The sequence below is a fragment of the Lotus japonicus genome, chromosome 5, assembly GCF_012489685.1.
Source record: "Lotus japonicus ecotype B-129 chromosome 5, LjGifu_v1.2".
Taxonomy (NCBI): Eukaryota; Viridiplantae; Streptophyta; class Magnoliopsida; order Fabales; family Fabaceae; genus Lotus; species Lotus japonicus.
In genome coordinates, this window is record NC_080045.1 from 1,033,876 (window position 1) to 1,177,631 (window position 143,756).

Genomic DNA, 143,756 nt, shown 5'->3' on the forward strand with positions numbered 1-143,756 from the left:
TTAAAAATTATTGAACTACTTATTTGTTAATATTGAATCTCATTAAGTGAATTCATAATTTTTAATTGCAGTGTTAATTAGTTAACATATTCATATAAACTTTTTCCTTTTAGTTAAGCAAAATATTGAATAAGAGAACTTGTTAATATATATTTCTTTTTTAATTTTTTACTGACAATTGGGTAATTTTAAGATTTATAATGATAACAATTTATATATAAAAATATCATTATAAATTTAAAATTGGTAAGTTAACTAAAAATTAATTTTTTTCCTTTTTATTCTTTCGCAAGTCAATTATATTAATACCTTTATTAAATTTCCTAAAAACCACTTTCTCATCCGAGGCGGTGCGCTTGGTTTCCTCTCCTGTGTGCGCGGATCATACTCTTGCTGATGTGCTTTCCCAGATAGCGAGGGGAGTGTCGTTTCATGGTAACATTTCTTTTATGTTTGCTCGTGTAACTTAGTGGCGGATTGGTTGGCGTACAACAGCTCTTCAAATTCCTTTTGCTTCTCACATTTTGTCATCTTCGTTTGGGGAGTGTTCTCATTTACTTAGTTTGGACTTAGGTGTTGGTGTCACCCCAAGATCGCTTGAGCTTGGGGTTAGTTTTTTCTTGGGGTGTTTTCACTCTTCATTGTAACCAAAAAAAAAAGTACATATGTCAAAATGAATGTTGTTCCTTTGTTACTTAGTTTGGACTTAGGTGTGTGCCAAGATGTTGTAACATCGTGCTATGACATTTGTCCCAGGGAACGTTGTTACTTGGTATATTATTGTGAAGCTTTGAATTGATTACGTAGTGATCAAGTTAGGGTTACCGTGGAAGCTTTTGTGCGCCGTCAAGGAATATATCAAGTGTTGTCAAACCCGGTTCAAAGGGGTTTGATTTGAAGATAATTGTGGAAGATTTTATCTGCACCTTAAAACACGGTTTGAAGATCCTGTGCAGATTTGTTATTGGTTTATTGAGAAACAACTTCTTATTTTGTGCATGGATTGGACTCTGTATGCTTTCAAGTCCATCGAAGACAAGGTCTGAGAGACTGCTACTTATGAAGACCCAATACCTAGTTGTTAGGTGTGCTTTGTGTGTGATTAGGGTTTATATCGAGTTCATACTGTGTGTTCTCTTATCATCTTTGTGCCTTTGTTTTAAGCTAAGAGTTGTTGTTAGTTGTGTGATCTTGAGATCTGTCTTTACACTCTTGTTAGAGTTCAATCACTGTGACAGTGATTGTGAGTGAGATAGTGAGAGGGGCTCTCATACTTAGGGAGAGGACTAAGTAATAAGCCACGGGTAGAGATAGGTAGAAAGAGGCAGTGAACTGGGGCAGTTCAATTAAGACCTTTTGTGTACAATTTTTCTATAATAGTGGATTATCTTTATCGGGTGAAAACCCTCCAAACGTAGGTGATATTGCACCGAACTGGGTTAACAATATCTTATGTTATTTTTGTTATTTATGTCCTTTAACTTGCTTATTTGCACGTTGTTTTATGTGTAATGGTATACAAGATGTCTTAGACATCTGATCTTAGACATCTGTCCTACGATTGCCAGAATTTCAATGAATAATAGATAAAAACTTTATAAATAATTTTTAAAAATTATGTTTACAAATAGGATTTGTACGTAACTAACTAACACTACAATAAAAAGTTATTTTAATTGATGGTGATTTTAGGCCGCCACAAAATTAATTTTCAGCATTTGCCCAATATGTTAGGATTATGAATGCCATAAGTGAGTTTGTGATAGTTTTTTACTCTAAATGCTGGGATTACGTGCCAAAACTCATTTAGCTGTTGCGGGCAGTCTAGAATAATAATGTTGCTTTCACACTCATTTTTTTGGTGGAAATAGACTGAAGGAGGAGAGATATGAAGAAAAGAAAGAGTATGAGAGATAAAATATGAGATATGATAGATGATAAGATGAAAGAGATAAAAATAAAAATAGATGGAAATAAATTGTATAAAAAATGAGGTGTGAACGTATCATTGTTGTTATAGGTACAAGTAACGACTCCTTGTTGGACATAGGAGTCCATGGGGGGCGGAACAAGACACCAAGAGATATCGACATCGCATCTTAACCCCCTTAAGGCATTAGGTTTACGGGTCACATCTCTTATAAAAAAATTTCCTCACTCATACTTAACCAATGTGAGACTCCAACTCACACTGTATTCTCAACACTTACCTCTAGACTTAATGAAAACAAAGAAGGCTTCCAAAATTGCTTCCCCATGCCAATAGAAGAACCATAAATATATAGAAAACCCTCTGGTTGAGGGTAAACTATTAGAACATTCATCAGGATCGATTCCCGTTCAATATTTCTAAGCCTTTATCCACTAGATTATTGGTACCCTGTAAAGAATTACCAAAGGTTAGGAACTAGGATTGTATTGAAGTATGAGAAACTATAAGACCAGTGTTACAAATGTGAGGTCATAGGGCACAAGAAGAAGGTTTCACTCAAAGAGAAATTTATATCTTCTTCCAACCTAACCCTCCCAAAATATCATTCTCTAGTTGGAGTTCCTCCCGCCAAATCCCTAGTGGCCATGGCAACATATTTATAAAACAAAGGGAAGGAGAAAGGATAAGAAACAAGAATGATCCAAGGATAGTATAAAACATGATATCTGCAAACTTATGGATAAAATGGAACTCTTGTTCTAAAAGAAACTATTGAGTGTTACTATTAAATTCATTTGGGTGGAAATTCCACCCGTCATTAGGCTTGTAGGATGAATAGGCATGAAGCGCTAAGAAGTTTCCTAAGGATTCTTAGATGAATTTGAAATATTAGAAAACCTAATCCTAACACGTGAGCTAGTGGCGAGCTAAGAGTGACAAAACTCTAGTCAATTCTCACAAATTTCCATGAATTAATACCACTCTTTCAAAGGTGAGCTAAATACTATCAGTATATTTGATCGAATCGCAACATAGAATAAGTGAATAGAGAAAAAAAATGAAAACTGAATTATATAAACCATAAACTAGGGTTTACATCATAGATCAAACTTTGAGAGAGGTTTCTTAGTTGCTCATAATAAACATTAAGTACAAAGGAACTCTAATAATAGCTTCAAACATGAAAATAAGGGAGACGATACACCCAATAAACCTCATGTAAGCTCTGCATGAGCACCTTATGAATATTTAACCACAGAATCCTAGAGTACAATTTATCTCTTTCTAAGACCTTCTTTCTTTGTACCATGCAAACTCCCTTCTTTTCTTTTATATCTTACTTTAAATATAATTCTTTTAGTGTTAGGTTAAATGGTCTTAGTCAATACCATCTGGAGTTTTAATGACAAGAAAAGACAAAGTTATAAAAGCTAATGATCTACTATGTTCATAGAATATAAGATACATGTACTTAGATCGAGCAACAATACGAAGGAAGTTCAATGAATGCCTTTCATCATCCAACACAAGCTTCTCTATCGTCTCTGCACAAGGCACTCGTCATCCACTGAAGAAGTCAAAGAAGCAACACTCTCAAAGCCAGATCACCTACAAGGCTTCTATTGAAGACTTGAGGATTCAACAAGGTGTAAAGCATGAATCATTAAAATACACAAAGTTGAAATGCCCTATCATACTATGCACACTATGAAATAGCTTTAGTTTGAAGTATTTTCTACTAATACATGAAGACATCCATCATTTGTTGAAAGTCAAAGTACTCCAAAGCAGCCATCATCTATTGAAGACTTGCAGACTCAACAAAATAGAATCTTGGAATGATTATGAAAATACCATTTACAAGACTATGCAAGAACAAAGCATCCACCAATCATTTGAAGCTCTCTTTCACTGGACTTCATAGATTTCGTACGAATCTAAAAGAACTCAAAGACTTGGATAAGAATGAAGATACAAAAGATTCCTGCCAGCAGTGTTCAACACTCTTATCAAAATAAAGTATGTTGTTTCAAGGAATGGAAAATATCGAGGCAAAAGGCTAAGAATTTATACAATGACAAACTCGCTTCATTGTCCAAGAGTCAACATAACACCTGTACCAAAATGGTAACTTGGGTTCTGCCAATTATCTAAGCAACATAACACTATCATCAAAATGGAAAACTTTGAAACAATGGTCACCTACCAAACATGCTAAGCATTAAATGCAACGCAGGTAGCCGTTGTGATTCCACAAAAGAATCAAAGCTAGAAAAGACTACACATGGTCAATAATTAAGAACTTAACCCTCAAGCAAAGACCAACAATGGTCATATTCCTCAACTGTAATATCTATCAACAGTCATATTTTAAACATCCAATATGAGATATGAAAATGGTTCAAAAGAGAGTGTGTGCTAATAAATCAAAAATGTGTGCACTGCAAATGCACCAACAAAATGACACACCACTAGAAAAATCAAAGAGAGTGCTAAAAAAGAAAAGTGTTTTGTGTATTGACGCAACACCACAATTTAGAGAAAAACATTGAGTGATTGAGATCAAGAAATTGAGCTAATATGTCTATCTAGCTTGATCTGTATTAGAACAAGAGTATAGAGCAATTCTTTTTAACATTTAGCTCTATCTTGTAAGTATCATTAAGGTTGCAACTAGTAAAGATCAAATTCACCTTAAGCAAGAGTATACTTAGAGCATATTGAATTTATTTATTGAGAGGAGTCCATGAGAATACTCAACGGTGTGAAGAAGTTGGAGCAAGGAATACTTGATACAACATTGAGAGATTATGGCGAAAGAGTATTCACTAGATCGAGCATGAAGAGGCTGGGACAAAAGAATACTCAATAGCCTGAAGAGACTGAAGCACATAACACTTAGTAGTGGCTGGGGGAAAATAATACTAAACACCTAAAGAAGTTGGGGAAAGAATACTTGTTGGGATGAGTCCCTAAGAATACTTAACAACTTGGAGAGCTTGGATTAAAGAACACTTAGGAAAAGTCTTGCGATTACTTGTAAAAGAAGAAGTCATGTTAATATTGATGATAAAATCTTGGTTGCGGCCAAAGACTGAATGTAGCCCGCTTTAGGTGAATCATGATAAAATTATTTTTTTCTTCTCTTTACCTTCTTGCAATTTAATTTATTCATCCAAATCGTCTTCTCATCTATGAAGAAATGCAAGAAGAGTATGAAAACATAAGTTGTCAACCATTAAGCTTTAATACAAAGACAATTCAATCCCCTTTCTCGTGCCCTTGTGTTATTCCTCCTTTAGTGCTTCACAATAAATGGGTAGCATAAGTCATCAGCACAATCATAGATATTAAGTACCATAACCATGCTCTGTGACAACTTTGAGGCCTGCTATGTTCATGTGATGGACTTGCTCTTTTATGAATATTTCCACCACCGTCTCAATATTCACCACGCTCGGGCTCATGTCAATCACCACAGTCACGCTCTTGCCTTTTTTTCACCATGCTCATCTTTTTGCTTTTTTATTCCCATATTTTCTTCCACCTTTCCACTAGGACCGCCATGTTGCATAATTGCCATGAAAACAACGAGTTTTGTAAATATAATGTAATAATTTGCCACCAATTCATATAGGAAAACACAAGGAAACTACTATCACCAAGCATATGAAATTAAACTACTTTTCCATTAAGGAGGAAGTTTAGAAACAAATAGTGTCTGTGTAGAGCATATTAGAACAAATCTCATGATTGCTAGTCCATTAACCAAATGATTTCCACCAATCACATTTATAAAACATGTACATAGAATGAGTCTTCCTTCTTCTTTTGAATGATGTATTTACTGACGTTGACACTCTAAGCCCTTTACGTTTACGTTTTTCTTATAAGCAATGATTCATTAAGCGGTAATGAACCTGAATTATTTATTTGTGTCTAGTTAATGTGCATATTATTTTCGTTAACATGAATGATCTATAGACATTAAAGGGACCACTATGGTACTTTGTGAGTTATTTATGTATCATGTATAGTGATGCATTATTGTTTGTCGTATATGGAACTAAGTGTGTTTTGTAAGTTAATGCATGATCGTCATACCACACACTTTTTTGATACCTCGGAACACTTGTCATACCACACACTATGAAAGTAAGTGTATTTTACTCTATTAAGGTAGGAGTTATAAGATTTTGATCCCCGTAAAATAGGCAAGTTCTGCAGGTTTCAGTCCCTTGTTGGAGTAAAGTCAAAATATCATTCAAAATATTTAGGAAATAGAGTCTTCGTCGAAGGCGGAACTCTGAAAAATTTGTCATGCGTCCTCATCGACATTGCCATAAACTACCCTGTTCAAAAATCCATTCAGTGCGGAAAAAACTCGACCAAGCATAGGTAGGACGATAACCTTTATTAGCTTGCAAAAGACACGACGGAAAGAAACCGCCTTGAAGACTCGTGCTAGCATAGAATATGGAAAAGAGTGAAGCCTCCACCAGATTTTACCTACCAAGGCCAATTTAAAGATTTAAAGTCACTAAAACCGAGGCTACCATAAAATTTAGAACAACATAAATGATCCCACTTAAGCCAATGCATAGAATGATGAGACATCACCGCCTAGAAAAATTTATGAATCATATTTTCAATCTGATTTCATTATCCATAAGAAAAAATAAAGCAAGACATAATATATGAGGGAATAGCTTATTCAATTGTTTTGATGAAAACTTCTCTCCTGACTCAAGAGAGAAAACATTCCTTCCAACCTTCGGCCTCTTCTAGATTTTTTCCCTTTTAAATATTTGGTTCTTTGACTTGTCAAAGATAGTCAGGAGACCCAAATAGTTGTCGTAACTCTCAACTTCCTTTACACCCAATAGCTGATGAAGCTAATGAAAAAAATTATCTAGCACGTTTCGGCTACACGAGAGTATCAATTTGTCAAGGTCAATCATACAATCATATGTCTAGAAGCACGTTCGTATGTGACAAGAATGTTTTTAATGCATTCTGCATCCTATATCGCAGATCAACAAAAAATAATAGTATCATCTGCAAACAACAAGTGAGAGATAACAAGTGCATTCCTTGAAATCTGAATCCCATGAAGGGTAGAAGAGAAAATAGATCCATTAATCGAAGCAAAGAGAACTTCACCATACAGTGAAAAGATATGGGGATAGAGGGTCCCCTATCGGAGACGATGATGTGGAACGAAGGGGGCATGTGGATTTCCATCCAACATAATAGAAAAATTAACCGATATCATCATCTGAGAAATTGAATGAAGTTCCTAATTTAAGTTTGTGTCATATTTTGTAATTTTTCATGATGTTACATCTTCTACGCTATTCTAAGCAACTCTATTGACTTTTCACTTCTACAATTCATAGGGAGCTTTAACTAAATTTGTTTTGAACTATCATAACTTCAGATTCCTAACCAACAATGTTTGAAAAAGTCACCACAAACTCATGAAACTTTACATAACTATACTAATATCATTAAAATATCCAACGCATCTTGTTAAAAAATAACATGTGCAGCTCCACAATTAAAATCTTGAATTAGAATAATAACATTAACATAAGCATGAAGGGAAAGTCTCGGCATGCATGAAGAAATAATTATTTCATAATGCCTACCATATACCAATCAATACCCTTAACATTATTTATGCATTTAAACTGATGAATATATATAATTATAAAACCTTTAATTTGAAAGCAAAATTTCGACAGACCTTAATGTAATCATGTGCTGGATTTGCTCTCCAGGATTACCATAGCCGCATGCAAGATACCGCACACTCATAACCTACACATATTAGAGTCTCTACAACATTGTTCCCAATTTAGAAAGAATTTTCTTTTCCATATTTTCTCTAATCCCTGTTCTATTCTTTTCTACTCTATTAAAAGGCATGCGTCTCTTTTTCCTGAAGCCTAACAGCTCTTTGATCAAAATAAAACATAATAAAGGGTATGTTACAAAACTATTCTGGTTGAAAACAAAGAAACGTGTTTCAATTGAATGAAGAAAGAAACAAAGTTAATAGATTAAACACCCATCAACCTAATTAACATTTCATACATAGAGGAACTGACTAAAAGGATTTAAGGGAAATGTTTAACTTGAATGTCATTATTCTTTCAAGTAATACTTGATATTGTGTAGCTCGAGCTCTGATCATGGAATCTATTTTGTCCTTGTCCTTACTGGGAGCACGAGGAATGGAACATATGGCTTCATCACTGATAATGTTTCTATTATACCAGTGGTGGGTCCAAAGTTGCTGCAGTTTCAATAGGTTCTTAAACTTGTAATTGGGCCCATGTGTTGAACTTGTGTATCAGCATTTGAATAAGTTATTTTGTTAGCTGTTTGACTAAGTTTCTAGAAGTAGTTTTTAATTATTGTTATTTATCAGCATGTTTATGTTAGTGCCTATTGTTTAGGAAGTCAGTTATTGTTTTTGAATTTCATTCTGTTACTTTAGCATATGTATTAAAAGGCAGATTATCATTCAATAAAATTAGCATTCTCTCCACTCAGTTTTTGTGTGTTACGTTGATAACACCAACAAATTGGTATCAAGAGCCTTCTTCTTAGAGGGACCTGTGAGTGAATTGAGTGAAACCCTAGACACCTTGCTTCAATTCATCAAATAGATGGATTCTGAAACTCCCTACACATCACTAGCACCACCTGTGTTTGATGGTGATAATTATCATATCTGGGCAGCAAGAATGGAGGCACACCTAGAGGCAAATGATCTCTGGGAAGCTGTTGAGGAGGACTACGAAGTTCTTCCATTACCCGCCAATCCAACTATGGCTTAGATAAAAAATCACAAGGAGAGGAAAACAAGGAAGTCAAAGGCCAGAGCTACCTTATTTGCTGCAGTCTCACAAGACATTTTCATCAGAATCATGACAATCAAATCAGCATTTGAAGTCTGGAATTTCCTCAAAGATGAATATGAAGGAGATGAACGGATCAAGGGAATGCAAGCATTGAATCTGGTAAGAGAATTTGAGATGCAAAAAATGAAGGAGTCTGAAACAATTAAAGAGTATGCTAACAAGCTTCTTCGCATTGCAAACAAGGTGAGATTGCTAGGTGTTGAATTTTCTGATTCAAGAATTGTTTAGAAAATACTGGTGACAGTCCCAGAAAAATTTGAAGCCTCTATTACTTCACTGGAAAATACTAAAGATCTGTCAAAGATCACCTTGGCAGAACTTGTAAGTGCAATGCAAGCCCAAGAGCAAAGGAGCAAAATGAGGGATGAGGTTTCTGTGGAAGGAGCATTGCAAGCCAAATTGCAAATCAACCAAGCAGAAAAGTACAAAAAGAAGAATTACAAGAAGAATTTCAACAGTCAAGAAGCAGCTGCCAACACCAGCAAAAGTAATGAAAAAAGGAACAAAGAGTTTCCACCTTGCAAGCATTGTGGCAAAATGGGTCATCCTCCTTTCAAATGTTGGAGAAGACCCGATGTCAGGTGTGAAAAGTGCAACAAGCTAGGACATCATGTGAGAATTTACAAAAGCAATTTTCAGCAGAAGAATGAAGCTCAAGTTGCTGGTCAGCAAGAGGAAGAGCAATTGTTTGTAGCAACATGTGTTACAAGCAGTAGCTCAACTGAATGTTGGTTAGTGGACAGTGGTTGTACCAATCACATGACTCACAATCAAGAGCTTTTCAGAGAGTTGGACAGATCAAAAGTTTCAAAAACCAGAATCGGTAATGGTGTTCTCCTTGCTGTTGAAGGAAAGGGAACCGTAGCCATTGAAAGTTGCAAAGGTACAAAATTAATTCATGATGTTTTGTATGTGCCTGAGATTGATCAGAACTTGATAAGTGTGGGACAGTTACTTGAGAATGGATTCAAAGTCAATTTTGAAAATAAGCAATGTGTGATCAAATATGTCAATGACAAGGAACTATTCAACATCAAAATGAGAAACAAAAGCTTCTTGTTTGATCCCATGGAGGAGGAGCAAGCAGCATATCCAGCCACTGAAAACAGCACAGAGGTTTGGCACAAAAGGTTGGGTCATTTTCATCATGCAGTTGTGCTGAATATGCAAAGAAAGGAGTTGGTTCGTGGCCTACCTCACTTAGATTCTGAATTACCAAGCTGTGAAGCATGTTAATATGGCAAGCTAACCAGGTTACCATTCAAACAGTCAAATTGGAGAGCAACAGAAAAACTGCAATTGATCCACACAGATTTGGCTGGACCTCAAAGGACAGCTTCACTCAAAGAGAGTAAATATTACATCATCTTCATAGATGATTTTTCCAGGATGTGTTGGATTTACTTTCTTCAGTCTAAGTCAGAAGTTGCTGGTGTATTTTGGAAATTTAAGTTGTGGATTGAGAAGCAAAGTGGCTGCATGATTCAAGCTATGAGGTCTGATAATGGCAAGAAATACACTTCAGCACAATTCACCATGTTTTGTGAGGAAGCGGGCATTGAGCATCAATTAACAACTCCTTATACCCCTCAGCAAAATGGGGTTAGTGAAAGAAAGAATCGAACAATAATGGAAATGGCGAGATGTATGCTTCATGAGAAAGGGCTACCTAAGGAATTTTGGGCGGAGGCTGCAAACACTGCAGTATTTTTGCTAAATAGACTTCCCACCAAAGCTGTAGATGGGAAGACTCCTTTTGAGGTCTGGTACGACTATAAACCCCTCTTGGAAAATTTCAAAGTGTTTGGATGCTTGTGTTTTACTTATGTTCCACAGATTAAGAGAGAAAAGCTTGACAAGAAAGCTGAACCCGGTATATTTGTGGGATACAGTTCAGTTTCTAAAGCTTATAGAGTTTTCCAACCTCACACAAAGAAAATTCTGATTAGTAGGGATGTGCACTTCATGGAGAATGAGAAATGGAGCTGGAACAATTCAGAAAAGATGCCAGTAGCTGACCCTTTGCAGAATCAAGATGAGTTAGTTGATCATGCACCTATAAGAGGCACTAGATTGCTCTCTGATATTTACCAAAGATGCAATGTTGCAGTCTTTGAACCTTCAGGGTTTTGGGATGCAAAAGAAGATCCCAAATGGAGGGATGCAATGCAGGAGGAGCTGACCATGATTGAAAAAAATCAGACTTGGGAACTTGTTGAAAGGCCTGAACACAGAAAAGTCATCGGATTGAAGTGGGTGTTTAGAACAAAGTTGAATGTTGATGGCTCAATCAACAAGCATAAAGCCAGTTAGTAGTAAAGGGGTATGCTCAAACTTTTGGAGTAGATTACTTTGATACATTTGCTCCAGTTGCAAGACAGGATACTATTAGGATGTTGCTAGCAATTGCAGCCCACAATAAATGGAAAATCTTCCAACTTGATGTCAAGTCAGCATTCCTAAATGGGTTTCTAGATGAAGAAATCTATGTTGAGCAACCTGAAGGCTTTTCTGTGAAAGGGCAAGAGGACAAAGTCTATCTATTAAAGAAGACTTTTTATGGTTTGAAGCACGCCCCAAGAGCTTGGTACAGCAGGATTGATGAATACTTACTGAAATTAGGCTTTGTTAAAAGTCTGAGTGAATCCACTTTGTATATCAAAGGTGATCAAGCTAATTTTATTGTGATCTCTTTGTATGTTGATGACCTCCTGGTGACTGGCAGTAATGTTGAACTTGTTCAGCATTTCAAGGAAGATATGATGGAAGTATTCGAGATGACAGACTTGGGAGAAATGTCTTATTTTCTCGGTATGGAAGTTAAGCAGAAAAATGGTGATATCTTCATTTGTCAAAGGAAGTATGCAAAAGAGATCCTAAAGAAATACAACATGGAGGATTGTAACGGCATGGAAACTCCTATGTGTCAAAAGGAGAAGTTATGCAAGGATGATGGAACATAACAAGTGGATGAAGCACTCTACAGAAGTTTAATTGGCTGCTTAATGTATCTCACAGCAACAAGACCTGATATCTTGTATGCTGTAAATGTACTCTCAAGATTCATGAATTGTGAAAAAGAATCTCATTTCAAAGCAGCAAAAAGAGTGTTGAGGTATGTCAAGGGGACCTTAAATTATGGAATTAATTTCAGTCAATCACAAACCTTCAAGTTACAAGGTTATTCTGATAGTGATTGGGCAGGGTCTTTAGATGATATGAAAAGCACCTCAGGCTACTGTTTCAGTTTTGGATCAGGGATATTCTCTTGGTGTTCCAAAAAACAAGAGATTGTTGCACATTCAACAGCTGAAGCAGAATTTATAGCAGCAACAGCAGCTGTTAATCAAGCCTTATGGCTGCGAAAAATGCTAATTGATTTGCTCTTGGAGAAAAAGACAACTACAGAAGTAATGGTGGACAATCAGGCAGCTATTGCAATCTCTAGAAACCCAGTCTTTCATGGAAAGACAAAGCATTTTAGCATTAAATTATTTTTTCTCAGAGATGTGCAGAGAGATGGTGCAGTTTGCTTGAAGTACTGCAAGACTGAAGACCAGCTGTCAGATATCTTCACTAAAGCTCTTCCTAGAAGCAGGTTTGAGTTGCTAAGAGAGAAGCTTGGAGTTGTCAACCGCTGATACAAGGAGGAGTGTTGAACTTGTGTATCAGCATTTGAATAAGTTATTTTGTTAGTTGTTTGACTAAGTTTCTAGAAGTAGTTTTTAATTATTGTTATTTATCACCATGTTTATGTTAGTGCCTATTGTTTAGGAAGTCAGTTATTGTTTTTGAATTTCATTCTGTTACTTTAGCATCTGTATTAAAAGGCAGATTATCATTCAATAAAATTAGCATTCTCTCCACTCAGTTTTTGTGTGTTACGTTGATAACACCAACACCATGGATAGGGTCATCTTGGCACACTTAAACTGTCATTTTGGAAATTAGACTTTTAACAAAATCATGCTATTCTGGTTTTCTTAAGAAGAGGTGGGTGTTGTTACTTTTGCGGTTTGGAAGTTTTCTATTTGATTTTTGTAATCATAAGCAGTGATAGTGATTAAGTCTAGTTTAGTCAATTTATATTGTGTATTGGGTTGAAGGAGTGACGCAGCGGAACGCTAAACTCTTTACAATCTAATGGTTCATGAGGGGTTGAGAGCTTACCATCCACACATTGGGTCAAGAGGCTAAGAGTATAAGTACTCTAGAACATCATCCACATGTATTCACCACAAAACCTTATGACATAGGTTTATGGGTTACATATCTTATATAGTCTTCTACTCACTCATACTTAACCAATGTGGGATTTCAACTCAAACTTGAATTCTCAACAATCTCTTAGCCTCTTAACCCAGTGTGTGGATGATAAAATCTCAACACCCTCATGGGTCCTAAGATTGTGAAGAGTCTAACATTTCGCTGCGTCACTCCCACAGTGATATCAGAGCCGATGATGCTACCATGGTCAACTATGAGTGAAGTCGATAATGTGCGACGGCTGAGTGAAAGGTTAATGGCGAGTGAAACCAATGATGCAACCATGAAGTGACAATGGTGTGACAACCCAAGTAAAAGGTGGATGGCGAGTGAAGTCAATGATGCAACCATGATGTGACGACTCTTGTATCGTTAAATCATCCCGGAAGTGTGAAGATTAGAAGGGAGTGAGCCTCATTAGTGTTGAATTCCAACGACGATAAAAGAATGTACGAAGTGAAGTGCTCAAGGGGAGTAAAAAAAAAAAAAGAGAAAACGGGGGGGGGGGGGGGGAATAGAGTAAATTACACTCAATTTCCCTATATGACACTAAACTCCAAACTTACTCAAATATTACACTTCACCCCATTCACTAATTATTACCTGCGGATTTTGTTACCAATTTTTCTCAGAAATGTTTTCTTGCGAAATTTGCAACCAATTTTTCACACAAACGTTTTTTTGGGAATTTCGCTTCAAATTTGAGTAAAATTCTTACAAATCTATATTTGCATGTAATTAGTGCAATTTTCTCTCATTTTTCCCTTCATCATTTTTTTAGTCTTTACTTTTTAACTTGATCCATTTAAATTTTTATGCGAGTGTGTAAAGAATTGAAGTTTAGATTGCTTTGAACTAGTTATGTGAAAATTCTAAATTAATTCTAAGTTAGGACAATTCCAAATGTCTAATTTATTTTATTGTCTTATGCGTTTGTAACGAATTTGAATGACTAATATCTTGTTGGGTTCAAAACGTGAGATCCTAAAATTGCAAGCAATTCAAACGTGAAATCTCAATAATATTCTCATTGTTATATGATGATGATGAAGATTGATTCTATGTTGGAATTTTGAAGCCACTTGTGATAAATAATTAGGTTTTTCAATTAACGAATGCATGAAGTTTGCTTAACTTTGCATTTTAATTGTTTAGTATTAGTAACCCATTCTCAGGGTGACCCAACGAGTCGCACATAAACTCTATTACAAGTTTCTTGATGCTTAGGGCATCCTCGAAGAGCGGGGGATTTGGTGAGCTCGCAAATTGACTTGGGTTACGAGTGTGGTTTTGGGTTTATGCATCTTTTGGTGTAACTGGTTAAATTTTAATTCTAAAACACTCGTAAAAATTTGAAAGAATCATGTTAAAAGGAAAAAAGAAGAAGAAGGAAAGACTACAAGAAAATGATAAAGGGAAAAAGTGGAGAAAATTGCACAAATTTACCTGCAGATATATATATTTGTAAAAATTTTACTCAAATTTGAATCAAAATTCGCAAGAAAACATTTTTACAAAAAATTGGTAGTAGCATTCTCAAGAAAACATGTGTGAGAAAAATTAGTAACCAAATTCGCAGGTAATAAGTAGTGAATGGGGTGGAGTGTCATATTTGAGTAAGTTTGAAGTCTAGTATCATATAGGGAAACCTCAAGTTAGTAGAGTGTAATTTACTCAAAAAAATATGAACAAGTCAATTAGACTTGAGAGAGAATAAAAAAACTGAAAAGATGAAAATTGATTCACAATTGAAGGAGAGTGTTGAAGTAACAATTGTGAATGAAATAGTTCCGAATTGGATATATAAGCAAAAGTTAAAAAGTTTATTAGTGAAAGAGCACACTCATCCATTTCCTTAATGAGTGTGCTCTTTCACCGGTGACAAATTTTGGTGCTCCATCGTTTATACACCAACAATGTCTTTGTCTCTTTGATAGTCAAAGTTTAATCTCTTTCCGGATAAAGAGATTAAGTGAGCTTTACCTCTTTTAATATAATCATTTTTTCATACATACGATCTTTGGCCAAGGAACTCATATTTTGCTAATTGTATCAGGATTTGTTGGTACACACATTTATGTCCTAAGAATATTACCAATGTATTTATTTTAACCTTGTAAAGTTACAATTACACGGAATCATAAATCTTGCTTTTATATGTGAACAATTACTTGGACCTGTTAGAGAAATCGCAGAAAGTTTTTAGACCTAAAAGTTGCCTAAAAAAACAGAGGTTATTTTTTTCTTAAGATAGTTCACTTGAACTGGTATACATATTTTTGCAGAATAGGGCCAACGAGGCTTTTGTAAATGCCCTCAGTAGGATGAAAACTGTCCCAAAACACATAATCCAAAACGTTTGGACATGTGGTACCGAAATGGTTGCATAAATACGTAACCTCAATGATACCTGTGCCACAACATCCTCTGTCTGAGACTTCATAGCCTGCAATACGACAATGAAGCAATTTTTTAAAGTTATAATCGTGAAATTAATACTTGATCATATTATCAAGAGTTTAACATCTATGGAATTGTAATTTTTTTTACACATATTCATCAATTAGAATTTTTTATTTGACCACGGTATAAATAAATTAAAACAAGAAAATAACAAAGCATATTTTGGCAGAATATGATTTTTTTATTTTTTTGAATCTAAGAATATGATTGAGTATTACACTGTTGTCAATGCATATAAATTAAACTATTGTTACCCTTAAGTGATTTCTTAACAAATGCTCATGTGAGTGATAATTTCCATTGAGCACAAAAAGTGAAGTTTCGGAATTTGAATTAGTTACCATGTTTTTGACTGTTCACAATGATATCAAGCAGAGGGTTGTAAATATCAAAGTAAACGATTCTGCCATTTGGAAAGTGTTGATTAAGTGAATTGATCCCCTTTTGAAGTTTTCTGTTAAATAACACCACTGCATCATTGTAATGTTCCACGCATTGTCTTTCAATTCCTCCAGCCATCGTTCTCTGAAATGGCACACATCCAACTGGAGGCGAACTGAACACTCCAATCCTCCGTACACCAAGTCCAAGTAATTCCTTTCAATTGTATTCATATATAGGAAAAAAATAATACATTGTAAGATAATTAAATTACCTGATTTGCAAAATCTATAGAAAAATATAAATTAGCATGTTCTATAATCTATGTACTGGATCAACTTCTCTTTTCTATGAATCAATTATGACATATAAAATCTACTTACAGAACTTCTTCTTAGAATTGAATTTCCGCTACATACCTTGAAGAAATTAGAAGCTAAGCTAACTAAAAGGTCAGCATAAGAAGGAAAATCATATTCCTTTTGTCTAGCACCGGATAAGAAGTATGTATTGGAAATGTCGTTGCTGCCTAATACCACAAGAACAAGACTATTGGCTAGGATGAATTTTGTTCTGTCCTTTCCAACTAGTCTTCTCAACTTTCCTATGTATTCTTTGAATAATTTTAGCTGGCCTGCTAAATCGATACATGGCTGCTTGCAAACAAGGCAACAAAGTTAGAAATCAATCAAAGGAATCATACCAAAACGAAATTTTTTCTTGATCAATTAACTTTGGGGGAGAAAATCGGTGCTTATGAGTTATGAGTACCTGTAATTTTGCTGTCATAGGATCGTATCCAGCGCCGCCTGATGCAAAGTTCACGCCGGTGGCCAGTTCACTAGGATGGAGATTTGGATCCAGGTATGCCGGTAGTAATTCTTTGATGCCTAATTCTTCAACTGGAACGAAAATTTTCCAAAAGAAAAAAAAAATCTCAGTAAGATATGTAGCCTTAGCAATGTGATGACAATATCCATAACCAGAGGTTCACTCCAAAAATTACTAGCTGCTACTGGAGCAAGTGGGGTCAGTGAGCCGCAGTGGCGGATCCAGGACCCCGGGGTCAGGGGGTTCAAATTTTTTAAATGAACAAATCGGTAAAAATATAATTAAAAACAACTTTAATATGTTTATACATCAGAAATTATACAAGTCATAGTTGTATTTTACGTGATTTTATATTCTGAAATCGTTTAACAATACGCTCAGAGTCAATGTTATTGAATACATCACTCTCAATGTAAGTAACTAAACAATCGTTCATCCATGTATCTCAAATTTGGTTACGCAGCCAATTCTTCACAAATATTCGTAGGGATTGGTCAATTAATATCCAATTAATTAAGAACTCAATTTATTTCACAGCTTCCATAGTTTTAATTTACTCAATATTCAGATCAAAACCCAGAAAGGGAAAAACTTTGAAGGAGAAAAAAACCGATTTTGAGAGTGGAAAAAGGAAAAACAAGTCAAAGGGGTGTTGGTATAGAAAATTGGGGCATATTATACATACTGTGCACAACAACCTGTGAAGATCGACGGGCGAGGGTACGTCGTACGCGAGAGAAAGAGAGACAGAGTGGTTGAGTGAGAGAGAGTGAGAGGAGTAAGTGAGTGTGGGTCTTTGGTGCAAAACTTGGTCTAGTAGTATAATTTAAAATTTTCAGGGGGTTCAAAAAATAATTATATAGCAGGGTAAGTGCCATTATTTTTTTTCCCAACTGAACCCCCTCAAAGCAATGTAGATACGCCATTGGTGAGCCGAGCAACTCAGTTAAAATTAGAGCACCAAGGATCAAAATCTACTTGGGGAGGGTTCTCCCCCAACTTAAAATTTTGAAGGGTATAGGGGGATTCAAACCCAAACCTCCTTTGGGAAGGTGAGACTTAACTCCGGTTCCTACAACTAATTTTGTCAACCCGTGTTGCCTTCTTTTCATATTACATAACACACATAAATTTCTTATTTTCACTTTCTTCCATAATTCTCATCTCTTTAAATGATTTTTGCCCCCATCCACACACACTTTATTCCATAGGGAATTGTTGAAAGGATTTTAAGTCATTCATACTCAATTTATCTTTTATCTCATTTCCACTTGTTATTTCGTTATATTTCTCTCTGTTTTCTATTACATCCCTTTTTTTAGATAAGTCATACTATTACATCCCATATTGTATCTTTAATTTCTCCCTTTTCTTTTATGTTTTCTCTAAGTGTTAATGTAAAGAAGAGTCAACAAAACATTTTTCTTGTGCAAATACGTACACAAGCTCTCAGTTATATCTATAATAAACAGAGATCTGAGATTTTTCTGCACACGAGAGAATGATCAAAACCTAGATAGAATATGTAAGACGAATCGTCAATTAGGATAGAGACTCAGACCTGGGTAGAAACTAGACATTAAAGATAGAAGATGTAAGACGAATCGTTAACAAGATAGATGAAACTCAATAACTCATAAATAGAAATGCGAGTGGGAAGAGAAGGATGGGACAATGGAGCACAGAGCCATGGAGGCCGAGAACGGGGAGGGGTGAGACAATGTCATGGGGAGAAGATGAAGAGGTAGACACAAGAGCTCATGACTTCATTCACAAGTTTAAGAAGCAATTGAAGTTGCAGAGGAGATGATCAACACCAACTGAAAACAAGTTATCGTTGATGGTGAAGAATGATGTCTTTCTTGTTGATTACCATAAAGTAACTATCATGGTTTATTATTGTTGTATTCATGTTAAACATTGTTCCGATGAAGAAGGACCAATGCAGGGAGAGAGGGGAGAGTGGGAGGGAGGGAGAAAAAGAGATAAAGTGATGTAAAGTCTAATATACCCCTTGGTCTATTGTGGTCCAAAAAAAACAAAGGAACCACCCTAATCTTTGGAAAAATTTAATATGCACAAGAATTTGGTTGTGCATAATTAAATTATTAGAGTATGATTAGTAAATTAGTTAGTGAATATTACGTAATGTGAATAAGGTAAAAATCAAAAGTTAATCTCAAAATCATCATCAAAATACCCATAACCTGCACCACCCCCAACCACCACCAAGTTTATGTCTTCATCTTTAGATTGGTTCTTCCTCCAACTCCAAAGCAACCACCCACCAAGCCAGCCACCGTATTTTGCCCAGCAGGATCTTCACCATCGCCCCACCAGCAACGACGACAAACCACTGAGAAGGAGCCAAGAATAAGAGAAAGGAGCGACGGTAAGTTCTAGACTTGGGTTTTGGGGAGGAGGAGAATAACGAAGGGGAAGAGAAGGAGTGGATCTCGCCATCTAAACTTCATCTTCCTCCTACCAAAATCTTCATCTTCTTCACCTATTGTGTTCTTTCCTCTTTGGATCGGCGAATTGAACCCCCACCCGAACACCATTATCTTCCCTCTCACCACCACGATGACCACCACCGAATACCCAGCAGCGCCACCGGCACTACTCTTCCTTTTCCAACCTCCCCTCTAACCAATGTGAACCATTACACTCAACCTTCACCTGAAACTTCCGGCCATCACACAACCATCTTCCTCCCCAAACTCGCAGCTAAACCCACTCTCTGGATACACTTAACTTAAAAATCATATTATCTTTTCACTAATCATACACTAATAATTTAACTATTTGAATTTCTAAAAAATCCTAAATTACATGGAAACTTGTTGCAGCAGGTCAAAAGTGTCTTGTGCAACCTTGCACAAGCAAATGCTAGCGCATATTAAATTTGTCCCTAACATTTGCAATAAACGCATAGATATTAATTGAACTATCCAAACTTTAATAAATTTACTGATTGGTTGGTATATGAGAGTATGATTCCGAAGGAAAATACTTAGAGTCGTGTATAGGAGTAAATGCCATATATTTAAGCCTTATACCTCTTTAAAAGTATAGTAACTATATATATACTATTGAGACGTGAGAGAGTTAATGGAACAAATGAAAAATCATACCATATTAATTGTAACGTAGCCAATGCAACATGAAAATTGAGAAGTGCAATGTGAAAAGTGCAACTTTGGTAGTTATTAGTAGTAGTGTTTTGTATTAACAAATTTTCATTTTCTAAAAATCTAATTATAAATAAAATATTTGTTATTTTTACATTCTCAAAATTGAAAAATTATTTTGTATTTACTCATAAAATATATATATATATATATATAGTTTTTCCAAATAAAAATATAGATAGTGCTTTGTTCTAGCTTAAAGAAGTTTTTCAAAATTAAAATTGTTTAAATTATATCTAAGATCAACAATGTTATAAGATATATTGTATGAGTTAGCTATCTTATCTATTGAAAGTGAAATATTAGAATTGTTTGATTATTAAACTAATAAATGATTTCAGAGCTAAAAAACTACAATATAAAAATAAAAATTGATAATTTATATATATGATATATTAAGTCTCTTTAAGATTCTTGTCAAAAGAAAATCACATTAATATTTTCGCCTTAAACCTCAAAATGTATATAGAGAAATATTGTTCCCATCATTATTTCTTTCATTTTCACCTCTGCATGCTTCTATAGTCCATCCTTTTCACCTTAATTAAAGTCATAGTATATAGGGGCATCTATCAGGATCCCACGAGTGAATAGAAAGTTGGATCTACATTGGATCTCACCTGAATCGCCTCATCTATCCTCTTGAGGCGAAGTTTGGTTTCAAACTCCGGTTCTAACAGGAGAAGTACGTCATGCTAATGTGTCTTGGATGATCCACATCTCAGGGTCAGGCGCCGATGAGCACATTGAACTATCCATGTGGCTGAGAGCCCTCACAGTCCAGGCACAACGACGCAATTATCAGGGGCGCACTCAACCACTGAGCTAATAGCCCGTCGTGTGGGTCTCCCGCCCGTGATGCAATAAGCATGAATGAGTTGAGAAAGTGGAACGAAATGCACGGCGAGGGTGGTACTAGCAATGTTTAAAGGTAGTTGTTATTCCCACCCCCTCACATCTAGTTCCACCTCCCTTACATTAGTATAATCCGAAAATACCCTTGTAAATAATTTCGGTCATTCTCACTTTAAAATGCGTAGGCTACTCACTTCAAAGTGCGATTAATGGTAGAAACGAACAATTCAGTGGGTGGGGTTACTGTAGACGCGAGAGTCAGTGATGGGGAAAACGACGTGGCGGTCGAGTTTGGCAGTGGGCAGTGGGCGCGGGTGACAGAATGGAAGAAGAAAATGATGAAACACCAAGAAAAGAGAAAGAGATGGAGAAGAAGATGAAACCGTTGAAGAAGAAGATAAAGAAGAAGTGAAATTGAAATGGGTGGTGAGTAGTTTTGGGGAAATTTGAAATGGGGGGGGGGGGGGGTTGGGAGGTTATGGGAAGTTATTTTTTAAAAAGGAATATTTTAGTATTTTCGCACTTTTATAGGAGTGGAACTAGATGAGAGGGGTTGGAAAAACAATTACCTTACCAATATTGTACTGATTTCCTTTTTTATCTAGGTTAAAGTGCTCTCTTTCTCTCTTTCAAGTATTAAAATTGACCTTGTATTATATTTTTCAAGAGGTACCTGAACTAATTTTATAGTTGTACTCTATATATAGGGGCAATGGTGTTTTTTTATCAGCCAAAATGAATTCAATCAAAGCATAAGGAGTGCTTTAATCCTGGATACACGAAAAAGAAACAAAAGAAAAGAGGCACAAGCTAAGGGACCAAAAACAAAACTAAACCAAACAACTTAACAGTAGATTCGTTTCCAAGCTTAAAACTTTAGCAACAAGGCTAAAAAAATAAAGGAACTTTAAAATCCCCTCCCAACAACAATGGACCCACCCCAACACATGGAGATACTAATAGATCGAGTTGATTGAACGTAACTATCAAGTGCTGAATTATATACATACTGACAAACACATATTACAATATGTTACATACAACTTGATTGAACTATCCAACTGTAATTTACTGGTTGGTTACATTTGAGACTATGATTTTAAATTATTTATCAGAGGGAAAAATTAATGTTCTTGTATAAAGTGAGATATTGTGAAACAATTAATTATCTCAAAAACTTAAGTTGTTAGGTAAGAGTTACATTAATGGTTTATACTATATTCTTACACCTCCCCTCATATATACAAGAGTCATTTGGGCTTGAAGCGTGAATAAATCTACGGGTTCATCTACTATGTGCTTAAATTTCACTTTATTAATTAGAAAGTGAGGGAAGCAAGAATGAAACTATAGACGGCTAAGTTATAATTACTTTGATATCATGTCAAGCAATCAATTATCTCAAAAAATGAAGATGTTAGGTAAAGATCACATTAATGGATTTATATCATATTCTAACCGATATAAATTAAAAAATGATAAATGTGAGTTAATATGAATAATTTCCATATAAGAATTCTAATTAAAGAGAGAAGTAGCACTAGTTACTTACCTGCAAAGTCTGAGGGAACTTTTCCATTGCTAAATCGGCCAGTTGGGACACCTCCATGAAAATCTTCCCCATATGGTCGGAAATTGCAGCGAGCTATCGTTACCAAGTTGTTGTTATTGCCAGTATCCATGATCGAATCTCCAAACACCAAAACTGCTGGAATGGAAACATTTGGAGGCAGTTTTATAACACCCTTTGTTTTGCAGCATGAAACAACTAATAATAACATTGTCAATCTGAGAAGCTTGGTGCAGGTGCAAATTGAAGAGGGAAGACCCTTTAACATGATGTTATGGCTAGTCGTTTTCCTCTCCCTCCTCTATACTAAGAAATAACAATAATATAGAGCTAGCTCTAACTGCGAAGACCAAAGCTAAGTTAGAATCCTATTTATACTCATCTCATGATCAAGCCAACTATACCTAACTAGCAACCACACGTAAGAATTGGTTGCATGTGCATTTAACCGCTGCTCGTGCCACAACAAACAATCTGGCTCGTAGTACTAATTATTGATCTCATCCGATATGTGCAGTCCTGTTCTAACTTGTCTACTAATGGTTAGAGTTGTATTCAAAATTATTTTTATAATTTTTTATTTGTGCCTGATTCATCTGCTTTATAATTAAAACACTTCAATTATTTATGACGGAAAGATCCATATATAAAACACTATACTCTTCGACAAGTGGTAACACGAGTTCCCTAAATCTTTTAGGTGTGCCATCCCTATCTGTTTTTGGTATGACTTTTCGGTACAATTAAATCTCGCATTGGCTAGAGATAGAACATAGATTACTTCTCTTCAATATATTCTTTGGCTTATAAAAAAATAATAGATAGACCTTACAAGGGTTGTGCAAATCTCAACTCTTGAACTAGCTTTTGGGTTGAGTTAAGCCTCCAAATTTCTAATATGGTATCAGAGTCTATCCTAGATCCATTTATTGTGGAGACCTCTCATATTTGGGCCACCTGTTGTTGTTGATTCTACGTTCCAGTTTGTTTAGTCTTGGACGTGAGGGGGTGTTGTAAGATCAAGTTTTGATTATGTAGTACAACTCTATGTATTGATGATTACAAGTTAACGTTTTAGTATGAACAATTATGGTACTCTAACGTGTTTTCTGAGTGTGTTCATGACAGGCTCTGACCTTGATATAATCTCACACAAATCAGAAGCACTTTGCTTAAAGAGTGACCATAGCAACGCTTTCGCAATCTCTATGTTCAAACTGAACAGTAGAAAAGCTTCAGAAGATCTGAAGATAGTCAAGCTCTGATGTGGACTCAACTCACTTGAAGTTCTGATGATCCAGACGTTCTGATAACCCAGACACCCTGAAGGTCAGAAGCTCTGATGGTTTAGAAGACTCTAAAGATCTAGAAGCTGAAAAGTGTAGTCTCTAAAGTCCAGAAGCAAACAGGCTCTGAAGACCAAGTACTTCTCCTCTGAGTTCAGAATCAGAAGATACAACGGTCAGAGGATCCATGCTTCCCTCTAACTCTGATCAACAAGCTTCACAAGTTCCAACACGAAGCATTCCTCTGATCAGAAGTCAACAAGGTTAAAGGTCACGTCACTATCCAAAGTACAAAAGTAAGTGTACTATCCTGACGACCTAACCTAACATTCTCAGCCACAGCAGAAGTTGGAAATCCCAGATCTGCCCTCCAACGGTAGCATTCTCATGCAATGTTCAAACCCTAATCCTTGGAGTATATATAGAGGCTGAAGACTGAAAGATGCGGTTGGAAGAAACTTACACGCGCAAGCAATATTCAAATCTTCTTAGCAATCTTTCTTCATCGAATTCATTGTGTTTACTATAAGCTTTTCAGAAGCAATCTATTTGTAAACAATATCTTTTAAACAGTTGTTTAGTTTACCTTTAGGAGATCAAGGTTGATCGGATCCTAAAGAAGACTACGAGAGTGAATCTTAGTGTGAGCTAAGTCAGTGTATTGTTAGTCATTTGTAGGTTTTAAGTGCAGTTGTAACAAATCTCTGATTAGTGAATTGCCTTCATTCTAAGAAGGAAGAAATCACCTTCACGGGTGGACTAGACTAGCTTGAGTGATTCATCAAGTGAACCAAGATAAAATCCTTGTGTGATTTTCTCATCTCTTATCTTAAGCACTTTACTTGTGTCTCGAAAGATTTGTTAAAATCTTAAGTGGGAAGTTTTATTCTGAAAACGCTATTCAAACCCCCCCCCTTTCTATCGTTTTTCATACCTTCAGGTCTGTTAGAAGTCTCACATTGGCTAGAAATAGAACATAAATAGCATTTTTAAGGGTTGTGCAAACCTTAACTCTTGAGCAAACTTTTGGGTTGAGTTAGGCCTCCCAGTTTCTAATATTTTTTTTTTCAGATGAACGTAAACCTAGCTCCTCCTAATAGATGACCCTTGAACTTTTGTGTTTTTTAATTTTAGTTGAATAAAGTTTGAGTGGGTTCAGTTCAATTATTATCACGCATGTCTCTGAGATCATAACTTACATATGTATTTACAGATTGTTCACCAATACAGCCTTACATTAGCGGTGATAATCTTATATATGACCTTCTAGTTAAGGGGAAGTGTTCTTCCTCACCACACTTCACCATTTTTGGCTTTTGATAACACTGGTTTAAGCAACAGTTAAATAGTGTTGCTTAAAATACATTAGAAATCAGTCGTGATTCTTGCCACAAAGGGCGTATTTTAAACATGTTTTATACAACACTAAATAAATATTTTGTATCTAATAATAGGAAACAATTATTGCATGATAATTGTTGTCTTTTTTATACAATTAATTACATTTTCTTACGGTGCTACCATATAGTACGATAAATTGTTTTTTTTTAAAGCAAAAATTTTATTAGATGGAAAGGTTGATGATACAAAAAGAACTCAAACAAAATGAGTATAACACCCTCTAAAATTACATAAAAATACCTAAAAATAAAATTTCTCAAGTGCGCCCAATGATATAACTTTAGAAATCCCGCACCTACCTAATAAACACCTACCCTGCACAAAATGCAGGAAAAACCGCGAGCGACATTGACAAGGTCTAAAACCGGATCAAGCACAAAAAATGAGCATTTGTCGGGGACCCGAGAAAAGGCAAAGAAACACCACAAAACCCAACTAAAATAGAGCTCCTCTCGCTATTGGAGGGGACACGACTCAGCACAAGACTACATCCGGAAAGCGAAAGCATAAAAACCTAAGGGGGACAAAGACCCCGAACAACACACAATCACCACCTTCACCGCCGACCTCGAGCAATACTCCAGAGCCCAGAGCTCAAAACAGATCCATGACAACAAACAAAATCACACCGGTTGCACTGTGTCTTCAGCCATAACTCCACCTTACAACACCTCACAAACATAAATTCTTAGTATGTTACCTTAGGGAACAGATAGCGCCAAAACATGAGAAATTGAAAACAGTAGCGAAAAGTTTATGGAACATATTTTCATGTCAATATATGACTACGCTTTTGAACTGTTACGGAAAACAAAAAAAATTATGGTGTCAAATGAGCCAAATGTATTAGTGAACTTCTCTTATACTCTTACACTTTTACTACATTTAACTTATTTACCACCGATGAAAGATTTTCTACCACACTACGTTCGAATCTCTCAAGACCCAATTGTAGTATAGTAAAGAGTTTGTCGTATCTATAGAGAGGTGTAAAACTTATGTCGTTCAATAGTTCTCAAGCTTAAATGGTGGTTGCATAATAGATTGATTGTTTGCTTAAGAACATACAAGTAAATGAAAACAGATAAATTGATGGAGAAACAACACGTATGCGAATTTGCTGGGATTAGAATACATAACATGTTCAAGCATATGATTCATCTACACCAATTCAACCCTACGTCATCGATGTCTCACATGAGTGGATAGCAATAACTCTCTAATTCTAATCATTGATGTCTCACATGATTAAGAAAGAAAGTTATCATGAAGTTTGAGTGTTTAGTGACTAACAAACCTAACTCTATGTCTAGCAATTAGGATTATTAGGTGATTAACTCTAGTTCGGACACAAACGTTGTAGCTTTCGCTCACAAGTCAATCAAACAAAATACCCTAGGTGATCAGTCTAAGATATATCATGAAGATCAAGAGAAAACCACTAAATCAACAACTAGAAACATGCTTTATATTGAAGAGAATTACATAGAGAGCATAAGTATCATACAACTGCATCAAATCACAACAAAGAGATATTAGCTATCATTTTTCATGTATAACTTTACAAATAGAGATGAAGAACCGAAGTAACGAAACCGTCGCGATGTCTCGCCGCCAAATTTGACCTCCGGAGCTTCTTCTCTAGCCTCATAAGCCTTTATCCTTGTTTCTCTAGTGTTTCTCTGTGATGGGGTTCTGTTATGATCAAGTTATATCACCAACTTCTTAAAAGAAGCTTTTTAGTTTTTATAGTGAAAAACGTAGTACAGGGGGTCGGGCGGCCATATTACTTTAGGGGAAGGTTTCTGGCACAGCCTTGGGCGCTGGGCGGCCTCTGCAGGCCGTTGGGCACCCAGTACACCTTCAAACTCCATTTTCTTGCCAAAAACTTGCTCTTTTCCTTGAATTTTCAATCTTACAGTTAAAAGTTGAGATTAAAATCAAACTTAGGCACATTCTAGCCTATTTTTTATTGCACTTTTGGTCCCCCAACTATTGCCTTCCTGCGAAAATCGTCCCCAAACTTCAAAATTAGCAAAAAACGTCCTCCAACTATACATGTCGTTGCACTTTTGGTCTGCCGTTAGCATTCCGTGAGAAAACTAACGTTTTCTATGTTTTCTGGATAAAAAAAATAATAAAAAACTTCATCATCTTCATCTTCTTCATACCTTCAAACCCAGAGAATTCCAGAAAAGACAAAAATCAAATCCAGATTCAAGAATCTCATTACAAACTAACAATTAAACAAGCATAAATTCTGAAACCTTAAAACACCCTCACATCTTCCATCTTCCTTCTTCTCCCTTTATTTTTCTTCCTCTTTTCAAATCAAATTTCCCAGGTCCAAAGACTCCAACTTTCCCAGATCCAAAGACTTTGAACTTCATACCTGAAATCACAACCAACAAGATCTCACCCCACCAGCGCAACGCCGTCCCCCACCTCCTCGGCGAAGTCGACCCATCCATTGATCTGAACCTATACTGCTTCGATCTGCGACGGAGCATATAGATCTGCAAGCAACAACTTGTGCATCTTCAAATTCGCCTCTTCCTGTTTCCAAATCCTCGTCTTCAGTCTCTGTTTCGTCATCATACTGTTCCAATTCGCCATCGACCCCGTCTTCTTCTTTTTCTGCGAACTTCCGGCAAGAACAGCAAGGGAGGTGGGTGAGGAAAGGTGAGGGAGCAAGAAGAGGATGTGGTGGAGAAGAGAGACGGGAAGAGGGATTTTTGAAGTGGGGGAACATGGATTTGTAGATTTTTTTATAAAAAAAAATTATGGGTTTTGTTTTATGAAGATGAAGATTCTGAGTTTTATAAGATTTAATGATGAAGAAGTTTGAAAAAGATGAAGAACCAATCAATACTTGGGTTTTTGAATTTTTTATTTTATTTTCCAGCAATCTGTTAAGTTTTGGACGGAAGTTGGACGGAAAACCAAAAGTGCAACGACATGTATAGTTGGAGGACGTTTTTTTGCTAATTTTGAAGTTTGGGGACGATTTTCGCTTGAAGGTAATAGTTGGGGGACCAAAAGTGCAATTAAGCCCCTATCTATATATGTAATAATCAAAAGAAGTAGAATTTGATCAAGATTTTTCATGAATTTATAAGGATAAGTGCCTAAGTTGCTCATCGAAATTAAGTAAAACTGGCATAATCAACCACTAAATTTTTTTTTGAACAAACTTATCAACCACTAAATCAATACCATATTCGTAGTTTTTTTGGTATTAACTGAAATTAAAAATTACAACGCGTACGTTAATTTAAATTAAATTTTTGGTAAGTGATACACATGTGGGTAGCAAGGCACATGATCGGGAACGAGTTTTCTAAAAATACAAGAGTAATGCTAAAGTTTAGATTTTTTTTTATAACAGCTAAAGTTTAGATTTATATATCATAAAGCATTATTTCCATTTATAAATTACAAAAATTCTTCATTTAAATGAATTTTAATTACTATTGGCTTAAAATGATCTCTTTTTAATGCACAAGAGGGTCGATCGTCCAATTGGCATGCCCTCAAAGACTTCATTAATGTCAAACATGTAAGCATGTGCTTTAGTTTCACGTGTAATGTAATACAGCTAACTTCAAACTGACATATTGAATCACAGCTAATAGCCATAATATTAAGAGTAAAATACACTCACCCCTCTCAAGGTTTGTTAGAATTACACTCCACCCCATTCTTGTCTAAAATCTACACCCCACCCCATTTTATATAGATGCAAATTTAGTGACGAAATTATTCTTCATTAATAATTAGTTATTATTTAAATTGTTAATCAATAATTTCAAAAAATATTTTCAATATAATCCAATAAATTTAAAAATGAAAACATCACAGTCCTCGTCATTCTCTCAATCGCGGTCTTCCTCCATAAATTCACAATGCAAATTCTGCAATAGCACACCCGACCGGTTTACAAACCATATCTCGAACATAGGGAAACATGTTTGTGTTTTCATATTTGGTAATAATTCAATTTTAATCAAAATAATCTCTTTATACCTCAAATTTTGAAAATTGGATTGTAGACCAAAAAAGCAAGACAAATGGGTGAAGAAAATAGAGAAACAAAATTAAGAAATATGAAGTGGATCGGAGGTTATTAGAACCCAACGATGCGGTGGAGCACCGTTTTTAACAAAATCCAACGACATCTTAAACTAACAGAGCGTTCGCTCGCAACTTAAAGGGGGTGAAGTTCACAAGAAGTAGTTGAACTAGCTTTGGGAATGTGCGATTCACGTTCTATGGTTCAGGTCGCAACAAAACTTTGATGCATGGTGGTGTCATGGGGTTTCACATTCTGGGACAGTGGCCGTCGTGTTAAAAGGAGCAAAGGCTTGGTGGTGACCGTTTGTGGTGAGAAATATGATTTGGAGACAGATGGGACGTGGACTTAACAGACAGAGTGGATTGTTTTTTTAAATTTAATTCAGTAAAATTATTTTCATAAATTAATGTATGATAGTGTATATGCATTAAACTTATTTAAATTTTAACTAATTAGTAATTATTTTTTATTAGTGACGAATTTGTTTTCGTCACTAAATTTTGCCTTTATAAAAAATGGGGTGGAGTGTAGATTTAAAAAAAGAATGGGGTGGAGTGTCATTCTTGCAAACCTTAAGGGGGGTGAGTGTATTTTACTCTAATATTAATTGTATTAAGACATCTACCAAAATTGCATAACTAATCAGCTGCGCGCAATCACAAGCTGAACCTTAAACACGCATATGCTTGCTTCGATGAACTACTCCATCCTTGAGATGATTTTATAGACAAAATGTTACTCGTTATACCTATTCATAAATTACTTTTGCCTAATTCTCTAAAATTCAGAAAAGTGGTTACAAGTAATCGGTGATAGATCCTGAAATTTCAAGTCATCAGAGCAATATACACTTGCTGAGATGGTCTTTGGGTATAATTGCTGCTGCAATGTTCCCTCTATGCTGCATTGTTTCATTGTCCTGTGGGTTGTGGCACCCCTTAAGTGCCACAATTGTTTTATTCAATTTGGCTTTCCAAAATAAAAAAAAATCAGAGCAATATACACATATAAATTTGTATAATAATATATTGTATTACTGTATTAAAAGTTAAAATCTTCTTTGCCTAACTCTTCCTTTTTCTTCTCTTTTTCTACTATACTAAACAACTTATAAAATCTCTTATATTTTGATCATTTTCTCTCTAGCTACTCATCTTATCTAATATTGATTCCTTCTCTCACAAATCAAACAATACATTAGAGTTTGATTGCAGATAGGGACACTTCTAGTTTTGTGGGGTAATATAAGACTTCACATTTTAATACTATGTATATCATTAGTGTAATATTAATAAGTTTAGTGTGGGAGCACTTGTCCCTTTATATGTAGAGGCCTTGGTGGATCCGTCCCTGTCAGTAATAAATTTGTAAAAAAAAATTGTTAGCCAACATTGGGTGTTCTAAGGGTTATCCCTTATGTTGCAAGATGAACTATATGAGGGTCAGCGAGGGGTTATTAAATTGTACCGTACCATGTACCAAAACTTTTATTGAATGCATGAGATAGTTTATTTGTAAAAAAACTCATAGATTATTTACGAATTTCTCTCTTCAACTTTTCAAAATCACACTATATCTTTCATATTAAATACGAAGTAGTTTTGAAAAATATTAAGAATGATTTTCATATATATACTGGACAAGTGCTGGAATGGTTTTGCATGGTGTAGGTGGCGGCATGTGCAATAATTTGGACGAGATCATCGGATAGTCACTTGAGGTGGCTATTGGCATTGGCTTTTCCGGCTACGTTAGAATCGATCAGTGAATATGTTCTTGGGAAAGTGAAACAAGGGAAATGAGTTTTCACAGAAGCAGAAATATAGTTTGTGAAATAGAAACAGTTTTTCAAATAATTGAAATAACTAAAGGTAATAAAATATGCTTTCTGAACTTTTAATTGCTCACATCCCACAAGTATGTGTTCCACTTCCTCCTATTAATACACCTAGTTAAGGTACCATACCATAAGCAACATAAGACACCAGAACACACATCTTTATTATTTTCTCATATAAGAATAACTGCAGTACATCAAAACTGTTGGGGGAAACATGGGAGCCCATGGACCGAGGAGCAAGACACCAAGAGATATTGACGTCACATCTTAACCCAAAACCTTAAGGCATTAGGTTTATGGGTCACATCTCTTATAAACTCTTCTCCTCACCCATACTTAACCAATGTGGGACTCCAACTTCGCACTTGAATTCTCAACAATCTCCCCCTCAATTGCGAGTCACCTCCACATTATCATGACCCCCCTCCGCGAAAGCTTATCCACTCTTGTACCACCGTTCGCTTTACTGCGTCAACGAAACTCGCAGCCTAGCCACACCGCTAGGAAGACTTTCGACACAAGGAGCCGTCATGGTCCCACGAACCATCAGCTCTGATACCACTTGTTGGGGGAAACAGGGGAGCCCATGGAGAAGGAGAAACTAAGAGACGAAAACCAACATCAAGGCATGAGATGGGCAGTGAGAGGGATGTGCACAATAAGTATTCTCATATAGAACTAAGAGTATACAACTTATGTTGTTACATGGTCCTGATGAGGAGACAATATTTAAGAGTTTCAGTCAAACCAGTCTTCTTGAGCTCTGTTATTAAAGCTCATATATAGTAAGTGTGTCTGTGTATAATTTATGTTTGGGTAAATAGTCAATTTGGTCTCTGTATGTGTTATATATCTTCAAATTGGTCCCTAAATTTTTAAAATGCATCCCACAGTCCTTAAATGTGGAAAAAGTCATTCAAATTTGTCCATAACGTTTAAAAAATGAAACGAACGTTAACGAAAGGCTGACATGTCACGTTTTTTGCCACTTGGATATCAATTCAGTCCTTGATATTGCCAACTTAATGTCAATTTAATCGAGCAAGTTGAAAAGTCAACTTCTCTCTCTTCACATTTTCTCTCTCTCACCCACCTTCCTCCTCTTCCTCACCACCATCACCTCTATTTTCCTCCCCGGCCCACTGCCCACCACCTCCACCACCACCAAAATTCATCCCCCTTCCCTCACCTTGATAGCATTGTTACATTGGCAATATCAAGGATGGAGTTGATATCCAAGTGGCAAAAACGTGACATGTCAGTCTTCCGTTAACGTCTGTTTCATTTTTCAAACATTAGAGACTAACTTGAATGGTTTTTACCACATTTAGGGACCGCAGGGTGCATTTTAAAAGTTTAGGGACCAACTTGAAGATGGGTGAAACATTCATGTACCAATTTGGCTATTTACCTGTTTATGTTTCAAGCCCAAACGAGGGTAAAAAAAAACAAATTTTTGTGTTGAAGGGCATGTTAAAAATATTAATATAAGCTTTTAGGATAGTTGTTTCTTAATCATTTATGTTTTCAAGATTATTCTTCTTAAACTTTACGGGTGAATGGTCACTTTCGTCCCTAAAGTTACAAGCGTCGGGCAAATTAGTCCCTATTCTATAGAAATATCGCACGTAGTCCCTGAAGTTGTAAAACGTCGATCACATTAGTCCCTGCCTCTGCTCCCGTTAGTGAACGTTAACGAAGACGATGATTTGGCACGTTAAGTGTCCTAATGGACTTGCCACGTGAATTTAAATATTGGGGAAAATTTTAAACTTCAATTTAGTCCCTGATCAAAAATCCCCAAATCAGAAAAGCATCAATCTCTCCCTCATCTTCATCCTCCTCAATCCTCATCATCTTACCCAGAAAAAATAATTGAACAAGATAAAAACTCTCATTCTTCTTCAGATCATAAAAAAAAATTAAAATCTTCATCATCAATTCATTCCTCACCACCTTCATTTTCACATCTGAAACTTTATAACCAAAACCCATAAACAAACCTTGCAGATCCGGCTGTGGAAAATAGGCATGGGTCTAAAGATGGAAGCTAGACTGGCGTGGGAGTGGTGGGTTTGCAAGTTGAAGAGCTCTTGAACAGGTTTGTGAAGAAGGTCATGGGTTCCTTTCCTTCCTTCCCTCTTTTTGCATCATGGGTTCCTCAAGTGGATGAAGATGAAGATCTGAGCAAGGTCATGGCTTGTCAAATCTGGATTTTGGGTTTGTGGGTTAGGGTTTTTTTGAATTTGGGATTTTTTTAAATTATAATTATCAGTGTGATGGAAGTAATGTGGATTTGGGAACCTCTTGTTTTTTTGTTGATTCATACATTATCAAAAGAAAATTGAATATTGGTTTCTATATTAGCAATTCACGTGAATTATGCAGAAACAAATTTGTGTTATGTATATGATGGGGAGTGGGTTTTGATTTTTGTGGTGTTGTGGGTATTGGAATATTAGATTTTGTTTTGAATAATGAATTTGTCTTTGTATCTCTGTTAGATCTTGAGTCTTTATGTTGGATTTTGTGGTGAGAAGGAGATGGAAACACCACTGTTTAAATTGAGGACATGAAATTTGTGTAGTGTGAGATGTGAGACAAAGTTTCATGCTTCATCATGTACGGAAGCTGATGGGTAGTGAAAATCATGAGAAATTGTGAAAATTTATTCCTTTGATGGAGGGGAGAGATGAATGAGTTGATGATGAAAATTTTAATTTTTTTTTATGACCTGGTTCATGAATGAGATGATGAAGAAGGAGAATTTTTATCTTGTTCAATTATTTTTTCTGGGTAAGATGATAAGGAGGATGAAGATAATGGAGAGATTATTGATGTTTTTCTGATTTGGGGATTTTGGTCAGGGACTAAATTGAAATTTTAAATTTTTTCTCAATATTTAAATCCACGTGGCAAGTCAGTTAGGACACTTAACGTGCCAAATCATCGACTCCGTTAACGTTCACGAACGGGAGCAGAGGCAAGGACCAACATGATCGACGTTTTACAACTTCAGGGACTACGGGTGACATTTTTATAGAATAGGGACTAATTTGCCCGACGCCTGTAACTTTAGGGACGAAAGTGACCATTCACCCTAAACTTTACTTTAGAAAAAATTGATGTTTGTTGATTATAGAGACAATACTCCTAAAACTATATAAAAAAATGTGAGAGAACTAAAATCAAAATCACGCTTAAATTTAGAGGCAAAGTACATATTTAAATCTATACATTTTTAGATAGTTTGACTTTAAATTATTTCATGATTAAAATGCTGCATAGTTAGGTGGAAGTTGTAAGTTGTAACCACAACCATGATCAATTTGAAAGTAGATGACGATGGAAATGGCTTTTTGGTACTTGTCCTACAACTAACCGCAAGTCCAAGTATCAAACTGTAATTTCAAAAAAAAAAAAGTATCAAACTGTGAAGGAAATAATTTTCTTATTAATTTTATTTATTCTGCTGGTTCGGAAATTTCCAATAACTCTATTTTTTTTTTCTTCTTCGGAAAATTACTCTATTCTTTTTTTTTTTAGAAAAGCTATTCTTTCTAAAACTATATATTGGTTGTATCAGAATTTTACGTTTTTCTAAAATTTACGTGCATTTAAAAATTTAATATTTTTTCCCAGTTATATAGTTATCTAGTGTCTGTGAAGAATTAATTCATAAGTATTTTAAGTAATTTTTATAGTTATATATAACTCACTTATTATCTTATCTTTTCATCTATTATATCATTCTCTTTTCATATTGAGAGAAAAATGGTATGCAGTGTAATTTTTTTTACATTATCAACTAATAAAATTTTAAAGATATGAGAATTTTTTAACTTAATTTTGAGAGAAAAATGTACATGTACTACCGATATAAATACTTTTTACATCATCAACCAAGCAAATGACATTTCTAATTTCCACTCCTCTCATTCAACTTGTTTGTAGCTATTCCTCCAACAACAGTTTCTCTATTATTACTCTCCAAATATTTCAGTACTCCTTTTCATTGTCTTTCAAAGATATCTAAGGTCCCAATAGCAAATAATTGTATTTCATAGATAAAGAATCACAAATATCTTACGAAAAAGCAGTAGCTATACAAAGGGGGTAGTAAGGCGACAATGGCAGCTCGACATCAGAAGTGGGGCGACAAAGGGGCAACCCGCCGTGACATTTGTGGCACGACCTTGCAATGAATCGAGCACGAAGGGTGGAAGGAGGAAGATCTGGAGGAGTTGCTGAAGGGAAGTGGAAGAAGCAGACATAGACAATGAGAGGAAGGGCCAAGGTGTCAGAGGAGGAGCTATAGGTGAGGAAGAAGAAAAGGTCAGGTGACAATTGTGAAGAAGGAGGGAGATGGTGGCAGAGGTGTAGGGAGAGGCCGAGAGAGAGGAAGAGGGTGACAGTGGCAGAAAAGGAGGGAGGGGTGACAGAGGGAGAGAAGAGTGTTAGAGTCTGAAGAATGAGGGTGTGAAGAGGCTTATATTGAATATGGGGGCGGAGAAATAAATGAAAGTTGGCATCGGCCTAGTTGACATTAAACCTAGAACTTGTGATATGGACTGTACGTAGGCTGACACAAGCACAGCTGACGCTAACTTTCCGCCCATGAAATGTGTTGCCCCCACGTGACATTAGCATCGGTCATAGCTGAAGCTAAGTTGACCGATGAATGTAGCGTCGATCGGATGATAGCCACCACTATATGTATGTGGATGGGCGCTACGTTGACTAATGCTTTTAGTGTCTATCCAAATCGACGCTAAGACAGTAAACTTAAGTGCAATTGTTTTTGGGTGATTTGCATCGATTTCACTAGCACTAACTAGTCAAATTAGTATTTTGCTCAAACAACATATTCTTGCCTATTCTTGTAGTGTATGAACTATAAGAGATTCCTAGTCTTTGAAACTATGAGTTTTATGATACGTTACTTGTTGGTCCTGAAGATTGTTGTTCTTAAGTAAAATTTTGATTTTCATTAATATTTCTGCTTTTGAAAAAAATTGTAGTATGTACTTCTATCTTCTTAGTTGCACATATGACTTTGTTCTAACTAAATTAGTTTAATTTCTTCATTAGAGTTTGAATCTTGACCCCTTCATCATTTATTCCCCCAACCATTTTGTTCTCTTACTCTTACTACTTGAACTAACCTTCAAAGTCATTTAATTGCACTCATATAACGAGTGGTTGATTTTCTTAATTAACTAGAGATTTCAGGTTAAAGCCATATATATGATGCGTATGCAACTGCTTAATTAATTAATTACTTGCAAGAAGATGTCATTTAAAAAAATACTTTGATAGCAGTATTAGTTACTTTCACGATTTTAATTAGTTCAATGAGTCCCTCATCTTTTTTTTTTTTTAAATGGATGAGTCCTCATCTTAATTATATCTCATTTAGCTATGGTCCATAGAATTCTAGATTTAATTCCCAATATTGTTGAAAATTGAAATATTCATTTAAGAAGGGGAAATTGTAGTTCGACACGCGATCATTAAGAACTTAGAACAAAGTCATATGTTCACGATGTAAAGGTTCGTTTGATGGAGCTTTTGCAATAAATGAGCTAAACTAAAAGGATGCGTACACCACCGGTATTAGCTAGATCTATATGCATGATCTCATTCACAAATAAATAGTGTGACTCTGATGTCTTTCAATTATACTCCCTCCCTCCGTTCCTATATATAAGTCACAAATAACTAATTCTCTTAGATTAAAAAAAGTAGTTACTAGTAATAAATTTGTAAAAAAAATGATTTACTTTCCTAGATTACCCTTATTTACTTTCCTATGATTTTCTCTCTCCAAGTTAATACTTCTAAAGTTTATCATCTCTTTCATATTAAATATGAGGGTGAACTTGGAAAAAATTATTTAATGCTTCCTAGATATTAGAAAGTGACTTATATTTTGTAACAAAATTTTTTTAAAAAATGTGACTTATAATAGGGAACGGAGGGAGTACTATTTTCTTTTAATGGATGATGATGAGATTTTAATTGATTGTGTACATATATTATCCCGTGCTCACAACAAGTGTGTTTAGGTAGATCTGTAATAATAATCACACATATAGTATAAGATTGTAACTTTGGTCAGTGATCATTACATTATCCTTCTTATTTTAGAAAACAAGCACAAGAAAGTGCTAAGGAAGCTTTACTATCATGAAGCCCCTTTGTCTTTCTTCTCCTTATGTTCTTCCTTCCTTACTTATCCGTTTCTTGTTAATATTTATCGTGACCTTGAAAACAATGGCGTTGGTGAAACTGCCACCAAATATTTCAGTTCCAGCACTTTTGGTGTTTGGAGATTCGATTGTAGACACTGGCAACAATGACAACAACTTGCTAACAAGTGCTCGTTGCAATTTCCCACCATATGGTAAAGACTTTAAGGGAGGAATGCCAACCGGCAGATTTAGCAACGGAAAGGTGCCGTCTGACATTATAGGTATGTATGCTACTCCTATCTCTCCCCCACTCTGTCTCGGACATATATAATTGTACTTGTACAGACCTGAAATATTTTTATTCACTCACACTCACTTTCTTCTAATTTTGATATCATTTCTATATATTTTTTCTTCTCATGTCTTTTTACTTTTTTTTATCAGATTATATATCGTATTTCAGTATTTCTTATTTCTCTCGTTTCTCATTTTATCACTTTGAGTGAAATTAGAGTCGTGGGATATGATGAAGTAGAATTAATTGCCTAGCAAAACATGTTGTGTAGAATCATATATAAATAGTTGTTTTTATAAGACAATGATATATTGTTATTGTTTTTTTTTTACTTCCCCTTCTCCCATTTTTTTGGTATTAAATATGGAGCTTTCAAAAAAAAATATGAAGCTTAGATTGCAAGTTCAGAAAGACATTGCACTTACATCAATAGTAATAATAAATAATAAATTTATACTCCTTCGTTCTTTTTTAAGTGTCGTTTTAGAATAAAACTCTCCAACCAAGATAGTTGATTATTAGAGTTTTTTTTCTTATTTGACCTTCTCACATCGCAATCACAAAGTCATAAAGCTCTCCAACTAAGATAGTGGATTGTTGGTTTTTTCCCACTCTCTCATATCATTAAACCATTTACCACTCTCACTCAATCATAAAGTCATAAAGCTCTTCATAGTTATTAAGAAAGGAGAATTTTATGGAAAATATGAAGTGAAATTATTAAAAAAAGTAAAGGTATAATTAACAAATTGTAACATTAAAATATCAAAACGACAGTTAAATACGAACAAAAAAATTCTTCTAAAATAACACTTATGTTGGGCCACCAATGTAACCAATATATAAATGGATAAAATCAATCGATGAATGCTCAAGTTGGTTTTGAATGTATCACACACACTGTCACTTTCGTTCTTAAACTTTTAAAATGTTTTCTATAGCCGCTGAATGTCTTAAGGTCAGTTTTGGTCAAATAATATAAGTGGTATAACTATTAAATATTAATGTGATTAAACGTAAATTCACCAATTTACAAAGGGGAGGGAGATGATTCGAACCTAAAACTCCAGAGGCAAAATAAGCACTTTTCCAGCTGAGCCAAGCAACTAATTGGTAATAATGTGAACTCACTATTTAAACTATAACAACCGGAGATAAACCGTGTTAGCTAATTTTTTGCATTTAAATGTATATGAGTCATTAGGGTAAAACTTGTATATATTAAAATTAAACCCTCATGTGAAGTGCGCGGGGAAAATCCTCGAGTTTACATTATGTTAGGCCAACAAGATCCAATCTCATCCGCGTGATCGAGGGCTTATCTTTTACCAAATTCTTAATTAACACCTCCAAGTCAAGTTCTATTTATAAACCTTTGAAATGTCGAATACATGAGCAATGTGAGACTTTTGTAATACACTAGTTTTTCCAACATAAGAGGATGTTGAGAAAGAGAGAAATTCAAAGAAATTATAGAAATAAAAATTTCCATATATAGAAGAGATAAAATTCCGTCTTAGAAGAAAGGAAAACTTCCGTTGGGGTGAAGTCCCTCTAAAATGAGACCATGTTAAGTGCTTTAATTTGATTTAATGACACAACATTATTTCAAATGGGGTCATCATGACATCATCTTTGCTAGACAACTTGAAGTTTTGGAATGGGGTCAACAAGACGAGTTTAATCCCTGCATGCATGTTCAAATCTCACTCTATCCCCATATCCTAAACCCACTCCCCCCCTACCAATAAAAAGAAATGATCATTTATTATCTTTAAATAGAGTATATATCTCAGCACTTGTACTGTATCAGCTGAAGAATTAGGCATTAAGGAGCTTCTACCAGCATACTTGGATCCAAAATTGCAACCTCATGAGTTACCAACTGGAGTGTGCTTTGCATCCGGTGGCGCAGGATATGATCCTGTGACATCAGAAACTGCGGTACGCATATTTTCATCTCCCAATTTCTCTCCAAAAGTTTTGGAAATTAAAATAAAAATGAAAATGTAATTCATTTAGTATTAATTCCTTTCTTCTAATTTTGTTGTTGTTGTTATAATTAATTAGGCTGCTATTTCTTTAACCGGTCAACTAGACTTGTTCAAAGAGTACACAAGCAAGTTAAGAGGACTAGTTGGAGAGAACAAAACAAACTTCATCCTAGCCAACAGTGTTTTTCTTGTGGTCTTTGGTAGCAATGACATTGCCAACACATACTTCTTGTCGCGAATTAGACAAGTGCAATATGATTTTCCTTCTTACGCTGACTTCATAGTCCACTCAGCTTCTGATTTCTTAAAGGTATGGTAAAGGTACATCGCATTATGAAAGAATATCAAAACTTATTGCCTGGTTGATTTTTTTTTAACTTAATGCTTTTTTTGGGTAAACAAAATTGTATTAAGGGGAATACTAGGGGTATTCCAACCCAAAGAAGAAAAGAATAGAGTACAAAGAGGGGGGAAGAGAAATAGAAGAAATGGCCTGCAATAGCAAACCAGAAAACCCGAGAGACAAGGCTCAAAAAGCAACCGCAGAACAAACTAACAATATGGGACTTGAGGGAAATATGTATTTTTTTTTAGGCTTAAATAAGTTTTTCGTCCCTAACTTTTCCATAATACTTGGTTTTCGTCCCTCGCCGGAGCAAAAGTGGGGTTTAGTCCCTAACTTTTGCCAAAACGTTTGGTTTTGGTCCCTCCGGAGCTCTGGGTCAACTCCGGTGGCCCATGTGGCGTGGCCACGTCACTTTAATGAGCCCAGCTGGAATTTATTTTTATTTAAAATATAAAAAAAATACATAATTAAAACCCTTTTTTTCTAAATTAAATCTTCATCTTATCATCTTCAACATCATATCATCCTCAACCCTAGAAAACAAAATCCCAAACCCAGAAAGGCAGAAACACATTTAGCTTTTCAAATTCCAGAGGCATAAACCCAGGAAACAAAAACCCCACACCTCCATGGATTGATTCAAGTTTGGTTGATTCAACTTTGTTGTTTCTCACACAACTACAAAACAAAACCAAACCCACACCCCCTTTCTCGATCCTTTTTGGGTTTGGGTCATAGATGGAGAGGGGAAAGGGTCATAGATGCACAACAAGGAGAACGATTGGTGTGAACTTGGTTGCAGAGGTCGTGTGACGGCGGAGTGGAGTGGTGCTTCGTGGCTCCAACTTGATGCGCCGGATCCAATACATGTCTTCCTCCACCGTCCTTTTCTTCGTTCTCCCTCTATCGATCCTTTTTCACTTAGCTTCTTCGATGGGGCAGCAATTAAGCTACAGAAGATGGGGATCTGTTGCAGTTTGCTCAAAGGCACCTGCGTGTGCATTTTTTTCTTTTTCTTTTCCTCTTTGCCTTACTGGACATCATGTGCGTGTTTGTGTTTTGTTTGGGTTGCTGCCATCTTGGTTTGTGGGATTGGATTCTAGGTAATGTGAATATTCAAAGGGAATGGGTTTGATTTTGACAGGGAAAGGTAACAACATAAGCAATGAAGATGGAGGTGGTTTGGATCTGCAAAGATTGTTATGCTTATGAATTTCCCTTTTTAATGTTTTTATTTAATTAAGTTATGAAATTATAAAAATTATAATTTAAATGAAAAATAAAAATAAATTCCAGCTGGGCTCATTAAAGTGACGTGGCCATGCCACATGGGCCACCGGAGCTCCGGCGTTGACCCGGAGCTCCGGAGGGACCAAAACTAAACGTTTTGGCAAAGGTTAGGGACTAAACCCCACCTTTGCTTCGGCGAGGGACGAAAACCAGGTATTATGGAAAGGCTAGGGACGAAAAACTTATTTAAGCCTTTTTTTTTATAAGATCCAACACTTTATTTTTTGAAAATTTGAAAATTAATTATATAAATGATCCATCTTAACCAATACACATTTAACACATTTCTCTCTTTAAAGACATATTACACAATACCCGTGTTCATTCTTTTCATTTTGCTTTCATTTCCTTTCTCAACTTACAGCATGACATCAAGGGTAAGGGAACCTTAGGACTAATTAATAACTTGGCATAATCATAGTAGTCAAGTAGCAATATAATTAACGAGGCAATGATTCTAAGTGAAAGAGGTGTATATATATACATATGGAATTTATACATATGGAAAATAATACTCTTTGTTTGGATTAACTCAAACTGAATGTGTACTGTGACAAGGCAAAATTTTGAAACAGTAAAATAGCTCTTGGTCTAAGGAACTCAATAGCATAAATCAACAAAATCTTACAATAAGAGTTTATTAATTCATCAAAATTCTATTACTACTATTATTCTATTACTGAATCATGTTTCTGGCTTTCTATCTGTTATTAGCTAGTCACTAAATCACTTCCAAGAAGAAGTTTTCACCAGCTTAGAGTGGTAATGGAAGTTCGAGAACAACACGTTAAGAATGAGTATGTTTTGTAATGTGTTGATTGTTAAGTGGAAATCAAATACTACTGGTGGAGGGTTACTTGTGTTTGACGTTATCGATGTTAGATAAGTGAGTGCTTAGTGAAGTGATTAAATTGAGTAGTTATGAATCTTTTATAATTTTAGCAATCACTTATTGTTATTTAACTATTTATTTTGCTCATTATTAGCATGTCTAGGCCAGCTTCTCTCCAGAAGCTATTCACCAAATCTTGTACATGCAGAAAATTGATTCTGGTTTTAGATATAGTTGTACAAGTATTTTCAAATATGCAATACAATAGATGTAATTTTTTGTTATGAAATTCGTGCTAATGTCCATTTATACTAGTGTCAACGAGAATTCAAACATGTATTCACATTTTAGTATGTTTGCTGCTGTAGATGGGTTTGCTTTGCATTATTTTGGGATGACCCCTGTTTTCTCTGTTTTTTTTTTACCTGACTATTTGTACTGTGGGTTGTAACACCCCCTAAGTGTTACCATTCTTTAATTCATTTGGCTTTCCAAAAAATTGATTTACCTCACTATGTACTTTTACACTTTCAATACAATTGAAAGGAATTGTATCAACTAGGGGCACGGAGGATTGGAGTATTCAATGCACCTCCACTTGGGTGTGTACCATCTCAGAGAACAGCAGCCGGTGGAACAACAAGAAAATGCGTAGCAAGGTACAATGAAGCGGCAGAGTTATTCAATAGTAAACTATCAAAGGAGATGAAATCTCTTAACCAAAAATATCCAAACAGCAGGATGGTTTACATTGATGTTTACAACCCACTCCTTGACATCATTATTAACCACAAAAAATATGGTAATTCCATCATTTCTCTTTTCCTTTGATATTTTGTAAATGTCTTTAATTATTGTTTCCTTCATGTTTTGTCTATAATATCACAATATCATTAAAGTTAAGATCAAAACATAATATTTTGCAGGGTATAATGTCGAAGACAAAGGATGTTGTGGCACAGGATTAATAGAGGTTGTGTTTTTATGCAACCGCTTGGTTCCTACATGTCCCAACGTTTTGGAGTATGTTTTTTGGGATAGTTTTCACCCTACTGAAAGTGCTTACAAAAAGATTGTAGCTCCTATACTCGAAAAATATGTGAAGGATTTCGTGTGAGCTTTGTTTTTATACGGATGGAACGCAAATTTTAAATTTGGTTAGTTAATTAATTTTTCATCACATTGGTCTCATGACCAAAGAACTATGCATAAAAAACAAATCATGATTCTATGCATGTATTAAAGTTTCAATTATATGGTGATTGTTAAGCTTAGTCCTCTCACTTGTTTCAGTCTATATAAAATTATAAAATTGATATTTTAATACTGTGATAGACTTAAAATACAGTGTGTATATATATATATATATATATATATATATTGCTAGTGTGATGTTTATCTAATATGATTTATTATGTGAGAATGGAATATAAAGTAATTATAAATTGTAATAGGTAATTAATGTTAATAAGCAACATTGAAAAGTACCAATTTGGAAAATGAAGAATAACTGAGCTCAATTTGATATAATGTACATACACATGGATGAAGCCTACTCGATCAGTTTCATATGCCTTTGTCAATAGTGGACAAAGATTTCATCATGATCACAAAAATTGAGAAGAAATCATTCTTAATAGATGAGTAAACTCACCATCACATTGAAAATTATGACTCTCGTATAAAGGAGTGGAGAAAGATATATGAAAACCACTTGGGGTTAAAATCAGATTTTAAACATAAATTAAAGTTTTTTATTGGCAATAGATACATATATACCCAAAAAAAAATTAAACAAACTCATATAATCATTGCAAAATTTATCATGAGTTATATAAGTAATGTTGGAAATTTTCATTTTCAAAATTTTTTATTCTCAAGTTGTTTCTCTTGAAAAAAAAAATTATTCTTTTACTTTGGATTATTATTTTTCTAGAGAAATTTATTTATTTATGTTATGCTCTAAGACTATTAATTTTCCTCTTATAACCAAAAAAAAATTCTAAAACTATTATATTTTCAATACTCATTTTTTTATGCAAAGAAAAAAGAAAAGATTATAATTGTTTGATGCACTAATTAATTGTTAGAGCATCTCCAATGGTAGTTTCTAATGTTAAATACATACTCATGATATGAGTATCTAGTACCATTGGAGTACATATTCAACAACATGGCAAAGATGAGTATGTGGGAATAGATACTCTACACTAGACTTGAAAAGTTAGCTTGTATTTATTACAAACACTTACAATTAATATAATTAGTAATAAAAATGGAGATAAATGATAAAATATACAAATGTGATGTTGATGGTGAGATCCACTATAGAAACTTCTAAGAGTTGTTGGGTTGGAGTAAAAAGTTAGTAAAGTGGTGTAGATGATGTGGCATTATGGGGAATTGTAAAAAATGAAGTGTAGATATTTTATAAGTATGGTGGATGCTAATGCTCTAATTTTTTTTTCTAGAACCTTGGGTGGGCCATGGCCCTCCCCTGCCTCCATGTAGTTCTGCCACTGTATAAGCCAATGAATGTATTAATGGGAGTACAAGGGGTACTCCAACCCTTGATATAAGAGAAAGAAGGAAACAAAAGAAGAGGAGTAGAAGAGAACAAAAAATAAACTAGAGGTACAAGTTCTACTAAATTTCCTATACTTTATCCACAAACCAAACCATTGTAATTACTATGCACTATGGTCATCCAGTTAAAATTTATCAATTTGTCATGTTATAATTAAATTTAAATTTAAAATTATTTAAAACGAAAAAATGGAGAAATGTAATTGGATGTATGTCTAAAATTTTTTACACTATATGTATATTAAAAAAAAATTGAATGCAAAACTTCACATTTTTAAATATAGGTCAGTTCAAGAAAAATATAAACAAACCCCAAGCTAGTGCATAATATTTTTAACTTTTTATTAGGGTGAACTAAATCAGTAGATAGCAAAAACAAAATGGAGACATGAGATAAAAATTGCTTTGACTTCCTCTTTTAAGTAATCTAGTTTGGCTTCCAATTCTTCTTCTTGGAGCCCAAGGCACTTGCCAACTTCTTTGAATCAAAATGTTCAGATCCATTACTGTTTTCATTATCAACACCATCATTACAGTATATTCTCATTATGCAAGGAGTGGTGAAGTCTCATGGATCACATTTTTTTTATAAGCTCTCATGGATTACATAACAGAGTAAAGCAACACTGTTCAAATGAAAATACCAAATTCCCGAAGAATAACACTTGTGGTAAGAGCTGTGGACATATGGGTTGGGGAGGAGAAGGTTTAGAGTTCAATCCTTAGAGGGTGTAATTTAACTCATCCTGGCCCAAGATCATTCAACTCGCACCTTATCGGGTTTCTTCGGGTCTATGGATGGGTTCAAGTTTAAAATATTGACCGGGCCAATATTTAGGGTCGCCAGAATACAAGCACAACTCGTCCTAACTTATCCCTCCTATTAAAAATGTATCTCATTGTATAGTTAGATTGGAACATTCTACCATGCAAAATTTAGTACAAACAATCTATTATATATGTACCTTCTTTTATAATTCATAATTAGATTGGAAATTAATGTTTTTACATAGTGAGAAGTATTTATAATTCGTTTATGAGGTTTGAAATTGTAATTCAACTTGTTATTTAGGTCAACCCAAACTCGTCTTTTTGTGACCCTGAGTCTTTCTTAAAATGACACCTCATCAGACTTCTTCAGGTTTATGAATGGCATGGATTCGAGTTTAAATTTGGCTCAAGCAATATTTAGAATCGGGTGAAATCATACCTCGTCCCACGAGCACTCCTACCTAACACAATAATGAGAATTAGTTTTGACATATGGATGTTTTCACGACACCACCGGTTTTTAGGAAAAAATGATGGTGCTATAAGAAACTCTACGCTAATACAAGTTTCTCCAAACCCCTATTTTTTATTTTTTTTTCAAACAAGTCTGGAGCATTGTTCATTTGCCAAAGTTTTTTGGCGATATATATTGGTGATATTAGATGGGTTGGGCTTTGCCCACAATAATGTCTTCTTTGGAGAGTAGCATAGTTCTTTCAAATGCATTGAAAAAATATGCAAAAAATCAAAAGCTTTGCCCCACCCATTTCTTCTCAATTTGGAAAGACCCTAAAAAGGTGGTGGAGCCTACCCCTTCCTCCCTCACTCACAAAATCACCTCTAAAAAAACATAGTGTAGGAGTCCCTTGGCAAATAATAGGATTTCACTACCTAATGATCAAAAAATAAAGGTGCTTGTACTATCTTAAGTGAGATTAATGTGTAGTACCTAAAATAATATGTACCAATAAACATACATGCATGCTCTGATTGAGTCAGAATTTGTATATTTGTCTTTTATGTTTTCTTTTATAAATTTTTAACATTATTATCATTTTTGCAAAGTAATCATTTGAACAGTTTTCAACCCTTCTTCGTATTATCAAAATTGTGTTTCAATGAAGAGGCGTTGGAACTTGAACCATCATTTTCATCGTTTGTCCGTCACAGTCTCCAGATGCTATTCTCTTTGTTGTTAATAAGTCTCGACGGCCAAAACTCTCACACATGATAATAATCTACTGAGTCATTTAACGCGGATATAACATCTAAAATGATTTATGTGTACTACAGAGTTCACCAAAAATAAAATATTAGGATTTTACTACCCTTTCTCTCGATCTTTAACTATATCAATTAGTTGTAGAGTGCTACCTACAACAACAAAAATTCACAACCAAGCACATGTAGTAGAATCTACAAGATGGTGTGTTTACTCAAGGTGATTTCTATGTAAGAATTATTTATTAATTCTTGTGGGCTTCAATCAATTGCAATTTTTGTTTTAATAAAAACAGGCTAATTCATGATACAGAAAAGTGCATATGTAAGCCAACTTAATCAGTTAAATGATCTATTTATTTGAGCTTGAATATCTGTATTGATTAGTGTGGACTACAGTGTAGGCCTTAACCTATAGGCTCGTGATGGGAAGAGACTAGGGTTAAATATATGTTGGCTAGGTCCCCTCCGTAATCATTGATCTAATCTGGCTTCACAGCTTGCCCCATTAATGGTTGTGAAAGGGAGTATGAAATTCAGAGGAAGCCCTAGTCATTTTCAGTCACTTGACTGTCACAAGATCAGGTGATCAAATAAGAATCTTTGTTTCGTTCATGATTTGTCAGGTACACAATTTATCTCATTCTATAATTGATGTTCTATAGTCATGTATGGATTCCAATTTAGGCTTACATTCTAACCTCAAGGTAGCATGGTAACCCAATACCAAATACCCACTAAATAATAACTCAACGTTGAAATCTCGTTTATGTAAAGTGCATAAAATGATGGTCCAAGTACTGCAAAGAGTACCCTCCAAGTACAACAAGCTTTGCTAATATCACTCATCTTTTAATATAGCAGCAACCCATATAACTCATTTCAAAAGTTTGTCTATATTCTCATAACAATAACAATACGTATCATACTATATACATTCTACCAAAACCTACTAGTATCAGATATGGGAGACAAAGTTACATCAATCATGTTAACAAAAAAAATTAGGCAAGCTTTGCTTACATTCATGTTGGTGTTTTTCTCTTGAAAAGTAAAAAAAGAACGAAGAAGTGAGCTCCAAAGGAGCTAGCTTCCTTAATACAAACACAATTAGAAGCAAGAAGAGCACATTTTTTTTTCTCATTTGGCCACCAGTCTCCACGGGGGAAAAGGGCCCCACGTGACTAATCTGGCTCGGGATAAGATAGTGATGTCCCTGGCCACAAAAGTTTTTATTTTTTACCTCAGAGGGGATCGAACCCGGGCTAGAAGCCTAGGTGAAATCCCTTAAGGAAATGCACATTCACCACTTGTGCCACCCTTGTGGTTCAAGAAGAGCACATTAGCTTAGGTATGTGTCAAAGAAATTTTTGCAATAAATATAACACAAGGTGTCAAGACACTAAAATTGTTCTCATAAAGATTTGGTTAACTATAAATTAAAATAGAGCATAGCGCAAGTAAAAAGAAGGGGTTGGTTGGTTTGTTTGTTTTCAAGATATTAAAGCAGAAAATAGTGATTGGAAAGTGTTATCCTTTGGTATTAATTATTCAAGTGCAGAAAACGGTTATCAATAACAAAAGATTTATTTAATTTTTTATTAAAGTCTTGGAGTCAAATTCCAATGAAGATTTAGTTTTTTAGAATTTGATTTATTCAAGTTAAGAAATGGTCATCGCTCCTTCAAAGTACAAGAATAATCTTCTTCCAAGAATCATCAAATCTAGCTAACAACCAGTCGGTATTAGAAACTTATCTTCTTTAGAAAACAGAATCCACCATCGCTTCATAGTCTTATCAATCAGCTAAAGAATTTTTTTACTGATTTCAACTCACTTCAATTCACAATACAAAACTGAATATAGTTTCGAATTCGACTTGCATAAAAAGGCATATATTCAAAACAAAGAGTGAAAGAACGTGAATCAACTTGAATAAAAAAATGAAATATCATTAAGAATGGAACCTCAATTTTGAGTACAAATGAAGATTAAAAACTCTAAGATTGACTAAGGAGTTTAGCAACCCATGAAATTGGGTGACAACTCGGAAACTAGAAAATATAAAAGAAAGCAACGGAAACTAAGAAAATAAGGACTCCGAAAATTAAAGTGCAAAACATAAGATAATAAGATGAAGTGTTTAATAAAGCTTTCAACCTAACTAGTCTAGTATAATTGTAATCAGCTTGACCTCCAAGTGATTTTGTTCCCCCGGTCATCTGATATCTCACAAATTCAATAAGAAGTTAGTCATCGATATCTTACATACCCAATAAGAGTTTAGTGACATTTTATTGTGGTATAATCAAATGTCACTTACTCCTATTAGACTGGTAAGACATTAGATAACTTGGAGAACAAGAAGACTTGGAGCCTCATGAAGTTAGTGGATCCCCCTCTTTTTGGCATTTAATATTTTGTATACAACTAGATAATTACCTGTGCGATGCACAGTTGATAAGTGTCAAATTTACCTGATTTTCTATATTAATTTCGGCACTTATCTGTTCTAAATGTGTACGTTATCTTTCAAATTATCCCTCAATAAGGTTAATTTAGTAAGTAGATAGTTTTTATATAGATAAATGTAAGATATGTTAGTTTTATCATTTAGACTCTTTGATTTTTATTGTAGGAGAAAAGTCAAGAAGATCCAACCATTTGAAGATCAAAAGGGCTAAAAATATTGAAGTCCGCTTAAGCCAAATGTTTCCTCGCTTAAGCCAAACTACATGGCAGTAGCAGTGGCAGATATATTGAACTTCGCTTAAGCCAAATTTTGCCTCGCTTAAGCCAAATTACATGGCAAGTAGCAGTGGTTCTGGAAGACAATTCGGCTTAAGCGAGAAATGGTCTCGCTTAAGCCAAAGACCTTTACCTGAACGTGAAGAAACTTCCTCGCTTAAGCGGAACCTTTATCAGCTTAAGCGAAACTGTGCCCTGTTTATAAAAGGCTCGACCAAGATTAGAAATGGATCATCTCTTGACATATTTTGGACCTCTTAGAGAGAAAATTGCATAGAGAAGAAGGAGAGGAACTTTGGGAGCTTTGATCCACCATCCATCGTGCTGGAGACACACCGAGGACGGCACGGGTCACCGCTTTCACCTTAGTTTCCTCTTGTAAGCTTTGTAAGCAATCCATGGATATGGGTTGCTAAGTTTCTTTGTTGGATTTGGATGTAGCCTTTAACTATGACTTGTTCTTCTTGATTTCTATATGAAAATATCGTTTCTATTACATGATTCAATAGTTTTCTCTTGTTCTTAATGTTATGTTTTAGTTTGCGCACCTAGAACATATCGCTTGATTCGGCGTAAGAGCGGAAGCTACAACGTCTAGAGTCCGACCTAGAGTTAACCATCTAATAAATCTAATTGCTAGGAATAGAGTTAGGTTTGTTAGTCCCTTAAACATCTGAGCTTAAAGATAACTTAGCTTTTCTATGCATGTGAGGAATCAATGTTTAGGAAAGTAAGTTATAGATATCCACTCATGTGAGGAATCAATGAAGTAGGGTAGAAATGGTGTAGATGAATCATGGATAGGAATGAATATTCATGTAGAATCATAGGACACTAATAGTTAAACGGTGAACTCCAATTCCAACAGCTTTCTCTCTTGATATCATTTTTTATTCTCGCTTTGTTTAATTTGCATGTGCTTTGGCTACCGAAACAATCATCAACCTTTTTGAAATTTATTGCTTGAGTAATTTTACTAGAGAACGGCATTTGTGTTAGCAATTCCCTGTGGATACGACAAAAACCCTATGCTATACTACAATTGAATCTTGAAAGGGATTTGAAAGTAGTTGTGGTAAAAATCTTTCAACAACAGTCACAATTATTTTAATAAAAAAATATGTATTAGATTATATTTTATATTTAGTTGTTTTCCGATGTATCAAAAATGGTTTATAATTGATTAATAATTGTAATGCATTGATTATCATATAAGTAACTTTAATTCTCAGTATATTATATTTCATCTAATGTTTATATTTTTTAACATCTAATTGTTCATTTCCATATATGAATAAACAGTACAACATATAAGATACCTCCTACTGCTAGTAGGTTAAAACTGAATTGAGTGATTTTATAAAGAAAACTGATAGTAATCATGCACACACATTAAATTAAAACATTGTTACACAATGCATAACTATTTCGAACAAATATTGCTTCTTTTGTGTTAAATGAACTAAATATGAATATAATTTTTTAAAATGGTTTGACTATTTATTATTAAAATTGTTATTCACTAAAAATGAATTTACTTCATTTTGTTATTACAAAGCGTTAACTATTATTTATATATAATAATTCATATATAAGGAAAAAGTTTAGAAATAAAAACATAAATACCCAAATTAAATTAAAACTAGGGATGGCAATGGGTCGGGTAGGGTGCGGGTTTTGGAAAACCCAAACCCGAAATCAAAAACCCGCACCCGCACCCGCACCCGAACCCGAAATGGGTTGTGAACTTAAACCCACACCCGAACCCATTGGGTTTCGGGTTCACCCGACCCGTACCCACACCCGCACACAACCTCAAACAAACATCTGAACCCGGAAACCCGACCCGAAGAATAAAACCCGACCCGGTTGCAACCCGGTCTAACCTTGAATAACATTACTTTCTTAACAAATTTCATTGCTTTTTACAATCAAAATCAGAAAAAGCACATTGTATGTAAATTCATTAGCCTGACAATTATTCTCCACCATTTTTTTGAAGAGCATGATGGCCCTTAGCAAGTGCCTCAATCATAGTATTATAAGCAATCAAAAAGACAACAACAGTCTTAATCTTCTCAATTACAAAATTCATGGGTCCTTAAACTTCCCAATTACATTTGAAAACCACAAGTAAAATAAAAGTGAGATAAACTCAACAATTCAAAGTCTTCAACATCAAGCATAAATCCAACACAAGGAAAAACTCAAAGCATACAATTAAAACTACAATCTTCAACAACACCCTCTTCCAAATTAAAACAACAGTTCTCAATAGCTCAATCCAATTATCTAAAGTCCACAATCTTCAACATCAACCTGTTATATTCACGTTAAGCAGCTCATTAGTAATTTTTCTTAAAGCAACATTGAAACAGGTTATTGTAATCAAAGTTAACAATAATACTAACCGTGTTAATGTGTTATGCATTAAAGCATAGATGCAGTAGCTATTAATCATCAAAACGGTAACTCAAACCATCTATTATTTCAGCTGTAATAAGAAGTAAATCAAAATTAAATAAAACATCGAAGCTTAACATTAATAACATATTCAAAGCAAATGAAGAATAAAATACCTTCGTCATCGGAGATACAGATGGAGAAACAAATATTCAAAACATATTTATAATATAAGATACAGATGGAGATACAAATATCAAATAAATTCTGAGACAAATATACATATATCATAAATTGAATTAAATTGTAGATATTAGTTTCTAGACATGAAAGCTAATTAACCCTGAAAACTTGAAGAAAGGAATGTACAATCATAGAGATTGGGAATCTATGGGGACACCCCATTATCTTAATTAATTACCAGGAGATTACCCTACTTGAAAAGGCAACAGTATTAATTCAATGACGTGGACTGGGAGAAAAGGGGCATTTGAAGGGTATGATTCTGAGGAATAACAGCAGAATCATACGGAAGTGAAAATTCAAAGGCGATTCTAACGTGATCTAAGGATAAATACAGAAAATCTATTCACATATCCTAGAATTAATTAATGGCAAGTAATAATTTCAAACAACAAAAATTCACCATTCATTCATTCATTCATTCATCAGAAGCTGCTGAAAACAAGAATGAATTAGGAAAATGGAAGAAGGAAGATGAACAACTCAGAATCAGAAGACAGAGGATTGAGAGAGAGAGAGAGATCTGAAAATGGAGAAGCTAGCACATTACATTACATTGCAGAGATGGAATAGAATGAGAAAGAAACTCACCTCAATAATGGTGGCGGTTGCGCTTCGATCTGGAAAAAAGAAAAGAAAAAATGCAGAAGCACATTATTGTAATGAGTTTGTAGCTGATGCAAACCCTAAACTAAACAGAGGCTAAGGGGAAACGGTTGAAGGGAAGAGAGAAAACCTGAAGCTGAGGTGACGGCGGCTCCGTGGACGCTTGGACAGTGGCTCCGTGGACGGAAGAAGGAGACGGAGCGGGCCTGGAAGAGGAGAACAACAGCTCCGTGGACGGAAGAAGGAGACGGAGCAAGACTGGAAGAGGAGAATGGCAGCTCCGTGGGCGGAAGAAGGAAACAGAGCAGAACTGGAAGAGGAGAAGAAAGCCGTGATCTGAAAGTGGAGAAGAAAGCTGTGACCTCAAACCCTAATTCTATTCTAATAACATATATATATCTAAGGATATATCTGGAATTTCACTTATACAAACCGGGTTCGGGTAGGGTTCGGGTGCGGGTTTAGCCAAACCCAAACCCGAACCCGAAAACACTTTCAGCAATCGGGTAAAACCCGAACCCGAACCCATTAACTCGGGTTTTCACCCAAAAAAATCGGGTCGGGTCAGGTGCCCATGGGTTCGGGCTTCTCTGCCATCCCTAATTAAAACCCAATATAATCTGTAAATTGAAATATCTAATAACATAATGAGTCATCTCCATGGTAATCGATGACTGATAAAACAAATTTCGATAATCAAAATCAAAACAAATTATGTACCACCACACCTCACGATGAGTGATTTCCATGGCAATCGATGAATACTATCCGAAAAAACAATACATAATTCGAATTGAAGACAAGGGTGAAGAACAAAGGAATTGATTTTTTTACGGAAGATAAGAAAAGGGGAAACCTAATTTGGATCGTGTTTTGAACAATAGAATAAGACTTAACCCTATTTTAAATCTTATTCCAAACCTAAACTTATGAATTTAATTACCTAATTATAACTATTAATTATTTTTAAAATTTGACTAAATGTATTTAATTTCCTCCTGTAAACAAATGACTCGATTATCAAACAAAAATTACTTGTTTAAATAATAATTTGTTTTACAACTCTGTTCCCTAATGAGCTATTACTTAACCCAAATTATATCATAAACAAATTTAATATGCAATCTTTTCCTACTCAGAATTTAAATAATAAAAATTAAAGATTTTTTTCTACCTAATGACTGCAAACAGGGGCGGATTTACCACCTGGCGAACTTGGGCCTCTGCCTAGGCTCCAGGAAAAAAAAAGTTTTTCCTTTGGACCAAAATACCTTTTGGGCCTAAAAAAAAAGAGCAAAAAATATCTTTCTCTCGCTCTCGTCGTTCTCTTCCTCTCACTCGTTCAGTCGTTCTCTTTCTCAGACACAGAGGCGTTGTTGCACCGCCACCACCGCCGTTGACACTCTTAGCATTCTCACTTTACCATTAATTCTATATGTTCCTCTACCATTAATTCTATATGTTCCTCTGAATGCATTAGGTGTTGTGCTTTTGGTTGTGCCGTTGAATTAAACTTCTATCCCAGATTCTCAAGGAATCACACCTTTGGGTTCAAAGAATGAATCATCTGTACCCTCCCTCCTCACTCGTCGTCTCCTTCTCGGCTTCTCCCAAGACCCAAGTCCCAGCCACCTTAAGAAATCAGAATTCAGTGGGTCTCCTATTGCTAGCGGAAAGGGGTTGTAATACCCTACCGTAAGTACTTACTCATACAGGTATCGGGCCTATAATACCCTACCGTGCCCATTGCCATCACATTTCTAACCTCAATCTGACGTGATATTCGACCAAAAAAAAAAACCTGACGTGATAAAATACCCACTGATAAAAACTCAACGTTGTCATCTAACTTATGTTGATGAAGTGCATAAATTTTTCATCCAACCACTGCAAGAGTTCCCTCCAAATACAAAAATCTTTGCTAATACCAATCATCTTTTAAAATACCTGAAATCCATATCAGCTAGGTCAAAAACTCATTTCAAAGTTTGTCCAAATTCTCAAAACAATAACAACACGTATCGTCATAATATGTACATTCTACAGTGTATTCTGATATGGGAGACAAAGTTACATCATCAACCATGTTGACAAAAATATTATTAGGCAAAACTTTGCCTACATTACATGTTTGGTGTTTTTCTCTTGAAAAGAACAAAAGAATGAAGCACTGGTTCTCTCAAGTGCAGAAAACAGCTCCCTATTGAAAGGGACCTATTGTTACCAATCCTCCAAAAGAATCAAAATGGAACAGTGTACGGCAACGCATATATTCCAACCTCGGGTAAATGCTGAGCACGAGGCCACATGGAACTTGAACATCGTAAGGCAGCTTCTGAATCATACTTCAATTTCTTCGATATGGGTTTTGCTTCAGTCGGTTCAGACCTGAATAACCAGGCTTCATCTGCTGAATCATAGCCATCATACGTAACTTGAGGAATCTGAAGTAAAGAGTCATACAAAGAAAACTCCCTTCGACTTTTATCATCAAGTATAATGTTTGAGACCGGAGTATCACCAGGAACCAAACTTTGCAATCTTTTACCATGCCCGGAATCAGAATTTCCAGGTAACTGATTATTCTCATTGTTACTGATAGACTGTAACCGATGATCACTTGCACTAGCAAGTTGAGTGAAGGAATCTGCATTCCCAACACGTGCTGAAGAAGACCCCACTTGATATTCTGATTTGGGTTCTTCAGGCTCTCTATGTTTCCTCAGTGGAAGTCGAATTTTAATGGCAGGACCTGTATCACAAGAAGCACAAATTAGATTCAAACACATGATGCCAAAACACAACAAGAAATAATAAAACAACCAGCTGTAAGAATTCTCACCATGATCAGCTTCCCTTTTCCTCTTGCTGCTTTGACTACTGTCAGACAAGCAAGGCTCCTGATGAGAGGAGACAGGTTGGTCATGTTCCTCTGTTATCCCACTCCTTTCAAGTAGTTCATTGTCAATATCCTTTTGTAACTTGCCATCTGCAATGAGCTTCAACTTCTCCGCAGCAACACTGGCTTCTTGAAGTTTCCTTTCCTTCTTCTCTTTCTTTCTCTCCTTCTTCTCCCTCTTCTTCTCTTTCCTGTCTTTCTTGGCCTTCTCCTTCTCCTCACGGAGCTTTAAAGGACCAGAACAACACTTTCAAATAGAGGATAGGGAAGATTGGAAGACCAAAGAAGCAAACATGCCATATATGCAAGCATTTTAATCTTGCTTGCGACCCACAAGAAAACTAAGCAATCACATCTTAAGGCACTCAAGAACAATCGTTTCACCAATTTCAAGAACTTCTTTATATCTTACATATCTAAGATATCAGTCATCATGCCACAAAATTGCAAACAAGGCTACCCCATACAAGTATCATTATCAAGCATATCCATGATACAGGTACCACAAAATAGCGGCTCAGGAATGAACACATCGAGCAAATATTACAACATAGTGGCATGACTCAGTATCATATTAATTCACATAGAAACTTAAACCTAAATTTGTACAGTGATGTTTACATGTAAAAAGTTTCGATCCAAGATTGAGGAAAACGTATTTAATTTCAAAGAAATTTTGTATTTGTATTAAATTAATTGTGAAAAACACCCATTGAAAATAATGAATTAGGGTTATTGATTTGAAACAACTGCATATGATTTCAAACCCTAAATTGCCAAAACGTTTACTGATCTATCAAAATAGTTTTTTCTAAAAATCAATTTTACTAATCAAGAAAAACCCCCAATTGTTTACCAATCTTAGAAAACGACCCAGAAACGATCTTGGTTCATAAAAATCAAGAATCTGGGTTTGAAATTGAAATCAGGGTATGATCTAAAATCACGTTGGATCCTAGATGAAACTAAATCGCAACAAGACCCAGATCGATGAAGATCGGGTCGACATGAAGAGACAGAGGCCTCACATGTTCAAGTACAATTATGAATCAACAACACGAAGCAGCAAAGTTGAGCACAAACGCAAAAACGAAACTGCTCAACAAACCTTAATCGAATTGATCAAGGCATCGCTATTGTTCCTGATATACCCTGGAGGCGGGAAAGGAAAGCAACGAGACATCTTCGAGATTGTCCGAAATACAAAACAATCGAAATCGCGATAGAGATTTCAAGAAAGAAGAAACCCTTTCCTCTCGATGACGGCAACGGCGATACAGAATGAAACCCTAATCAAGATCTGGATCGCGCAGAACAAATAACCTTAAGCTGAGGCTGGGGGTTGTATTTATAGCCACACAAACCGACTTCTCTCACCCTACGGAATCGTGATGGCTCACGCGTATTGCTCCTTTTACAAAATTACCCTCACCATTATTTCAATTTTCTCTACCCTTAACAATAATAATAATCATTTTTATTTGAAGCACAATAATAGTAATTATATTATTATAGATATCAAAAAGTTATACGCAAATATCACATTTAGATATGTTTCACAATTAAAATCCTTGTATCGCTCTATATAAAAAATAAAAAACAAATCCTTCTATCGCTATCAAAATATTATGATTACATATGATTTTACCCCAATAAAAGATGTAATGTTTGAGTGTAGTAAATTACCGGAATAAAATTTCATTTGAATCCTACGATTAGAAATAAAGGGTTTTTTTAATCTTCCGATGAGAAAAATAAAAATAAAGGGCTTAATTTCGGTCCTTGTCTAAATCCGTTGGACCACTAGAGATTTTGGAGATAGTTGGACATATACCTTATTAATTTGCATTTGCCTCGATATTTTTATATACTCTTCTAGTTTTTATATCTCTATATGTTTCAGACATATCTATATGATCCTTCTCACACAATCTTTCATAAGGATGCATAGTTATATGATCGTTTATCTTTTATTTTCAGCATATGATCATTTATCTTACACGAGACATCAATATATATATATATATATAATTGATATATGGGTCAATGAAACCCACTTTCCATGGTGGTCACGCACCACACCGCCACAACCTATCAAGGGTGGGCTCTTGTAGTGCCTGTCATCCGTGTTAATCTTTACCCAGCCAAACGGAGGAGGAACTCACCCATTTAGTAAGTTGGTCGTGGGATACAGAGCAATAGTAGTAACATCAAGAGAAAAACTTTGTCTAATGTTCATTTGTACATAAGAGATAGTCCAAGCCTTCTATCCCAACACCATATTATTACGTAATCTCCACTCACCACAAGTGGTGAAGGTAAGTTGCAGCATAATTTTACTGAAGTATAACAGAGATTCAATTCTAGCAATTAAGATGAAAAAACATAGGAAAGAGAGAACAACAAGACCTTGAGCAAAATCTCCCTTGAATGCGGACAATCTCTAAAGCAATATCATCTATCCCATGAGCGCATCTCGAACACGATGGGTTAGCGCCATGTTTCACTTATGACGATGCTCATTAGAAGGCAAAACACCATATAAAGAAAGCCAAAAAATAAGTTCATATTTTTGCGGAACCTTTATTTTTTAGATTTCCTTCCACAAGTGTTGATCTACGAAACTTCTTCCTTGACTATTTAACCACGCATAAGATGGTGTCGTTGAGTAGCAATTATCAGGACTAGTATTTCACCGCCAAAAATTAGGAAATTCCATCTCATTCGGACCCGGGATAACATTTAGAAAATTTATGAATCTCTTGGTGATCAAAGCTCAAACCTTTTGCCAATTCCACCCATTATCCCATCACATTCTTCACCTTCGAGTTCGAAAACCGTAATATTAACATACGAGACAAAATCACAAAGAGTCCTAAAACTATCTTTATCTACCCGTTTAGGGTTGAATTGAGGAGGTCTAGATGAAATTATTCCCTTGATTCACGTTTCTTCCTTATATGCAAGTTGGTAAAAACATAATAATTAAAGAATCAATTCTCATTACAAACTAGTATCCAAATTCCAAACTCAAATTTTTGCACTTTGTGAGAGTGAATTATTACCAATTTATTTTTAACTTGGGTGAATAATGTACTTTTTGTTTTTCAAGTTGATCATATTCATCGTGGTTTACGCGTCAACCATCTTCTCTGGAGATTCAATTCCAGGTTTGTAAGCTTGTGGGCTCGCGATCTGACTCATCAGCTCTGCTGGGTCATTCGAAGAAAAATGATTGCAGAGGGCTTCGAAGACGAGGAGAAATGGCTCGCCGAGGGGATCGCCGGCGTTCAACACAACGCATTCTTCCTCCATCGCGCACTGGTATTTGTATTTCCTTCCTTTTTCGCAACCTAATTCATTCCCTTTTCCAATTCTCTCTTTACCGAATCCAATTGAATCGCAGGATGACAATAATCTCAGAGACGCCCTCAAATACGCAGCGATGATGCTATCGGAGCTTCGAACTTCTCGGCTCTCACCTCACAAATATTATGAACTCTGTAAATTCTTCGAACTTCTTCACATCATTCATTCATGCTGTCATATTAGACTCAATTCTTCATTTCGATTTCCTGCTTCTTGTGCTTAAGATATGAGAGCCTTCGACGAGCTCAGGAGGCTCGAGATCTTCTTCAAAGACGAAACCAGACACGGTGTTGCCATTGTTGATCTCTATGAGCTTGTTCAGCACGCTGGAAATATATTGCCTAGACTGTAAGTGTTTTTTCCCCTGCAATGAACACCAATCAATGTTTGTCTTTTAATCTGAACTTGAATGGTTGTGCAATTTCAACAATTGGCATTAGTTTATGCATGCTTGTGACTCTCTTGTTGTTAATTTACTGCTAGGTATCTTCTTTGTACGGCAGGATCCGTTTACCTCAGATGTAAGGATGCTCCTGTAAAGGACGTTCTTAAAGATCTAGTAGAAATGTGCCGCAGCGTTCAACATCCAATTCGTGGTCTATTCTTGAGGAGTTACCTGTCTCAAATCAGTAGAGACAAGTTGCCTGATATCGGCTCTGAATATGAAGGCGGGTAAGGCCGTTAATTGCTTTTGTTTAGCAATGCATTAATAGTTTGTTTATTGCCTTACGTTTTTCCATCTTTTTAATTAAATAGTAGATTGTAATTAAAATGTCACTAGAAAAATAACATTTCGTTATGTGTACTTCCACTCCTACATGTGATGTAACCATTTTTTTTGTTTCACTTTTGATTGTCGAAGATTTGTATTGTTGGTCTTATATTAGGTTAGGGTGAATAAGAATTAAAAGAACGGAGATTAATAGGTGCCGCTTTTTCCCTGCAGGGATTCTAACGGTGTGATGGATGCGGTTGAATTTGTTCTACAAAATTTCACAGAAATGAATAAGCTTTGGGTTCGATTGCAGCATCAGGTTCTTTGAACTTCTCTAGTTCTTATATAATCTTACCTTATAAGATGCATAGCACCACAGTACTTGCATGCCATAGCCTTAGAGGTAAAAATAAATCATGAGAACATGATTTCTGGCCATGCAGGTGTTATGGTGTTTGTGGATCATGCTTAATCTTTGGGGATCCTGAGCTGAGGCCTTCAATTGGGCTTTCTGGTCTGCAGGGACCTGGTCGGATAAGAGACAAGAAGGAAAAAGAAAGGAATGAGCTTCGCGATCTTGTAATATAAGAATACGATTCTATCTCCTGATGAAGCTGTGTGCTATACATTTGATAGATAAGTTATGGGGTTTCCTTTTGTCTAATTACTAGGTAGGGAAGAATCTCCATGTTCTCAGTCAAATAGAGGGAGTGGACCTTGAAATGTATAAAGACACCGTCCTTCCAAGTGTCTTAGAGCAGGTCTAATAAAGTACTTTTTCTCCCCAAAGAATAATTTTCCTCATATTGTATGCCATGATGTTGTAAACTTGTAATGTATCTTGACTGTCTAAATTGGCTTTAGCAGGTTGTCAATTGTAAAGACGAGCTTGCCCAATTTTATCTCATGGAGTGCATAATCCAGGTTTTTCCAGATGAGTACCACTTGCAGACACTTGAGACACTGTTAGGTGCTTGCCCCCAGTTGCAGGTGGGTAACTTGATTAATTGGAAATAAATGACCCTTTATGTGCTTGACATTTGAAAAGATATACTAGAGAGACTGGCCAGCCTTTCAGATGCATAGTATTCTGGAGATTTTATTCCTTTCACCATGTACAGATTATTTTTCAGTGAATAATATTCAGGAATTTATTCCTTTCAACTTTGAACTAAAATTCTGTTGCTGCTCACAATCTTCATGAGGTGGGGGGGATTTCAATTTCACTTCTTATTATTCAAACACTTTTTACAAATGAAGGAGTTTACATTGATGAAATCTAATTTCTGAAGTTTGAAAATTCTCCATTTGAACACAACCTTAGTTTTGTTTTTGTTTTTTTATTTTTTGATAGGAAAATGTTAGTTGTTAGAAATGTTAGTAAATTAATCCCTCCTCCGGGTTCGAACCCGGGACCCTTCACCCCACCCAACCCTTATGTTCCTAGCTCTTACCACCTGAGCTATCATTTGGGGACTAGTTTTGTTTTTCTTAAATGTGCTTGACTAGTGTTGTGGGCTTCTTGCATTGGTGATCACAAAGTTAACTGGATGGCACGGGTTATACACGTGACTTTCTTTTAGAATATATGTGGTGGGGATTTTCTAACATGCGAAGAGTGAAGCAATGCAAAAGCTTTCATTGATAAATTTGGTTCTTTTTATCTCTGTTTTTCTTTTAGCTGAAAACCTTTTTCTTCTCCCCTTTGACTGCCTGGATTGTATTTGCAGCCTGCCGTAGACATCAAGACAGTGTTATCTCAGTTAATGGATAGGTTGTCAAATTATGCTGCCTCAAGTACTGAAGTAAGTTTTATGCAGCATTTGTTGTAAGTTAAGCTTCCATTTGTTATTTATATCCTTCACTTCTCAGGCATTGCCTCAATTTCTGCAAGTGGAAGCATTTGCCAAATTAAGCACTGCAATAAGCAGGGTAAGCTGGCTTTTATTGAGTTTGCTACTTTACTTAAAAGCTTTTTTTAGAGAGCAACAGAAAAAAGATGTCCTGATATATCTATGGATAGTGAAGAATCAAAATGTGGTGATTTTGACCAATGGCTTTTTTCCTTTTATGATTAATATTAAGGAGTTCCTTTGTCGTGTTGGTAATAAAACTGAACTTAGTCATTTGAAGACATTTCTGTCGCAGGGATTTCTCTCTACTATAGTTCCCTTCTCTCGTTTTAAAATATTTATGAAGTTATATGTTTAGACCAGAGGTTGTACAAGTTGGCAGCTCACTGTTAGAAGTACTGCAAATAAAAGATTAATCCTCAGGCTTGTTTTAGGTGATTCATAAAGTTGAGTCTATGTAATGTGGCTATCATGGTTTTTGTTCGGCGCAATATTTATAACCCCCCCATCCAAAATTCCATTGTAGATCTAGTGACCGTTACGTAATAGTAGACCTTCTGTATAATAGGATGATTAATTCTCTCAACTTTTCTATGCGGAAACAAAATATTGATCAAGTCATTTGATCTGATAGTTCTAACCTTATTCCCCTCGGAACTCCCCCATCATGAAAAAAGAATGAAGAGGAAGAAAGGAATGCTGCTCTCCTCTTTGTGCCTACTAATTCTGATTTAAGTTGCATGGACTAGGGTATTGCAATCTAAGACCATAACTTGCATTTGACTGCAGGTGATAGAAGCACAGGTTGACATGCCTATTGTTGGAGCAATAGCTTTGCATGTCTCTCTGCTTACATTTACTCTTCGTGTTCACCCAGATCAACTAGATTATGTGGATCAAGTATTGGTATGTCAGAAATTCTTGTTCTGCTATATTTATAAGGCTCTGGGAGGACAGGGTTTGCATCTTAGCTAAGTTGCATCTTTTCTGGAATTTATGCAGGGATCATGTGTCAAGAAGCTTTCTGGAAAACCAAAACTCGATGACAACAGAGCAACTAAGCAAGTTGTTGCACTTTTAAGTGCTCCCCTTGATAAATACAATGATGTTGTGACTGCCTTGACACTTTCCAATTACCCTCGTGTAATGGATCATCTTGATAATGAGACGAATAAAGTAATGGCAATGGTCATTATCCAAAGCATTATGAAGAATAACACTTGCATCTCTAATGCTGATAAGGTATTTACTTTGCTATTGGTTTAACTTAACAACAAGTTTGTCTCTTTGTAACGGGGCTCAATGTGCTTTCTGTAGGTGGAAGTTTTATTTGAACTAATAAAAGGGCTTATAACGGATTTGGATGGAACAGCTGTGGATGAGGTGTGCAGGAGAGTATTTTTGTTTGACTTTTTGTATGACCTGTAATTTTTTAAACATTTATTAAAATTTCTTTATATGTCCAAACTTATTAAATATGTCTATGCTTATTTCCTAAATAAATATATTACTTGCTTAAGCTCAGCCCAATTTAAATACATTATCATTTACCGATAGGTTGATGAGGAAGATTTCAACGAAGAACAAAATTCTGTTGCTCGCCTCATACACATGCTTCATAATAATGACCCAGAGGAAATGTTTAAGGTAACTCTATAAGTGTGTTCAGAGTCAAATTGAATTCCACTAGTTTTTTTTATTATTATCTACTTCACATAACTATTGACACACGGATTTTCAGATTATATGTACTGTAAAGAAGCATATTATGAATGGAGGACCAAAGCGCCTACCCTTTACAGTTCCTTCCCTAATATTTTCTGCACTTAGGGTATCTTTCTTCCTTGATTGTACTATTCTTTCAATTTGTTTTTTCACTATTATAATTAATATGCTTCTTGAGTTGAATTTACATGTTAGTGGATATAGAAGAATTACTTGAATGGAGTTTTTAGGTATTGTCAGGCCATATTCCATAGTAATACATGGCTTCTTTGAACCATGTATGCTAGAGGTTGGGAGTTGGGACCAAGTATGTATTTTGAAAATTACAAATACTCAGGTAGCATTTGGTATACATGTTTGAATAGAACAGAACATAATATATCCTAATCCATGTTTGATGAAAATAATATAGAATGGGTGGGACATATGGTAAAAAAAGAGCGGTACACTTTGCTTCTACTAAAATGGTGGAACCAAAGATAACATAATAGAACAGGCTGTCCTGTTATGTTTCTTCTGTATGCTAAACACTACTTTTATCTTGATGAGGAATTGGCAAGCGCATCAAAATGTATCAATTGGGAAATTATTAAGTAGAGTATGGTCTCACGAGGAATTGGAATTCAATTATCATTTCTCAAAGTTACAATTAATTGAATCAAGCAATAATGGGATGAAATTGGTTGAATGAACAAAAATTTAATGAAGAGAACTAGAACTTAAATCAAAGTAATAGGGAAATTTCAAGAAGCTATTAACGTATGGGAATTCTATGGGTCAATGGTATCTAGGGTTGGAATCCTCTCAATCCTTCCTCAATGTAATTCAAATTACTCGCAGTTCAAGAAAATATAGTTAAGATTTAACTCACATATTAGGTCAAATCGAAATCCTGGACCTTCAACCCCTTTGTTCAAAACCAAGTACCCTAATTCCTTAGAAACCCCAAATTTGAACAAGCATTATGAACAAGAATTCACATGATCTCTGTTAGATATCTTGTAAATAAATATGATATCTTTTCTTTATGGTTACTTGGTAACATACTCATGTAATTAAGGAAGTGATCATGTAAATAGGGAAATATAATATTTCTAGGATATTTTGTATTTCTGGTGCCTATTATAAATAATGACCCCTGTTGTGTAGTTTACACACACAGACTAAATCCAATGTCTCTCGGTCTCTCCTAATTTTGCAAGATATCGGAGCCAGGTTCGTCCTCTATGACCTGTGCCATCACTATTTTCTGTTGTTGAGAGCATGACGAGAGGCAATCCTAATCCGTCGTCATACCCCATTGTCCATCAGCGCATATCTTTTCCTGGAAACCGTGTCTCTTCTCCGGTTTTTGGCTCTTCCCGCTGTCGTGTTTCATTCTGCCAGTTTTTCTGTTTCACCTGCCGTGTTTCATTCCGGTAGTGTTTCTGACCTTACCGCATGTCGTGACTCATTCTGGCAGATTTTCTGGCTTACCCCAGTGTTTCATTCCGACGGTGTTTCCAGCTTCTGTCTGCATCATTCCAACAACCTTCTCCAGCCACTTCCACCGCGTCCAGCCCTTGATCCGGCCGTGGCTTGCACCGCCGGATTCACCTCGCTCTCCCAGCTCCAGATCTTCCCTTACTTCTTCCGTTTGAGATATATGCCCCTCTAGATCTGAGTTTTCAACCTCAATTTTGCTGTTTTTCGGCGTTTCTCTCTCCTCTTTGCAACCCATGGCTTCCTGTCTCTCCCACGTCCCATCTACCGATGTTGGGGCTTTGCCGATGTGAACTTGTTTTTCTGTTTGGTGTTTCTCTCTCCGGCAGTTGATTAATTATATTTGTAACAAGCTATGCATATGACATATGCTTCAGCTTAAGGGGGAATGTTAGATATCTTGTAAATAAATATGTGATGGGTACTTGGAGTTAGTTAGTCAGTTAAGGGTTAGCCTATAGAGTTAGTTAGTTAGTCAGTTAAGGGTTAGCCTATAGAGTTAGTTAGTTAGTTAAGGGTTAGCCTATAAATAAGAGAGTGTGAAGAGCGTTTGGGTATCTTTTGGATCATTTAGGAAATTGGGACTAGGGAGAGAGTAGAGCCTCTCGAATGCTCTACAACACTGTACATTCTCTCTAATTCCTATTTGGGGATTAGGGTTCATATTCTATAATATCCCAGTTTCTATCTTCTTCTTGACTGGGTTCTATCAATATGATATCTTTTATTTATGGTTACATGGTAACATAATCATGTAATTAGGGAACTAGGTATGTAAATAGGGAAATAGAATATTTCTAGGATATTTTATATTTATTGTGCCTTTATGGGTCATATTATAAATAATGACCTCCATTGTGTAGTTTTCACACAGAGATTAAATCTAATATTGTCTCTCGGCTTCTCCTAATTTTACAATTTCATAACTATCAAACTATCAAGCTTATTTGTAGAACTTATCTAATATGGTGGCTCACTTTAATTCCAATTCCATCCCCAATTTCTGACTTTTGAAATTGAAACTGTATCAATTTTAGGGCGCCCAATCCAGTATTAAGCACTTACCTAATCACTCAATTAAAACCAATAAGCTTGAATAAAGATACAAGAATCAAATACGCAGAGTTTGGAGTGAGGTTCATCATTCTTTAACCTAGAAAGTTTAGTTACACATGGTAGAAACTAGAAACTAAGATAGTCACTAAAAGAGAAAAGATTAGATGAAACTCCATTACAAATTGGTGAACCCAGCCACTTAGTTCCTCAAAGTTGTGGGTCTTAAGTTCCAATGACACAAGAGAGAGATATGAGCAAATCTCATCATCCCATACTCGTCAGAACTCCTTCAGTTAGTATTCATATCGACTTTCATAACTGATAGCGTGATCATGTTCATTCAATGTGTGGCAGTGCTTTATAAAAGTCCAGAGTATTTTCTAGTCCCAATTGGATACCTTTGAGGTAGTAAGGTCTAAAGATATTTACTTATATTGTATGCCACCCTCTGGAGTTTGGGGTTTACTTCTTGAGAATGATACATGGGAGTGAAGAACTCAGCTCTTTCTGTGACTTCTTAATTCTTTTTGAATCATGTTTTGCTGCAGTTAATCAGGCAATTGCAAGGGCAGGATGGAGACGTAGTGGGAGAAGAAGTTCCTTTAACACCCAAAAAAATATTTCAGCTTTTAAATGAGGTGATTTAAAATGTATAATCTTGGTTTCGAACAATAATTTACTTTCTCTCTATAAGCCCAAAGAGGGCGCACAACTCTAAAATATTCTTGATTGAACTACCTTGAAATACTTTTGTTCGAGTTTATCAGCATGTTGTATAGTGTGTTATGTAATTTCTGATATTTATGTATTATTTTATGCGCCATATATTGGTATAATTAAAATTATGCGGTGGACAAAAAACATCTACTTTGTTGCAGATCATTGAAGCCCTTTCTTCTGTATCATCTCCTGAACTGGCCCTGAGACTGTATCTGCAATGTGCGGAGGTACACTTGACCCTGCAAAATTAAATTATTAAATTGTTATCACTTCTGTTTCCACCTTTCGTTCCGAACTCCCAAAGAAACTCTCAGAAGACCCAGAACAGGGATTTGGATGAAATTAGACTTTGTTGAGAAGTCCCACATTGACTAGAGATATGGCCAAGATAACCCTTATATATGGGTAGACAATCCTTACCTCTTGAGCTAGCTTTTGGGGTAGAGTTAGGTCTCCCAAATTCTAATAGACTTGAAAAATGATTCTTTGCTACCCAATCATATTCTTTCGGGGCATAATTTTTCCCCATCACATTGTCAGTTTTGCTCTTTAGTCTGAATGGGGAAATAACTTTCCACACAGGACTTCGCTATACTACTATTAACTTATGTTTTCCTGACATTATTATGACTCTTTATCCTGATTATGATTAGTCTTTTATATTTGCATAATTGTTTCAGTGACTATTTTTTAAACCTCTTGATTTTCTTTCTGATAATCAGGCTGCTAATGACTGTGAACTCGAGCCTGTTGCCTATGAATTTTTCACACAGGCATTTGTATTATATGAAGAAGAAATTGCGGTAATTATTAATAAAGCAATCAAATTTAAGATTTTCTTTATACAACTAAACTGTGGCCTTCAGTCCTTTACTAATCCGTCTGTTAATGTTGTAGGATTCTAAAGCTCAGGTAACTGCAATACACTTAATTATCGGGACTCTCCAGAGAATGAACGTCTTTGGTGTTGAGAACAGGGATACGTTAACACACAAGGCCACAGGGGTATATTATTTTTTAATTGTTTTCCATTTTTCTCTCTTCTTTTTCCTTAAAAGGATTTGTTAAGAAGATGGACGATGATGGAGATGAGTGGGGACAAGAGGGAAGGGAATAGTTCCTCTTGCTTGGGGGTTTAAAAAAGGGAAAGGGAATGTTAGGGCAATCATTTAACTTCTCCCTCAAACTAAGCCACTTATAATAGTAAATAAAAACTAAATTGAAATGTTACACTTCTAATAGGTCTTTCGCATTCTCATCCTTCACTATTTATTCATACATGTGGAAGGCAACACTTTTCCATGTCATCAACCCCTTCCTATTCTACTTTATTCAATACCCGTCTTCCCAAAACTTCTACCCCGAGTTTGTGAAAAAAATACATTACAAGTTAAAGGAAAATGGGTTGTGTGGCAACATTTATTGAGCTTGAAGTTCTATCTTTTCGCAGTATTCAGCAAAGCTTTTGAAGAAACCTGATCAGTGCCGTGCGGTTTATGCATGCTCACATCTCTTTTGGGTTGATGATCAAGATGGTATTAAAGACGGAGAAAGGTATGCTGGCACATACTCTAATAGGTTTAATTTTTATGATTTGATTGATTTTATGCACGATGCCTCTTCTTACTTTGTTTATGAAGTCATTATGACCTTTATTCAATATAGCATCATGGTTCATGAAGTATGAATGCCCATGAATTATCAAATATAATTATGCCTCTGCATAATTGATGCATGAGTTGTTGTCTATTTTGTTTTCTGTTTTTTCCTCTTGGGGTGTGGATGTTGACTGTTTCATTGCAGAGTATTGCTTTGCCTTAAGCGTGCTTTGAGGATTGCAAATGCTGCTCAGCAAATGGCCAATGTTGCTAGGGGTAGCAGTGGTCCAGTGACGCTTTTTGTTGAAATACTGAACAAGTTAGTCACCTTAAGCTATAAAACTGCTTGATATATTATTTTTACTACTTTTTACTTATGGATAAGGATGTTCCAGGTACATTTACTATTTTGAGAAAGGAAACCCACAGATCACCAGTGCTAATATCCAGGGGCTTATAGAATTAATCACGAGCGAAATGCAGAGTGACACTGCATCAGCTCTTCCAGTTTCAGATGCATTCTTTGCCAGCACATTGAGGTACATCCAATTCCAAAAACAGAAGGGCGGTATACTGGGTGAGAAATATGATTCTATCAAGGTATAAATCCTCACTTTGTGCTCGAACTGACATGTTCGAGATGTCCAAATGTAAAGTTATGTGAAAAGCCAAGCATGTAGTTTATCAGTTTTCATCTTCATCCCAACAAAAGAAAGGGTTATGTCAATGTTCATTACTTGTGCATTAAAATTCCAGTGGCATGAAGGTCATATTAAAGCACAATTGGCATTGCAGTTTAATGTTTGATATAACCACACAACTTAAATACTCACTGATTGTGCATTAAAATGTTTGGCTGTGGCGTCAATGTCATTTTAAAGCATAATTGGTATTTGTAGTTTAATGTTTCAACAAAGTTATATAGATCAAATATTCCCTTTTCACCCATCAGAGATTTTCAAAGTGTCCATTCCTTCAAACCATCACATTTTATCATTCCCAGCATGGTTTAAAATTGCTGTTGCATAGGAGTTACAGCCAACTTTGTGACGGTTGTGATATACATATTCAGCTGTAATGGTGTGAAACTATTTTCTATTTGCATTGAATGTAACAAATGCAAGTAGTAGTCTTACACAACTCGAAAACGATTGCCTCAGTAGAGAACACGTGTGGTTTAAACTAAAAAACCGCATCCCCTTCCCCCCACTCATAAATCTCATATTTCCTTCATTATGTTCCCTTTTTTAAAAGTCCATCTAACAATTCAAATATCCCTTTAAACCTTCTAAATAAAGAAAAGAGAATAAAGAATGAGTACCTTGAGCCTCGTTGCAGTCTGATGTAGCCATCGCACATGTTACCTTGTAATATTCTAGTTATTCACTACGAACATGTATTTTAGTACTTCGTTGATTCATTCCTAAATTTTTAAAGTTATGAATTTTATTTAAGTGAGATGGTTGTATTTGTGAATTGAAAAATGAGCAAATATTTAAACATATTGAATTTGATAAATATAAGAATTTTATTCTTTGAGTTGTCTAATAAAAACCATCAATAATTTGATCATTCTATCATGGTAGATTTATGTTTGAATCACAGCTGTTAAGAGGGTTAATGATTTAGGAGCACCTAGTTATATTTTAACGATAGGAGAGGTTTATTTTTAAAATAGAGCGATGACACACCATTGTATCAAGAAGGATAGGCTATTCACGAGATAAAGCTACCCGTGACAAAGATGAAGCTACCTCATTTCATTTCTCTTATACGTGACAATTTCCTTTTATTTTTACCCGTGTTTCATTAGATCCTATGAAATGAGATATCATTGTCTACTTGAAAGAAGAATCCATGATTTATTCACGTATCTGACTAATTTTTTTAGATTTATTTTGGTCAAAAGAGGCTGTTGAACATTGTCATTAGATTTGAATTTATCCGCAACAAGGAGCCGATCATAGGCTGTGTAAATTTCAGAAAGAATCTACAGAAACTGTAACATTCTGCAGCATACATCCAATTATAGGCTTTAAATTTTATAGTAGGACTCGTGTATAAAACAACTATCATATGAAGAAAAAAAGAATTCATGGTTGGATTGGTCCTCAGGCTTGCTTTCAAATATATGCTAGGCCATTACCACAGTTCAATTTGCAAACAAACTGCAAGTACTCTTCGAAGTTTCAATATATATATTTACTTAAGAAACTTCCCGCTTTTCTTGTTGTAGACTTACCAACTGCTTATATATGCTTCCGGGTTTGGCCATCAGCTTCTCATGGCTTCCCATTTCAGCAACCCTCCCCTGTTGCAGCACTGCAATGCTGTCGGCATCACGAACAGTTGAAAGCCTGTGAGCTACCAAAATTGTTGTTCTTCCATCCATGAGCTTATCAAGAGCCTCTTGGACCAGCCTCTCCGACACCGTGTCCAGTGCACTAGTTGCTTCATCCAACAGAAGAATGGATGGATCTTTCAGAATTGCTCTAGCAATTGCCACCCTTTGTTTCTGTCCTCCTGATAACTGCACTCCTCTCTCACCAACCTCAGTTCTGTACCCTTCTGGCATTCTACTGATGAATTCATGAGCATTTGCTGCTCTGGCAGCCTTCATCACTTCGATTTCTGATGCCTCCTCTTTTCCATACTTGATGTTTTCATAGACTGTGGTAGAGAACAAAGCAGGTTCTTGCTGAACCAATCCTATTCTCAGCCTTAAGGATCTCAAGTTTAGGCTTTTGATGTCGCATTCATCTATCAGAACTGAGCCAGAAGTGGGGTCATAGAATCTCATCACAAGAGAAATCACAGTGCTCTTCCCTGAACCACTTGGGCCTACTACTGCTAGACTCTTCCCTGCTGGGACTCTTAGGTTTAAGTTCTGAAATATGGTGATATCAGGTCTCATCGGATACTTGAAGCACACATTTTTAAAATTTATTTCTCCTTTGACTTCAGTTATCATCTCCGCGTCCGGGTCGTTGGGGTTGATGGCGGTTCTCCTTCGCAGAATGCTGAAAACTGATCCCAGTGCTTGTGTCCCCTTCACAATGTCTGGGGTGAGAGCTAGTGTTTCTGCTATTGACAGTGCAGTGATGATCAAGACCATGAAGGACTTCATGATGTCTCCAAAATTTGACTCTTTCTTCTTGATTAAAATGGAGGCATACCAAAGGCCAAGTGCATAGGAGCAGAAGGCAAACAGCTGGGTTACGCCATACCCAGAACCTGATATGTGGCCTCTTAGAAGTGCTTGCTTGTTAGGCTTGTTCAATTCAGAAGCAAATTGGATTGAGATTCGATCTTCTGCGCCAAAAGCAGCAACGGTACGTATGTTTGCAATAGCTTCACGTGCCAAAGAAGTTGCTCTGGTGTAAGCCCGGCTGTAATCTCCTCCAAATCCCTTGAGAAATAGTTGCTGCATAAATGGTTTGAATTTAATGCATTTTTTGGAAATCTAATCTACAAATGATTCTAAACCAAAAATCAATTATGGGAAGAAGAATAGCTTCTGCGTTATTAGGTTTTCTCACGGTTATGCAGTGAAGAATAGATGAATAATGCTAGCAGGCAGCATAAAAGAGCTCATCATTAGAGGAGTGGTTTTATGAGATTAACCTCTGTGATAGAAGCTCCTATGAGAAGAGGAAGACAGGCCGCAACCACTGCTGTTAGTTTCCAACTCAATGTGAAGGCAATAACAAACGCGGTTACAGTGAGAGCTACATTTTGCACAATTGTTGAGAGTCTGTCAGCTAGAGCACTTCTTACTAATGTTGCATCCGCAGCTAGCATGGCTGTTAGTGATCCAGTGTTGTTCTCATCCAAATCAAACCAAGCAACCTCATTGGTAAGAATAGCTGCAAGTCATGTTAATTATCATGATTTAGTAATGTGAAAAAAATCAAGAATAGGTCAAAAGATGTAATTGCATCTGATTCTAACAGTAATGCTTTATCGAACTCTAGACCACGTGCTCATTAAGGCTCTGATACAATGTCATGAATCAACTATCCCAAAAACTTAAGCTACTGGATGAAGACACGTGAATGATTCTATTTATAAATCTAACATTTGCAACGCTGGAGTACCTGAGAACATTAATAGACGCACACGGGCAGTGAGACGCTCTCCCATTAATGTGTAAAAGTAGTGCTGCAACAGATAAATAGGTATAGTGACAACAGCTACTCCAACAAATATAAGAGCTACCCGGTCAACTTCTTGCTTCATTTTAGAGGCATGAGGAGAGTAAAATGCAGTCAAAATGTGGGTGATTCCAAGGGCAAAGAGAGGAGCTTCCATGCCAGCCATCACTGCACCTACTGACCCAAGTATTGTACAGGGCCACTCTGGAGCATTCAGTTTTAGCAAATCCAAAATTGATGGAATGGAAGCAGTGTTGGATGACAATCCTTGAACACTTGATTTCAGTTCTTTTGCTGTAACCATCTGCAGATCCTCCTCATGGTTCTGGTTGTCTGAAGGTTCTCGAAAACTAGAATTTTTTGAGCTTCCGGAGCGAGATATTGAGCTAGAGCTTGTGAGGTTTTGTGATGCCTGCAAACTCACCAGGCCCATATAATCCCCATTTTTGGACATCAATTCCAAATGTGTTCCACTTTCAACAACTTGACCGCTCTTCAACACAACTATTGTATCTACATCGCGTATGGTGGATAGTCGATGTGCAACAACTATTGTCGTCCGGTTTGACATTATTTTATCCAATGCCTGCTGGACAATTAGTTCTGATTCAGAATCAAGAGCACTGGTCGCTTCATCTAAAAGCAATATTTTTGGGTTCCTAAGCACAGCTCTTGCAATAGCAATTCTTTGTTTTTGTCCCCCTGAAAGTTGGGTTCCACCCTCTCCAACCTGAATTGAAAACAAAATGTCATTTACAAAAATGATAGATGAGGACATGAACTTCTTTCAAAGCTATAATCTTTTTATGTTCAACAACTAAGGGTGTGTTTGCAGTTTGAATGTGCTTTTGGTCATCTCGAACGTAAATACAAACACACACTAATTCATTACTAGTGTAAAAGATACCCTGAAGCTATTGCAGGCAATTTACACCTTTCTACTGGTAAACATGCTATGATATTGAAATTGAGTTTTCCCTGTATTTCCTTTTTTTTGGGTCAATAGAATAAGGTTTTCAAGACACACCTGTGTATGATAACCTTCAGGTAATCCTATTATGAAAGAATGTGCATTTGCAGCCTTGGCAGCTTGTATGATCTGATCCATGCTGGCATCTTCTTTTCCGAATAAAATGTTTTCAGCTATTGTTGTGGCAAATAGTGCTGGTTCTTGACTAACCAAGCCTAGTTGTTCTCTCAACCATTTCAATTGAAGATTCTGCAAGTCATTTCCATCCAACATGATCTTACCTAGTGAAAAACAATGCATTAGCCTCTCCTAAATTGACAAATATACATTGACTAACAATACAATCCTGATTTTTGAACATCCCAATTGTACATGCACTCTGATATATACCATATTTTTCTTTGTATCTCTCTTTTCCTGTCATATCAGATTATTTATCACATATATCACTTCTAGCCCCTACCTACCTCTCTCTCTCTCTCACTATATGGGTGTCTACTCATGAGTGTCTACCACTCATTTTCTCAAACAAAACTTGCTAGTATTAATTAAATCAATTGAAATGTGGGGTATATTTGGCATAGGTGATTTTGGTTCCTTCATTTTTGTCCTCTCTTCTTTCTTCTCTGGATGTATCCCTGTTAGATTTGTTCCCCAAACAGGCCATGGAAATTGGAAATTTTAAAATAATAGTACCTTCAGACAGTAATATTAATTACCTGAAGTGGGGTCATAGAACCTTTGAATAAGGCAAATGATGGTGCTTTTTCCAGAACCACTAGGACCAACAACTGCTACAGTCTTCCCAGCACTCACTGAGAAGCTCAAATTTTCAAAGATCATGTTGGATCTTGAGGGGTAAGCAAAGCTGACCCCACAAAATTCAATTTTCCCTGCTACTTGTTGCAAAATAGTGCCATCATCCAAGCTTTTAGAAGTGTCTGAAACGGATGCAATCATGTTCATGATGTTGGCCGCAGCTGCACGCCCTTTAGCAATGGCAGCAAGGTTTGGAGCAGCTTGACCAAGGGCACTTCAAAACAGATAAAGAAAAAGGAAAAAACTCAAATTTATAACCCAGAATAAATAAAGTGCATGTTTGGAAATCTTTCTAAAATTAAGAGCAGGTTTGGATGAGTTTCTATTTTCTTAGAATCAATTATGAAATCCAGAACTATTCACAGAAGCTTTCCCGGGAATTGAATTCTGATTCATAATCAATTCTATAAGGATTTTCAAACATGCACTAATTCTGAAATTAAAATCAATTCTCGAAAGCTTATGAGTAACTTTTGAGTGTTAATTGATGTAGAGAAAATATGTAGATTATCATATCAGTTTTGATTGATCATGGACTCACAATCCACTAAAGATGACATTGATAATTGTTGTGAATGCTTTCCCTCCATTTGTCCTATGATGCATCACAAGTATGCTTGCATACCACAGAAGCAATGCCCAAGCACAAAATAACAGCCCATATGTAAAGCCTACTCCAACTCCTTTTGCAAAACCACTCTTCTTACCAAGCTTCAGAGCTTTATCAAGAGACTTGGAGTAGGAACTAACTGCTTTCTCTTCTCCTACAAATGAGTAAACAGTACGCACTTGAGAAATTACCTGATCCATGGAAACAGAAGAAAAAAAAAGATAAATTATGCAAGGAATGATTAACACACCAATTTTAATTTACCAGTTGAAGTAGCCTCAATAAAAATCATAACAAATGGTTTACCTCTTCTGCAACCTTCCCAGCTTCAGCATAAGCTGCCTCACCCTTTTCTGATAATGTAGACATGATTATTGTATAAGTTCCTCCTGCTATGGCTATCAATGGAACAACAGCTAAGGTGAGTAGTGTAAGCTGCCATACTGACATAAATCCAACGGCAAATCCAACAATGAATTGAGAAAGGTATCGCATGGCATGGCCTGTCTGCATTGAGTTCAATAAATGGGATCAACCACATAACCATATCACCCAAATTTGAGTAAATATATCTATCTAATATGAAAACGACACAACTTTTTTTGATTCAGTAATGATAGTTAGACACTCAATCACTAGACACCCAATAGACGGATATGGACTCACTACAGCCGCAGAGATCCCTACATTCATGTTGTCATGCAATCTGATTTGTGTGATCAAGATCGGCCGACTCAGATGTTAAATTTATATGAACAGTTAGATCCTCTTGATGAAATATATGAACTGACTAATCTTGATCGGACAGCCCAGATTGCTTGACTGCGCAAATACGTGGTATATCTAACTGCAGGGACCAGATTCCCCCATAAACACTTAGTTTTCTCTCTATCTCTCTTTTTATCACATTGCATCATATATCACACTCATCACTTCTCTCGCTTCTCTTAGTTTCTCACACTAAGTGTCTGCCAAGTGTCTACACTGTGCGGATGTCCACTAATCATTACTCTTTTTATCTTATATACCTTGTCACCAATTGCATCTTGTACCAATATTGCATCACTGGAGATGTGGAAAAGGATATTGGCATCCCTGGCTTCATTGTCAAAGAAATTAATATCCTTCTTTAGCACTGACTGCAAATATTTTAAGCGCAAACGGGCTGTTTGCCTCTCCCCCGTTTGCATCCAGAATGCAACACCTGAAAAATAACAGTGATCATGATATGATAGGATGAATATTAGAAAAGATCAAAGGGAAGAGATCAAGTTAGGTTATAATTAAGATGTACCCATCCAAGCTGCTACAAGAACAACGGCTCCAAGATATACCAAGTACAAAGCATGCTGCAATGGACAAGAAATTAGGTAGCATTCTTTAAAAGAGGTCAGAAAGGTTAGTTTAGAATCATATATGCAAATTGCAGCTCTCATGAATGTTTATAAAATCAAGATGTATATAACTATGCATAGTTTCTAGCCAGACTAAGTACATAGTTTCTATCCTTAACCGTAACATGCACTGAATAGAATAGGGGACAAGAATGAAAATACAATAGTAGTGATAGTGACACTTAAAGTTAGGATATGGTTCCTGTACCTCAGAAATTCGTGAGGACAACTTGTGAGGGTGCTTAGAAAGATGTCCCAAAGAATCAATCATACGACCAAACAAAACAAAGAAAACAGGAAGAGCCGCACCATGGACACACGCACCAACGCTTCCGAGGAACATTAACACTAAATCAGTAGCATCAGCCGCAGAAAACAAGCCCAAAAACGAAACACTCTCCGTTTTGGTTGGCTTACCCAGTTGCTCCATTTTCAACTTCACATCCTGTTCCAAACGTGAATCAGAGACTAGCTCCACTTCTGCCATTGGACTCAGAATTTTTCTGAGAAAAAAGTGGGCATTAGCTAAAATAAAAAGACCCCAACAAGGATCTCGTGTGGTGCTTAGTTGTCTAGACTGTTCCCGCCAATAAATATAAAGTGGTTTTGCTTCACTATTCCAACGACCAAATCGGCTACATAACTGCATTTTTGGGAAAATATTCATTAGACAGTTAATGTTTTAATGTGTAGTTTAATTAAGCCAACGACTTGTTTGCCGATTTTGTGGTTCAGAGTGCCCTGTCTTTGATCGTGCTACTTGTCACTTGGTGAGCCCATCCTTCCTATTAAATCAGGTTCATAATTCACCTGATTAATTGCATGGTACACTACAGGGTGTAAAATGAACTGAGAAAAATGGGTAATGGTTGGCGAGTTTGAAAGTAGGTTGTATGCTTGTATAAGTTTTCATAGTCATACAAAAAGTGCAGGTACAAGTCCGACAACTCATTTATCTCTTTATTCTATTATATCACTATTATTTCTCTCTCTTCTCACTTCATGTGTCGTGTTTACAAAATCATTTTTCATTTGTTTTTTCAATGAAGTAGTTTACCTGAAACATATGACTAAGTCCATGGATTAGATTATTAGCAAATCTAGTTGAACTTTCTTGTGCTCAGATAGAGTTTCACTTCATGGGTTTTTTCAACACCAAAACTAGTACCTTCCTTTCTAACTCTAGAAAAAAGAAACCCACTAAGATTCAACTACATCTTAGTTGGGCCAGAGGACTCACGATCAAGTTAACACTTTGTTGGCCAACTAAAAGATAGACTTGATCTTGTCCAGCGGTTAGTCATGCAAAAGTGGAGCCGGCACAATTAGTAACTTAAAAGTCGTCAAAGTGTAACTATCTAAGGTTAAGTGCTTCAATTACAGTTCATGACAGACTTTATGAACACAAGTTTGATTGTTTAATTATATAAACATTATTCATTTTTCTCAATATGTTTTTCTTGGGATTTGAGTTCTCTCTCTCATCTTAAACTGACTTGAGCGTCAAAGTGCTTATGCAGAAATCTCCCTTATTGTGCTCCGCCGTGAATAACTAGCTTACCACGAGTGCAAAGCCTAGAACATGTGGATAATTTCATGGTATATATGGTATTCATGGAAGCTTAAGACACCTTACCCTGTAAATTAAAGCTTTCTCATCTTCTATGGAAGGAGAGCAGTTCAAATCTACACCTTACATCGTTCTATCAAGAGTTGAAATGAGTTCTCTCTTCACTTTACTCAACCGTTTGCTATGCATAAACCTCCAATCAGCTTGTCAGAATTCCCTGCTACAGCCTTGGAACAGATTGATTTAGAAGAAGATTCAAACACTTCCTTCCAGCAATAAACTTTGAAATCCAATGGTTAATTATCTTCTGTTTTCTGATGTTTTATTGAGTTGGGCACTCTTTGTTAGAAATCTGGTTGTGATAATCCTGGATAAAGTCAAGAATTGTGAGCGTCCACTTTCCGAACAAATTATTTCGACCCTATAATTGCCTGGGTTCACGAAATCTTTGTTGGGATAATACTTGACAATCAATCTGTTTCTTGGCACAAGAGAACAGATAAAGAAAGTAGAGATATTCTGTTTCTGGTTTTCTGTGTAGAATTCCTTAGGCTGCAAGTAACCTTATATAGAGGTTGTGTTTTCACGAATGATCACAACAGTTCGAAAATAAGTCACAACTTTTCAAACAATTTCAAACTAGGGTCACAAACGTTCAGCGGGACCCCAGCCAGGGGCTCCGCCCCTTGGACCCCGGTTCATATTCGCGGTCAATTATGCGTTGGCTCACCGAGCGTGCACTCCGCACTAACCTGACTCGATTCCAAGCCTAACGCGTAATTGCATCAGCCTATAGTAGATCACATTACTACTAAAATACATTGATGATTCTAAAATCACCAACACTCTTTGATTAATTTTTAGATTTAAGTATATGAATTTATGCATGAGCTAGAACTAGAGATGAACTCCTTTCATTTTTTGAAAGTGAGATGTACTCCTTGATTGTGTTACTTGATGTGATGAATTACATTTGATATCTGAAAAAAAATTCTCTCAGGCTGTTTTCTTTATTTAGCCTCATTGCCTCATTTTTAGGCAAAAATAGAGAATAGACCTAGAATCAAAGCTCAATTACTCCTATATTTTAAGCATCGTGGGCTTGGAGATTAAGCCCATTGAGTCCTAATGGTGGAGCTTAAGCTATAGATATTTTTGTTGACCAAAAAAAAAAAAAGCTATAGATATTTTTCAATTCATAGATAAAACTAATTTCACTCATTCATGCAGCATATGATGCACCTTTGTTAAGCATGCTTATGAGCATATCTATTTTGTTTTCCTTAATTATTGTGTTATTTTTTTGTCTTATTTACTGTGGTATTGTTTTGGATTTGGGCGTTCTCTAATAATGCCTTACTCTCATCCTTCGTGATTCTACTTCTAGAATTCATGGACAAAAGACAGTGTGACAAAAAAAATATAGGAGTACAAAAATTAAACTCAGCTTATAAACTAATGACCTAATTTGACCATTAACTCAATGGTAAATAAAACAAAAGCAAAAAGTTAAGAAGCTTCAATGAATTAGCGGAAAAACTAAAAGAAGGAATGTTGGCGGAAGCACAGAACTGTTTGCAAGCATCAGCCGTAAATCAAAGTTTGCCAATTTTTCTCAATTCAGAAGGACATTTCCCTGGAGAGGGAAGGACCAAACCCAAAACCAAGCCTAAACAGGCCAAAACCCAAAAAGCCAAAATAGAAATAGAAAGCACAGTGGGACCTCTATTTATTATTCCATGGTTGATAGAGTGGTAGATATAGAAACTAATATTTTATTTGTTTTTTATTATTATTTATCTTGTCATTTTAATAATTTCAATTGAGTAGAAAAAGTTGTTGCTGACTCAATTGAGTATAAATTATATTTTTAATTTATTGTAATTCTTAATAGTGATAAGAAAATAAGAATCAAAATTAATAAGAGAGATAAAAATAAAATACACATTATAGAGTTAGATTATTAGTTTTAATCCTATCAAAAATATTATTAGTTTTAATAAAATCTGAAAGATTATAGACCTTACCGACAGCAAGTGCCATGTCAGTCCATGTTCTGTGGATCAAGTGGCCGTTTATGATGGTAAAGATTGGCCACTGGTTTTAATGCACCTTTATTATTGCATTGTGTCATCATCACAATAATAGCATATACAGTTCCTTCTCTTTCCTTTCTACTTTCTTCTTTCCCAGGCTCAGAAAGTGAGTTGAGTTCACTAATCCACAACAAGTGAGTATTTGTTGAGCACGTTAAGTTTGGAAGGTTCCACTTTGGATAAACTTTCTTTTCTTTTTTTTCTTTTCTTTTCCACATTTTGTACAAATATACTTTCAGGTGGTGGTACTGTTATTTTGACCAAGATATTCAAGATGGGTATTTTGAGTACCATAGCTAGTTTTTTGGGATTTGGAATGGGAACTTCACTTGGACTGGTGATTGGCTACTATTTTTTCATATACTTCCAACCAACACATGTCAAGGTTAGTTTCTTCAATCTCTCATTTTTCTATGTTAGGATTCAGGTTAAGCTTAACTCTACCAAAAAAACTAGCTCGTAAAACAATCCTCACTTCCAAGCTAGCTTTTTGTGTGGAGTTAGGTCTAATCTGAATTCCAAATCTCTAAACTGTTTTCTTAGTTACTGTTTCTTAAAAAATTTGGACTGCACATGTAAACTTTGAACTTTATATCCTTTTCATCCTGCTTTTGTTTGCTTTGCTGAATTATGATTTACTGCATAAGTAGCTGTTACTATTATCTTGTGTTAAGCTAACATTTTCTGGTCTTTACCTTTTGAAGATTGTCCATTCCTTCTTCTTTAGCATTTTGGAATGAGAAATAAAATTGTGTTCTTTCTGTTTTATTAATTTCTTGAAGAGTTATAAGCTGATTCCAACTGAGTAATTTAACATTGTGAGTAGAAAGAGTTGTGTTCCCTTTTAGTTATTGTCTTACTCTTCATGCTTGATTTCAGGATCAAACAGTTCAACCTTTGGCCGAGCAAGATTCTAAAACTCTGCAACAGTTGATTCCTGAGATACCCTCTTGGATTAAAAATCCAGACTATGATCGCGTAGGTTATTACATGGAAAATTAAAAGTGTTTATCTTGGGAACCAGAAATGCATTATAGGTTCTACACAAACTTAATAATATTTTCTCATTTGCAGCTTGATTGGCTTAATAAATTTATTGAGCATATGTGGCCTTATCTAAACAAGGTATGTGCATTTTTTATTATTGATGTTAGAAATTGTTCCTATGGAATCAATGAGACAGTGTAGTGTTAGTGGCTTAGTGCAACTATTTTGGGTAGCAAAAATCATCGTGCCAAAAATTCAATCTTCATAGGCAATTTGCAAGACTGCAAGGGAGATAGCAAAGCCCATCATAGCTGAACAAATTCCAAAGTACAAAATTGATTCAGTTGAATTTGAAGAACTCAACTTGGGTTCTCTTCCACCAACTTTTCAAGGTTGATCTCTCTCTCTCTCTCTCTCTCTCGCACACACACACACACACACACACACACACATTGAACTACTGATTAATGTTTATGTTCATCTGAATATATATCAGGAATGAAAGTCTATAGTACTGATGAAAAGGAGTTGATTATGGAACCATTGATGAAGTTGGCTGGGAATCCTAACATTATAGTTGCAATTAAAGCATTTGGGCTGAAAGCCACAGTTCAGGTATTACATCAGTGACTTCATGAACTTTTGAAGAACAGAACAAAAAATGTGTGGTTTAATATGAAGGGTATTTATGTTTTTAAACAATTGCAGGTTGTTGATCTGCAAGTATTTGCTGCTCCACGTATAACTCTGAAGCCTTTAGTTCCCAGTTTTCCTTGCTTTGCCAATATTTATGTGTCTCTCATGGAAAAGGTGTGTATGATGTCAAACTCCTTAATGACTAATTTCCATTGTACTTTTAGTGAGGGCAAAGTTGTGTTTGGATACCAATTGAGTGCAACATGAACAGATTTTCTACCCAATCAATATGTGTTTAGATACTATTTTAGTGCAATGTGAATGAACTTTCTACCCAATCAAGCTATGTTTGGATATACGTTGGCACCAGTGCAAAGGAACGTCAGCACTCACTTCGAAATAAAAACTGAACAAAAGATTCATTGGCACCAGTGTTTGAATTTCATAGCCATTGTGTTTGGATATACGTTGGCACCGGTGTTTGAATTTCACAGTCATTCACATTGCACTAAACAGGTATCCAAACACACAGTAACAAGAGATTCATTCACTTTTTGTCTTGAAATGGCTGTGAAATTCTATTTGCGCTAATGCAAAGGAATATCCAAACATAGCCAAAGATCCATGACATCTTGGGGACTCTTTATCACTGAAATAGTGAGCAAAAGAATAACTTCACATAGTGTTCTTAAACACACAATCCTATTTAATGTATGTTGCATACAAATTGACCAACATGAATAGACTTTCATCATAATTCATAAGAAGAGTTTCATTCACCTTTTATCTTGAAATGCATGCTAATGTTTGATTACACTGGTACTAATAGATATCTTGTGCGTATATATAGCTTGTGACTACATCCATGTCCCACCTTCCTGCATCCATCTCTGTAGTTATGTTCTTCTCTTTCCCTCTTCTTCTTCCCCTTTATTGTCACTTTGATTCATTGATTGCAGCCGCATGTTGATTTTGGACTAAAACTGCTTGGAGCTGATGCAATGTCTATTCCTGGTGTATACAGGATTGTCCAGGTAGCATATAGCACTTTCATCATGTCCTCTAAATTTTTGTGACTAGACATTATTTTGATTGTAAGGTTTTAATATTGATTTCTTCTTCTCACTTCATTTCCTTTCAGGAACTTATAAAAGACCAGGTTGCAAAAATGTATTTGTGGCCCAAGGCCCTTGCGGTGCCCATAATGGATCCAACAAAGTATGTATAATATTTCTTCCTTTCATTAGTTTATAACATTAGGTGAATTTTAGAGTAGCTAATGTCACTTGGTTTTTCAGGGCCATGAAAGTGCCAGTTGGAATCCTTCATGTGAAGGTTCTCAGAGCAGTGAAGCTTAGAAAGAAAGATTTAATGGGGGCATCAGATCCTTATGTGAAATTTAAACTAACAGATGATAAACTTCCTTCAAAGAAAACCACTGTCAAATACAAGAATTTGAATCCAGAATGGAATGAGGAATTTAACTTGGTCGTTAAAGATCCAGAATCTCAAGTCTTAGAGCTAAGTATTTATGACTGGGAGCAGGTAAGTATCTTCAGATGCAATTCTAGATTAAAATTGGATGTCAATATCCTTTAGGACAATTTATATTTCCGATTGAATTTTTCTCTCCGCACTAATCAAATTTTGACCGTCATTTAAAACTATCATGTAAATTTGTACCAATGGGTGATTGGTTCAAGTGGTACATGTTTGATTCCCCTTAAACAAGATCTCAGGTTCAAGTCTTGTGGATAGAAAAAAAAACTCCCACTGGGAGAGCTAGTTCGACCAGGATGTGGATGTTTCCAACTCGAATAAGATTGTCTCATGTGAAAGATACTTGTCTTACACACACAAAATCATGTAAATTCGTAACTTTCTCACTCATGTCTTTCTTTGTGGCAATATTTCATTAGTGGGACAGGAAACTGTGACAATATTGGGGACAGGAGATCTTGATCCTATATTTCATTGCATAATTTCCTCTTACATATTTTCAAGCATGTTCTTTACATTCTTTTGTCTATATTGGCAGCCATTCAAGCATGTTTTTTACTTTCATTGCATAACAGTTTCCTCTTACAAATTTTCAAGCATGTTTATACTTTCTTTTGTCTAGATTGGCAAGAATGAGAGGATGGGTATGAATGTCATACCATTGAAAGAGCTTACACCTGATGAACCAAAAGTAGTGACTCTTAATTTACTCAAGACAATGGACCCTAAGGATCCTGAGAATGAGAAGTCACGTGGCCAGCTCATTGTTGAAGCTCTATACAAACCTTTTAAGGGAGATGAGTTACCTCAAAATGCTCAAGACTCCAATGGAATAGAAAAGGCACCTGAAGGAACACCTGCTAGTGGTGGTTTGCTTGTAATTACCATCCATGAAGCTGAAGATGTTGAAGGAAAACACCACACAAATCCTTATGCAAGACTGATATTTAAAGGAGAGGAGAGAAAAACCAAGGTACAATATAAGCTCATTCTGATTTTATTTATGTCATAACCAACTATCCAAAAAGCTTAAACTGTTGGGTGAAGACACATGCATAATTTTAGATTCTATTTCTAACACGAGCCTCACACAAGAGTCCATTAGGCTTGAAGCATGAGAATGCAAATATCCACCTACTTTTAACGGAAGTTTAATTATTTTCAAAGAAGTGCTAACAATACACTCCACATGATTGGTAAATTTTTTAAAAAGTCAATACATTTGCTTCAATTTTTGAAAAATGTATTCAAATTTTAAAAAAATAGACCAATTACTAAAAGTGTTTCTAAAAAATGTGTTAAAAAGAGTGTGTTGCTAGAATTTCTGTTTTTTTATTAGAAGGATAGGTGCAACAGTGATTGAACTTTAAACTTCTTTCCTCATACAGATTCTGAAACAATTCATGTCTAAAAGTTTATATGATACTGTCAGAATGTCAGGGTCAGAGGAAAAGTGGATCAAATGAAATAGTCCCATTAAAATGGTAGATGAAAACTTCCAAAAACTTCAGAGGAGCCATAAAAATGTTATTTCTCTATAATTTTATGAATAACTTTATTTTCCATACAGTCCAATGAAATAAGACTTGACTGCTATCATTATTATTAGAAATCATAAACCTTCAATTAATGGTTGAGTCCACAAAAGCCATTACTTGGAGTTGGAAAGAACCATTATCCCCACCAGTGCCACTATTTGTTAATGACACGTCTACTAAGACAATTACTATGAGAACCTCTTCACTGCATATGTTGTTTTTAAATTTGAATTTAGCTTGACCTTTCTGTAAAAACCATACAGCATGTAAAGAAAAATAGAGACCCGAGATGGGATGAAACATTTCAATTTATGTTGGAGGAACCCCCCACCAATGAGAGGCTATATGTTGAAGTGCAAAGTGCCTCTTCAAAGTTGGGCCTATTGCATCCTAAGGTAATGATAATCTTACACCACTTTCATGAGACTAGATGGAATGGATTTTCTACAATATATGAAACTAGAGATCCATGGTTTTCATCTTATCTTGATCCTGAATCAAATTTTTCCACTTCAGTTTTTATACATTTTCCTTCACTTCAATTGAGGATGATAATTTCTGTTTTTTGACCTTGTATCTTCTTCTAATCAGGAACCTCTGGGCTATGTGGATATAAATTTATCTGATGTTGTTAACAACAAAAGAACCAACGAGAAATATCATCTTATTGACTCAAAAAATGGAAGGATTCAAATTGAGCTTCAGTGGAGAACTCCCTGATGATGGCTAATACCAGTTCAAAATTCCCAGCATACATAGTTTTTGTAAAGCGCCGATTCTGATGAGATTTCAATGCAAGCTCTCAAATTTGGCTCTCTATGTCGGATCAAATAAAATATTGGAGCTGAAGATTTGTTGGATAAACAACATCAATAGCTGTGTCGAGTGATGTTCCCATAGATTGTTGTCTTTGCTATGTTCAAGTTCTGTTCTCAGTTGGTGTGAGTTATTTATTAGCATTAAGGCTATGCTTGAATTAATGGAATAAAATGGAATGGAATAGAATGAAACACAATGGAATGGAGTGAAACGGAATTGATTAAATAGTTCATCCTCCTGCTTGCATACATCATGATGGAATGCGACAGTTAGCTTAAATAGATTTTAGGCTCAGGGTTGTCGTGTGAGTCGATAGAGATAGTCAAGCGATTACTTGAGGAATGGACTATGTTCCTCAATGCTGATTCCTAAGGCGCTTCAAAAAACTCTTAGGGCCGTTAGGTGCGACATATAGTATAAGGCCTGATAGTATAAGACCTGATAGTATTAGGTCTGATAGTATAAGCCCTGATAACTTTCTTGTACTATCCAGCATTTGACCATACTCTGTATAATTTACCATATCGTTTAAATTAATGCAATTTTATGTTTAATGAAGTATTGAATAATGATATATAATAAAAATCAAATATGGAGGTGATTATAACGGTGGTGGAGGTGGTGATGGAAGTGGTGGTAGGTTGGTGGTGGTGGTGGCAATGGTGGTAGGTTGGTGTTGGTGGCGGTGGTAGTGACAGTGGAGATAGGTTGGTGGTGGTGGTGGCAGCGATGGTGGTTGTGGTGGTGGCGATGATAGGGTGGTGGTGGTGGTGGTAAGGCGGTGGCGGCTACGGTGGAGGGTGGAGGCAATGGTGGTGGTGGCGGCGATAGGGTGGTGGTTATGGTGTCGGTGGTGGCAATAGAGTGGTGACGACGATTATGGTGGTGGTGGTGGCGGTGGTGGCGGTGGTGACAACGATGGTGGTTGTGGTGTTGGCGACGATAGGGTGGTGGTGGTGGTGGTAAGGCGGTGGAGGCGACGGTGGAGGGTGGAGGCAATGGTGGTGGTGGTGGCGATAGGGTGGTGGTTGTGGTGTCGGTGGTGGCGGTGGTGGCAATAGAGTGGTGGCGGTGATTATGGTGGTGGTGGCGATAGGGTTGTGGTGGCGGCGATTATGGTGGTGGTGGCGGTAGGGCGGTGGTGGTGGTGGCGGCAACACCAGTGGTGACGGTAGGGCGGTGATCGGGTGGTGGCGGCAACACCGGTGGCGGTGGTGGTGCCAATGGTGGTGTGAGTTGGTAGCAATGGAGGGTGGTGGTGATGGTGACTTATACGTCAGAACCTTATCATGTCTTATCCATCACTCACATGATGGATTAAATAATACGTCATTTTAACGTATCAGAAGACTTTGATGGATAAGCTTATACAATACAATGTCATCACCAAACAATGGATAAACTCATAATGTATTGTATAAGCTTATACTATCATGCCTAATACGGCATGTCAAACGAGAGGTTAAAGACGAGGTAAGTGATTGATACTAAGGTAACCGTTAAAATAATGGAATGGACATTGGGTACTGAGTTTTTATTGATTAAAGGCAAAAAAACACTTGAGTTTTACGATGCTGATTTGAACATTGGAAACTTCTGATTTGTACTAAAATTCCTTCCTTTCTGTCACGATTCTTCAACTTTTTGTTTTTTATTGAAAAAGTTTGAGGCCGAGATTCCAAAAGCAAAGCCCATTAGCCCAATATGATACAAACATGGGCTACACCAACCTAGTTTGAATGATTCAACATAACAAGAGATTCTGACAAAAAAAAAACAGAACAAGAGGGAGGCGTTACTCACTTACTCTTATTGGTGTCACCCCACATTTATCCATGTCACCCTTAAATTTATACAAAACGTATTACTGCTTTTTTTTTTTCATCCAAAATATGTGTGGACAACACTCTATGAATCTTCCCCAAATTTATGTCGGTAAATGCTATGGTGTCACCCAAAAAAGTGGATGCACCGGTGTCACCTATAAAAAAACTTTCATAAAAAGGGGGACATTGTATGTAAACTAATTTTATACCATAGATATATTAATTAAATATTTAAACTGTTTAGATTAAATCTATAGATTTACTAAATTGCCCCGCCATTCATTAAAAAAAAAAAGTCCCTCTTCTTCCTGGTGGAGAGTTTGTGCTGCGCCGGCAACCCAACTTCTCCAGCCCCAACACCAATCCAATATCTCTGTCTTAGCATATATTTTATTTATTGGAGAGAATTTTGATTCCTTCTATTACCCATTTCAAACCCTAACATGTGGAAGAATATGGGTATCTCGATATCAGCTTGTGGCGGATTTTGTCTCACACTCTCACCCAAATCCCCGCCCACATCAAGTGCCTCATTCGCCGCCGCTGTCGCACTGTGCTCGCCGTGAGGCTCCACTCAGACGCCATTCGCCACCGATAGAAGATCGCTCACGGGTTCCTCACGACTGGTACATGCACAGAACCACCGCGTTCTGCTCTGTAGTGGAATCGCCGGTGTGCTACATGCACGGAGCACCGGTTCTTTCCTTCCTCTTCCACAGCAATTATTCCAGATTCGTGCTTCATTTTTTATTCCCGATCTCCTCTATATTTTGCCTTTTTTTTCTAATGTTCAGATCTAGAAAATGGTGATCGACAGTTTGAGATCAAACAACTATACTAACATGTTAGCACCCATATGGAACTTCACGAATGATGATTGTTTGCCTTATTAATAACCATATCCATATCTCAATCCGGATCTGTTTTCTCTATGGCTGGATTTTATTTTAGTTGATTTTCATTTTTCAATGTTGTATGGGTTCTAGATCAATGACTACTGGGTTTTATTTTTTTGTCAAATTTGATTTTTCTACCAGTGGCTTACTCGCTTTGGTTCCAATCACTCTTCTCTACTTCTGTTACATGACATTGTTGATTTTCATTATGCTGTCTGGGTTCTAGTTCATCTTCATCTTTCACATACTGAAGGTTATAAACCGCCAGAAATGCTATAGGGATAAATTAGTAATCTGACTTATAAATAACAGGGGACACCGGTGCATCCACTTTTTTGGGTGACACCATAGCATTTACCATTAATGTCCTAGATTCGGGCCCCAAATGAGACTATCATTGGGTGAAAATTATCATTCATACTCAATATTGAAAAGATCACAGAAACACAAAGAGAGAGAGGCTGAATTGTGTTTTTAAAAATTTCACAAAACTTTAAGTTAGGTAGAATATGTAAATGAAAATTCTTTTCAAAAGCTTTCAAAAGGTAGTTTACTTGCTTACTCATTATTATTTTCTCGAAATGAGAAAATATATATAATAATAATGAGGAAACCGATAAGATATACGCCCAAACAACCTCAACACGGGATCAAAAACCCATCTGGTCAAGGCTGACAACCCCTGCTTACTCATTATAGTAGGGGGTTGCATGTGCGGGAATAGAACAAGTAAGAAAACAAGTAAAGGATTAAGAGAAATGCATGAAGAACAAAATCTTTGTTCACCCCTAATCATGGGCTACTTCTAATCTTTGGCTACCACTAAGATTATCCATTAACTCAACAAGTATTATTCAACACTGTTTTCTTACCTTTTTAAAGTCTCTTTTAGCTCTACAACTTTCTCAGAAAATATAAATAAGAGATTAATTTCTATGCACCGACGGTGTAAATAAGTTTTACACCATCATTCAATCACATCCTTCCATTTTGTTAGCTCACAATTAATTTTGAATTTAATAATATCTGAAATAGAAAATGGAAGGTTGTGATTGAATGATAGTGTAAAATTTTTTACACTGTCGGTGCATAGAAATTAATAAACTGTTAAGTGTTCTCCTTAAGAAATAATAGAGAACACGATGCGTGCATATTATAACTATTATGTTTTTATGTAAGTGTGCGAGTTTAAACTTAGACATAAGCTTTTAAAAAATAAATAAATGTATAAATATAAACACTTAAAAGGAATTATTTACGCGTAAAAATAAGTACATAGGTTAATTTTCAATCTTATTTTTCATTGAACAATATACACAATGAGCTTTCAAAAGAAAAACAATATACTCAATGAAATAAAATATGTGTAATGTGGTATTTACATAAGATTTTAGTATATTTTAGAAATTAATGTAGTTTTGAGTATATTAATTTATCCATATGATAGAATTGAGGGTGAAGGGAAGAGAAGATTAAGATTATTCTAGTTCTAGGAGAGGGGATTGAAATTGATGTCCAATGTCTCGTCTTGTCAATGGTCCCATCATTTCCGAACAACTTCTGGCGTCGCACGTGTTAATGCCTCAAACCGAAACCAACCTACGAACCCAATTTTGAAGAAGAAGAAAAACAAAACCCCAAATCGACACCCTCAATTGCCTGCCTCAAACCCAATTTCAATTCGAACACACACACCTCACAGACAAACTCAACCTCCAAGCTGCATAACAACAAACCTCAATTGCTAGGGTTTCTTCTGTTTGATTCATTCACCTCACAAGGTAACTGAATTTCCTTATCACTCCCTTTCTTTCAAGTTTCAATTCCTCTCTTTCGCTATCTCGCAACGTTTTCATTATCATAACTTGCGTCGTGTTAACTGAATTAATTTCCTTTGCATTTCAATACTACACACCTCTCAATTTTCTATTCTTTTAGGGGTTTTTCCATTTCTTCTACTTTTAGGGTTTTGCAGTAGCTGCACCTGTGCTTTGGATTTTGTATCATGCTCTTACTCTTGCTTGAAATTTCAGGATTGTGTATGCCTTGTGGTTTCACTTTCAGACTGATTTTTTCTTAATCATGATTTCATGGTCTTAATTTGATTTAATTACTTTTTACCTGCCCATCAAGTGACTGCCAATCTTATTGCCATAGATTGAGGTTCTAGATGACGAACAAAAATGGTGCGCTAAGTCGATGTACTGGCATAAAGGCATGTTTGTCTTTTATGTAAATGCATAGAAAGTTTGCAAGTTCATGTTATATGTGAATTTTGAAACCAATAGGTATTTCCTTGCATAGAAACATATGCAGACTTACTTTTCCTTTGCCAATTATAGGTTTCGGCACCATCCAAACTGCTAATTTGTATCACATATCTATATCTATTGGAATATAACAGAGAATCACTACAGTTTTCTATGTGACATCTTCAGAGAACTTGGTTTTCTCTGTATATTTACTTTATGATAGAGGGCAGCCAAATGCTAGTAACTTAATACCATTACCATTACCATTGGAAACTAGACTCGTAGGATCTGCACACTATACTTATATAATGGGCCAGAGTAGTTGATATTTTTATGAAATGATTCGTATTGGTGAATCTGCTAGTATTGTAGTTCACAGTTAATTAAGAAAAACTATTTTATTCTGGTCTATTGCTTCAGGACAAAAAAAGCATTGATCATGTAGGCATATGAACTTGGTTCCAAGGACTGGGATTTGTTTGATATTTTGCACATGCTATTGGGAGGGAATAATTTGTTTGTTCTGAACACTGGAGTGCTCTTTTCGTATCTCATTTTGTGGCCATTATTCTTGACTTCGGATCTTTATGTTTTCTTTTTTGGTATATCTTTTTCCTATATGATATTCTTTGAGACTTTAATTGAGGGTCTTACATCAATGTGTCAATTGTGATTCTGCTGTACTGTTGATTTATTTATGGTGTTCTAAGATTGTCAGCAATGGCTCTAATGCTATTTGTAGTTGGCCAGTTGCAAAAAATTTACTGAGACTAAAAACTTGGTGCATTTTTTTTGAAGATATCCTTATTCTTGCTGTACTTGATTTTTTTATGCTGTGTTTTTTTTTTCTTAAATCTGTGGGAAGATCCTCAAATACTTTTGGAATATTTAACTGTTTGTTCAGAATATTGTGCCAACATGCATATTAACTTTTTTATTATATTTTGCAGCACGTGTTGGTGCTGTACTTTTCCCTAAAATCCCAATAAATTTCTTAATGGAAGAAAAAAAAGCTCTGGCACGCCAAAAGGACAGCCTTGACACTTTGAGAAGGGCTATGTGAAGCATTATGACTCTTGAAGATTTCTTTACCTTGACTGAGATGAAAGATGGGCTCACAGCCCCTTCTCGAGTCGAGGAGTTGATCTCTGCAATGCAAAGGGAGCAAGATTCTGTTGTTAAGAATGCTGGTGATGCAACAAGGCAGTGGGCATCTGTTGCTAGCACTATTGCTGCTACAGAGAACAAAGATTGTCTTGATCTTTTTATTCAATTAGATGGACTTCGGTTTATCAATAGATGGTTAAATGATGCTCAAAATGTTGGTTTCAGTGCAAACGATGGCACCATTGAAGAGTCAATTACCGCAATGTTACGAGCAGTTGAAAAGCTGTATATAGACAGAGAGAAGTCAATTTCATCAGGAATCTGGGCAACTGTAAGTAACCTTCTTGGTCATCAGAGCTCTAAGGTTCAGGATAGAGCAAGAGTATTATATGACAACTGGAAAGGAGGTGGAAATGGAGATGCTGAATCTCAACATTCAGATATTGGTAGAATGAACGTGAGTGATAAGGTTGTTAGGGAGGAGTGCCACTTGTCTTCTGTGAAAGAAGCTGGCAATGATGATGATCATGCCTCACGAGTTGTTGGAGGTGAGGAGTCTCTATTGAGAAGCTCAGACAGTCAGTTACCAGAAAAGATTGCTAATGTGCAGATACATAATTCTGACAACGCATTCCAGTCCTCTCTAAGTTTGGATTGTGAAGATACCAAAGAGAAATCAAACCAACTTGCTATTGTTTTGGTTCCTACTCAAGAAATTACTCCCGTAGGTGAAGCTGGGATGACATCATCTGAGACCCATAACTTACCTGCTCCAAAGCAAGGCAGTTTCAAAGGACAACCAGATGATTTACAGTTAGGTGATTTATCCAAAAAGGAGATGGAAGATCAAAATGCTAATTGTCCTCCAGAAAAATTAAGGGCACCTCATATCTCTTTAGCTCTAATACAGCCTGATCCTGGACCTGTTTCTATTGGTGCTAGTGAAGCATCAATTAAGCCGGAATCTGATTTAGAACATAACATTAAAAGCAATGAGGATGGTGTTTGTCATAAAATAATTGTTTCTGATAGCGTGGGAATAACTGCATCTGATAGAATGAGTGAGGTGGGTGATGCCAAAGCTTTAAATTCTAGCAATCCGCAACCAGACAAAGCTACAGAAAACAATGATGGGTGTTGTTCTAATACAATGCAGGACTTGTCAATCAGTGGCATTAAGTTGGAAAAGCCCGAGGATTTACAGATGTCTTTCCTCGAAACAGAAGATGGCAGAGAAGTAAAGGAAGAAGGCAAGGGCCATGTTTCTAATAATGACAATGGCACCTCAAATGGTTCTGAATCTTTTAAACAAGGAAAAGGTCCTAGAAGCCCCAAGATTATTGACAAGAATTCTGACATAGAACTTGATTGTGGTATTGTTGATGCTCTAGAAGTTGCTCGACAAGTTGCTCAGGAAGTTGAGAGAGATGTCAAAGCAGTAAAGGAGGACAGCCATGTCTCTACTCAAGGTGACGATACCTCAAATGGTTCTGATTCTTTTAAACAGGGGGAAGGTCCCAAAAGCCCTGGCGTTGTTGACAAGAATTCTGACATGGAACTTGAGTATGGTATTGTTGATGCTTTAGAAGTTGCTCGACAAGTTGCTGAAGAAGTTGAGAGAGAAATCCAGAACTCTTCTTCAGAGAAAATCTCAGAAGGCGGGAACAGGCAAGCTGGCAGTTCAGATTCTGTAGGGAAAAATGATGAACTTGCTCGTGTCCTACCTGAGGAGGTATCATCCAGGCAAAGCAACCCTGCTGAGGCATGTTCTGAAGAGGAAGGGCATATGAGTGTTTTAGGTGATATTGAGGCTGAGCCAGAAGGCCCAGAATGCCTCCCTGACTTGGAGTCCTCGCAGGTGACTGAAGCAGCTCGAGATCCAGGAGGTAATTCAGAAAAAAGCCTCTGTACCTTTGATCTCAATGAAGAAGTTGGTTCTGATGACGTGGGTGTTTCTTCTAATGCAATGTCTACCACGCCAATACCTATTGTCTCTGCTTCAAGGACTGCACAAACTTCTGGGTTGCCAACAGCCCCTTTAAAGTTTGATGGAACACTTCAATGGAAAGGATCGGCTGCCACCAGTGCCTTTCGTCCTGCATCACCTCATGAAAATACGGAAAGTGAAAAGAATGTTTCTGTTGGTGGCAACTCTGATATTTCCAAGCAGAGGCAGGATTGCCTTGATATTGATCTAAATGTGGCTGAGGGTGAAGAAGAATTTGTAAAACAAATTGGTGAATCGCCAGGCCTTCCTTCTGGGCAATCATCAGTGGAACTTAGTCCTAAAAGATCAAGGAGGTTCGAGTTGGATCTAAACAGTGTTGGTGATGATGGTGATACCCAACCTTCGGATCAGAGGATGGAGGGGCAACTCTTATCAGGAAGAAATGGCTATTGGAGCCCATCACCTGCATCGTCATCATCGTCGATGCAGCCTTCAGTTCGAAACATTGATTTGAATGACAAACCGCTTTTTCAAACCGATTTAGTGGACAAAGCGCGGCCTACAAAGTCGTCTTCAAATGTTGAAACGTATGGACTTTCTAAATCAGATGCTCCTGTGATCTCAATTTTAGGTGCCAAGGTGGAAGTGGGTAGAAAAGAATTTGTTCCTCAAATTTGGTCTATACCAAATGGCAAGGCTATTATTGAGCCTGCAATGGATCTCACAATGTCTGGAGCAGGTGGTGTTTTAGGGCTGACCCCCACAGTACCCTACAATAATCATTCAACTGTTTTTGGATATAATCAACTGACATCAGCATCCCCCTTGTCTCTTTCATCAGCAAAGTATGGATCAGGTGGCACAATTCCATACATGGTTGACTCAAGAGGAGCTCCAATTGTGCCTCAAGTTGGTGCTGGTGTTGGACCTTCATCTTACACTCAGCCTCCATTTATTATGAGCATGACAGGGACACAACTTGGTTTAAATGGTGTTGGACCTTCACGTCCCAACTTTGATCTTAACTCTGGCTTGTTGATTGATGGTGGGAATAGAGATGCTTTGGCTACAAGGCCATTTTTCTTTCCTGCTCAGGGCAGAGCTATGGAGGAGCAGCATGTAAGGACCCTTCCACAATCCTCAAGTTCTTCAGGGGTTGGTGGGAAAAGAAAAGAACCAGACAGTAGCTGGGAAACCTATCCATTTAGCTACAAACATCAGCAACCTCCGTGGAAGTAGCTCTAACATGTGCTTTTGTCTCTTCTGATCTGTTTATAACACTACCTACCTACCTATTGATGCTTAGATTATTTACCTAAAATAGTCCTGAAGAGTAGGACAATCCATTGGAATCCGAAGAACCAGAACTAATAAAAGGTGGAGGATGATGGATGTAATATGATTCATTAGATTGATTGGCATGGGGGGAAATTTAGGATTTTTTTTCTGCAGTTTTATAGAAAGCCAGTACCAGCGCAGAAGGTTTGGTACATGTAATATGATTTGATTTTGTTGCAATGCCTCAGAAATGGTATATTATATGATTTTATTAGCTTAAATATGTGTTTTATTTAGCAAAAAAATTAAGAGGTGGAATGAATTCATTTTCCTCTACGGTTCTAAAGCCTAAGGGCTTGTTGCTTTAAAAATGTGTGAACAAAATATTATGTATCGGTGGCACTAAAGCCACCACCCCTTTTACCCACTCTCACCTTCCCCTTTTTTAATCCCACATTCATGATTGCTAAATGTATAATTTGTATTATGTAATCCTAAATGCGGCGTGTAATTGATTTTTTATATTTTTTATACATTCGGCAATTTATAAATGGAGAATGTTGGAATGTGAGAGTAGGGCTAGTATTTTTACTTTTTAGACATTCCTGCGGATTACTAAGCCATGGATCGAGATCTTAGGATCTAGCTAGATAAGACTTATCTTCTTCCTTCGGATTCGGCATACCCTTCTTCGTATTATTTATCCTTGTCTTCGTCTATGTCTACCAGATTAGATCCAATCAAAGTTGTTCGTCCCCCTTCTCGACGTTCTCGGAGGGTGGCTCTTCAATTGGTGTTCACTATTCTAGGGTCTTGGCACTAACAATGTACAGACTTTCACTTCGACTTAATCCTCAACTCGTGAATCTAACTATCTAAATATATTTGGATTCCTTTCTGATGCGCCTTATGTTTCCAAAAGGTAAAACTTTCCCCTTCCTCCAACCCTTCAAGCGCTTCTGGATGACCCTTCGTACCCGTGTTCAGAATTCTACCTCTGCGGATCTCCCCTCCTTCTCCGAAAGCTTTACTAATCAGACAGGGCAGTTTTTTACTTTCACTTCAGAATCTGGTACTCCCTCCGTTTCAATATAACTATCCACTTAGAGAAGATGCACACATATTAATAAATGTAATCAATTTTGTTAAATTTTTAAAACATGTCATTTGTTTCCCTATTTTACCTTTTATAATATAATTTTATTTCTCATCATTGGTTATTCTCATAGGGGCATTATATGTAAAAACATCAATTAATGCTCATTGAAATTCTAAGTGGACAGTTATTGTGAAGCAAACTTTTTCTCTCTAAGTGGACAGTTATTATGAAACAGAGGGAGTACTTCACTTGGGGTTAGGCTTTTCAACTGGGCCAAGGGGAGAATGAAAACTTTCACTTCGGAAGGAGGAATGGCAAGTAGAGTTCCCACTAGGCTATAAGGTCTTGTAGAACAATTACATTTATTAAAAAATATGGAATGAAGTTAATTAATGTATTAGTTTTTAAAATGTTAGACATAACATTTCATATTCACCCTCAATTAATATATAATAAATATAAGGGGTATACATGGAAAAAAGTATAAATATTTTTAAAATCAAGTAAGGGGTATGATGTCAATTGATTTTTTTTTCTCATCTCAATCGACCTTGATGTTAAAATCAAGACGCTCGCTAATTTTCTTCTTATATATTATTACGAAATGTATTTAATATGAAATTGACTCTTTATGTGATTCATATATATAAAAAAATCAAGACGCTCACTAATTTTCTTCATATATTTATATATTTATGTGTTTCATCCCTCACATAAATCAAGAATCCGCTCAAATTAAAATAATTTCACATTCTCAAATTTGCTTCATGAACCATATGGTTTTATATTTATGACAACAAACATATCCGTTTAAATGAGAAGCCCAATCCAATTGTGGGATTGAAATTTGACTTGATGGGCACCCTTGTAAACCGTGGTCCCTCCCATGACATTAAAATATTTGGAAACAGGTAGTGGCATCGCACGTGTCAGTGCCCAACCTACGAATCAGAAAAACTAGAAACCAAATCAGCACCAAATATTTCGAAGCAGTATTACGTTGTTGTTGTTGTTTCCTCATTCTCATTTCATTCTCTTCCGCCTTTCAACATTCTCACAAGACACAGCTCCGAACTCCAATTCGGACTCAGCGCTTCGCATAGAATCTCAGAGAGTGGAAGCTTCTCCTTCTCGAAGCTCAACCAGTGCTGCTAGGGTTTCCATTTGATTCAACAACGTAAACCCCCCTCTCTCTCTCTCTCTCTCTCTCTCTCTCTCTCTATCTATTGCTTTGTTTCTTTCTCACTTCGTTTCTCGTAGTTAATCTTTTGTCCGTGATTTCCGCTTCTCGTATCGTATCTTAGTGTTTTCATTATCATAACTTGTGTGTTCACTTCATTCATTTCTTCAATTAAATGTCGAATTTTAGGGTTTTGCAATACCTATGGTTTCTTCTTATTATAAGATTATATGATATATTGTTTCAGACTGAATTTGTTCATACTCACAATTTTTCAATTTAATTAGGGATTGTGATTTTAGTTCTGAATTGGCTGTTGTAAACTTGCAATGATTAAGCAATATTGATTCCTTGATTGTGAATTTGTGATTGGGATTAATCCTTTTTCTATTTATTTTTTCTTGTGACTTCACACCTGCACTTGAAGTGACTGTTAATCTTATTGTTGACATATTTAGGTTTAGTTATTGTATCAGCTATCATTCTTATCCAATGTCGTTTGATGTAGGTGGTTTGTAAGTGATAGCTCATAGGTTTGCTGAATCTGTTTTAAAAATTCTGTGAATTGCTCCTCTCCTCTTTCAACTGGTTCAGAAATAATATAATTTTTTGTATAGAATATTATTTAAGTGAGCAAAATAACATGTCTTTCCTGTTTAGATTCAAATATGCAGCTCCATGTAGGTTTGTAGATATCTTTCCTTAGTTAATTTCATTCTGTTGTTATTATTGTTTACCTTGAGAATTCAAAACTATGTTGGAATATGAAATGGACCATAATTTTCTTGTTTGCCAAATTTCTTGAACTTCCACACATTATAAGAGTAGTTTACTCTTCGTGCATAAAAGAACTTTACACATTGAATGGAGATGATGTACTTGGCTTTACATGTTACATGGACTGAACTATAGGGCCTTCCAAAAAAATATGACTCCCACTAGTATGTCCTAACCCGTTCATAAAATAATGAGATGGGCATATAAAGATAAATGGAAAGAACCTCGGGTTGGGAGTAAAATTATAAATGTGAAACAAAGATGCTTGTGTTGGATATTTCGCTTTTTATTGGATGTTATATCTTCCATAGAGATTTACTATTGCTTCTGGACAAAGAAAGGCATTGGTCATACAGGCATTTGAGCCCAAGAGCTGGGAATTTGTTTTATATTTTGTTCATGCTGTTGGGAGGACTTGAATTTGATAAATAATTATTGTATTTCATTGATTAATACTTGACTAAAGACTACAATATATATAGACTAACAAAGAGATAAAGAGAAACTAAATCTATCTAATCCTATCTCTATTTAAATAGATATCATCTCTATTTAAATAGATACTAATCTAAAATAGATAAACAAATCTTAACTATATCTCTATGAGATAAGACTAATAATAAACTAAATCTTAATAGATATTCAACACTCCCTCTCAAGCTAAAGCTTACTTAGCTTTAAGCTTGTAACAAATCGAACCCAAGAAGAAAATTATCTTAATAGATATCCCTTATTAATGACGGGCTTGGCAAATCTCTGAATTGAATAACCTTTCAAACTTTTAGTAAATCCATGGCGGCAAGAGACAACTTCTCATACTTGAAATTGAATAATCTTTCGAACTTCTGCTAAATCCATGGGAAGGCAAAAGACAACTTCTCATACTTGATCTGGCTGAAATTGATGCAAGACAAAAACCAATTCTTCTGGAGTGTCGTAGGGTAGCTGAGCCAGCAAACAAGGGCGAAAAACCAGCAACAATACGCCTGAAAACAAAATAAGGCTGAAGCAATAGCTTACCCCAACAGCAACCATACAGAAATAAAACATACTTGAGGTCGATCGATTGATGGCTTCTAAAACAAACAATGGTGTCAACTTTGACACAGACAACTCTCAAACATTAGAGAGTGGGCCAACGCAACTCGCAGCTGAAGCCCTAAAACCAGAAAACCAAACAGGGTCAGCGCAACCTGCAGCTGAAGCCCTAAAACCAGAAAACCAAACAATCGAGACAAAACAAACGAAGGTGACACTGTCACCTCCAAAACCAAACCAAACCAAATTGCATAAAGTCAGCCAAGATCATTGTAATAAGAGCATCTCGAACCATGAGACGCAAACTAAGATCTCAAACAGCGAGAAACATCGCAGATGAGTAAACACAGCAGACTCACGAACCAAACTAGAAGAGTTGGACCGGACGATCACCACGGTGGCGGCACAACACCTCAAAACAGAGCCAAACAATAAAATCCTTTACACCGGAGATCTAAACAATGCAACCCTTCACCAAACAAACGAATTACCATTGCCAATTGCCAAGGAGAAGAATTTCAATTCTTGCAATCACATGCAACATTCAAAGACTATCAATAGTGTAGCAGCGCAATACAATTAGATCCAACCAAACACTTCTTGAATACAACCTCCACCAAACCAGCAACAAAGGGTAACGATTGTCGAAGGTGTTGATTGTGGTCTTTATTAGGATATTTAGCAATATCCAACACTTCCCCTCAAGCTAGAGCATATATGTCATATGCATAGCTTGTAACAAATATAATTAAGATATTTCCAGATCTTCCCCTCAAGCTAGAGCATATATGTCATATGCATAGCTTGCAACAAATATAATTAACTTGCGGAGAAAAGCTACTGCTGCCAAACACAATGTCAATGCGGTAATCAGAAATTGTAGAGACTTGAAATTGCCCTTCACTGCTTACTCCCAACAAGTAGGTAAAGACTTTGCCCTTTCACACAGCAGAAAAAAGAGAGTGAATCTGCGAAATCTGAAATTGCTCAAACTGTTGCATCAAGGAAATCTCAACCTTGTCATGAACCAGAATTGTAATGATGTTGGTCGAACACTTCATCACTGTGAACACATTAATTTATGAAAAACTGATTTTGATCGCCACAAATGTAATGATCTTTTTGTGATTTCTATACTGAAAATTCAGTATATGAATTGGCAAAGAAGGAAATTGACGAAGAAATCATAGGAGAATCACAAGATGAAGGGCATTAGTAGTGTTCTTTTCCATCAAAACTTCAATACCACTGCTGTTGATGAAATAGAAAGGAAAGCTCCAACAAAAACCTCTTCTGAAGCTTTACCACCACATAACGATAAAGTAAGTCCACACATGCACATAAATAGAAAAATCTGAAGTAGGCATCCAAGAACAACAAACAATACTCTGGATCTGGGCAAAAGGACCCCTGAAACAGCACCAGGAGGGGTAGACGACCTTGTCTGTGCAATTGCGACGGCGAAAGGATGCTTGGAGGGTGGCGCGAGTGTAACTCACTCGCTGAGAAGAAGAGTGCGCGTGGAAGGACATTGATAGTGGCTGAACATTACTAGGGTTCCAAGACAAAGGGGACCATAATCAGAAAGAAACGAGGCCGTAAGAAAACGGCTAGAACTAACAAGCGGAAGCAAAGTACGAAAAATAAATCCAGAAAGATTTGGAAAGTCACCATGAGGGGGCTCACGGGGGAGGAGCCCCCTCACAGCGGTAGGATCGAAACTTGCGCTCTGATACCAACTTGAATTTGATAAATAATTATTGTATTTCATTGATTAATACTTGACTAAAGACTACAATATATATAGACTAACAAAGAGATAAAGAGAAACTAAATCTATCTAATCCTATCTCTATTTAAATAGATATCATCTCTATTTAAATAGATACTAATCTAAAATAGATAAACAAATCTTAACTATATCTCTATGAGATAAGACTAATAATAAACTAAATCTTAATAGATATTCAACAGGAGGGAATAATTTGTTTGATCTGGTCATCAGAATGCTCTTTACTTATCTCATTGGTGGCAACTATTCTTCAGTTTGAATCTTGAAGTTTTATTGAATTAAGGGCCTTTGGTAGATGTGTGAGTTGTGATTCTGTGATAGTGTATTTATTTATTGTGGTCTAAGATTGTCAGGAATTCTATCTCTAGTTGGTCAGTTGCAAAAGTTAGATTGAGAATTTGAGACTAAAGGTTTAGGTGCATCTCGTTTCTCAATGATATTTACTTTATTTTTGCTTTAAACTTCGAACATGATTTTCATGTTCTCTGATATTTCTTATATATCGTTGAGAACTTTCTCAAATATTTTTGAAATACTAAACTGTTTGTTCAGAATGTTACCCAACATGCATATTTACTTTGTTATTATATTTTGCAGCGCATGTTTGGAAAGTTTTCTTCCCTTAAATGCTGATAAGTTTCTTAATGGTAAAAGCTCTCTCAAGCAAAAAGGGGAGCCTTGCCTCTTTGAGAAAGGTTATCTGAAACATTATGACTCTTGAGGATTTCTTTACCTTGACTGAGATGAAAGATGGGCTCACAGCCTCTTCTCGAGTACAGGAGTTGATCACTGTTATGAAAAAGGAGCAAGATTGTGTTGTTAAGAATGCTGGTGATGCAATAAGGCAGTGGGCTGCCGTCGCTAGCACTATTGCTGCTACACAGAATAAAGATTGTCTTGATCTTTTTATTCGTTTAGATGGAGTTTGGTACATCAATAGATGGTTAAATGATGCTCAAAATTTTGTTGTTGATGAACATGAAGGCTTACTTGAAGAGTCAATTACTGCAATGTTACGAGCTGTTGAAAAGCTGTATCAAGACTGTGAGATGTCAATTTCGTCAGAAATTCGGGTAACTGTAAGTAACCTTCTTGGTCATCAGAGCTCTAAGGTTCAGGATAGAGCAAGAGTATTATTTAGCAACTGGAAAGAAGGTGGAAATGGAGATACTGAATCTCATGAGACAGATATTTGTAAGATGAACAATGTGAATGATAAGATTGGTTGGGAGGAAGTCCAGCTGTCTTCCGTGAAAGAAGCTAACAATGATGATGATAAAGCCGCACAACTTGTTGGAGGTGAGAAGTCCCAATTGAGAAGCTCAGATAGTCAGCTACAAGAAAAGGTTGCTAGTGTACAGATACAGAGTTCTGATGATGCGCTCCAGTCCTCCGTATCTTTGGGTTGTGAAGATGCCAAAGAGAGATCAAACCATCTTGCCAGTGTTTCAGCTTCTAATCAACAAGTCACTCCCATGAGTGAAGCCGAGATGACATCATCTGGGACCTGTAACCTACCTGTTCCAAAACAAGGCAGTTGCGAAGGACAGCCAGATGATTTACAGATAAATAATGTATGTAAAAAGGAGAAGCAAAACCAAACTGACAATGGCCCTCCAGAAAAATTAGGGACACCTGATATTTCTTTAGCACCAATAAACCCTGAGACTGTTCCTGTTTCTATTGGTGCTAATGAAGCACCAATAAAGCCTGAGTCTGGTTCAGAGCATGTTGAAGGCAATGATGATGGTGTTTGTCATAAAATAATTGTTTCTGGCAGCATGAGAACACCCGCACCTGATAGTATGAGTGATACTAGCGCTATAAATTCTGGCAATCCACAACTGCCCAGATCTTCGGAAAACAGTGATGGCTGTTGCTCTGATACGTTGCAGGACTTGTCAATCAGTGGCATTAAGTTGGAAAAGGCTGAGGTTAAGATGTCTATCCTCGAAACAGAGCATGGCAGTGCTGTAAAGGAGGAAGGCAAGGGCCAATTTTCTAATCAAGACGACAAGACTTCAAATGGTTCTGATTCTTTTAAAAGGTGGAAAGCTACCAGGAGCCCTCTTGTTGACAAAATTTCTGACATTGAACTTGAATATGGTACTGTTGATGCTTTAGAATTTGCGCGACAAGTTGCTCAGGAAGTTCAGAGAGATATCCACAGCTCTTCTTCAGAGAAAATCTCAGAAGGCAGGATCAGGCGATCTAGCAGCACAGATTCTATCAGTAAAAAGGATGAACTTGCTGAAGTCAAACCTGAGGAGGTATCATCCAGACAAAGCAACTCTGCTGAGGCATGCTCTGAAGAGGAGGGGCTTAGGAATGTTTCAGATGATATTGTGGCTGAGCCAGAATGCATCCCTGACTTGGAGTCCTCGCAGGTTACTGAAGCAGCTCGAGATCCAGGAGGTTATTCAGAGAAAAGCCTCTGTACGTTTGATCTCAATGAAGAAGTTGGTTCTGATGATCTAGATGTTTCTGCAAATAGTATGACTACCGCACCAATATCTGTTGTCTCAGCTTCAAAGCCTGCACAGACTTCTGGCTTGCTAACAGCCCCTTTACAATTTGAGGGAACACTTGGAGGATGGAAAGGATCTGCTGCCACTAGTGCCTTTCGTCCTGCATCACCTCGTAAAAAATCTGATAGTGAGAAGAACGTTTCTGTTGGTGGGGGCACTGATATTTCCAAACAGAGGCAGGTATGCCTTGATATTGATTTGAATGTGGCTGAGGGTGAAGAAGGATTAGTAAAACAAATTGGTCAATTCCCAGACCTTCCTTCTGGGCAATCATCAGAGGAACTTAGTCCTAAAAGACCGGGAAGGTTTGAATTGGACTTAAACAGTGTTGGTGATGATGGTGATACCCAACCTTCAAATCATAGGATGGAGGGGAAACTCTTTCCTGTAAGAAATGGCTATTGGAGCCCATCACCTGCATCGTCGTCATCGTCAATGCAGCCTTATGTTCGAAACATCGATTTGAATGACAGACCATTCTTTCAAACTGATTTAGTGGACCAGGGGCCTGCTAAGTCATCTCCAAATATTGAAGCATATGGACATCCTAAATCAGCTCCCATGATCTCTATTTTGGGTGCCAAGGTGGAAGTGGCTAGAAGAGAGTATGTTCCTCAGAATTGGTCTTTACCAAATGGCAAGGCTATTGAGCCTGCAATTGATCTTACAATGTCAGGATCAAGTCAGTTTTTAGGGCTGGGCCCCGTGGTATCCGACAATCATTCAACTGTTTTTGGATATAATCAACTGACCTCAACCCCGCCCCCCTTGTCTTTTTCTTCAGCCATGTATGGATCAGGTGGCACAATTCCATACATGGTGGACTCAAGAGGAGCTCCAGCTGTGCCTCAAGTTGGGGGGTCAACCGTCCTTTCATCTTACAATCAGCCTCCATTTATTATGAGCATGACCGGGACACAACTTGGTTTAAATGGTGTTGGATCTTCACATCCCCACTTTGATCTTAACTCTGGCTTCTTGGTTGATGGTGGGAATAGAGATGCATTGGCTGGAAGGCCATTTTTCTTTCCTGCTCAGGGCAGAGCTATGGAGGAGCATGTAAGGAGCTTTCCACAATCCTCAAGTTCTTCAGTGGTTAGTGGGAAAAGAAAAGAACCAGACGGTGGCTGGGAAACCTATCCACCTAGCTACAAACATCAGCAACCTCCATGGAAGTAGCTCTAAATTATGTATTTACCTCTCTAAATTATAATATTACCTGAAATGATTCATGAGGTTGATTGGCAAAGTGGAGAATTAGGATTTTTTTTCTCTCTCTCTCTCTCTCTTGTTTTTCCTTTCCTGCAGTTTCATAGAAAGCCAGTACAAGCACAGAAGGCTTCGTACATTTTAGTTGTAATTTCTCTTTCAAGTCAAAGAGAGTATAGGCATACTGTTATGTTTCTTACTGTCTGACTGTCAGTGGTACTTTTTAGTACACGGCCAGAAATTTTGTTGATTTTACTAAGTTTTCATTGTCAGAGTAATAACCTGTAAAGAGAGCATCTTTGTTTAGAACGTTTCCGCTTACATAAAGTACAACCTAACTCGATACAAGTTGTCCTTGGCATGTATATTATGAATGTTAACTTATGATTATTGTTGAAGCCTTGAAGGGTTCTATCACTTCTATGTGCGTATGTGCTCCAGCTATATTTGAATTCAAGCCACACATGATTTGTTTCAAGTTATATATCATGTATAAATGATTTGGAAACCATGGTTCCTGACTCCAGACCAGAGTAAGAATAAGGTTATAACACGTCTGTTAATTGCAACTGAATGGACCCTTATAGTTGAAATGAATTATAATACAAAAGATTACTTGAGCAATGTAGAAAGTCATGTTTTGGTTGACTTTAGTAATTTCTATAAATTTGAGAAGTTGTTTTCCCTAAAGCAACAAATCTGAGAAGTTGTTTTTCTATAAACTTCTTTCGTGAGATCACCATGAACGAAAGCTTTAGTGATATAAGTTGGTACATAGACCAGTGGCAAGTAGCAGTCGTAGACAGTAATATTCTGAGAGAGGTTATTTTCACCATTGAAGAGAACTGCAATATATTGTAAAGATAAACCTAATAAAATAACAGCAAAAATAAAATTCTTATATGGCCTTAGTTTACTTAAATTGGTTATTCTAAGAGGTTTTTTTTTTGAACATTATTTTAAGAGGTTTTTGAATGTCCCAAAAGTTTGTTCTTTTTTGCGAAATAGACTTTCATAATAATCTTAACCTCATTTGGGAACCAATTTTTTCTTGATCAATGATAGATAAAGATTAAAATCATAATTATAACGAACATATTAAGTTCCAATTGATTTTACTCTATCTGAATGATTTTGGGGTTTTCCAACCAGAAACCAAACATGATCATAATTAATTGTGAAATTTCACAATATTATATAAATTACTTTTCTCATAAGGCTATTGAAACATAGACCATTGGTCTCGTAATCTATTATATCCATAATAATGGGATGTTAGAGTATTGGGTTGACCAGATAACTCAAGCACGCCCGACCCATGGAAAGCCCAAGGAAAATCGTCCGCTCATATTATTAAAGTCATCCATATCTATAGTAAGACTTTGTCGCCAAGGCATCTTGACTCCTAGCCTTGGGGGTTGTGGATTGTTGGGGTCTTGGGCCGACCAAGTTGTTCAAACTGGTCCGACCAGTTGGAACCTCAAGGTATGTCACCATCCCAGACAAGAGCAAGGCCATGTCGTCAAGGCCTCTTAAACTCATAGCCTTGAGCGGTTGTGGACCCTCAGCGCGTTGGGTTGGCCGACCTACTAATATTACAGAGGCCGACAAGTCGTCTCTACACCTACCAAATGGTTGATTAGCTAGCTATTAAAAATGATGTTCACGTTCTTCCTCAACGTCTCATTAGTAGCCTCTCGATTACCTCACCGATAGTATTAATGTGGTTGTCTAACCTACATTCTCACTTAGGCTTAATTGCTCAATTTCCCTTTCCCCCAAATAGTTGTAATTGCCTGATTGTCCTCCCACATAATTGTAGTTGTAATTGATCTAATTCATCTTTTGAATCCTAGTGCATGTCTATTTGAACTACTTGCTAGTGCTTTAGGGTTTTTTCATGAACAAATTATAGTAGCACTTGCTCAAAACACCAATTGAAAATTTCCACGTAAAAAAGAAACCATAGAACCAATAGAAAAATGGCTTGCAAAATGGGTGAGAGTGGGTAGAATTTGGGTTTAGGAGTCGTCATCCCTGCAAGGACACTCGCCCTCTCCACGTCGAATGAAGCACACAAAGCCAATAAAATCAAGCCACGTCTCACAAGTCACATCCCACACCGTCTGATCGTCCACGCTGGCAAAACAAACGGCTCCCATAGCTCATCTCCCACAAGGAAATTGCCCGTAACAAACACTGTCACCAAAAAAAGAGTGAGAGAGCATTTGTCATATAAATAGCAAAGAAGCTCACTCCAGTTACCAATTCCAATCCGTTTGATTTCAGTGGTGGTGGAAGCTACTAGAATGAGGAAGTGGACGCTCCCTTCCGCGCTTCTTCTCCTCTCTCTCCTCTTCCTCCTCTGTGCAGATCAAGGTACGCACGCATTTCCTTTTCAATCTTTCATTCTCCACTTCCAATTCGTTTACGCATCATCGATCGCATGGTTCCGCAGGTCGCAAGTTTCAGGCGAATGCAGAAGGCGATTCCGACGAGCTCGTAGATCCACCTAAGGTGGAGGACAAGATCGGTGCTGTTCCTCATGGACTCTCAACCGATTCAGATGTGGCCAAGAGGTATGCCAGTTTCGGATCTGTAGAATCACGTTTGCGAACATGCACTTAATGATTTGATGTGTTGATGTGATTGCAGGGAGGCGGAGTCGATCTCGAAGAGATCGCTACGGAGCAACGCGGAGAAGTTTGAGTTCCAAGCGGAAGTGTCACGGCTGATGGATATTATCATCAACTCACTCTACAGTAACAAAGATATTTTCCTCAGGGAGTTGATCTCCAATGCTTCTGACGTGAGTTCCATTTTCTCTGTTTTCTCGCATTTAATGTGTTGTGTTGGAATAATGATGTCAAATTCCTCAATTTTCTAGGCATTGGACAAGATTAGGTTCCTCTCCCTCACGGATAAGGAGGTTTTGGGTGAAGGTGACAACACCAAGCTTGATATCCAGGTCAGTTTAGTTGAACCTTTTATTTTTAATTATTATGTGATTTTTTGAAAACTTAATTGGAAATAGTTTTTAAGATGATAGTTAGAGTTGATGTTGTGAGCTCTTCTGAGTTTAATTTGGCTTATTTTGATAAGCTACTAGTTTATGAATAACACTTATACTGTTAAACATATCGGCTTATAAAATAACTTTATAAATAAGTGCTTATGTGACTAATGCTTATTGGCATTAGCACTTAATCAAGTTGTTTACTAAAACGCGCCTGACGCGGTTACCTGATGCTGGTTTTTGATGGTTTATTTGGTATGATTAACGCGTGTTATTGATGCAGATTAAGTTAGACAAGGAAAAGAAAATTCTCTCAATTCGAGACAGAGGTATTGGTATGACAAAGGAGGATTTGATAAAGAATTTGGGAACCATTGCAAAATCCGGAACTTCAGGTATGTATATAATATTATTCTTGTGGGTTACTGTGAAATAATTCTGGGCCTGTAATATGGTACGAAAGATGCTAATTGGAGCTACTTTTCTCTCCAGCATTCGTTGAGAAAATGCAGACTAGTGGAGATCTCAATCTCATCGGGCAGTTTGGAGTGGGTTTCTACTCTGTTTATCTTGTTGCGGACTACGTTGAAGTCATTAGCAAGCATAATGATGATAATCAGTAAGATTTTTAGACTTGATTTTTCTTTTTTATCTGGATTATCCCAGATTTTTATGAAACTTCAACCCCAGCCGACTGAGTTGAAAATTATTTGGCTTACAGGTATGTATGGGAGTCAAAAGCTGATGGAGCATTTGCAATTTCAGAAGATACATGGAATGAACCCCTAGGACGTGGAACTGAGATTAGATTACACCTCAAAGAAGAGGCTGGGGAGTACTTAGAAGAGTTTAAGCTGAAAGTAAGCGCCAAACTATTACCTTGCCTTGAATTTAAAAATTCGTCTTCTGTTTCACTGCACATAAGCTTTACACCAAGGAGTCTTTTTTCTTTAATTTAGATGGCAGCCGAAAGTGATACTACTTGTGTGCTTTGATCATGCTTGAATTTTGAAAATATAGGTGTTCTCTCAGGGAAATTTTGTTTTATCTTTGAAGGTTTCTGTAATGTTATGGTGTGCTTCTGACATATGTTTCTGAAGTGATTACACACGCTATTGAAATTTACTGAGCAAATATACTATAATAAGTAGGGGGTAGGTATTCTATGGTGTGTTGCCCTTGTAAGTAGATTGGTTTCTCATTTGTTAAACTAAGTTTTCCCAGCTAAAGGTAAATATTTAGATTGGTTTATAATATGGCAGCACAAATCTCAAAATGTGTGTTGTAGTTGAAAAAACGGAGATAAATCTGATTTAACATACTCATTTTCAATATACAATAAGTCAAGTAGTCAACCTATTGCTAAATCTGATTTTGTCTGTTAATTTTCACAGGAGTTGGTGAAACGATACTCTGAATTCATTAACTTCCCTATTTATATTTGGGCAAGCAAAGAGGTTGATGTGGAGGTTCCTGCTGATGAAGATGAGTCCAGTGATGATGACGAATCAGGTATGATTAATTTATTTCAGTTGGAGCCTTCCATTTATATCCTCTGTTTCTTATATGCTTTTTTATTTTTCTCCATTTTTATATATAATCTTAATTTATGTTGCCTTTATTACCTTATTTTACTCCTTCAACAGCTGAACCCAAGGAAGAAAGTGAAGAAGATGAAGATGCTGATAAAAGTGAAGATGAAGAAAAGAAGCCTAAGACAAAGACGGTGAAGGAAACAACTTATGAGTGGGAACTTCTAAATGATGTAAAAGCTATATGGCTGAGGAATCCAAAGGAGGTTACAGAGGAAGAGTATACCAAATTCTACAAGTCTCTGGCGAAGGTAATATTTCCTTCTTCATTATTTGTGTAATACATCAAGGGAATTATAGTGAACTAACTTCACTCTTGAGTTTTTAAATATTTACAAAGCTGTGGATTTATGTTATGTGCAGGACTTTAGCGATGAGAAACCTTTATCATGGAGTCACTTTACTGCTGAAGGAGATGTAGAGTTCAAGGCAGTTCTGTTTGTGCCACCAAAGGCACCTCAGGATTTATATGAGAGTTATTATAACTCTAACAAATCCAACCTGAAGTTGTTTGTTAGAAGAGTGTTCATTTCAGACGAATTTGATGAATTGTTGCCTAAGTATCTAAGCTTTTTGAAGGTAACCATGGGTGTGCTTTGTTACTGCAGATGAGTATATTTTATGAGGACCAGAATATTTTACCTTAATACTTTTTTTAACATGGGGAACAGGGCCTTGTTGATTCTGATACACTGCCACTTAATGTATCACGAGAAATGCTTCAAGCACACAGTAGTCTAAAGACGATCAAGAAGAAACTTATTAGGAAAGCCCTTGATATGATCCGTCGGATTGCTGATGAGGACCCTGATGAGTCCACTGACAAAGAAAAGAAAGGTATGGTAGAATAACGATTAGGTTTCATTTGCTGGAACCCCGAATCTTTTATGATTTGTTTAGGTTGACCCAACTTGTATGTTAATCCTGTGTTAGGGTTGCTCACTTGCTGTGTGTTGTACAAAATATTTTGTAATTTATTTTTGGATGTTTTGGCTTTGCTATCCGCATCCTAATGTAAGCCAGAGGTTTTCTGAATTCCATTCATTGACCTTGCACTTCCACCAATCTTTAATCTTTGATGCAGAAGAGACATCCTCTGACATTGATGAGAAGAGAGGTCAATATGCTAAGTTCTGGAATGAGTTTGGGAAGTCCATTAAACTTGGTATCATTGAGGATGCCACCAACAGAAACCGTTTGGCAAAACTGCTGAGAGTTGAGACGTACATTACTTCTTTCCTTCTAATTGAACTTTTAGTGTTATTTCACCAATTTCATTGGTTAGCAATCTTGCTGATACGTGGAACTCTTGCAGATCTAAATCTGAGGGCAAATTGACTTCTCTTGATCAGTACATATCTAGAATGAAAGCTGGTCAGAAGGATATCTTTTACATAACTGGATCCAGCAAAGAACAACTGGAAAATTCTCCATTCCTTGAGCGGCTTAAGAAGAAAAATTTCGAGGTATGATTAAGATTGTTTTTTATGCTATGTTTATTGGTCCCAGAAATTACATTATTTGGTTTTCAGAAAACTTCTCTTTCTATTCTGTAGAGGAGTGGCGGTTTGATGTCTTCTAAGATCACTTCTTTTAATTTGCAATAGGTTATTTACTTCATGGATCCAGTTGATGAGTACTTGATGCAATACCTGATGGATTATGAAGATAAGAAGTTCCAAAATGTGTCCAAGGAAGGTCTGAAACTTGGGAAGGATACAAAAGACAAAGAACTGAAGGAATCCTTCAAGGATCTTACTAAGTGGTGGAAAAATTCCCTTGCCAGTGAGAATGTTGATGATGTGAAGATATCCAACAGATTGGATAACACTCCTTGTGTAGTGGTGACATCAAAATATGGTTGGAGTGCTAACATGGAGAGAATCATGCAGTCTCAAACTTTGTCAGATGCTAGCAAGCAAGCATACATGCGTGGCAAGAGGGTTCTTGAGATCAATCCTAGGCACCCTATTATCAAGGAACTCAGAGAGAGAGTAGTTAAGAACCCTGAGGTACATTCTAGATTTGATTCTATTCTTAAGCATGTTTGGATTAGTTTCTGTTTCCTCAATCAATTATGGTACCCAGAAGCTACTCACCTTAGATTCTCCCTAAAATTGATTAGAATCAATTATAGGACGATTTTCATACATACACCGCAGCTTTATTTTCTCTGCCTGGGCAGCATCTCTCTTTCTTTATTAGGGTTTATGTATTAACACTGTTGGTTTACTTTTCAGGATGAGAGTGTGAAGCAAACAGCACAGCTGATGTACCAGACTGCACTCTTTGAAAGTGGCTTCCTGCTTAATGATCCCAAGGATTTTGCTTCCCGGATTTATGATTCAGTGAAGTCTAGCTTAGAGATCAGTCCTGATGCAACAGTTGAAGAGGAAGATGACACTGAAGTTGAGGCTGAAAGTGAAACAAAAGAAGATGCATCTACTTCAGAACCTGCAGGTGATGCGGTTAATGATGCTGATGCTGATGTCAAGGACGAGTTGTAGATTGCAAGTTTCCCATCAACTTTAAACTGATGCTGCTGTTGGTTGCCTATGTTTCTTGGTTCAGCCTTCAGAAAGACTGTAAAAGCACGCTAAATTTTGTTTCCCTGTGTTGTTAAAGAAGAACGTACGTTAGTCTTAAGTATTAACTTAATGAATTTTGCCCGAGCACATTAGTCTTAATATATTGTTCAAGAAAATCAGCCTCCTTTTTTTTCTTTTAATAACATAGCAGCAATATAACAACCCTTTTTGTGTGTGAACAAGTTAGGTACTAGTGTAATATGGCCGGGTTGGTTGGTTGGTTCGAGTTTAGAGTGTTTTAAAGTTCAAACCAGTCAATGGTTTTGAGCTTTGTTGGTTTAGGTTGCCCAAAATTTTCATCACTGTACTTGAACCAAACCTATTCGATAATTAATGGCTTAGATCAGATCAGATGATTGAGTCATGCTAAAATAGTAAAAAATATAATAGTTAACAAGGAATCCCGGGTAATGATATATACACACTTCTTTTTTTATACACTTCATTTTCACCTATTTTTATTTCTATCTCTCTCATCTTATCATCTACACATCTTATACTTTCTCACTCTTACTTTTTCTTTTCTTCCTATCTCTCTCTTCCTCCACCTCATTTCACCTCGAAATGATGTGTGAATAAATAATTATTGAGGAATCCCTAATGCCGCCATCAAACCCCTTCTCCTAGGCTATCAGTCGAAGAGAAAGGAAATGGATATTTGAATTTTTAAAAAAGAAAACTAGTCAATCATCAATATCAATATCAATATATATTAGAAAAGAAGAACTTCTCTAAGGCTGATTTGATTACGTGTCGCTCCTAGGTTAATTCTCAGGCTAATTTAATGACGTGTCGCTCCCAAATTAATTCTCACTTGATTTTTAACACGTGTCAAAGCTAGACTCTTCCTCCTTGCCCCTACTTGCCACATGTGCCATGAATTCTCCCTACCTTATTTCTCATGATATTTTACACGTGCTAAACCTAAACTCTTCCTCCTCCTCTTTCAATTGCGTCGCTCACCATTCGACCGCTCCCTCTTGCGCCGCTCCTCCCACAAATACTTCCCAAAACGCCACCCTCCATGATTCTTCATCACGATGGTCACATCACCTGCGATTTCCGCCGCTCCAAGGACGAAGATTGGGGTTCCAACTGTTGAGCGTATGTGGGTAAGGAAAAAATTCCGTCCAACGACATTACCATCTGCCCCTTTCCTTCAGACTTGCGATTTCAATTGGATCTCCTTACCATCGCCGCCGCTACTAACGCCAAGCTCGCCTGCTTTCCGCCTCGGTCACCCACGTTGTTCGTACACTCACTCTCTTCATCTTTTTATTGTTTTTTCTTTCTTTGGATTGGGTTTTGCGTTCTTAATAATGGGTGATTCTCAAATTGTGAATTTTTTTCAGTTAAAATTGGGATGGACGGAAATGGCACTGATTGCTGGAGCAAAGGATGTTGGTCTGTCCCCTTCTATCGTTGGATCTTTGCCGAGGAAGGAAGCAACACTGGTTGAGGTGCATTTCCTCTTCTATCTCATTCTTATGTCTTTTTCTGCTTCATGTTGATTAATCTCTGTATTAAGCTTCTTTTACTATGTTAACTAGCGGAGTAACCCGTGCAATGCACGGGTGACTTTGGTGATATAAAATTTAAATTTTATGTAATAGTATATTTAAAAAAATCCTAATTTTTAATTACAAAAATGTATAAATGGTTGTTAGAAATATATATATTTTAAGTTTTTTTCATATTATATATTCATATTTACAAAAAATCTAATTTTTTTTTATAAATAAAACATGTTAATGTCAATTGAGAAACATTATTTAGATGATAATATTACAGAAGATATTTTAATTTAAAATCATAATAATAAAAGAAATGACATCAAAGAGTTTAGAATGATAAATTTAGTTGACTCCCGTTGAATCGGATCAAAATGAAACTCAGAAACACCCGAAGTCGTTGATTTGTTTTTACTCCCTTTAGGACGACCCCTCCTCGAGCCACCCACCAATACACTCTTGCCACACTTCTTTGAAGGTATTCCTCTCCTTTTCTTAATAGGAGATGTCATTGTTTTCTCAATACCATGCATATTGTTCACTCCCTCAAATGAATCATCCACATGAGTAAACACCACTAAAACTTGGTTTTTGTCCCTAACAATTGGACTTTCATTAATCACAAACTCATCCCTCTCACTCTCTGAATGCGGCCACAAAACATCCCCATATTTCTACGTCTTTGCCTCTATTTCCTTCACAAACTCGTCCCTCTCACTCGTTGACGATGATATGGCACGGTGACTCAACGATAACACTTGCACACCATCACTAATAGAGTCCACAAGCACCTCTTGCGTGGTTGTCCTATTGATATGTTGTTCCACACACCTGAGACGCTCCCCACCGTCACCACTTTCCATCTACGATGGATCCATCTCCTGGGCAACCTCCATGTTGGACCTCCACCACTGAAAAGACCCTAGAGGACCTTGTTGGTAACCATACGCATGCGACCACCAACCAACATAACCGTACCCACTGAAATCGTAGGCCCATCCCCAGCTTTGCCACGCACGAAGCCCATCATAGTTCACTACCTCGCCTCCAAGAACGTTGCCCTCATCCTAAGTAGCATTTTGATAGTCCTTATTGCATTTCCTACAATAAAAAACCATTTCATCCCATACTCCACTTAAAACAATTTTTTTATGGACTAAAATTGAAAATAATAATAATAGTTAAATACAAATCTTGTCTATATATCATGCCTATCCAATTTACTTTTGAGGCTGGTTTGGTACGGCGTATTAGGCATGATAGTATAAGCTTATACCATGAACTTATCCATTGTTTGGTGCTAGCATTGTATTATATATGTCTATTCATCAATGAACTCTTATACATTAAAATGAAAGATTATTTAATCCATCATATAGACGATAGATAGGGCATGATAAAAGTGTGATGTATAGAATACATGAAAATATTTAATCCGCCGCCACCATCACCACCCTCCACCTCCGCCGCCACCACCGCCACCATTAACGACATCTCCACCATCATTGTCACTACTACTATTGCCATCATCACTATTGCAACTATGACGGTTGCTTCTACCACTGTCACCAACAAATTCCACCTCCGGCTCTACCACCACCACCACTGCCACCCTCCACCACCATTACTCTCCACCGCCACTGCCATCGTCACCGCGACCACCACTACTACCTGCCGCCACGACACACAACCATGCCGCCATGCACCACCGCTACCGCCACAACCACCTCCACTAGTGTTGTCATCGCTAAGCATCACCACTGTCACCTCTATAGTCATCGCCACTGCCACTATTACCATTACTACCACCATCATCTTCACCACCCTTTAACATCATTCTCATATTTATATTATCTATCATCATTCAACATTTTATGAAATATATGATTATATTAATTTATAGAGTAATGTTATATGGATCGAAATTTTTATCCCACGAATGCAACGAATTGGTTAACAACCAATCATATTCATATGTTGAAGTTATAATTGAGACAAAACAGAAATCAAAACAGGAAATAAAAACATATTAAATGAAGTGATAATTTATACAGTGTATGATCAAACATTGTATAATATTAATATTATATTAGACTTACTACTGTTAGGTGTCATACTATCAGATCTTATATTATCATGTTTTATACTATACAACATATCAAACGGATGTAAAAAATGTCTGATAATACTCACATTATTATATCCTTCATTTTTTATAGGCAAATATTAGTTGTTAATTATTAGTGAATTAGTTCCTCCACCAGGATTTGAAGTCTGACCCTTCATCCTTTAATACCCTTCATTTGATGGGCTACCCATCCCACCCATTATTATATCCTTCATGTTGCATTCAAGTTTGAAAAGGTGTATATAGTGAAGAAAGTATTATACGTTTGATGTATTTTAAATATTTTGTATAAATTTCTTTTAGAGTATGTTATTCTTTGAAAATTATTTTTAAGTGTAAAAAAATAAAAATTAGAGGAAATAAAAATATACATGATTAATTGCAGAGAGAGAGAGAAACGTGTTTTTCTTTTGCATTGGAAAATAAATGTGTTGGTTTTATCATACATGATCATATAAATATAATATATATATATATAATTTAAAAAAATATATAATATAATTTATTTGTACCAAAAAAAAAATATAAATATACATGATTAATTGGAAAAATATACAAATATATAATAATAATTATAAATTATTATAAGAAGGATAATTGATATTGCCAACGCATGTCACGGTATAAGAAGGATGGCCAACCCTATTGAGGGCTATCGTTTGCTTCCAGCCCAGCCAGGGAGGAATTATTGGACAGTATGCGTCTACACGGATGACCTCATTAACTTTTTGATTGGTCATTTCATCAAGAGGTATACCTGTGGTCCTGTGCACTTTTAATGTATAAAAGGGTTTCTGAGGAAGGATATCCCACTTTGGAGAATGCCATAGTTCTGAGGAAGGATATCCCACTTTGGTTAATTTATAATTCGTTGCTCAAATTTGTCGAGACAAGAATCACTAATCTTTGAAAAAAATTTAGGGGCCATTTTGTAATTTTGAAAATTTATATCAAAGATAATGGCATGACATTCTATATCAATTTTATTGCGTCTAGTTCATGATTGTTGCAAAACCTTTACTTTTAAACTATGAAACACAAACACCTCTAAGATGTAGTGTTCCAGTGTCGGGCACCGACACGACAACGGTACGATACGTGTCAAACACTTCTTTGAAGTTTCTAAATAAAATAATATTTTTTTGCGACTCGAATACTTAAGCTGACACCTCATTTTAGCTCAGACACCTGGACTTGAGCTAAAGGTTATACTTTTCGGTGATGACCAAGAAGGAGGTGAATTGTAAAATGGTTCCCCGTGTAAGATCAAGATTTGGTCATGTGGTACAACTCTATGTTTTGATGATAACAAGTATTTATTTGTGGATGAACAACTATGATACTCTAATGTTTGTCTTAAGTGTTTTGACAAACAGGTTCTGATTCTGACACCAGAAGATATATTCGTCAGAAGTTCTGAAGATCAGAGGATCTGAAGATCAAAGGATCTGAAGATCAGAGGATCTGAAGATCAGAGGATCTGAGGATCAGAGGATCTGAGGATCAGAGGATCAGAAGATCAGAGGATCAGAAGATCTGAGGATCAGAAAATCTGAAGACCAGAAGCTCTGAGGGACCAGAGGCTCTGAAGGCTCAGAAGCTCTGAAGGTCCAGAAGCAAAAGTTACGAAGGTCAGAGGATCCAAGCATCCCTCTGACTCTGATCACCAAGCTTCACAAGTTCCAACACGAAGCATAACTCTGATCAGAAGTCAATGGTTAAAGGCAAATGTCTCTATCAAGAAGTACAAGAGCAGTGTACTATTCTGAAAAGCCTACCTACCAAGGTTCAGCCACAGCAGGTTCTGGAAGTTCCAGAAATGCCCTCCAACGGTCATATTCTCTCAACAGAAATATCCTTTGCACCTTGGACTATAAAAGGCTGAAGAAAAGAAGAAAGCTAAGTGAGAGAGAGAAACCCAGAGCTGCAATACAAGAAAAGATTCAAGCCTCTACTTTCTTCATCTGTTCTTATTTAGTTTACACTTAGCTTATTTAGAAGCAAACCTTTGTAAACACCAACCTCAAACAGTTGTTTGATTTTCCTTAAGGGACCGGGTAGGTCAGTATCCTTAAGAAGACTAAGAGAGTGAATCTTAGTGGTGATTCCTTTAGGAGATCAAGGTTGATCGGATCCTAGAGAAGACTAAGAGAGTGAATCTTAGTGTGAGCTAAGTCAGTGTATTGTTAGTCACTTGTAGGTTTCAAGTGCAGTTGTAACAATTATCTGATTAGTGGATTGCCTTCATTCTAAGAAGGAAGAAATCACCTTAACGGGTGGACTGGATTAGCTTGAGGGATTTATCAAGTGAACCAGGATAAAATACTTGTGTGCTTCTCTCTTCTCTCTATCTTTATCCGCTGCACCATCTATCATAGAGAAACCGAAAAGATTTACTTTAAATCTTTAAGGGGAAAGTTTTTATATTGAAAACGCTATTCAACCCCCCCCTTCTAGTCGTTTTTCACACCTTCAATTGGTATCAGAGCGCAAGTTCTGATTACCACACCTAACAGTGTTCAGTAGATCCGGGCCAGTGTGAAAAACTCATGGATTCCACCACTACTACAAGCAAATATCAATACAGTGCAAGACCACCTATCTTTGATGGTCAGAGATTTGATTTCTGGAAAGACAGAATCAAAAGCTTCTTTCTTGGCTTTGATCCTGATCTTTGGGATTTTGTTGTTGATGGCTACACCCCTCCTGTTGATGTACATGGTGTAAAGATCCCAAGGAAGAAGATGAGTGAAGATCAAAAGAAGGAATTCAGAGATCATCACCGATCAAGAGCTATTCTGCAAAGTGCCATTTCATATGAAGAATATGAGAAAATTACTGATCGTGATTCCGCCAAGGGCATCTTTGAATCCTTGAAGATGTCTCATGAAGGAAACAAGAAAGTGAAAGAATCAAAGGCACTGTCTTTGATCCAGAAATATGAATCCTTCCAAATGGAACCTGACGAATCCATTGAGGATATGTTTTCCAGATTCTAGTTGATTATTGCTGGAATAAGACCCCTCAGCAATAGCTACACCACTGCGGATCATGTCATGAGGATCCTTAGAGGTCTTCCTGAAAGCTGGATGCCTTTGATAACTTCCTTGGAGCTAACTAGAGATGTTGAGCAGATGAGTTTGGAAGAACTCATAAGCATACTGAAGTGTCATGAACTAAAGCGTGCTGAACATCAGGATCAGAAGAAGAAGTCTATAGCCTTGAAATCCAAATCTGAAAAGGCTAAGGCTCTCCAAGCAGAAGGAGAAGAATCTGAAGAAGCCTCTGAAGATTCTGATGAAGATGAGCTGACTCTGATATCCAGAAAGCTCAACTGCATCTGGAAGCACAGGCAGAGCAAATACAAAGGTTCATCAAAGGACAAAAGGTCAAAGAAGCACTTCAAGACGAAGAAGAGTCTGATGGTGACTTTTGATGAATCAGAGTCAGAGGATGTTGACTCTGATGGTGAATTCCAAGGACTCATGGCTATTGTCAAAGACAAAGGAGCAGAGTCAAAGGATGCTGTTGACTCTGACTCAGCATCAGAAGGAGATCCAGACTCTGACGATGAAAATGAGGTATTCTCTTCTTTCTCTACCTCTGAACTGAAACATGCTTTGTCTGATATCATGGATAAGTATAACTCTTTATTGTCTAAGCATAAAAAGTTGAAAAAGAACTTATCTGCTGTCTCCAAGACTCCTTCTGAACATGAGAAAATTATTTCTGAATTGAAAAATGAAAATCATGCTTTGGTAAATTCTAACTCTGTGCTTAAGAACCAGATTGCTAAGTTAGAAGAAATTGTTGCATGTGATGCCTCTGATTGTAGAAATGAATCTAAGTATGAAAAATCTTTTCAAAGATTCCTGGCTAAAAGCGTAGACAGAAGCTTAATGGCTTCAATGATCTATGGCGTAAGCAGAAATGGAATATATGACATTGGTCATTCTAAACCTTCTGAAGTTGCTCCATCATCTCTTAAGAAAGGAACTTTCTCAATGTCAAAATATCATGCTCAAATTCCTTTATATTATCCTGTTGAAAGACCCAAAGTTGTCAGAACTTCTGAGCTAACTAACAAGAAAGGACCCAGAAAGTGGGTACCTAGGGATAAGATTATATATGTTGCAGATATCTTCAATAGGTCCATCGAAACTCCAACCATGGAACCTGGACAGTGGATGCAGGCAACACATGACGGGAGAAAGGCATATGTCCCAAGATCCAAAAACTTGAACCTGAAGGTGAAGTTAATCTTGGAGGCATCAGTAGAGTAAGATTTGGTCAAGTCAAAGCCAGCTTAAAAAGCTTGCAGAGATGAGCATGACCGTTTCAGAAAGAAACAAAGACTCAGAACTTGTCAAACCAGAAGCAACAACATCAGAAGATGCTACTACAACTTCTGACTTGCGTCATCAGAAGAAGAGTAGGGTCATAGCTTCTCATTCTGAAGCATCTGAAGATGGAATTTTGTCCAGAATGGAGATGTCACCAGAACCACACTTCTGCTCTCATCAGTACCTATACTAATCAGAAGCCAAGTATCACTCGGTATTCCTTCTGAGGGGGAGTATTTCGTCTTATGCTCTTACTATTTTTTTCCACCTTCATTCTTTTTGCTTATGACAAAAAGGGGGAGAACTTATAGTATCTTGACAACTCCTATATTATTTAGCTCAGAATCTAGATATTACTAACGTTGATATTAAGTATTAGATTCAGGGGGAGCTTAGCTCAGAATCAAGCACGAGTCTTGGATTCAGAAGGAGCAAGATAAACTATACACATCAGGATAAGTTTTAACTCTGATACATTATACTCTGAGTGTATTCAGTTTATTTGTTTAGAGTTGTTCATCAAAATACATGGTTTTGTCATCATCAAAAAGGGGGAGATTGTAAGATCAAGATTTGGTCATGTGGTACAACTCTATGTTTTGATGATAACAAGTATTTATTTGTGGATGAACAACTATGATACTCTAATGTTTGTCTTAAGTGTTTTGACAAACAGGTTCTGATTCTGACACCAGAAGATATATTCGTCAGAAGTTCTGAAGATCAGAAGATCTGAGGATCAGAGGATCTGAAGATCAGAGGATCTGAGGATCAGAGGATCTGAGGATCAGAGGATCAGAAGATCTGAGGATCAGAAAATCTGAAGACCAGAAGCTCTGAGGGACCAGAGGCTCTGAAGGCTCAGAAGCTCTGAAGGTCCAGAAGCAGAAGTTACGAAGGTCAGAGGATCCAAGCATCCCTCTGACTCTGATCACCAAGCTTCACAAGTTCCAACACGAAGCATAACTCTGATCAGAAGTCAATGGTTAAAGGCAAATGTCTCTATCAAGAAGTACAAGAGCAGTGTACTATTCTGAAAAGCCTACCTACCAAGGTTCAGCCACAGCAGGTTCTGGAAGTTCCAGAAATGCCCTCCAACGGTCATATTCTCTCAACAGAAATATCCTTTGCACCTTGGACTATAAAAGGCTGAAGAAAAGAAGAAAGCTAAGTGAGAGAGAGAAACCCAGAGCTGCAATACAAGAAAAGATTCAAGCCTCTACTTTCTTCATCTGTTCTTATTTAGTTTACACTTAGCTTATTTAGAAGCAAACCTTTGTAAACACCAACCTCAAACAGTTGTTTGATTTTCCTTAAGGGACCGGGTAGGTCAGTATCCTTAAGAAGACTAAGAGAGTGAATCTTAGTGGTGATTCCTTTAGGAGATCAAGGTTGATCGGATCCTAGAGAAGACTAAGAGAGTGAATCTTAGTGTGAGCTAAGTCAGTGTATTGTTAGTCACTTGTAGGTTTCAAGTGCAGTTGTAACAATTATCTGATTAGTGGATTGCCTTCATTCTAAGAAGGAAGAAATCACCTTAACGGGTGGACTGGATTAGCTTGAGGGATTTATCAAGTGAACCAGGATAAAATACTTGTGTGCTTCTCTCTTCTCTCTATCTTTATCCGCTGCACCATCTATCATAGAGAAACCGAAAAGATTTACTTTAAATCTTTAAGGGGAAAGTTTTTATATTGAAAACGCTATTCAACCCCCCCTTCTAGTCGTTTTTCACACCTTCACCCCGTAGTATTTTTATAAAGCTCACAGAGAGTTTATGGGATTGGTTTCATGTTTTTTTTAAAGAAACTAAATTATACTGACTTTGAGAATGTCAATATATCTATCTATCTACACACAAGCACGTAGCGTGCACGCAACACACACGTAACACGCACACATTTATGTTAATATATTTATCTTGTTTGAGTCGACTTACGCATTTGATAATGTGCTTGTTTGCAAAGCAGATGGTGGAGGAGACAATGAGACGTAGTCACGGTTATTACCTTCACCTATCTCAATGTTGAGTTTTCAGTTTTATATTTTATATAATTTCAATTTCTTACAAATTATAGTAATGATGAGTGTCGAAAATAGGAAATATTTATTTGTTTTATAAAAATTTCTAAATTTCTAAAATTAAAAAATAGTAATGCTGAAAATTGAAAAAAAAAATATTTATTTGATATATTCATATACAAATATTCATTTGCCCACTATACTCATTTCAGAACCAATATAATATTAATTAGACAATAAATAAAAAGAAATCAAATGCATTTTTGAAAAATCAAACTTAAAAAAATTAAAATGGGACATGGGAACATTCTCACAACTTAGGTGGGAGTATAACTTTAACATAACATGTGCCTGTCTGCACAGATGACAGAGACTGCATCCGAGTTCCTGTTCTAAAATAAGTTATGTTTCCACATTCACCGGTTCTGCTATCAGTCTGTGGTGGAGAGATTTATCCGGAATGATTCTGTTCAATGCACGTGCACCGCAATGTCACCCCTGCGACCTACGAAACTCTAAGTCATGCAATTGATATTGCCAATGCATGTCATGGTATAAGAAGGATGGCCAACCCTATTGAGGGCTATCGTTTGCTTCCAGCCCAGCCAGGGAGGAATTATTGGACAGTATGCGTCTACACGGATGACCCCATTAACTTTTTGATTGGTCATTTCATCAAGAGGTATACCTGTGGTCCTGTGCACTTTTAATGTATAGAAGGGTTTCTGAGGAAGGATATCCCACTTTGGAGAATGCCATAGTTCTGAGGAAGGATATCCCACTTTGGTTAATTTATAATTCGTTGCTCAAATTTGTCGAGACAAGAATCACTAATCTTTGAAAAAAATTTAAGGGGCCATTTTGTAATTTTGAAAATTTATATCAAAGACAATGGCATGACATTCTATATCAATTTTATTGCGTCTAGTTCATGATTGTTGCAAAACCTTTACTTTTAAACTATGAAACACAAACACCTCTAAGATGTAGTGTTCCAGTGTCGGGCACCGACACGACAACGGTACGATACGTGTCAAACACTTCTTTGAAGTTTCTAAATAAAATAATATTTTTTGCGACTCGAATACTTAAGCTGACACCTCTTTTTAGCTCAGACACCTAGACTTGAGCTCAAGGTTATACTTTTCGGTGATGATCAAGAAGGAGGTGAATTGTAAAATGGTTCCTCGTAGTATTTTTATAAAGCTCACAGAGAGTTTATGGGATTGGTTTCATGTTTTTTTTTAAAGAAACTAAATTATACTGACTTTGAGAATGTCAATATATCTATCTATCTACACACAAGCACGTAGCGCGCACGCAGCACACACGTAACACGCACACATTTATGTCAATATATTTATCTTGTTTGAGTCGACTTACGCATTTGATAATGTGCTTGTTGCAAAGCAGATGGCGGAGGAGACAATGAGACGTAGTCACAGTTATTACCTTCACCTATCTCAATGTTGAGTTTTCAGTTTTAGATTTTGTATAATTTCAATTTCTTAAAAACTTGTTGCTTTGACCATCATAGTTGTCTCCAATTGAATTCTGCTACAGGCTGATTCCTTATAAGCTAATTAATAAGGAGATTCTTTTTTTTTTTTTACATCGGAAAGAGGAGATTCATTTTCTCTCGTCATAAAGATATTTTCAATAGTTGTTATAAATCCAAATTCCAGAATCATTGGCCATTGGTATAGCATTAGAGGGTTGCAGTACTACACTGAGCAACATCGCATCAGTGATGGCCTTCCTTCCTTTCCCCTTATACTCCTATTTTTTTTAATTCATTGACTTATCAAAAAAAAATTGTCGCTAGTGTTCCAGTGTCGGGCACCGACACGACAACGGTACGATACGTGTCAAACACTTCTTTGAAGTTTCTAAATAAAATAATATTTTTTGCGACTCGAATACTTAAGCTGACACCTCTTTTTAGCTCAGACACCTAGACTTGAGCTCAAGGTTATACTTTTCGGTGATGATCAAGAAGGAGGTGAATTGTAAAATGGTTCCTCGTAGTATTTTTATAAAGCTCACAGAGAGTTTATGGGATTGGTTTCATGTTTTTTTTTAAAGAAACTAAATTATACTGACTTTGAGAATGTCAATATATCTATCTATCTACACACAAGCACGTAGCGCGCACGCAGCACACACGTAACACGCACACATTTATGTCAATATATTTATCTTGTTTGAGTCGACTTACGCATTTGATAATGTGCTTGTTGCAAAGCAGATGGCGGAGGAGACAATGAGACGTAGTCACAGTTATTACCTTCACCTATCTCAATGTTGAGTTTTCAGTTTTAGATTTTGTATAATTTCAATTTCTTAAAAACTTGTTGCTTTGACCATCATAGTTGTCTCCAATTGAATTCTGCTACAGGCTGATTCCTTATAAGCTAATTAATAAGGAGATTCTTTTTTTTTTTTTTACATCGGAAAGAGGAGATTCATTTTCTCTCGTCATAAAGATATTTTCAATAGTTGTTATAAATCCAAATTCCAGAATCATTGGCCATTGGTATAGCATTAGAGGGTTGCAGTACTACACTGAGCAACATCGCATCAGTGATGGCCTTCCTTCCTTTCCCCTTATACTCCTATTTTTTTTAATTCATTGACTTATCAAAAAAAAATTGTCGCAAGTATTCGCTATTGATACACACCCAAATTATGGCGTCTATGGTAACTGGGGATGCACGATTAGAAACCTTGGAGATGCACGATGAAGAGAATGTCGTTGAGGGGAAGTTTTTAAAACACAACCAAAATTAAGAAACGACTTTTTGTGGTTTTGAAAAACCCAGTAAAACTCTTTTGAAAATTTGTTAAAAACCAATTGAAAACCATTTTAGCCAAACATGTTTCGTGTTAAAAATGACATTTAAAAACTAAAAACTTGCAACCATCCCAACACAAGGCATAAAGTTCCACCTAATAAATAGATTTGAACTGTTTCAACTACTCAACAATCAACACCCGTCTAAAAGAAGAAGACCATGTCCTTGCCAAACAATTCAAACATGTTGGGATGTAATGGAACTTATATAAAAAAGAAGACCATGCCCTATACTAGGTTTAGATTTAATTTCAATGTTTTCCGTTTATTACCAAAAAAAGATTTAATTTCAATGTTTGATGAAATTGATAATTTTTGATATAGAATTACATATAAATTTGAAAAAGGAATAAGTTTTTCCACATCACTTCATTTATTACGTGGCAGTGCCATGTCCCTCCGGTCGTTTGGCAAAATCGTGGGAGCTCCACTAGAGAGAGACAAGGGTGATATTTGAACAAAAATGAATAAAGTATCACAAATTTTATAATTGCAACACATTCTTGTAAATGAATCCCATCGCCCAGAATACAAAGAATTCAATAAATATATAGCAGTATACCCTATTGGTCTAACAGATAAAAATGAATTAATTTAATAATGGGAGTAACATATTGCTAAATGCTACCTACCTATATTGGTTTAATATTTTTTGGATTCAACTAATCTAAGGACCAGTGAGCTTTCTCTTCAAACGAGTCACATCCTAGTCGGCATGGCATGACCATACTTGTTGTTGTTGGTGAGCAATAAAGCTTTTGGGCCCATGAATGTGGAGGTGTGGTTAGATAGATCGGAAGGCCCATGGGCCCAATGAAAGAATAGTTAGTTAGGTAAGTGGAGATAGCTGGCACAACCGCCAAATAGCTATGGTGATAGTGGCGGCAACAGCGTGGGTAGACGTGGCGGTGGCACGTGATACTTGATTTTGATCATAAGAAGCACCTTCATACACCATCGTGTTACTGTTACTGTTGTCGTCGTTATCCATGGGCGAGCCAGGCACTTGTTTCGTGTCTTGCCCCTGTGACGCTTTCTGACTGAAAACACACACAAAAACAAACACAATATATAATCAGACATTAAACAAACCTAATTAAATAGAATTAGAAAAAGACAAAATTGAAAACCTGTATGTGTCACATGTGATATGTTAGTGCTATGTAACGATAACCCTTGAGATGTGTGCACCAATCCATCCCATGTGCATCAATTAATTGCATTTGCCCATGTTATTCAGATTCAACATATGGTCCCTATTTCCGGACATTCATAATTATTCTGCCTACCATCATTCATCAACCTCTCCAACTATATTGAATTTGGATTGCGTGCACTTTAATACTTCTTAAATTTATTTATGCAGTTAAGCAGTTTGATTAGCTCTTGAAAAATATCAACGGAATCATATACTACCTCTTTCTATTAGTAATAGAAAAAGGGTGAAAAACAATTACTAGCAGTAAATTTTATAGTTTTTTAACCGTGAAAAAAAAGTGGAGGGAAATAACGTAACTATTACTACTATTGTTACTAACCTGGTGGTAGGAGAAGGACAAAAGGTGATGGTATAATCTGCTGATGCACAAGTGAAGGTGCTGGTCTTGTCATCGTACGCGTAGCTATACGCGCGTGGGCAAGCGCTCTTGAACACCTCAGAGTAAGAAGAAGGTTTGCAAGTATCCGGTGTCCCATACGCGCCGCTGCAGCAATATTCCGGCGTGTTAAACGCCTCACACGCGCTCTTACACGCCACGGCGCCCTGCTTCCCGTCCACCCTCAGCTCCGACGGACACGCGCCGTTCAGATCGCCGATGCATCCCGTCGCGGTGCAGTTGTCGCCGGATCCGCCCTGGGGAACCACCAGCATCGGCACGTTGTAGCCGTCGACGAGGCTGACGTCGAAGAAGTCTAGCCCTCCGGCGCCGTCAAGCGTGAACTCCGCCAGCGTGGCCGGCGGTAGGGCCCCGTTGCCGGCGCACTCGAGCTTGCCGGAGCCGCAGTCGCCGGTGACGCAGGAGAATTTTCCGGTGGAGTCGTCCTGGGAGCAGAGGGTTCTCCCCCAGAAGCGGCCGCCCCAGGAGGTTGGTGCGGCGATGGCGCTTGTCTCGCCGGTTTGAAGGACGAAGCCGGTGGTTGAAAGAGGAGGAACACCGGCGTTTGAAAGAATGCCTGGCCACACTGTGTAGTCACATTTGTTAACAAAAGTAAATGTCGTTGAAATTACCCCTGCAAATTCATAAGCAAATTAATTTAATTAAGCACCACAATAATAATCTAAATTAATTAACTCACAAAGTTCTAATTAATTAATTTTGTTATGGTTGCAAAGTTAATTAATCATATACCTGAGAGTGAAAGATGAAGTGTTAGTAAGAATGAAATCAATGATAGTGTTGGTTGATCCATGGATTGAGAAGAAGAAGAAGAAAGAACTGGGAAATTTGATGAATAAACCAAGTTCGTTCTTCTTCTGGTTGAGATTGTTTAGTTTGGAGAATGAGCAAAAGAGGAGGTATTTATAGAGGAGAAAGGGGTGCAGGGACCCGTTGAATATTTTCCAGCTTTTGTGAAAAACTGTTCCGTGTTGGGCCAACACTCTGAGCAAAGTAACGTTCATTGTTTCTGTAAAATATCAAAAACATATCTATATTGTTTTTGATATTGTAGAGAAAAAAAAAAAACATATCTATATTATGTCTAATACTAGTATTCAGTAATATTTAGTCTTATTTTTAAAGATAATGAATGTAATTTAAATTATTTTTTACTAGTGTTTTTTACCCGCGCGTTGCACGGGGAATACATCTATTATATTTGATAGGTCAATTAATACCTTGATCATTAAAAATATAATAAACAACTGATGAAATAGAAAAGTATGAAATGATGAGCAAAGTGGACAAAAAGTCTTAAATTAAAACCCTTGTTGCATAGATTGATCTTCGTACAATTAAATAACTAATAAAAAAATTGGTTAACCAAATCTCAAATTATGCAAAACATATTAGGGGATGTGGTTTAATGATGGCTAATAAACAATAGCTGATTTAATCTACAATCAAAAAAAGAGAATATTCTTTATGTACGTGATTATACGAGTTCATTTTTTACACAATAAAATAAACTAAGTTTGACTCATATCAACAACATTTATTTTTATGTAGAAGTATTTTCATGTAAAATATTCTTCCTATATATAAAAGCTTTTAGGCTCTTTCTAATACATTTAGATCCAGCTTCTCCTTACTCTCAGGATGCCTGAAAGTCTTTTCTCAAGTTTATCTGGTGGGTAATATTGATGAAGATGATGACACCCACCATACCTTGCTTGCTTCAAGGTCGATCTCTTGTATCCTCCTCCTGCCGAAGACTTTAAGAGTAAACCTTGTCATTCCAACTTTCATCGATCGAGTTTCAGTTGCTTTTTCTGTTGATCCAGGTGAGAAAGCTTACTAAGGCAACCTCTGCTTTTGTCTATCTCTCAATATAAGAAGCATGTTGCTTTGCTCTTATAGTAGTACTAATGGGCGTACTTTAGAACAAATTTCTAGCGAAGGTCTTGACAGTTTGGAACTGAAAGGTTTGGTTCATTAATAATATCTAGTAGTTTCATCATGCTATTCTGCTTTTGAGCTTGTTGTAGTAGTATGCTCCCTTTACTTGCTCTAATGCTCAAGTGATAGCTGAGTGCATACTGTTTGCATCTGAATTATATATAAAAGACTCTTAAAAACAACTACTTAATTCTCCATTACAAAGAATATACATTACATCAGAACCTAATTATTATTTGTTAGTGACATAAGTGTCGAAAATAATAGTAATAGAAATTTCGAATGGCGTGGATAAGGGTTAAAAGTCCAATCTCATAAGAAAGAAAAATCTTCATTTACATCAAAATCTCTCTCAGATTTCTCTACCTCACTATCACCACCGTTTTTCTTATAAATTGTCCACAAACACACTCACAAATTCCACACAGTACCTAACATCATATGCAAATTTTGTTTTCACTGCAACCAGAGTCTGTTCTCTAGCATAAAAAAGCACTTCAGAAAGTAAGAAGGTATCACATTTTGAATTTAAATCATTAAAATATTTATTTCTAATTAAAAAATCAAATGAAACTTGCTTCCAAATCAACAGCAATCCTAGGTGTTATTCCTGATTGTTGTCCAACTTTAACATGAATTAATATGAACCCATGATAATTCAAATGAAACTTGCTTCCAAATCAGCAGCTTCCAGTCGTATCTGCATTCTAAGTAACAGAAAATCAAGAACTCATGAAGTGAGATTGATAGACATGTTAGAGTAGGATAGACTAAAGACCACCAAACATAATAGTAATATGTGCAACATCAATCTAGCTATGATAGTGCAAAGATAGCAATCAAATTTGCAGACAGATATGAAAGCCAAATAATGAATTGAAGCCACTTTTTGGCTATGGCCTTCCAGTGGTTTTCATAACCAATCAGATCTATTTGTAGGGGGAAACAAATCACATGCTACTAAAGAAGATGAATGGAAGAAAACCCCTCTAGAAATTTTAGAACCATTATATTTGTTGAACAGCTAAAACAACTTTTTGCTTTATGTAGCACTGTTGTTGAAAGTACAATAACCAAATCAAAAACATATGCTGATACTAAATCGTAATGTGATAATTACACACTCATGCAAGCAAGACTTCCAATCACACTAAAGTTTGATTAATTGAATCATAGTAGAACAATGATTAATTATAAAATCTAATATTGCCTTCGAAAAGTGACTTTTAATATATGTAATGATGATAGATAGATGTAGAATTGATGAACTAAGTCAGTAAAACTATATATGCATCACAGTAGTGCAACACCAAACACACATCTCTATCTCTTATATGGTGAATATATACATATAATGGACTGAGAAAAACCTCCATGAGTACTGGTCTCACATGTTTCATGGCTTACTTGAAATGAGAGCAAGATAAGATCTTGAGTCATCAATCATGTTTCATCTTCAGCTAGCTGAGAATCAGAGAGTGTAGTCAGAAAGAGGTATGCACCTCATTTTCGTTTTGTACCTACGGATAAATTCATGTCAAATGTTTCCAGGGAAGCCAAGGAAATCAATTTATTGTTAGAACATTGGTTTGGGCGTTTAGCATATTAGAAAGGATAGCACCAGTATTAAAAGTCTAACCTCAATAGTATAGCTTGAGCAAACAAAGATAAGCAGTAAAATCTCATCCATGATATGTAGTTCTGTAGTTGTAACGGCAAGCACCAACAATAATAATTAATTTCCTCGGTGCAAGAAGCAGGCAAAAAGAAAAAATTACCAAATAAAAAAGTTGCAAGGAAAAAAATCTACAACTTCTCCTTTCTCTCCCCTCAATTCTTTCACTCCCTCAATCCACTTCACTGACAATGATTAGGTTAATCAAAACATACACAGATCAATGTTTCACCTCCTATAACATAGGACACAAATTTTAGATGCAAATTAAGAAAAACGAATAAAATAGAATCACATACAAAGGAGAATCAGAAAACATAAAAAACAAATCAAAATATTGCAAAATTCCATCTAGAATATAAAATGGACTCACCATCCATGGCTTTCAAAGAATCTCTTTTGGTGGAATATCTATAAAAAAAAACCTGAAGAAAAGAATTTGAAATTAGCATTGCAAGTTATGAACGAAATTGACCTTAAAGTCAAACATGAGTGAATGAAAGTTAAAGGTAAAGTAAAATAAAATTGAAAAAAACCATAACATATTATGCAAGCAAAGGAAGAAAATAATTTGAAACCTCCATCTGCAACCTTCCCAATTAATCCTAGGCAGCAAATCGGAGGGATGCGATTGCAAGTCGATGGCAAAGTGGTTCCGTTGAGAGATGAGACGATTTTGTGGGGGTGGTTCCGTTCAGTGGAGAGATTAGATGAAAATTGCAAGGAGGAGATGAATTCCATGGAGGAGATAGTGGAGGTAGGCAGGGTTTTAAGAGGGTTTTTGCTGATGGGATGTATTATTGATTTAAATCACTTATCACAGATTTTATATTAAGATAAAATCATGAAATAAACAACATAAATCCTAATCAAATATAAAATTTAAAAATGTACTAAATAAATATAGATAAAAACTATCAAAATCTAGCAAATCACAATAAAAACTCATAAAATCCGGAATTAATTAAAAATCCGAAAATTCAATAAAAATACCATAAAAAATAATTAATACTCTAAAAATAAATAATAATATAAATTAAGATAAAATACAGAAATAAACAACATAAATCCTAATCAAATCTAAAATTAAAAAATGTACTAAATAAAAATAGATAAAAACTATCAAAATCTAGCAAATCACAATAAAAACTCATAAAATCTGGAATTAATTAAAAATCCGAAAATTCAATAAAAATACCATAAAAATTAATTAATACTCTAAAAATAAATAAAAAATAAATAAAGATAAAATCAAGAAATAAAAAACCTAAATCCTAATCAAATCTAAAATTTAAAAATGTATTTTAAACAACATAAATCCTAATCAAATCTAAAATTTAAAAATGTACTAAATAAAGATAGATAAAAACTATCAAAATCTAGCAAATCACAATAAAAACTCATAAAATCCAGAATTAATTAAAAATTCGAAAATTCAATAAAAATACCATAAAAATTAATTAATACTCTAAAAATAAATCAAAAATAAATTAAGATAAAATCAAGAAATAAAAAACCTAAATCCTAATCAAATCTAAAATTTAAAAATGTATTTTTTTATTAAAGACAAATAAGATAAGGAAAAATCAGGGCACATGTGGCAAGTGGGGCCAAGGAGAAAGAGCTTACATGTAAAATATTAGGTGAGAATTAATCTGGGAGCGACACGTCACTAACTTGGCCTGTGAGAGCGACACATCATGCTAGAAGTTGTTCTTTTCTAATATATATAGATAAAATTTAAAAATGTTCTAAATAAATATAGTAAAAACTATCAAAATCTAGCAAATCACAATAAAAACTCATAAAATTCGAAATTAATTAAAAATCCGAAAATTCAATAAAAATAATATTAAAAATAATTAATACTCTAAAAATAAATAATAATATAAATTAAGATAAAATACAAAAATAAACAACATAAACCCTAATCAAATCTAAAATTTAAAAATGTACTAAATAAAAATAGATAAAAACTATCAAAATCTAGCAAATCAAAATAAAAACTCATAAAATCCGAAATTAATTAAAAATCCGAAAATTCAATAAAAATACCATAAAAATTAATTAATACTCTAAAAATAAATCAAAAATAAATTAAGATAAAATCAAGAAATAAAAAACCTAAATCCTAATCAAATCTAAAATTTAAAAATGTATTTTTTTATTAAGGAGAAATAAGGTAAGTAAAAATCAGGGCACATGTGGCAAGTGGGGCCAAGGAGAAAGAGCTTACATGTAAAATATTATGTGAGAATTAATCTGGGAGCGACACGTCACTAACTTGGCCTGTGAGAGCGACACGTCATGCTAGAAGTTGTTCTTTTCTAATATATATATAGATAGATTTTAATTTGTTTCTTTATTTTTTATTTAATTAAGATTATATATGAGTAAGTATTTTAATTATTAACTAAATCAATTATTCACAATGTAAATCCTAGTAGACTTAACTTTTCTCTTCTCTTCTTTTTCTTTTCTTTACCTTACTTCTTTTTACGATATCTTTCACTTTTTAAATATTCTTTTTAATAAAATATTGAAATAATCGCACTAGGGCTTTGTCTAAGATGCACGTCCTATTATGGTACTATATTAATTTTATTGAACGAATATATTCTAGCTAGCTATATTAGATTACTCCCTAATTAAATAGTGCAAAGTAGTAGTACTTTTAGGGATTATTTTATTCAAAAATAATAATTGAACGAATATGTTCTAGCTATACTAGATTACTCCTTAAAATAGTTTTATATAATCATTTAATCAGAATTTATTATTTTTTCAGGTTATAATTATATTAAAATAATTAATGAAATTTTGCTATCTTGCCTTAAAAAATAACTACAATCTACAAGAAATATTTGATTTTTTGGTCTTGACCAAGGTATCCTTATAGCCGACAGTCGTGAGACTAATCCCTCGCCCCACGGTCAGCGTAATAAGCGATAAGGGGGCTGGCTAAAGAGTTTTTTTTTATTCGCACGAACTGACAAGAAAGATCTGATTAAATATTTGTGTAAAATTTGTGATATTATATAAATTTATTTCTAGACATAAGAAAATAGATGTGGGCAGGGACGGACCCAGGTGTAGCTTGTTTGGGGCATTCGCCCCTTACAGTACAAAAAAAATTACAATAGATGGTATTGAGAAAATTTTGTTCGCCCCCATCTCCAAACAGCAAGCTAAGTAGCTGACTAAAATGTCCTCTCATAGCCTATCTTTCTGCTTGATAGGCCTATAGCTGGGCTTTAATAGTAGTCTATTTCTATTTCAAGTCTAGCTAACCTCCTCACACAACCAACCTTTTATATATTCATTCACTACTTTTGTTTTTATTTTTGTTATGACAACCGTATTTATCTTTTAATTTTCTCTTGATTCTGTATTGTTTGAGCATTTATATATTGATACAAATTTTAATACATATAGACTCCATTTTTTATATATCTGTCTCTCTCTCTCTGTGTGTGTTTTTAATCAATAAACATATAAAAAGAAATCGAAGAAATAAAAGGAAGTAAAAAAAAATGAAAATACGTGAGAGTTTTAAACTGTGCAAATTATGTGTGTGTGTGTGTTTTTAATCAATAAACATATAAAAAGAAATCGAAGAAATAAAAGGAAGTAAAAAAAAATGAAAATACGTGAGAGTTTTAAACTGTGCAAATTATGTGAGGTAAATTTAATGTGTATTTAGATTTTTAATTTTTGTTTCATGTGGAATGAAAGTAACTTTCCCCCTTAAGAGAGATAACCTCACAATAATATGAATATTCACGACTCGAACATAATTTCCCTCAAAGAAAGACATCTTATCCAAAAAGAAAATAATTTTCATTTTTTTGGAGGTAACAATAGTTTTCATATAGAATAATTGTTGATTGAGCACAAAAACATGAAAAAAATGGAAAATATAACCAGATTTTGACTCGGGAAGTTTCGATTCAAGTCCTTGTATTGTGACCCGTGAAATACACGGAGATATTAATTTTTGTTCGTAATGTGTATTTTTTCATATTCTTAGTTATTTTTTATAGATTTCTTAAAAGAAGAATTATAAATTAAAAGAATAAAATTCATTTCAATTATAAGAATTGTTGAATCTGCTTCACACCGGTGCTATCATGCCTGAAGCCGATGAGTTTAGTGGAGGTTTTTGGGAGTTTATGCATCTTGGAGTTTTGACGGATCGGTTTTGCGTATTTTTTTTAAGTCAAGAAAAGGTTTTTACTTAGATATTCAAATAACTTTACTATGCAGTATGTATATGAATCTCACAGAGGAAAGAAGAGCTAACCTAGAACAAATTGGCGCCCTTGACTGGCCGAATCCCAAAATAATTTGTACACTTGATATTTCCATCGTTGCATATTGAATTGCTCTTAGTTGTAAGGTCTTCACAACTTACACGTAAGCTAAGCTACTTAACGCTCAATTCCCAGTTTGCTTCCATCAAACATGGTTCTTTTCAACTGTGCACCCAATCTCAATCTTCATCATCAGCATCCCAAGTTTTTGGTCTTACACAGATGAACTATCATAAATAAATTTTCTGCGTTATTTTCTTGGCTTAAGTACGCCACCATCGGGTCTGCGTATAAGCCTCAAAGTGTACACACCAGTTGATTGTCTTCGCAATTTTATTCTAATTTTAATAAAGTAAGCCTAATGTTTTAGGAAACCCAAAAAAATTTAATATAATCAATCAATGTATGAAAAAGACTCATGCCGAATCGTGTAGCGCAACATAAATATGCCTATTTGTCTTTCCATCCTTTTCACTTTCTATTAATCCACCTTTTTGAACTAAATGTCCAATAACATCTAAAATAATAAAATGATGATTATTAGTAAACTACAGTGTGGAACATGCAATGCTTCTGTTGTATGAGAAGTAACCTAGCAAGTATTAATCATTAGCGGTTGTCTGAATTTTAGGAAATTGTATAAAAACATATTTTTCTCTAGGAATTGTGTCACTTGTAGTCTCTTAAACTTTTGAGATGCTCATTAAATTAATCTTGTATTTATGCTTCATGACTCTACATTTCTTAGCAGATGTTTGAACCATAAAATTCTGAATCACAGAAACTTGTCATTCACACAATGTATCACTAATCTGTGTCATTTGACTCCGGCTAATGGTTGCATGGATCTTCGAGTGCTGTTTTATTTTCAAAACGAAAAATTTCAATTGTAAAAATTCATGTTTTTTATGGTAACAATAAATAGTTTGAATTAGGTACCATGGAAATGGAAAAAACTATGGAAATAGAATACTTGTTCATCAGTATCAGTAGCAACTTAACACTATTAACAACTTGAAGTTTTTTGAAATCTCTTATTTCTCACACATGGAGCACATAAACTCTGATCTTTCATTTGATCTTTCCTGCGAAAATATCGGATACCTTATGCAAAGTTTGGGCCATCCTACTTAACAAAATGTTGAGAATATCAAAAAGGAAATATTTTGTTAGGTGTTTCAATTTTACATGATGAAATCAAGTTGAAGATCATCATGAAAAAAAAAAACATGTGAGAACACATGTAAACATTCTAGGCTAGTACATCAATAGTTACCCTTTGAATATATGTACCTGGAAAAATGTCTTGAAGCTTGAACCTTTAAAAAAATAAAAGCAAATACATAAACAAAGCTTATATGAATAGCACATGTCTTATTTATATACTTGTAGAGATAAAGGTTAGTGAGAGTTTTTTTAAGATGTTATTTAATATTAAGTTTGTCTTTTTAAATTTCATAACTCATAAAAAATAAATAATAATAAATTTATTTAAAATAATTTTGAAGTTAATAGTAGAAGTATATAGATAGAGGAGTTTTTTTATTGTATAGTCTTCAACTTTTAAGGTTTATTATTACTATTAATTATCAGTTGATTAGAACTTAAACAAATCAAAACTAATAAAATGTATGTTATGGAATTCCCTATATTTTTTAGTGATATTATATTTAATATTAATTTTGTCTTATGAAATTTCATAACTAATATGAATTAAATAGTAATAAATTTTTTGAAAATAACATTGAGTTTAATAGTAGAAAGTTATATACTAACATTGATGGATGAGTTTAATAGGGATGGTTTTTATATTTTTTTCATCGCATGTTTGGGATATTTATTTTTATAATTATGTATCTTTTTATTTAATATTAAGTTTGTCGTTTTGAATTTCATAACTCATAAGAAATAAATAATGATAAATTTATTTAAAATAATTTTGAAGTTAATAGTCGAAGTCCATAGAATTACATTGATGAAGGAAGTTAAAGAGGAAGGGATATATGAGAGTTTTTGTTTATTGAATGACATTTAACTTTTAAGGTTTATATTAATATTAATTATTAGTTGATTAATGTTTGAACAAATCTAAACTAATAGTATGTGTCTCATAGAATTCCCTATGCTTTTTTAGTGATATCATATTTAATATTAATGTTGTCCTATAGCATTCCATCGTTCATATGAATTAAATAATAATAAAATTATTTGAAATAATTTTCATAAAGGACGGTTGAGATTAAAAGTTTGTTGAATATTGAACGGCTCTGATAAATCTCATATGAAATAATGTTCAACATTAAAAACAAACACATGAAACATTATTTATTGATAGACTATTTTTCCCTTGGAGTTGCTAAACAATTTTGTCCTATAGCATTCCATAGCTCATATGAATTACATAATAATAAATTTATTTGAAATAATTTTCATAAAGGACGGTTGAGATTAAAAGTTTGCTGAATATTGAAAGACTCTAATAAACCTCATATGAAATAATGTTCACAATTACTTAAAAGCTCACAGTTAAAAACAAACACATGAAACATTATTTATTAATTAACTATCTTACCCTTAAAGCTGCTAAACTTCTCCTTTATATTATATATAGATAGATATAGATATATATATATATATATATATAGATATAGATATAGATATAGATATAGATATAGATATAGATATAGATTTAGATATAGATAGACAATTCAGATAATAATGTGCTTAAAAATATTTTAACATTTTTCTTACTCATATAAAATAGTCATCGTTACTAATTGTCTTATAACAACTACAATATCATTTAAAGAATAATAAGATCCATGTTTAAATTCATTACGAATGAAATGAAAGAAAAAAAAATTAAATTGAAAATGAAATATCAAACAATAATAATCACCAATAAAAAATTATAAAGTTTATTTTTAATGCTGCTAAAACTATAATAACGAAGAAATGAATTTAAATTGAAACCGAAAGTTAGTATTTAAATAACATTTAATCTATTTATCTTATGATTGAGTTATAGAATAAAAAAATTAAGATTCAAATAATTTAACTTGAATGTCATTCATCCTTCAATTTCAATCAAAAATTAAGGATTTCATTTCAATAGGGAAATGAAAAAAAATGAAGTACAGTCGACCAATAGAATTGATAGATAAAAGAAATAAGAAGGCAGAAGAAAACCGAAAATTGAACAAATAATGTAAAATTAGTGCATTGTAGTGTAAGTGACACCTAAAAATGACAAAAAATAAATTAAACCTAATGTATTGAAAGAGAAGAAGGACGATGAAGATGACAACACCACATAAAGTGAAATAAAATAAAGATGACTCTCATTCAGTAGACCAAGTTGACAATCAAACAATTAAAAAGTACAACAGATGCAAGAAACTTTCATATTTTAAAGATAGTATATTGGAAAAACAGAAACAATAACAATAAAACATGAAAGAAGAAAAAATTGAAACGAAATCAATTAAATGTAAAATAAGAACAAATACTTCATTGTGTTAGATTAGAAAAAAAAAAAGAAAATCATTTGGTCGATTTAGTTGATAATGAAAATGCGAAAAAAAGTAAGAAACTTACTTTAACTGAAGATTGAACTGTCAAAGAAATGGAAGCAACATCCTAAAATTGTGCATGAAAAACAATGAAACACAAATAAAGAAATGAAAAAGGAGAAAACGGAATAGAAGTTAAGAAAATATCATAATAATGTTATTAATCCATAGAGAACTCTTACCGGATGGATGATGATGATGGAGAAGAACATCAATGCTTAAGAATGAAAAATGATGATGAAGAAGAAGTGGCTGATAAAAAAGAAGAGATGAAGTAGAAAATGTTCTAACCTGACAGAAGATCTTCTTGTGTAGGGATGGAGCTGTTGGAGAATCCAAATGTGAGAGATTTCTTCCAAATGAATAGAGGTTATGAAGATCAAGATGGGAAAGATGAAAGGAATATGAAAGTGGAATGGAAAGGTGTTTCATATATGTGAGAAAAAGGAAGATACTCTTGATATTTTTGTAACCACATTCAATAGTTACAAAAGCAACAAAGAAAACAACCAAGAATGTGAAAAGGTTTCTCAAAGGGTTTTGTAAGAAAATGATGCACGGTTAGGATTAGAAGCAAACAACGGTCAAGATTGAATTCATAATTAGTTATTCACAAATTTACATATATGCCCATGAAAAAATATTCACTCATGTGCATTGATTCATTGAATTACTATCTTACCCTTAAAGTTGCAAAAAATCCTCCAACTTCTCTTCTAAAGGATTATTAATATTAATTAAGATTGAATTAATAATTCAATAAATGAAAACTAAGTATGTTTGCCCTATGAAATTCCATAACTAATAACATCTACATAATAATAAGTACATTTAAAATTGTAAGGACGGTCAAGATCAAAACTAATCAACGGTCATGATTGATTTCCAGAAAATTATTCTACAAAATTACATAAAGATCCATGGTAAAATATTCATTCATGAGTCATAGTCTATTGCATGACTATTTTACCCCCCTTGTTGCCAAACTTTACTTTTATATAATATATAGAATATAGATAATATAGTAATAGATATTGTAAACTTTATTTGAAATTTTTGCCCCCCTACAATAATTTTCCTAGTTCCGTCCCTGGATGTGGGGGGTCCGAATAACAACTCCCTAATTTTGGTTTTGGACTTTTTTCCCTAATTTTTGTTTTGGACTTTTTACCCCGTTTAGTGTCAAAAAGTTTATAAAAGCAAAGTACATTTTTCTCTTCGGCCAAAAACAAAACACCTTGATAAGAAAGAAAACAAGTATATACAAATTGTCTTTAATTTTTCGGTACGTTAATTATTGGAATTTTTTTTGCTCTTAATTTAAGTCAATTATAAATAGTAAATAATTAAATAGACTTACCTTTTTCTTAAATCCAATTGGACAAAAATAGATGAACGATGGAGTCCATAACCCATTGATGATAATGTCAAAACAGAAAGGTGTTTGAATTCTCATTGAATTTCGTCAAGTGTGGCTTCCTTCCTAGTTGATACTACAATTGCGAGCAGCCTCCGGCTCTGGGCAACAATCATTAATTATATAGTAAGACAAATTCCCAATGGATAAAAAGTGAAGTCTTATTTGGCAACCTTTGCAAATTTGACACATTTTTTTGACCCTATATATATTACCAATTATTTTATGTCTAGTGTCACACTCGAAAACACGAATTCTTATCCCCATCCTTTGAAAATTACAAGCATCATTTTAATCCCAATATTACAAATGTATTGGTCTCTGGCCGTTGAGTAGCTGAGAACTTCCAACTTTCTGTTTAGAATAATTTGTACTATTGTTGAACTGTTTCAATTTTTCCTACAATCAAAGTTCTCATAGGAATTAGGTTGTTGACAGTTGGAGTCCTAAAAGTTAGTCACACGAGAAAACAACCACTGGTTCAGATATTCCAACATCGAGTTCCAATTCCCTTTGCCCAGCACGAAAATATCTAAAAGTCAGACAAATCCAAATTAAAATATCTGGGTTGATAGCAGCACTAATCAACAATTTAATTCATGGAAAGAATGTTGCATTTGAATTGTTATTAGGACGATCTTAGCGCACACCTTCTAATGGACTTAAATACTAATTTCTCTTTGTTCAAATATCCACCTAAAGCACGCAAGTTTGCCTAATTAATTAAGAGCACGCATGTTCACATAGCACAGACCAGATTGAAAGATTTGAGTCATTTTAGAAAAATGGAAAATGGCTAATCACAATCTTTGATAGAGAAATTAACAAAATGAGATTTAAATAATACTAGTACCATTAGGTGATTACAATCTCAGTTATTATAACTTTTCAATCAATATAATTGTGATGTTTAACGTTCAAAAAAAATTTGTACTCAGTTTCAAAAAAAAAAATTTTTTGGACTCAGCCTGTCCATATGGACTGCGACACTGGGTGAACCTATAACGCATGATAAAGACGCACTTCCTCATTGTGTGTAAAAAACTTGGCGTCTTGCGGGCATGTTGACTCGACCCGCCTATATGGACTGGTCGAACTTATAGTGCATGTTAATTCATCCTTGTGTGCAAAGGATTTGGCATCTTGCGGGCATGTGGATTGGTCTCGCCCTACACTGGGCGGCGCAACCTCCACCCGGAGGGCCTAATGAACCAGGCGGGTCGACCCTTGAAGGCTCATGCTAAAGACTAGCGAGTTGGGCCTGCCGCGAGTAAGGCCCAATATTCCAATTAAGATGAAATCCAAATGTAATAGATATAAGTTTATGGCTTAGCCCCACTATAAAAGGCTAAGCCTCCCATTGAATAAAGTAGGTTCTCATTACTCTTACATTTATTGTCTTGACGGTTTGAAACCCTAAGACACGAAACTCTAGATCTGAGAGGTAGAGCCGTGTAAGAACAAATTTTGTCTTTTAAAGTGACTGATCACTCACTTTAAGAAATCCAAATCGGAAATAGAATTATATTTTGTGACAAACTTTTTAATTTTTGTTAAAGTGTTTTAATCTTTGTAAACTAAGTGTGATCCGATTTAGTATTGAAGAGTTCATCTCTAGTACTAGTCTAACCTTAATATGGTAGGAATTGGTAATCCATATTAAGGTTAGTTAGTATGACTATGTTTGAAGAGTTAGGAAAAACAATAAAATTAGTAGAGCGATGATCAATATTTTGAAGGCCTTTCAAAAAAAAAATATTTTGAAGATAATTTTTTGATATCATTGATTTAAATTTAAAAGAAAATAGAATTTATAGAGAGAAATAGCAACTAGTCTAAATAGTAAATAGAAACAAAATATCTGAATATTTGAACTAAATATCAACACTAAAAATAAAATAACATCAATTCACTGATATAAATAACTTAGATATTGTCTAAATATAATCCTAATAATAAATTATGTCGTGCTTGGGTAATTAATGTATTATGAGCTTTCCATTAAAAAAACATCCATTAAGAATTAAATTTTATCTTATGCCTCGTAGGCTTCGTTTGGATTGGGGGAAGGGGATGGAGTGGAGCGGAAGGGAGAGAGGGGTTTGAAAGATCCATTGTTTGTGTAATTAAAAAAAGGATGGAATCAGATGGAAACCAATGGTATCAATTCCATTATGTTCTATTACTTTCCCCCACTTTTGCCCCCTCCCAATTTGGGAGGAATGGAATGGAGCAAAAGAACTGATGTCTTGTAAAATTATAAAAATACTAATATACCCCTCATTAACCCACTCTCCCACGTTGAAAATAACCCATTTCCCACGTTCTGCTATCTGCTACTTACCTGCTAAGTTTTTTTTGGCCTTTTTTTTGTTATTTAGTTGTTCGCTCTCATTATCTGTCTTGCTCTTCTATTTTATTTTTTTTACATTAATTCATCTAAATCTTGTTTATTAATATTGGAGTATAAACAATAATAAGAAATGAACACCTAATGGTAAAATTGGGATGGTTCTAAGTAAGAAAATAAGGGTGTCACTATTTCTACTCGGAAAAAAGAAAAGATGAGTGAAGATATTTTTTTTGAAATAGAGCAATTAATAGTTAATAGTTTTATAGTAAGGGTAATATAGGAAAAATAATAATAATAACTTGTACCACTCCGTCCATAACCCAAACAATTGAGTGGTAATTTTCCTCCGCTCCATCATAAAATACCCAAACAATGGAATAAGAAATTTACTCCGTTCCATTCCACTCCATTCCGTTCCTTCGTGTTCCATTCCGCTCCGTTCCATTATGTTCCATCAATCCAAACATACCCGTAGTTGATGGTTTTTATTTTCATACAAAATCTCAAAAGTGAAAAGTGAAAAGTGAAAGAACGAGAAGCTTGACCTGCGTTTCTGCTCGGTTACCGGTGATCGCCGCCATGAAACTCGCCGGAATCTCACCCTTGATCGACGATGGGTATATTTCCAATCTCTCCTCCCTCTAACAACTTCGTTTGCACTAGTAGATGACTGTCAGTCTGTCACTAGATTTATTCTATTCAATTTTAACGCTTAGAATTGAATTTTTTAGGGTAGGACTGGGAATTTCAGAATCAAGCAAAACATACACTATGATTATTATGTTTATGATGTGCTGTGAGTATCTAGTAGTATGTTATCAATTGTTAATGAATGCACTTACTTTGCAGGCTGAAATTGCATGGAACATTTGTTCAACAAAAAGGGCAAAATGCATTTGAAACTCGCCAGGTGATTTTTCTTCATGGAACCTAACATCTTTCTTGACGAATGTACTCGAATATGATGAAAATTTGAAATAATTTATAGTCAAATGAATATGGTTGCCTTCTGTTTTTCAGATTGATGAATGGCTAGAGTATGCTCATGTCCTCTCACAAGGCTCCGCTTTCGAGAATGGATGCAAATATATAGATGACTACTTGGACAAGCGTACATTTATTGTTGGTCATTCATTATCAACGGCAGACCTAGCAATCTGGGCAGGTCTTTCAGGTAAAGATTAGTGTTGGATTCGTTAACAATTTGACATGCAAAAGAAAATCCTTGTGTTTGTGATTGTGAATTGTGATTGCACTCTCTGGTTATTTCTTAGTTGTGTATCCATGCTGAAAAAACTAGGTTACTCGTTGTTCTTTCTCGATCATAGCGGACAATCTATGCAGGTTCCACTGGGTTTAGTGTGTAGCTTTATTGTGCTGTTTCGACTGAGGAACTCTATTGTGGTTTCTTATCATATAATATTGTGGGAGTGTGTGCAATAAAAGTACTCTATCTTCCATTCCTCCATTCTTATAGTGTTATTAGGTTCTTCAACCTGTATTCTGTGAAACTTGATGGTCCATTTTTATCGCCCTCAGTCGTTATAAATTCTATGTATGTCCCTCGGTCTATCTAAATTCTATGTATGTATGCCTTTTCAGGATCTGGAAAGAGATGGGAAAGTCTAAGGAAGTCAAAGAAATATCCAAATCTTGCACGATGGTTCAATTCATTAGTGACAGAACATGGTAGTACTTTAAACGAAGTTATGGAAACTTATGTTACGAAAATAGGACCGGGAGAGCTATCAGCAGGCAAGTCAAAAGACCAGTCAGCAGTCACTGATAAAGGAGGAAACAAATCTTCAGCGGAAATAGACCTTCCAGATGCTGAAATTGGAAAAGTTCGCTTGCGATTTGCGCCTGAACCCAGTGGCTATCTTCACATTGGACACTCTAAAGCTGCTCTGTTGAACAAATATTTTGCTGAGCGATACCACGGACAGCTTATCGTTCGTTTTGATGATACCAATCCTGCTAAAGAAAGCAATGAGTTTGTGGATAACTTGGTGAAAGATATTGATACATTGGCTATCGAATATGCAGAAATTACCTATACATCAGATTACTTCCCTGAGTTGATGGAAATGGCTGAAAAATTAATTCGCCAGGGTAAAGCATATGTTGATGACACTCCACGTGTAGATATGAAAAAGCAGAGAAAGGATGGGAAAGAGTCTAAATGCAGAAACAATACCATAGAAGAAAATTTAACACTGTGGAACGCAATGATCGCAGGCTCCGAGAGGGGCTTACAGTGTTGTCTCCGTGGGAAGTTGGATATGCAGGACCCAAACAAATCACTTCGTGATCCTGTTTATTATCGTTGCAATCCAATTCCTCATCATAGAATTGGATCCAAGTATAAAGTCTATCCAACTTATGATTTTGCATGTCCATATGTTGATGCTAAAGAAGGTATCACACATGCCCTCCGATCTAGTGAGTACCATGATCGTAATGCTCAATATTACCGAATTCAAGAGGACATGGGACTAAGAAAAGTTCTCATCTATGAATTCAGCCGGTTGAATTTGGTCTACACACTTCTGAGCAAACGAAAGCTTCTATGGTTTGTCCAAAATGGGAAAGTCGATGGATGGGATGATGCACGATTTCCTACCATTCAAGGGATTGTACGCAGAGGCTTGAAAATTGAAGCACTGATACAGTTTATTGTTGACCAGGTATGTAAAAGGCTTTGCACTCATTTATATACAAAACAAAATAACATGCAAAAGATAAATTCTGACAAATTAGAAATGATACAGTAGAGTGTGCTATTCGATAGTTGTGGTTTTCTTTTTCCTTGTCCATTCTTC

The 143,756-nt window shown here is 35.8% G+C and overlaps 11 protein-coding genes and 1 long non-coding RNA gene across 13 annotated transcripts in view; 7 read left to right on the forward strand and 5 right to left on the reverse strand.

The window, feature by feature from the left end:
• Positions 1–15,154: 15,154 nt before the first annotated feature.
• On the reverse strand, positions 15,155–22,948 carry LOC130716707 (GDSL esterase/lipase EXL3-like). The gene is made up of 5 exons (XM_057566710.1): positions 22,405–22,948; positions 16,747–16,877; positions 16,395–16,628; positions 15,936–16,191; positions 15,155–15,577 (listed from the first exon to the last, which is right to left on the reverse strand). Exons 1-5 carry the CDS (start codon positions 22,688–22,690, stop codon positions 15,387–15,389), a joined length of 1,098 nt encoding a protein of 365 aa, XP_057422693.1. The 5' UTR covers positions 22,691–22,948; the 3' UTR covers positions 15,155–15,386.
• Positions 22,949–37,038: 14,090 nt separating this feature from the next.
• On the forward strand, positions 37,039–43,155 carry LOC130720453 (GDSL esterase/lipase EXL1-like). 2 transcript variants are annotated; one of them, XM_057571097.1, is made up of 5 exons: positions 37,063–37,499; positions 39,327–39,457; positions 39,584–39,817; positions 42,522–42,777; positions 42,902–43,155. In XM_057571097.1, the coding sequence occupies exons 1-5, from the start codon at positions 37,214–37,216 to the stop codon at positions 43,090–43,092; spliced, it is 1,098 nt and encodes a 365-aa protein (XP_057427080.1). In that variant the 5' UTR covers positions 37,063–37,213; the 3' UTR covers positions 43,093–43,155. The 2 variants fall into 2 exon arrangements, with proteins under 2 accessions (XP_057427081.1, XP_057427080.1); XM_057571098.1 differs by lacking the exons at positions 42,522–42,777; positions 42,902–43,155 and adding an exon at positions 41,858–42,497 and having other exon boundaries at positions 37,039–37,499.
• An 8,042-nt stretch (positions 43,156–51,197) lies between these two features.
• Positions 51,198–53,132, reverse strand: LOC130720488 (uncharacterized). Its single transcript, XR_009013083.1, has 4 exons — positions 52,684–53,132; positions 52,539–52,567; positions 51,713–51,795; positions 51,198–51,620 (listed from the first exon to the last, which is right to left on the reverse strand). It is a non-coding gene; the product is annotated as an uncharacterized LOC130720488 (long non-coding RNA).
• A 1,418-nt stretch (positions 53,133–54,550) lies between these two features.
• LOC130717702 (uncharacterized) lies at positions 54,551–56,775 on the reverse strand. The gene is made up of 3 exons (XM_057568039.1): positions 56,561–56,775; positions 55,396–55,678; positions 54,551–55,305 (listed from the first exon to the last, which is right to left on the reverse strand). The coding sequence occupies exons 1-3, from the start codon at positions 56,633–56,635 to the stop codon at positions 54,794–54,796; spliced, it is 870 nt and encodes a 289-aa protein (XP_057424022.1). The 5' UTR covers positions 56,636–56,775; the 3' UTR covers positions 54,551–54,793.
• Positions 56,776–58,568: 1,793 nt separating this feature from the next.
• On the forward strand, positions 58,569–68,802 carry LOC130718015 (vacuolar protein sorting-associated protein 35B-like). The gene is made up of 22 exons (XM_057568446.1): positions 58,569–58,776; positions 58,859–58,955; positions 59,046–59,169; positions 59,305–59,493; positions 59,768–59,855; positions 60,059–60,115; positions 60,208–60,297; positions 60,404–60,526; positions 61,267–61,341; positions 61,409–61,468; positions 62,179–62,295; positions 62,392–62,631; positions 62,707–62,772; positions 62,947–63,036; positions 63,131–63,220; positions 66,201–66,290; positions 66,531–66,599; positions 67,095–67,175; positions 67,270–67,377; positions 67,823–67,926; positions 68,176–68,289; positions 68,366–68,802. The coding sequence occupies exons 1-22, from the start codon at positions 58,684–58,686 to the stop codon at positions 68,574–68,576; spliced, it is 2,376 nt and encodes a 791-aa protein (XP_057424429.1). The 5' UTR covers positions 58,569–58,683; the 3' UTR covers positions 68,577–68,802.
• A 1,083-nt stretch (positions 68,803–69,885) lies between these two features.
• On the reverse strand, positions 69,886–76,492 carry LOC130718013 (ABC transporter B family member 13-like). Its single transcript, XM_057568444.1, has 10 exons — positions 76,126–76,492; positions 75,818–75,872; positions 75,552–75,727; positions 74,830–75,030; positions 74,455–74,714; positions 73,814–74,127; positions 73,152–73,375; positions 72,068–72,854; positions 71,595–71,836; positions 69,886–71,394 (listed from the first exon to the last, which is right to left on the reverse strand). Exons 1-10 carry the CDS (start codon positions 76,402–76,404, stop codon positions 70,177–70,179), a joined length of 3,756 nt encoding a protein of 1,251 aa, XP_057424427.1. The 5' UTR covers positions 76,405–76,492; the 3' UTR covers positions 69,886–70,176.
• A 3,070-nt stretch (positions 76,493–79,562) lies between these two features.
• Positions 79,563–85,621, forward strand: LOC130718016 (synaptotagmin-2-like). Its single transcript, XM_057568447.1, has 13 exons — positions 79,563–79,717; positions 79,823–79,968; positions 80,463–80,561; positions 80,658–80,708; positions 80,839–80,962; positions 81,067–81,185; positions 81,279–81,380; positions 82,166–82,240; positions 82,348–82,424; positions 82,505–82,751; positions 83,329–83,679; positions 84,508–84,639; positions 84,836–85,621. The coding sequence occupies exons 2-13, from the start codon at positions 79,858–79,860 to the stop codon at positions 84,962–84,964; spliced, it is 1,617 nt and encodes a 538-aa protein (XP_057424430.1). The 5' UTR covers positions 79,563–79,717; positions 79,823–79,857; the 3' UTR covers positions 84,965–85,621.
• Positions 85,622–89,260: 3,639 nt separating this feature from the next.
• Positions 89,261–94,644, forward strand: LOC130718014 (uncharacterized). Its single transcript, XM_057568445.1, has 2 exons — positions 89,261–89,566; positions 90,988–94,644. The coding sequence occupies exon 2, from the start codon at positions 91,107–91,109 to the stop codon at positions 94,329–94,331; it is 3,225 nt and encodes a 1,074-aa protein (XP_057424428.1). The 5' UTR covers positions 89,261–89,566; positions 90,988–91,106; the 3' UTR covers positions 94,332–94,644.
• A 1,804-nt stretch (positions 94,645–96,448) lies between these two features.
• LOC130716801 (uncharacterized) lies at positions 96,449–104,341 on the forward strand. Its single transcript, XM_057566805.1, has 2 exons — positions 96,449–96,646; positions 100,854–104,341. The coding sequence occupies exon 2, from the start codon at positions 100,967–100,969 to the stop codon at positions 103,961–103,963; it is 2,997 nt and encodes a 998-aa protein (XP_057422788.1). The 5' UTR covers positions 96,449–96,646; positions 100,854–100,966; the 3' UTR covers positions 103,964–104,341.
• Positions 104,342–106,214: 1,873 nt separating this feature from the next.
• On the forward strand, positions 106,215–111,288 carry LOC130717090 (endoplasmin homolog). The gene is made up of 15 exons (XM_057567200.1): positions 106,215–106,372; positions 106,452–106,572; positions 106,649–106,802; positions 106,881–106,961; positions 107,293–107,404; positions 107,502–107,628; positions 107,731–107,869; positions 108,404–108,521; positions 108,656–108,852; positions 108,965–109,180; positions 109,273–109,438; positions 109,686–109,824; positions 109,917–110,067; positions 110,209–110,613; positions 110,842–111,288. Exons 1-15 carry the CDS (start codon positions 106,303–106,305, stop codon positions 111,106–111,108), a joined length of 2,463 nt encoding a protein of 820 aa, XP_057423183.1. The 5' UTR covers positions 106,215–106,302; the 3' UTR covers positions 111,109–111,288.
• A 13,211-nt stretch (positions 111,289–124,499) lies between these two features.
• LOC130720057 (pathogenesis-related thaumatin-like protein 3.5) lies at positions 124,500–126,552 on the reverse strand. The gene is made up of 3 exons (XM_057570639.1): positions 126,396–126,552; positions 125,586–126,276; positions 124,500–125,087 (listed from the first exon to the last, which is right to left on the reverse strand). The coding sequence occupies exons 1-3, from the start codon at positions 126,454–126,456 to the stop codon at positions 124,877–124,879; spliced, it is 963 nt and encodes a 320-aa protein (XP_057426622.1). The 5' UTR covers positions 126,457–126,552; the 3' UTR covers positions 124,500–124,876.
• Positions 126,553–141,415: 14,863 nt separating this feature from the next.
• Positions 141,416–143,756, forward strand: part of LOC130720814 (glutamate--tRNA ligase, cytoplasmic-like) — a 3,801-nt gene continuing 1,460 nt past the window's right edge. The window contains exons 1-4 of the mRNA XM_057571517.1: positions 141,416–141,551; positions 141,784–141,844; positions 141,955–142,108; positions 142,537–143,621. Of these exons, the coding sequence (XP_057427500.1) occupies positions 141,514–141,551; positions 141,784–141,844; positions 141,955–142,108; positions 142,537–143,621 (1,338 nt within the window). The 5' untranslated portion in view covers positions 141,416–141,513. The remainder of the gene's footprint in view (positions 141,552–141,783; positions 141,845–141,954; positions 142,109–142,536; positions 143,622–143,756) is intronic.

What these genes read in the sequence shown, in the direction of transcription:
- LOC130716707 (XM_057566710.1), bottom strand. Translation starts at nt 22,690, where the DNA reads ATGTTAAAGGGTCTTCCCTCTTCAATTTGCACCTGCACCAAGCTTCTC. An exon ending in CTATGACAGCAAAATTACAG is followed by an intron (nt 16,629 to 16,746) that starts GTACTCATAACT and finishes GTTTGCAAGCAG; the next exon opens with CCATGTATCGATTTAGCAGG. An exon ending in TAGCTTCTAATTTCTTCAAG is followed by an intron (nt 16,192 to 16,394) that starts GTATGTAGCGGA and finishes TACAATTGAAAG; the next exon opens with GAATTACTTGGACTTGGTGT.
- LOC130717702 (XM_057568039.1), bottom strand. Translation starts at nt 56,635, where the DNA reads ATGTCTCGTTGCTTTCCTTTCCCGCCTCCAGGGTATATCAGGAACAAT. An exon ending in CCTTGATCAATTCGATTAAG is followed by an intron (nt 55,679 to 56,560) that starts GTTTGTTGAGCA and finishes GGTCCTTTAAAG; the next exon opens with CTCCGTGAGGAGAAGGAGAA. An exon ending in GAAAAGGGAAGCTGATCATG is followed by an intron (nt 55,306 to 55,395) that starts GTGAGAATTCTT and finishes CTTGTGATACAG; the next exon opens with GTCCTGCCATTAAAATTCGA.
- LOC130716801 (XM_057566805.1), top strand. Translation starts at nt 100,967, where the DNA reads ATGACTCTTGAGGATTTCTTTACCTTGACTGAGATGAAAGATGGGCTC.
- LOC130718016 (XM_057568447.1), top strand. Translation starts at nt 79,858, where the DNA reads ATGGGTATTTTGAGTACCATAGCTAGTTTTTTGGGATTTGGAATGGGA. An exon ending in GGCTGAAAGCCACAGTTCAG is followed by an intron (nt 81,186 to 81,278) that starts GTATTACATCAG and finishes AAACAATTGCAG; the next exon opens with GTTGTTGATCTGCAAGTATT. An exon ending in GAGAGGAGAGAAAAACCAAG is followed by an intron (nt 83,680 to 84,507) that starts GTACAATATAAG and finishes AAAACCATACAG; the next exon opens with CATGTAAAGAAAAATAGAGA.
- LOC130718015 (XM_057568446.1), top strand. Translation starts at nt 58,684, where the DNA reads ATGATTGCAGAGGGCTTCGAAGACGAGGAGAAATGGCTCGCCGAGGGG. An exon ending in TCTTCCTCCATCGCGCACTG is followed by an intron (nt 58,777 to 58,858) that starts GTATTTGTATTT and finishes ATTGAATCGCAG; the next exon opens with GATGACAATAATCTCAGAGA. An exon ending in TAACACACAAGGCCACAGGG is followed by an intron (nt 67,378 to 67,822) that starts GTATATTATTTT and finishes ATCTTTTCGCAG; the next exon opens with TATTCAGCAAAGCTTTTGAA.
- LOC130720057 (XM_057570639.1), bottom strand. Translation starts at nt 126,456, where the DNA reads ATGGATCAACCAACACTATCATTGATTTCATTCTTACTAACACTTCAT. An exon ending in ACTTCATCTTTCACTCTCAG is followed by an intron (nt 126,277 to 126,395) that starts GTATATGATTAA and finishes ATGAATTTGCAG; the next exon opens with GGGTAATTTCAACGACATTT. An exon ending in TGTCCTTCTCCTACCACCAG is followed by an intron (nt 125,088 to 125,585) that starts GTTAGTAACAAT and finishes GTGTGTTTTCAG; the next exon opens with TCAGAAAGCGTCACAGGGGC.
- LOC130717090 (XM_057567200.1), top strand. Translation starts at nt 106,303, where the DNA reads ATGAGGAAGTGGACGCTCCCTTCCGCGCTTCTTCTCCTCTCTCTCCTC. An exon ending in ACACCAAGCTTGATATCCAG is followed by an intron (nt 106,962 to 107,292) that starts GTCAGTTTAGTT and finishes TTATTGATGCAG; the next exon opens with ATTAAGTTAGACAAGGAAAA. An exon ending in CAGTGATGATGACGAATCAG is followed by an intron (nt 108,522 to 108,655) that starts GTATGATTAATT and finishes CTCCTTCAACAG; the next exon opens with CTGAACCCAAGGAAGAAAGT.
- LOC130720453 (XM_057571097.1), top strand. Translation starts at nt 37,214, where the DNA reads ATGAAGCCCCTTTGTCTTTCTTCTCCTTATGTTCTTCCTTCCTTACTT. An exon ending in CTGTGACATCAGAAACTGCG is followed by an intron (nt 39,458 to 39,583) that starts GTACGCATATTT and finishes ATAATTAATTAG; the next exon opens with GCTGCTATTTCTTTAACCGG. An exon ending in CAGCTTCTGATTTCTTAAAG is followed by an intron (nt 39,818 to 42,521) that starts GTATGGTAAAGG and finishes TACAATTGAAAG; the next exon opens with GAATTGTATCAACTAGGGGC.
- LOC130718013 (XM_057568444.1), bottom strand. Translation starts at nt 76,404, where the DNA reads ATGGCAGAAGTGGAGCTAGTCTCTGATTCACGTTTGGAACAGGATGTG. An exon ending in CTGGGAAGGTTGCAGAAGAG is followed by an intron (nt 74,715 to 74,829) that starts GTAAACCATTTG and finishes TCCATGGATCAG; the next exon opens with GTAATTTCTCAAGTGCGTAC. An exon ending in GTTCTATGACCCCACTTCAG is followed by an intron (nt 73,376 to 73,813) that starts GTAATTAATATT and finishes GTTTTTCACTAG; the next exon opens with GTAAGATCATGTTGGATGGA.
- LOC130718014 (XM_057568445.1), top strand. Translation starts at nt 91,107, where the DNA reads ATGACTCTTGAAGATTTCTTTACCTTGACTGAGATGAAAGATGGGCTC.